Source organism: Chiloscyllium punctatum, chromosome 16 (genome assembly GCF_047496795.1).
Source record: "Chiloscyllium punctatum isolate Juve2018m chromosome 16, sChiPun1.3, whole genome shotgun sequence".
NCBI lineage: Eukaryota > Metazoa > Chordata > Chondrichthyes > Orectolobiformes > Hemiscylliidae > Chiloscyllium > Chiloscyllium punctatum.
The window spans coordinates 69535794-69679383 of record NC_092754.1 but is presented as its reverse complement, the minus strand read 5'-3'; the positions used below and the strand labels follow the sequence as shown (position 1 = coordinate 69679383).

Genomic DNA, 143590 nt, shown 5'->3' with positions numbered 1-143590 from the left:
AGCCTATGATGTTCTTGTCAGAAAGGGAGTGGGAAGGGGAATTAAAATCGATGGTGACTGGGAGGTCTGGTCAGCCTCTATGGACCCGGCTGTGATGCTCACCAATCCGTTCCCCAAGTTTCGGTCTCCCCGAAGTAGAGAAGACCACAATTTACAAACACGTGGCAAATGCAGTATCTCAATGTGAACTTATAGCCTTTGCTATGGAAAAAAAAAGCAGAAAGACGGTTTATTATTTAAATGGTGATACTTTGGGATGTGGAGAAAGTGAGAACTGCAGATGCTGGAGATTAGAGTCAAAGTGTGGTGCTAGAAAAAGGCAGTAGGTCAGGCAACATCTGAGGACCTTGAGAGTTGACATTTCGATCCCGAGCACTTCATCAGGAATGATGTGTGGATGGACAAAGGGTCTGATTCTGTGCTGCATGACTCTAATCATCTTCGGGGAGAGCAGAAGGGTGATTGTGAAGGTTGGAGTTTAAGAGGAGCTTTCAAAGATGTTTGCCCTTAATGGGAGCAGATGAAGTTACAATGAAATCTTGCATTTGTGAGACAGCAACTGAGTGAGTGAGTAAATCCGAGGTTTTGGTGCAAAGTGGGAATTCATTGCACTGTGAGGATGAAGCCCTACCTATTGAGTCATTTCTGCTGGTGAATGAAACCAGGCTCAAGATTAGGAGGAGTAAATTTAGGACAGGGATGAGGAGGAACTGCTTTTCCTGGAGTCTAGTGAATCTATGGAATTCTCTGCCCCAGGAAGCAGTGGAGGCAGCTTCATTAAGTATATTCAAGACACAGTTGGATGAGTTTTTGCATGGTACGGGAATTAAAGGTAGTTGGGACAATGCAAGGAGAAGGATCTCAGATGATGAATAGATCAGCCATGATCTTAATGAATGGCAGAACAGATTGGATGGGCCAAATGGCCTTCTCCTGCTTCTATTACAATGTAACTGTAACCCTGCATTTCCCACGGCTAACCCACCTAACCTGCACATCCGTCATCATTATAGGCAATTTAGCATGGCCAATCCAAATCAAGGCCGGTGAGCAGTGAGGTGATGTGGGAAATGAACATCAGAGAAAGGGACAAGGAGAGTAAATGTACCAGCAATCAAAACTGGATTCTAAAGATCACAAAAACTGAAACGGTGAGTCTGAATGTGTGCTGCATTGTAACAAAAGTGAATGAATTAACTGCACACATTGAAGTGAATAATTATGGTCTGAGACTCCTTACAGAGACATGGCTTTAGGATGGCAAGGATTAGATTCTGTATATTGAGGGTGTTGTCTAATGGGAAGCTTGGTAAAGGTAGAGGGTTGGCACTGCTCATCAAAGTTCTGATCACATGGTAGTCTGATGTCAGCTCGGGTTTTAGGGCCTGGTTTCTCTGTCCTCTGTTGATCTCCCTGTCCCCAAGGAGTATGATGTCGGTCTGTGCTCAGCTCTGCTGGATTTCTGCTGAAGCTTTGTCCCCTTTCTCACCTTCTGGAACAATAAAGCATTCAGTCAATCAAGCCCCAACCCACCATCTCCCAGTCTGTCAGCCACCCAGGCACAGTGTAATCACAGCAGGGGATCTCACAAGAAAAAGGAAACCAAATTCGAAATGACGAGGTGCTCGTGTTTAATGTTTGTTCATGAGAAAGTAAACCACAAATGGGGCTCTCCCAGGATTCTTATACTATCCTACTTGAGGAATTCTCTCTCCCTTACATCTAACTCTGAGAACCCAGCTATGATTTACAATAATATTTACACCAGCAGAAGTAAGGCATCTGTTCTCAAATAGACAGAGAGATATACAAGATGTGCACATACAAGATCTCTCATACACACACACACACACACACACACACACACACACACGTTCACGGGAGTGAATGCACATTTTCAGAGCTGAGCTCAAGTGTCACTTTTTGTCATAAAACTTTAAGTTCGCTTGATAAGGTGCTTTCCAGGGATTTCTGGGATTTGCATATTAATGAAACCTACAACCCATTTGTAAAGATGAAAGACTTAACAATCCAGGTTTGTTCAATGGATCATTTCAGTGGCAGGACACTGTCATGTTTTTCCATAAATTCTGTGTCTTATTATTTTATTCTCCACAACCACTTGATGAAGGAACAGTGCTCCAAAAGCTAGTGCTTCTAAATAAACCTGTTGGACTATAACGTGGTGTTGCGATTTTTACCTTTGTCCAGGTTAGGGGGGGAGTTGCTATGCTAAATTACCCATAGTGCCCAGGGATGTGCAGGTTAGGTGTGATAGTCAGGGAGTAGAGCAACAGGTGAAGAGGAATAGATGTGGGTGGGTTACCCTTCGGAGGGTCAGTGTGGACTCGTCGGGCCGAGTGGCGTGCTTCCACACTGTGGGGATTCTGTGAAGGGAAGGAATTCCTGCAAACTGTGCAGGGCGGTGCAGGCTAGCCAGCCGGCCGGCCACGCCCCACCCCTTCCTCGCCCCTTTTCCCATTCCCTACCCCACCCCTGACCCATTGAAGGCGTCACAACGCGGAAGTGGCCCTGTCAGTTTGCATGAGACTCCCTCCCTCAGCAATTCTTCATCCTGGGAGTGTGTGGGGGGAATCTGTTCACTTGTGCCAACTGGAGTGAATCCAAGGAGGCAGCAGACTCTGCAAACACAGGTATGTGTCTTAATTACCCGGGTGAGGAGGGACAGAAGGATGGGGTGGAGCTGTTTTCCCCATCGCGCCAGAGTCTGAGACTTTTATAAAATCATGAGGGGTATGGATAGGGAAAATAGACAAGGTCTTTCCATTGGGATGGGAGAGTCCCAAACTGGAGGGTCATAGGTTCAGTGTGAGGGCAGTGGGGAAATGTAAAAGAGACCTCGGGGGCAACTTTATCATGAAGAGGGTGATGCGTATATGGAATGAGCTGCCAGAGGAAGTGGTGGGGGCTGGTAGAATTCCAACAGTTAAAAGGCATCTGGATGGGCGGATGAATACAAAGGGTTCAGATATAGAGGGGCCAAGTGATGGTAAATGCGACTGGAGTCATAGAGATGTACAGCACAGAAACAGACCCTTTGGTCCAACTCGTCCTTGCTGACAAGAGATCCAACCCAATTTAGTCCCAGCTGTCAGCTCCCGGCCCATATAGGGGCCAAGTGATGGCAAATCTGACTAGATTAATTTAGGATATCTGGGCAGGTTGGACCAAAGGGTCTGTTTCCGTGCTGTGTGACTCAAATTGTCTTCAGTGAAAGCAGAAGTGTGGTTGTGAAGGCTGGACTTTCAGAGCATGTTTTGCCTTGACTGGGAGCAGAAGAGTTTGACTGAAGTGTGTCGGTGTTAATGCCTTGATGTCTCATTTTGCTCCCACTTTCCCGGGGTCATTAACCATTTTGTGTCTGGTTGTTCTTCAAGAAGCTGCATTGCAGGTTCACCCTGAATTGACACTTTTTTTTTGCTTCCCAAAATCAGACCTGCTCACTCTCAGCAGTATCCCAGTGTTGTGAAAGATATTAACTTTCAGGTGGAGGTATCCAAAATTCAGAGAGATGTCAGTCTTGATGTTTTTGCTTTTTCTGCCCCTGTAAGATCCTGAATCAGCACCTTCAGGGGAATTAGTTTGAGCGGAGTGAGAACAGAGGGGAAGGGAGAGTGGGATTGTGCTTTCAATTTTGTGGAACAACAAAAGAATATTCCACAGAAAGTAGAATTGCTTGTTCTGAATTTCTACCCTGCACTGATAGTGATGACTTTTGTAATCTCTTTTTGCAGAGTATATGAAAATCTGGAGACTGAAGTTTCAAAATCAACGGATGAAGGGCTTATTCCTGAACCATTGACTCTCCTGCTCCTCGGATGCTGCCTGACTCCCCTGTGTTATTCCAGCGCCACGTTTTTCGACTGACTCTCCTTTGTTCCGAAGGGGCGGGGTTTACGAGTCAATCCTGGAAGGGGCGGGGTTTACGAGCTGCGTTCGGAAGGGGCGGGGTCGACGTGTCCCCTGGGCGGAGAAGGGGGCGGGACTAGAACTTGGACCAGTGGGCGTGGCCATCCGGAAGCCGGAAGTGTGCCCGCGGCCTGTTTCCTCCGCTGGAGCCTCGCCTGCAGCAAGTAAGGTAAAGCTTTATCAATATTTCCTTTTACAGAGTTTGTATTTAATAACCAGTAATGGATACTCAATATCATCATAAAGCCCCAAAATGCAATTCATTTCAATCCATTGCAGATAAGCACTAAGAGTTAATTTTCTACAGGATTCAACAGTCTCAGCACTAAAATGGTCTCACAAGGGAACGGCTGTGAATGTTATCACTTGGTGTCCTGTTCACACAGATTCACCGATGCTGAGGCAAACGTTCTTCATTGCCTTACAGCATCCTGTTATCACTTGGTGAGCCCAGGTGTCCCTATCTTTAAGTTCTCTCCTCATTCTGAGCCTTCCTGCCTGTTTATTTTCTAGTGCAGTAAATGTATGCAATAATTCAGCATTACATTTTAGTCTGAATGTTTAAAGACAAGTTTTAAGGCTCTTGACTTTATCACCCAGATGCCCACACCCTCATTCCTCCCTTTGATTGCACCGCGATCACTGAAAGAGAAGGCTAGTCCAAACGAATGCCCTTCAAGGTGGTCCAGCCGTCAACATCCTGTAGAGAGGCACCACCATCTTCACAGCTCATCTGGTCATATTTATCATCGCCATCGACACATGTGGGTGAGCCATCAGATCGCGAAAGGAACATCTTCTGGGGCAAATCTATATCACTAAGGGACCTCATAAGCCTAGCAATTAAATAGCTAACAATACCAATACCGACAAACAGACATAGCTAAACCGATGAGCCAATTGTACCATCGGCCCGATCTGCAGTTTCCCCAACTGGTCCCTTCAGTCATTCTGTCACGGAATACCTGGATCTCTTCTTGAATCTTAGTAATATTGCCAGTGAGATCGGGAATGCCCATAGTGCATTTATCTTGGACAATGGTGCAGACCTCACCCTCCCGGGCGAGTATATAGTCTAAGGCATACCGATTCTGCATAGAGTAAAGACACAGGTCTGATAATCCCAGTTTACTCTGTTCCAGAGCCTCTTTACTCTTATTTCCTCAAATGGTCAGGCCACAAAAGAGGGAATTGCAGTTCTGTTGACTTGTCAACCCTGCCGATCCTTCCAACCTCAGGGTACTCTGGATTCCCCAGCCTGTCGCGTGTCCTCTATTGTCACCCAGTCCCTTGGGATCCTTCCAGTTGGAGCAAGGTTGGCTGAGACCGATCGCTGCATCCTCCTCAGATGGAGGTTCCATCGACTTGTCCACTGGCCAGGACAAGGTACTGTTGTGGGAACAAGGGCTCCGATGGTGACCTTATGAGAGACATCTTTGCCATCCAGGACAAGGAAATTGGTAGCTTTACCTTAGCTGAAGAAATAATAGTCTGGTTTGGTGTATATTAGGGAGAGTTTGTCAAAATAGGTTACTGAAATGTTACAGCAGGGGGTCTGGTCAGATCTACAGGAGTAGAGGGTCAACGTTTTGCAAGAGGAGTCGCTTTAGCACTGTACAAAATGGGTCAAGTGACTTGAGCACTCGCAGTGTATGGGAGACAATGGTCCTCAGAATGCTGTTCCCATTGGGCTCTCCCTTAGCTCTATTGTACATGGTCTTGGTGACAGTATCAGGTTCTGAAAAGAGAAAAGGCCTATAAATGCACAAGGGAAGGGTTCCGTTCCAGGTCCATGTGCCACATAAGGCCTGCTGTACCTCAGGCAATGTTACACCAGCTGTTTGTATACACAGACCGGAGGTATTGGAAAGTGATATTCCTCTTCGCAGGGTCGGCAGTAGGAAATCTGACAAATAGAATGGAATCGGGGACTGGGGACGGGGCAAGTAAGTCATCTCCCGATAGAGAGGAGTAACATACTACTGCCTCTGGGGTGTAGAGCGTTCTGTGGGCCTGTATAAATAAGTTCCTTGTGGATTGAGGAGTTTCCCCTATCAGGCTTCCCTTTTCTCGAGTCGGCCCGTCCTACAAAAAGGGATGGTGTTCCTGGGCGTCCTTAAAATATTTACCATAATGATGGGGTTGATCATTTTTATCCTCACTAGGCTTGCGTCTGCAGATAAAATCAAAAAGACAGGTTCGGTAACGCCATGGTAACTCCCCCTGATTTCTACTGTCCAGATGGACCATCTGGTCTTTCTGATGGAAGAGTCCATTACAATAATCAATCTTCATCACGTTCCACACGTCAAAGGGGTCTGGTCCGGTGCACTGGACGACATCTCCTCAGTATGGGTGGTGATAACCTCTGATCATTCCCGGTCCCATCCATACTTAGAGCCTTTCCCCATCAGGATGTTGTACGTAATCAGAAAGGGAGGAGATAAGCGATCCCCCACATGTCCCTTCTCTTAGTTCAAGTATCTGTAATAAGATTAACATTAGAACAACAGCAGGATTCAAAAACCCAACTGGACAGGGTCCACTCCTTTTGTTCAGATTTCAGGATTCTCTCCTCCTCTTCTACACCTTTTGATTGGTGCGGTCAATCAATTTACAATGGTGCAGTTGGACCCAAGCTGAGCGCCCAGCGACTGTGACCGTTGTAGGGGTGGGAAGTAAAACCTGCAAGGGGCCATTTCAACGAGGTTGAAGACCTTTGCCAGTCCAGTTCTCAACGAGCACCAACAAACCAAGGTCTACCTGTGACGAGGCTGAAAGGGAGGGAACATCGCTGTAGGTCACACGCTCCTGGGAGTGAACGGCACACATAACATTAGATAGAGCAAGAACATAACCAATCATTGCTTCGGTCATGTGGTGGACGTGGACTGAGAAGGGAGCCAAATCGTTCCAAGGGGTACGGAGGGGGTGACCAGAGAGACTCTCAGCTGGAGACAGTCGTGTCTTGCCCGCAGACATGGATCACATCTGGAATAAGGCCACAGGGATTAGCATAACCAGGAGGGGCCAGACTCTGCCATTAATTTGGCAAGTTTAGTCTTATGTCTGGTTAAAACATTCAACAAGGCCGGTCACCTGAGGATGATAAATACCATGCAGTTGCCGACAAATACAAAGCTGGGAACAGAGTTCTCCGTTAATATTACCCACAAAGTGTGGTCCATTGTCTGAGCTAATGCACGCAGGTATACTGAAGCGGGGAATTATTTCCTTAAACAAACTCTTCACCACACTCTCAGCAGTAGCGTTAGGAGGAGGGTAGGCTTCAATCCACTTCGAAAAGACATCAACAATAAGCAAAACATATTTATAGCAACTCAACTCATTTCTCCAACTCAATGAAGTCCAGTTGAAGTGTCTCCAAGGGACCCTCCAGCAAGGGAGTTCTCGTAGAGATACTTGAACTAAGAGGTGGGGGATCGCCTACCCACTGACCTGTTTGATCACGTACAACATCCTGATCGGGAAAGTCACTGACTGAGTATCGATGCGATCTGAAAATGATCTGAGATTATCCTGGTGTCATCTGGTGCACCAGACCAGACGCTTTCAACATGGAGTCACTTGAGCGATGGAGTGAGCTGCCAGAGGAAGTGGTGGGTGCTGGTACGATGACAAGTTAAAAGGCTCTTGGATGGGCATATGAATATGATGGGTCAGGGCCAAGTGATGGCAAATGTGACTGGAGTCATAGAGATGTACAGCACAGAAACAGACCCTTCGGTCCAACTCCGTCCTTGCTGACAAAAGAGCCAACCCAATTTAGTCCCAGCTGTCAGCACCCAGCCCATATAGGGGCCAAGTGATGGCAAACATGACTAGATTAATTTAGGATATCTGGGCAGGTTGGACCAAAGGGTCTGTTTTCGTGCTGTGTGACTCTAATTGTCTTCAGTGAAAGCAGAAGTATGGTTGTGAAGGCTGGACTTTCAGAGCATGTTTTGCCCTGACTGGGAGCAGAAGGGTTTGACTGAAGTGTGTCGGTGTTAATGGCTTGATGTCTCATTTTGCTCCCACCTTCCCGGGGTCATTAACCATTTTGTCTCTGGTCCTTCCTCAAGAAGCTGCATTGCAGGTTCACCCTGAATTGACACTTTTTTTATGCTTCCCAAAATCAGACCTGCTCACTCTCAGCAGGATCCCAGTGTTGTGAAAGATATTAACTTTCAGGTGGAGGTATCCAAAATTCAGAGAGATGTCAGTCTTGATGTTTTTGCTTTTTCTGCCCCTGTAAGATCCTGAATCAGCACCTTCAGGAGAATTAGTTAGAGTGGAGTGAGAACAGAGGGGAAGGGAGAGTGGGATGGTGCTTTCAATTTTGTGGAACAACAAAAGAATATTCCACAGAAAGTAGAATTGCTTGTTCTGAATTTCTACCCTGTACTGATAGTGATGACTTTTGTAATCTCTTTTTGCAGAGTATATGAAAATCTGACGACTTGAAGTTTCAAAATCAACGGATGAAGGGCTTATTCCCGAAACATTGACTCTCCTGTTCCTCGGATGCTGCCTGACCTGCTGTGCTTTTCCAGCGCCACATTTTTTGTCTGACTCTCCAGTGTCTGCAGTCCTCACTTTGATGTCATTGTCTGACAGTCTCTGAATCCATCGGGACCGCAACGATTTTTGACTGTGATTTCTGTGAGAGGGATCTACACTTTTTGGTTCCTGTTTGAGGACGTTTTCAGCATCAGTGGGACTGGACGAGAGACCCCACTGTTGCAGCGAACTGTGTGTGGAGTCCGAAACAGTTATACGGCCTGAGAAGGGGACTTCACGGCAGGGAGGGGCTCTACACGTGTTTGTGTGCAGCTGAAGCTGTGGCCATGGAGAAAGCAGAGGAATCCCGCCCTGTGGAGGAACCGTGGAAGTGTGGTGACTGTGGGAAAGGCTTCCGTTTCCCGTCTGCCCTGGAGACTCATCGGCGCAGTTACACCGGGGAGAGGCCATTCCCCTGCACCGACTGCGGAAAGGCCTTCAGACATTCCTCTAACCTGCAGGCCCACCAGCGGATCCACACGGGAGAGAGGCCATTCACCTGCTCTCAGTGCGGGAAGGGCTTCAGGTATACCTCCCACCTGCTGATCCACTAGCGAGTCCACACGGGGGAGAGACCCTTCAGCTGCCCCGAGTGCGGGAAGGCCTTCAGCAGTTCCTCCACCCTGCTGACCCACCAGCGTATCCACACGGGGGAGAGACCCTTCAGCTGCCCCAAGTGCGGGAAGGCCTTCAGCAGTTCCTCCCACATGCTGACCCACCAGCGTATCCACACGGGGGAGAGACCCTTCAGCTGCCCCGAGTGTGGGAAGGCCTTTACCCAGGTCTCCTCCCTGCTGACCCACCAGTGGGTCCACACCGGGGAGAGGCCGTTCACCTGCTCTCAGTGCGGGAAGGGCTTCATCAGTTCCTCCAACCTGCTGATCCACCGACGCGTCCACACGGGGGAGAGACCCTTCAGCTGCCCCGAGTGTGGGAAGGCCTTCAGCAGTTCCTCCCACCTGCTGACCCACCAGCGTATCCACACGGGGGAGAGGCCGTTCAGCTGCCCCAAGTGCGGGAAGGCCTTCAGCAGTTCCTCCAACCTGCTGACCCACCAGCGTATCCACACGGGGGAGAGACCCTTCAGCTGCCCCGAGTGTGGGAAGGCCTTTACCCAGGTCTCCTCCCTGCTGAGACACCAGCGGATCCACACGGGGGAGAGACCATTCACCTGCTCTCAGTGCGGGAAGGGCTTCACCTACTCCTCCCACCTGTGGAAGCACCAGCGAGTTCAGTGCCATCGCAGGGGCATTGAAGGAGTGACGGCCGAGTGACCATATCAGTTGGACTGTCGACCTGTTTCCGGGGACTCCCGGGTTCAAATCCCGCCCCGACAGATGTCAGAATTGGTATTCGGTCAGAAATGTGGAGTTCGGAATCTAACGGTGAGACCGTTTCAGGGAGGGGGAGGTCGGTGGGGGGAGAAAGCCCCCATCTGATTTCCCACTGTCCCTTGTTAGGGAAGGGAACCGCCATTGTGGGAAAGGATTCACTCAGCCGTTCCAGCTGCATCCTTTACCCGGTCTGGCTTACACCTGACTCCAGACCCACAGCAGTCTGGTTGACTCTACATTGCCCCTTCCTGACAAATGAGCAGGGAGACACTTACTTGGAGACGGGGTACGGGTTAAAATTGCTGAGTGAGGCAATACTTCCTCCGGGTTACGGATGTACCAAGGATCCAATTACAAAGGGACAACTTGGTGCTGGCTAATAGTGAAGACAGTGAGGGGGGGGCGGTGGGACAGGGGAGGTGTGGTGTGTGCAGGCAGTCAATACATGTAATAGCTTGTAACTTTGACTTTGGAAACAGAACCAGTCTGACTCAAGATTGGGATGCAGGCAGACTCTGACCTCACACCTTTAATGCATTGTCTGAGCTGAGATGTGAGCTTTTGCTATCAAACCTTATTATCTCGAGAAGGTGACAACAAGAAGTTCTGGGATTCACATTGTAATGAGACCTGCAACCTATTTGAAAAGGTGGAAGACTTAACAATCCAGGTTTGTTGAATATACCATTTCAGTGGCAGGACGCTGGAATGTTTTGCTCTAAATTGTGTCTCAGGATCTTATCCTCCACAACCACCTGATGATGAGGCAGCACTCCAAAAGTTACTGCTTCCAAAGAAGCCTGTTGGACTCCAACCTGGAGTTGTGTGATTCTAGAATCTGGTCTCCAGCATCTGCAGTCCTTGTTTTTACCTTGTTGATTTTAACCCTACTGCGAATCCTCTTGCAAGGATGCCTGCCTTGAAGAAGTTTTCCTCCTCTGTCTACAAGAATCTCAGGGAGTCCCTCTCCGACTGCAACTCCCAGGTTTTTTAGATAACTTTACAGTGTGGAAACAGGCCCTTCGGCCCAACGAGTCCACACCGCCCCGCCGCAGCGTAACCCACCCATACCCCTACATTTACCCCTTACCTAACACTACAGGCAATTTAGCATGGCCAATTCACCTGACCTGCACATCTTTTGGACTGTGGGAGGAAACCGGAGCACCCGGAGGAAACCCACGCAGACACGGGGAGAACGTGCAAACTCCACACAGTCAGTCGCCTGAGGCGGGAATTGAACCCGGGTCTCTGGCGCTGTGAGGCAGCAGTGCTAACCACTGTGCCACCGTGCCGCCCACTGCCACGGTGCCGCCCACGGTGCCGCCCAGGTCATTTCCTCTGCCCTGATGCTCTTCAACCATGTCCTGAAACAGACTCGCTACCACAGCCCCATTCGCTTCCTCAGTGCCTGCCTCCGTAACCAACTCATCCTACACAGACTCCGGACCACTTTTAAACCAGCACAGTTCGGATCCGAACAGGACAAACAGTACAGACTACAGATTCAAAAAACACCAGGAACGGTTCTCCTTCAAGATCCTCCGCTCCACGCTTGCAGCAATGCGCCGTCACCTAACCTCTCTCCAGTCAGCCCTGCCTCAGCTGAGGGCCACACTCTCTCAGAATTACAAAGGACCCCCTCTGTACTACATCCTCAGGAGAATTCATACTCTCAACAAACAGTATTTCAACTCCATCTTAAACATCAAAAACTGTAAGTACAACAAACTTTTATCCACCCACCTCCATAACCAGCGCTCCTCAAACATTCCAGAAGATTCTCCCGGCCTCTGAAATTGCTCGGACGCCATTAGCCATGCGGCTGGTGCAGCTGCCGCCCCCATGCTGATTGATGTCACTTCCGCCCCCATCATGTCTACTCCCACAGCCACTTCCGCCCCTCACAATTCCTCGTGCATCACATGTGACATCATTTCTGCCCCTCACATCATCGCTGATGTCACACGCTCAGTGACTTCCGCCACCTCTCCTGCTGTGGTCACCCCCACTTCCGCCCCCACCAACGCCACTCACCTGCATTCTGCTGACATGCCCCCCACAGATGCCACTGTCCCCATTCCTGGCCTACAGAACCCTGAGGGGAACACCACCCCAGCTCATGACTCCACCCCCCATTCCCCCCCACCATCACACCCACTCCAGTTAGCGGCTCCGCCCCCACTCCCAGCTCCACACCCACACCAGATCCCAGCTCCCAGCCATGCTGCGTTTTCACCATCCCCCCAGACCTGCCCCTCACCTGAGGACGAACGATTAGTCCTCAGCAAAGGACTCATCTTCATCCCCCTCCGTCCACGCATCAATGAATTTAATACACGCCGTGATGTCGAACACTTCCTCCGCCTCCGAGCTTACTTTCACAATCTGGACTCCCGCCCACCTTCCGAGGACCCCTTCGCCCACCTCCAACACACTGCATCCACCTGGACACCCCGCGCTGGCCTATTACCTGCCCTCGACCTCTTCATTTCCAACTGCCGCCGGGACATTAACTGCCTCAACCTGTCTACCCCCCCCCCCCTCCCCCACTCCAACCTCTCACCCTCACAACGCGCAGCCCTCCAATCCCTCTGCTCCAATCCCGACCTCACCATCAAGCCAGCGGATAAAGGGGGCGCAGTGGGAGTCTGGCGCACTGACCTCTACACCGCTGAAGCCAAACGCCAACTCGAAGACACCTTTTCCTACTGCCCCCTCGACCATGACCCAACCACCCATCACCAACCCATCATCTCCCAGACCATACAGAACCCCATCACCTCAGGAGATCTCCCAACCACAGCTTCCAACCTCATAGTCCGGGAACCCCGCACTGCCTGGTTCAACCTCCTTCCCAAGATCCACAAGCCTGGCCACCCTGGCTGACCCATTGTCTCAGCATGCTCCTGCCCCACTGAACTCATCTCTACCTACCTCAACACTGTCCTATCCCCCGAGTCCAGGAACTCCCCACATCTGTTCGAGACACCACCACGCCCTCCACCTCCTCCAAGACTTCCGATTCCCCGGCCCCCAACGCCTTATCTTCACCATGGATATCCAATCCCTCTACACCTCCATCCGCCATGTCCAGGGCCTCCAAGCCCTCTGTTTTTTCCTCTCCAGACGTCCCCAACAGTACCCTTCCACCGACACTCTCATTCGTTTGGCCGAACTGGTCCTCACCCTTAACAATTTCTCCTTCGAATCCTCCCACTTCCTCCAGACCAAAGGGGTAGCCCATGGGCACACGTATGGGCCCCAGCTATGCCTGTCTCTTTGTTAGCTATGTAGAACAGTTGATCTTCTGTAATTACACCGGCACCACTCCCCACCTCTTCTTCCGCTACATTGATGACTGCATTGGCGCCACCTCGTGCTCCCGCGAGGAGGTTGAGCAATTCAGCAACTTCACCAACACATTCCACCCTGACCTTAAAGTTAACTGGACCATCTCTGACACCTCCCTCCCCTTCCTCGACCTCTCCATCTCCATTAATGATGACCGACTTGACACCGACATTTTCTACAAACCCACCGACTCCCACAGCTACCTGGATTACACCTCTTCCCACCCTACCTCTTGCAAAAATGTCATCCCGTATTCCCAATTCCTCTGCCTCCGCCAGATCTGCTCCCAGGAGGACCAGTTCCACCACAGAACACACCAGATGCCCCCCTTCTTTAGAGACTGCAATTTCCCTTCCCACGTGGTTAAAGGTGCCCTCCAACGCATCTCGTCCAGATCCCGCACTCCTGCCCTCAGACCCCACCCCTCCAACCGTAACAAGGACAGAACGCCCCTGGTGCTCGCCTTCCACCCTACCAACCTTTGCATAAACCAAATCGTCTGCTGACATTTCCGCCACCTCCAAGAAGACCCCACCACCAGGGATATATTTCCCTCCCCACCCCTTTTCCGCCTTCCGTATCTACTTGGTTAGGTCCACGCCCCCCCACAACCCACCCTCCCATCCTGGCACCTTCCCCTGCCACCGTAGGAATTGCAAAACGTGTGCCCGCACCTCCTCCCTCACCTCCATCCAAGGCCCGAAAGGAGCCCTCCACATCCATCAAAGTTTCACCTGCACATCCACCAATATCATTTTATTGTATCCGTTGCTCCCGATGCGGTCTCCTCTACATTGGGGAGACTGGATGCCTCCTACCAGAGCACTTTAGGGAACATCTCCGGGACACCCGCACCAATCAACCACACCGTCCTATGGCCCAACATTTCAACCGCCGCTCCCTCACCACCAGACGCCTGGAGGAAGAACGCCTCATCTTCTGCCTCGGAACACTTCAACCCCAAGGCATCGATGTGGACTTCAACAGTTTCTTCATTTTCCTCTTCCCCCACCTCACCCTAGTTCCAAACTTCCAGCTCAGCACTGTCCCCCTGACTTGTCCTAACTTTCTATTTTCTTTTCCACCTATCCACTCCACCCTCCACCTTGACCTATCACCTTCATCCCCTCCCCCACTCGCCTATTGTACTCTCTGCTACTTTCTCCACTCCCCCACCCTCCTCTCACTAGTCTCTCCACGCTTCAGGCTCTCTCCCTTTATTCCTGATGAAGGGCTTTTGCCCGAAACGTTGATTTCGAAGCTACTTGGATGCTGCCTGAACTGCTGTGCTCTTCCAGCACCACTAATCCCGAATCTGGTTTCCAGCATCTGCAGTCATTGTTTTTACCCAATAGTAAAGACAGGGTGGGGGTGGTGAGGGGGAGGGGAGGTGTGGTGGGGGGGGGGGGGGGGTGAGGAGGTGGGGAGTTGTGGTGTGTGGGGGGAGCGGGTGAGGAGGAGGGGAGGTGTGTGTGGGGGGGGGGGGGGTGAGGAGGAGGGGAGGTGTGGTGTGTGCAACCTTCGTTTTGACCTTGAGCTGTTCAAAAAGCAACTGCTGTTTCTCTGCCTTTTTGCTGGGGGGATCTGAAGCTGTAACAAAGTTGGGTTGCAATAAAGGTTACCTGAACTTACTGCCGGGCTCAGACTCTCATTGAAAGCTTTCAGCTCCAAGAGGTTTTTGTTTTAAAGCTGCTCATTTCTTTCAGCCTCCTGCACTAAGTTTAGAACAGAGAACAATCCAGCGCTGGGGAACTCAAAACTAGGGGGGGGCATTTTTATTTAAATATAAGGAGAGAGATTTAAAAGGAACCGGAGGGGCAACATTTTGAAAGAGGGTGATTTGCATGTGGAATGAACTTGCTGAGGATGTGGTAGATGCAGGTACAGTGACAACATTGAAACAGCATTCAGATGGATACATGAGTAGAAAGGTTTAGAGGGATATGGGCCAAATGCAGGCAAGTGGGACTGGTTTAGATTGGGAATCCTGGTCAACATGGACAAATTGGACCGAAGTGTCTGTTTCTGTGCTGTATACCTTTATTGAAACCAGTAGATTTCTGAAAGGGGCTTGACAGGATAGATGCAGATAAAATGCTCCTTTGTGGGGAGGGTCATCGAATTCCGACAAGGTGGAAGCGGGCCATTCAGCCCATCTATTTCACTCTGGCCCTCTGAACAGTATCCCACCCATAACCCAACCCCTGACTCCGTATTTCCCATGGCCAAGCCACCCTAACCTGTACATCCCTGGTCACTAGGGGTAACTTAGCACGGCCAATTCTCCCTAACCTCTACACCCTAATCTATAAATTACCTTCTCAAGAATGTAATTTAAATGCAGAGCTTTTCTAAGACTCAACATTGGGACACAGACAGAATTCACACCTATTGTCTCTACTTATAAATAGGGCAATGTCTCTTTGAAATGTAGATTCATTTAGATATAACTGCGTCACTTTACATATGAAGATATCCCTTTGAATGTGCTCACATCCCCTTGAAATATAATCTTGTCCATTTAAACCTCTTTATTTGCAGAAATACCCGTTAAAATGTCCACGTCCCTTTAAAATGCAGATTTCCCCCTTTAGATATGACGCCGTTCCGTTAGATGTCGGAATATCTGTTTAAATTGAGCCGTGAGCTTTCCCAATGTAGACAGGGCTCCTCGAAACGTGGCAGTGTCCCCGCCCCCCGCAGCTGCAGAGTGAGACAGGAGAGTTTGTTTTTGTGAATGAACAGTTGTAGCGCGAGGTGGCTGTGACTTGGTGACGGTGAGGCTCCCCGGCCCCGCCCATCCCCTCCTCCGGCCCCGCCCATCCCCTCCTCCGGCCCCGCCCATCCCCGCCCCCGGCCCCGCCCATCCCCGCCCCCGGCCCCGCCCATCTCCTCCCCGGCCCCGCCCATCTCCCACGTGCAGACGTCACGCGGGGGTGAAGGCGGTTGGGAGGAGAAGTCGCTCGAGCGAGGAAGCGGCGGGAGGGCGGCCGTTAGGAAAATCCAGATATCCTGAATTAATCTAGTCCCCTTTGCCAGCGCTATATCCCTCTAAACCCTTCCTATTCATATACCCATCCAGATACCTTTTAAAGGCTGTAATTATACCAGCCTCCTCCACTTCCTCTGGCAGCTCATTCCATACCTGCACCACCCTCCACATGGAAACGTTGCCCCTTCAGGAACCTTTTATATCTTTGTGGCCTCACCCTAAACCTATTCCCTCTAGTTGTGAGTCTCACCCCAACATTAAGGAAAAGGCTTAAAAACATTGCCAAATATCGAGCCACATTGGGGGGGAATTATGGCTCTGCCCTTTTTATTCTCCGATAGGTATTTGGAAACTTAAAATCTGTCAATACCATCAGCATTGCTACACAGCACGTTGTGTACACTCCTCAGTGTCAACAAGCAGGGCACGTGTTTGCCAATGTCACCAAAACATTGGGCATGTTCCTCGCTGTCGGCAGAAAAGTTGCGAAACCTACTTTTGATGGACGAATAAGGAGCACTGGAGGACCAGGGGGAGACTTGTCCTTCTGCCATTCGGAGCTCCCCTATTGGTGAATGTGGAAGTTGGACCATGAGCTTCTTAAGGTCCTGCTCCTCCTCTCTCTGAATGAAGATTGAGCTTCACCTCAGACTGCAACTTCTTTCCTCCGTCCAACATGTGAGTACAGCACTCTCTTTTCTCACCCCCTTTTCCATTTACGTTTCATTCTGGGGTTCAAGTGTTGACTTGGAGCAACTGAAAGGAATGGGAGTGAATCCAGCGAGGGGACAGACTCTGGAAAAGTTAGTCCAGGCCTGTGTCTCAATTGGCAAAATAGACAGACAGGAGACTGGAAGAGCAAGCCAGGCAGTATCAGGAGGTGGAGAAGTCGAGGTATCTGGTGTAACCCTTGTTCAGGACTGGGGGTTGGTATAGGGAGAGCTATGGAACAAGGGTGTGCTGGGGGCAGGGTATTGAAGTGGGGGGATAGGTGGAGACAGGTAGAGGGTACAATAGACATTAGGTGCATGAGTAGGCTGTTCTGCCCTTCGAGCCAGCACCACCATTCATTGTGATAATGGCTGATCATCCTCAATCAGTATCCTGTTCCTGCCTTATCGTCATAACCTGGTACGACCTAGTTGGTGAATGGGAGGAAGGAATCGAGTTGGCAGGGAAGAGTGGAAGGGGCAGGGAAGTGAGTTGGGGGATGGGATGGGAGATTATTTGAAATTGGAGAACTGTGTTGAGTCCTCCGGGCTGTTGACTGCTCAGACAAGATGAGGTTTTGTTCCTCCAATTTGTGGTTTGGTTTGTTGTGGTAATGGAGGAAGCCAAAGATAGTCATGTCAGAAGGGGAGTGGGAAGAGGCATTAAAATGGGTGGAGACTGGGAAGTCCGCTCAGCTTCTGCAGACCCGGCTGTGATGCTCAGCAAACCGTTCCCCAAGTTTACGCTCGGTTTCCCCGATGTAGAGAAGACCACAATTGACAAAGCACAGTAGGTCAAGCGGCATCTGAGCAGTAGGACAGTCGAAGTTTGGGGCACGAGCCCTTCATCAGGAATGATGCGTGGATGTTCAGAGGGGCATCAGTGTCCTTCTGTGCCAGGTGCAGCAGGCAATGAGCAAGGCAAGTGATGTATTCGCAAGAGGAATTGAGTTCAGAAGTAGGGATGTCTTCTTGCAGTTAGGGGGTCATTGAATATATTCAAGGCTGAGTTCATCTGATTTTTACGTGAATGTTTATGGGGAAGGCAAGAAAATGGTTTAAAGACTAGTATAGAACCAAGTTACAGAAACAGACCCTTCAGTCCAACTAGTCCATGCTGACTATGTTCTCAAACTAAACCAGTCCCACCTGCCAGTGTTTTGGCTCATATCCCTCCAAACCTTTCCTATTCATGAACTTATCCAAATGTCTTTTAAACATCGTTACTGTATCTGCATCCACCACTTCCTCTAGACATTTAGTCCACACGTGAACCACTCTATAAAAAAAATTGTGCCCTTCAAGTCTTTTTAAAATTTCTTTCTCCTGTCACCATCAAAATTTGCTCCCTAGTCTTGAAGCCCCAACCCAAGGGGAAGGACACCCGTCGTTCACCTCATCTCTCTCCTCATGATTTTATAAACCTTGATAAGGTCACATCTCCTCCTCCTCTGCTCCAGTGAAAGTCCCAGCCCATCCACCGAGATGCAGGTAGATCCATATCCAGTCATGATCGGTTCAATGCTGGTCCCAATTCTCTCTCTCGGTGTCCAGGACAGCAAGAGACCACAAGACAGAGGAGCAGAAATTAGACCAGCAGGTCTGCTCATTCCATTCAATCATGGCTGATATGTTTCTCAGTTACATTCTTCCGCTATAAGCAAAGTGAAAATGGAGGGAGTTAGTGTGGGATGGAGATTTTCGGTTTCCAGGGAATAAGAGAGGAAAGAGTTCACTCTAAATTAGAATTTATGGGATCGGCTGATGAGCCGAGGAGTGTCAGTTGGAGTTTAATTTAGAGAAATCAGAGGTTTGTATTTTGGTCAAACAATCCAGGCACGACTGACACAGTTAAGGGGAGTGTTGCAGAATAAAGAGACCTTGGAGTGCTAGAGTCTCAGGTGGATAGAGTAGTGAAGGCGGCGTTTGGTTTGCTTTCCTTCATTGGTCATAGCATTGAGGATAGGAGTTGTGAGATTATGTTATACACACTTTCCACTCGAACGTGTTATCTAACTGCTTAGCTGTTTTAGTGAATATAATCCACACCTCCCGCTGCTGCCATAACGTGGTTTGTTTGGAAGCCCTAGCTTTCGGAGTGATTAGATTTATTTTAGATTTTATTACTTACAGTGTGGAAACAGGCCCTTCAGTCCAAACTGACCCTTCGAAGAGCTACCCACCCAGACCCATTCCCCAACATTTACCCCTTCACCTAACACGACAGGCAAATTAGCGTGGCCACTTCACCTAACCTGCACATCTTTGGACTGTGGGAGGAAACCCACGCAGACACGGGGAGAATGTGCAAACTCCACACTGACAGTTGCCTGAGGTGGGAATTGAACCCGGATCTCTGGCGCTCTGAAGTGCTGCTGCTGCTTCAGGTGGTTGTGGAGAATAAGGTCATGATTAGACTATTTATAGCCAACGGAGTCCAGTTCATGGAGATGTGATACATTAAACAATTTAGATTAAATCTTCCATCTTTTAGAATGGAGTTCTGTTCTTTGGTATGTTAATTCCAGAACCTGTTTTCAGTAACTTTCTCAAGAACGTAATTTAAATGCATAGCTTTTCTATCAAAAATGTCAGGCTGACTCGACAGAATTCGCACCTATTGGTGGGTAGGCTGGGACTTTTTTCACTGGAGCACAGGAGGTTGAAAGGTGAAGGTATCGAGTGCCTCATTAGCAAGTTTGCAGATGACATTCAGATTGATGGAAAATCAGATAGTGAAGGGGACTGTCAGACGCTTCAGCAGAATATAGACCGGAGAGTTGGGAAGAGAAATGACAGATGGAGTTCAACCCAGACAAATGTGAGGTGATGCAATTCAAGAGCGAGCTATACAGTAAATGGAAAGGTCCTGGGGGAAATTGATGTACAGAGAGAGCTGGGTGTTAAGGTCTATTGTTCTCTGAAGGTGGCAAATGCATGTCAGTAGAGTGGTCAAGGCAGCATACAACACACGTTCCATCATCGGACCCATTGAGGAAAAGATTTTGGTTTGGCGCATTTGGAATACTGCGTACAATTCCGGTCGCCAGATTTCCAAAAGGATGTGGATACGTTTGGAGAGAGTGCAGAGGGGGTTCACCAGGATGTTGCCTGTTATGGAGAGCGCTAGCTATGAGGAGAGGTTGAGTAAATTAGGATTATTTTCACTGGAAATAAGGAGGTCGAGGCGGGGTGGGGGGTTCCTGATTGAGGCCGAAAAACCATGAGGGGTGTAAACGGGGTGGATAGGGAGAATTATTTTCCCTGAGGAGAAGACTTAATTACTCAGGGTTACGAGTTCAAAGTGAGAGGGGAAAGGTTTGAGGGAGATATACATGGAAAGTTCTTTACACAGAGGGTGGTGGGCACCTCGAATGCATCACCAGGGGAGGCAGTAGGGTGGGATCGATAGTGTCATTTAAGATGTATGTAGACAGATACATGAATGGGCAAGGAGCAGAGGGATACAGATCCTTAGAAAATAGGTGGCAGGTTTAGATAGAGTATCTCGATCAGCATTGCCTTGGAGGGCTGAAGGGCCTGTTCCTGTGCTGTAGGGTTCTTTGTTCTCTTTATAGAGGTTTCCAAAATCAGGCTCACTGCCTTTATTCCTGATGAAGGGCTTTTGCCCGAAACGTTGATTTCGCTGCTCGTTGGATGCTGCCTGAACTGCTGTGCTCTGCCAGTGCCTGCAGATTGTGCAGTCTTTCAGCAAAGTAGAATGTTTAGGGTGCAGGTTTGCTCGCTGAGCTGTAGGTTTGATATCCAGACGTTTCATTACCTGGCCAGGTAACATCATCAGTGGTGACCTCCAAGTGAAGCGAAGCTGTTGTCTCCTACTTTCTATTTATATGTTTGTCCTGGATGGGGTTCCTAGGATTTGTGGTGATATCAAAGTTATGAAGAGAGATACATATTTTGTTTTACCAACTACAATGGCAGTGCAGAGAATTTCAGAAAAGTGCAATAAATATTTACTTTTTACCCCTTATTCAACTCATTCAAGAATTTCAAATTGAATCTGAGCTAACTTGAGAGCAAATGGCAACATTCGTTTGTTAATAGACTCACCATATATTATGAAAGATCACTTTTTAGCTAAGTCACAATGTTTAATCCCAAACAGAGCAATTAAGTGCAAAGTTACGTTCAACCATTTAATAAAACACTGCAAATTTTATTTTGTATGAAAATACAATCATTTTATAATTTGGATAAGATCTTTACAAAGGAAATATATTAAACAAAATAGCTTTCCTGGGTATCAATATTGACAACAGTTATGCAGCTATTATTTGGCAATTGACCAACTAATTGAAATAGTTTCAGAATAAATGAGCTGCTTCATTATTATACATTGAGGTATTGCATATCTTGGCTCTCACCCAAGTATTCTCCGAAGAAAAAAATGTATCTGGATGGGGACATGAACAGGAAGCATTCAGAGGGATATGGGCCAAATGCTGGCAAATGGCTCACTTGATTAATTTAGGATATCTGGTTGGCCTGGACTGAAGGGTTTGTTTCTGTGTGTCATTACAGACGCCCCTCTTCTGGGATCCCCATACCAGCTGTTATTTTCATGAAATAATCTGACAATTGTTGACTTCCATCAACCTATTCCATCCGGAGAAATTTCCTCTCTCTGCAAAGTGTGGTTCACGTTGGCAAGTTCAATCCTCCTCAGCAAAAAGACAGAGAGAAAGTAGCTGCTTTTTAAACAGCTCAAGATCAAAGCGCACCCCCCCCCCCACCCCAACCCACCTCACTTCTATACTATTGGTCACCACCAAGTTGTCCCTTTGTAATTGGATCCTTGGTACAGCCTTAACCTGGAGGAAGTATTGCCTCACTCGGCAATTTCAACCCATACCCTGTATCGCACCATCTGCTGCAGTGGGATTCAAACCCGGGAGCCCCTGGAACTGGGTTGATAGTCCAGTCGATAATGGCACTCAGCCATCGCGCCTTCAATCCACCTGCGATGGTACATGAACTCCCTGGTGCCTCCGGAGGTTGGTAGAGCTGGTGAAAGCCTTTCCGCGCTCTGGGCAGCTGAAGGGCCTCTCTCCTGTGTGGATCTGCTGGTGAGTCAGCAGGTTGGAGGCCTGGGTAAATCTCTACCTGCACTTGGGGCAGCTGAAGGGCCTCTTCCCCCGTGTGGACCCACTGGTGCCTCAGCAGGATGGAGGAATCACTGAAGGCCTTCCTGCACACTGGCCAACTGAAGGGTGTCTCCCCAGTGTGGATCCGCTGGTGGGTTCGCAGGGTGGAGGAAGTGCTGAAGCCCTTCCTGCAGACGGGACAGGGGAACGGGCGCTCCCTGGTGTGGCTGCGCCGATGAGTCTCCAGGACAGAGGGGACACGGAAGCTTTTCCTCCAGTCGCCACACTTCCACCATTTCTCCATGGGGTGGGATTCCTCGGGTTACTCCATGGCCGAACCTTCAGTTACACACAAACGTGTGCAGAGCCCCTCCCCACCCTGAATTCCCCTTCCCAGGCTGTAGAACTGTTTCAGGCTCCACACTCAGTGCGCTGCAACAGTGGGGTCTCTCATCCAGTCCCACTGATGCTGAAAACATCCTCAAACAGGAACCAAAACACTTTGCTCCTTCTCTCAGACACAGTTGAAAATTGTTTCCGGTCCCAATGGATTGAGCGACTGTCAGACATTGACGTCTGAGGTCTGCAGACGCTGGAGAGTCAGTGTCAAAATGTGTGGTATTGGAAATGGCCAACAGGTCAGGCAGCATCCGAGGAACAGGAGAGTCAATGTTTCGGGCGTAAGGCCTTCATCTGTTGATTTTGAAGCTTCCGTCTTCAGATCTTCAAATACACTGATAAAAACAGATTACAAAAGTCATCACTATCAGTGCAGGGTAGAAATTCAGAACAAGCAATTCTACTTTCTGTGGAATATTCTTTTCTTTTGCTGTTCTACAAAATTAAAAGCACCATCCCACTGTCCCTTCCCCTCTGTTCTCACTCCACTCTAACTAACTCTCCTGAAGATGCTGAAAAGCAAAAACATCAAGACTGACATCTCTCTGAATTTTGGATACCTCCACCTGAAAGTTAATATCTTTCACAACACTGGGATCCTGCTGAGTGTGAGCAGGTCTGATTTTGGGAAGCAAAAAAAAAGTGTCAATTCAGGGCGAACTTGCAATGCAGCTTCTTGAGGAAGGACCAGACACAAAATGGTTAATGACCCCGGGAAGGTGGGAGCAAAATGAGACATCAAGGCATTAACACCAGCACACTTCAGTCAAACTCTTCTGCTCCCAGTCAGGGCAAAACATGCTCTGAAAGTCCAGCCTTCACAACAACACTTCTGCTTTCACTGAAGACAATTAGAGTCACACAGCGCAGAAACATAACATTTGGCCCAATCTGCCCAGATATCCTAAATTAATCTAGTCACGTTTGCCATCACTTGGCCCCTATATGGGCCGGTTACTGGCAGCTGGGACTAAATTGGGTTGGCTCTCTTGTCAGCAAGGACGAGTTGGACCGAAGGGTCTGTTCCTGTGCTGTACATCTCTATGACTCCAGTCACATTTGCCATCACTTGGCCCTGACCCATCTAAACCCTTTATATTCAGATGCCCATCCAGAAGCCTTTTAACTTGTCATCGTACCAGCACCCACCACTTCCTCTGGCAGCTCACTCCATTGCTCAAGCGACTCCACGTTGAAAGCGTCTGGTCTGGTGCACCAGATGACATCAGGATAATCTCAGATCATTCCAGATCGCATCGATACTCAGTCAGTGACTTTCCCGATCAGGATGTTGTACGTGATCAAACAGGTCAGTGGGTAGGCGATCCCCCACCTCTTAGTTCAAGTATCTCTACGAGAACTCCCTTGCTGGAGCGTCCCTTGAAGACACTTCAACTGGACTTCATTGAGTTGGAGAAATGAGTTGAGTTGCTATAAATATGTTTTGCTTATTGTTGATGTCTTTTCGAAGTGGATTGAAGTCTACCCTCCTCCTAACACTACTGCTGAGACTGTGGTGAAGATTTTGTTTAAGGAAATAATTTCCCCCTTCAGTATACCTGTGTGCATTAGCTCGGACAATGGACCACACTTTGCTTGTAATATTAACGGAGCACTCTGTTCCCAGCTTTGTATTTGTCGGCAACTGCACGGTGCTTATCATCCTCAGGCAGCCGGCCTTGTTGAATGTTTTAACCAGACTCAAGACTAAACTTGCCAAATTAATGGCCGAGTCTGGCCCCTCCTGGTTATGTTAATCCCTGTGGCCTTATTCCAGATGCGATCCATGTCTGCGGGCAAGACACGACTGTCTCCAGCTGAGAGTCTCTCTGGTCACCCCCTCCGTCCCCCTTGGAACGATTCGGCTCCCTTCTCAGTCCATGTCCACCACATGACCGAAGCAATGATTGGTTATGTTCTTGCTCTAACCAATGTTATGCGTGCCGTTCATTCCCAGGAGCGTGCGGCCTACGGCGATGTTCCCTCCCTTTCAGCCTCGTCACGGGTAGAGCCTGGTTTGTTGGTGCTCGTCAAGAACTGGACTGGCAAAGGTCTCCAACCTCGTTGGGATGGCCCCTTCCAGGTTTTACTTCCCACCCCTATGGCCGTCACAGTCGCTGGGCGCTCAGCTTGGGTCCAACTGCACCATTGTAAATTAATTGACCGCACCAATCAAAAGTGGGGAAAGAGGAGGAGAGAATCCTGGAATCTCATGAAAAGGAGTGGACCCTGTCCAGTTGGGTTTTTGAATCCTGCTGTTGTTCTAATGTTAATCTTATTACAGATACTTGAACTAGGAGGAGCGAGTGGTGGCTTATGGAAAATATTCAGCCTGGTGTCTGGTTACTAGTGGTGTGCCACAAGGATCTGTTTTGGGACTACTGCAGTTTGTCATTTTTATAAATGACTTAGATACAGGCATAGGTGGATGGATTAGCAGAATTGGACAGAGAGGTGGCAAATGGAGTTCAATGCAGCTAAATGTGAGGTGATTCACTTTGGGAAGAAAAACAGGAAGGCAGTGATCTTGGAGTCCATGAAAGTTGCCACTCAGGTAGATAGTGATGTGAAGAAGGCATACGGTATGTTAGGTTTCATTTGTAGAGGGATTGAGTTCCGGAACCGAAATATCACACTGCAACAAAACAAAACACGGGTGCGGCCACATTTGGAATATCGTGTATAGTTCTGGCCCCCATATTTCAGGAAGGATGTGGGAAGCATTGGAAATGGTGCAGAGGAGATTTACCAGGTTGTTGCCTGGTCTGGAGGGAGGGTCTTATGAGGAAAGGCTGAGAGACTTGGGTCTGTTCTCATTGGAAAGAAGGCGGCTAAGAGGGGATTTGATAGAGACATATAAGATGATCAGAGGATTAGATAGGGTAGACAATGAAAGACTCTTTCCTAGGATGGTGACGTCAGCTTGTACGAGGGGGCAGAACGACAAATTGAGGGGTGATAGATTTAAGACAGATGTCAGAGGCAAGTTCTTTATGCAGAGAGTGGTAAGGGCATGGAATGCCCTACCTGCTAAGGTTGTCAACTCAGCCACATTAGGGAGATGTAAACAATCCTTAGATAAGCACATGGTTGATTTTGGGATAGTGTAGGGGGACAAGCTGAGAATAGTTCACAGGTCAGTGCAACATCGAGGGCTGAAAGGCCTGTTCTGCACTGTACTGTTCTATGTTCCATGTTATAAACTTAGTGCAGGAGGCTGAAAGAAATGAGCAGCTTTAAAACAAAAACCTCTTGGAGCTGAAAGCGTTCAATGAGAGTCTGAGCCCGGTGGTAAGTTCAGGTAACCTTTATTGTGACCCAACTTTGTTACAGCATCAGATCCCCCCAGCAAAAAGGCAGAGAAAAAGCTGTTGCTTTTTGAACAGCTCAAGGTCAAAGTGCACACACCACACCTCCCCTGTCCCACCCCCCCCCCCCACTGTCTTTACTATTGGTCAGCACCAAGTTGTCCCTTTGTAATTGGATCCTTGGTACAGCCGTAACCCGGAGGAAGTATTGCCTCACTCAGCAATTTTAACCCATACCCTGTCTCCAAGTAAGTGTCTCCCCGCTCATTTGCCAGGAAGGGGCAGTGTAGAGTCAACCAGACTGTTGTGGGTCTGGAGTCAGGTGTAGACCAGACCGGGTAAAGGATGCAGCTGGAACGATTGAGTGAATCCTTTCCCCCAATGGTGGTTCCCTTCCCTAACAAGGGAGAGAGGGAAATCAGATGGGGGCTTTCTCCCCTGCACCACCCCCTCCCTGAAACGGTCTCATCGTTAGATTCCGAACTGCACATTTCTGACCGAGTACCGATCCTACCATCTGTCTTGGCAGGATTTGAACCCGGGAGTCCCCGGAACCTGGTTGATAGTCCAATCGATAATGGCACTCGGCCGTCACTCCTTCAATCTCCCTGCGATGGCACGTGAATTCGCTGGTGCTTCCACAGGTTGCAGGAGTAGGTGAAGCCCTTCCCGCACTTAGAGCAGGTGAACGGTCTCTCCCCGGTGTGGATCCGCTGGTGTCTCAGCAGAGTGGAGGATGTGCTGAAAGCCTTCCCACACTCGGGGCAGCTGAAGGGTCTCTCTCCCGTGTGGACCCGCCAGTGGGTCAGCAGGTGGGAGGAATACCTGAAGCCCTTCCTGCACTGAGAGCAGGTGAATGGCCTCTCCCCCGTGTGGACCCGCTGGTGGGTCAGCAGGGTGGAGGAATTACTGAAGCCCTTCCCGCACTCGGGGCAGCTGAAGGGCCTCTCCCCCGTGTGGACACGTTGGTGCCTCAGCAGGGTGGAGACCTGGGTAAAGGAATTCCCGCACTCTGGGCAGCTAAAGGGCCTCTCCCCCGTGTGGACCCGCTGGTGGGTCTGCAGGTTGAAGGAGCAGGTGAAGGCCTTCCCACACTGAGAGCAGGTGAACGGCCTCTCCCCCGTGTGGATACGCTGGTGGGTCATCAGGGAGGAGACGTGGGTAAAGGCCTTCCCGCACTGAGAGCAGCTGAAGGGCCTCTCCCCCGTGTGGATACGCTGGTGACTCTGCAGGGTGGAGGAGCAGGTGAAGCCCTTCCCACACTGAGAGCAGGTGAATGGCCTCTCCTTCGTGTGGACATGTTGGTGCCTCAACAGGGCGGAGGAATTACTGAAGGCCTTCCTGCATTCAGGGCAGCTGAAGGGTCTCTCCCCCGTGTGGATACGCTGGTGGCTCCGCAGGTTGGAGGAACAGGTGAAGCCCTTCCCACACTGAGAGCAGGTGAACGGCCTCTCCCCATTGTGGACACGCTGGTGACTCCGCAGGGTGGAGGAATCGCTGAAGGCCTTCCCGCACTCAGGACAGCTGAAGGGCCTCTCCCCCGTGTGGACACGCTGGTGCCTCAGTAGGGTGGTGACCTGGGTAAAGGCCTTCCCGCATTCTGGGCAGCTGAATGGCCTCTCCCCCGTGTGGACCCGCTGGTGGGTCAGCAGGGTGGAGGAATTACTGAAGGCCTTCCCACACTCGGGGCAGCTGAAGGGCCTCTCCCCTGTGTGGACCCGCTGGTGCCTCAGCAGGGTGGAGACCTGGGTAAAGGCCTTCCCACACTCTGGGCATCTGAACGGCCTCTCCCCCGTGTGGATACGCCGGTGACTCTGCAGTGTGGTGGCCTGGGTAAAGGCCTTCCCGCACTCTGGGCAGCTGAAGGGCCTTTCCCCCGTTTGGTCCTGCTGGTGGGTCAACAGGTGAGAGGAATGTCTGAAGGTCTTCCCGCAGTCAGTGCAGAGGAATGGCCTCTCCCCGGTGTAACTGCGTCGATGAGTCTCCAGGGTAGGCGGGACAAGGAAGCCTTTCCCACAGTCACCACACTTCCACGGTTCCTCCACAGGGCGGGATTCCTCAGGTTTCTCCATGGCCACAGCTTCAGCTGCACACAAACACGTGTAGAGCCCCTCCCTGCCGTGAAGTCCCCTTCCCAGGCCGTATAACTGTTTCAGGCTCCACACACAGTGCGCTGTAACAGTGGGATCTCTCGTCCAGTCCCACTGATGCTGAAAACGTCCTCAAACAGGAACCAAAAAGTGTAGATCCCTCTCACAGAAATCACAGTCAAAAATCGTTGTGGTCCCGATGGATTCAGAGACTGTCAGACATTGACATCAAAGTGAGGACTGCAGACACTGGAGAGTCAGTCAAAAAATGTGGCGCTGGAAAAGCACAGCAGGTCAGGCAGCATCCGAGGAATAGGAGAGTCAATGTTTCGGGAATAAGCTCTTCATCCGTTGATTTTGAAACTCCAGTCTTCAGATTTTCATATACTCTGCAAAAACAGATTACAAAAGTCATCACTATCAATGCAGGGTAGAAATTCAGAACAAGCAATTCTCCTTTCTGTGGAATATTCTTTTCCTGTTCCACAATGTTGAAAGCACCATCCCACTCTCCCTTCCCCTCTGTTCTCAGCCCGCTGTAACTAATTCCCCTGAAGGTGCTGATTCAGGATCTTACAGGGGCAGAAAAAGCAAAAACATCAAGACTGACATCTCTCTGAATTCTGTTCTCAGCCCGCTGTAACTAATTCCCCTGAAGGTGCTGATTCAGGATCTTACAGGGGCAGAAAAAGCAAAAACATCAAGACTGACATCTCTCTGAATTTTGGATACCTCCACCTGAAAGTTAATATCTTTCACAACACTGGGATCCTGCTGAGAGTGAGCAGGTCTGATTTTGGGAAGCAATAAAAAAGTGTCAATTCAGCTACAATGCAGCTTCTTGAGGAAGGACCAGACACAAAATGGTTAATGACCCCGGGAAGGTGGGAGCAAAATGAGACATCAAGGCATTAACACCAACACACTTCAGTCAAACTCTTCTGCTCCCAGTCAGGGCAGAACATGCTCTCTGCGAGAACTCCCTTGCTGGAGGGTCCCTTGGAGACACTTCAACTGGACTTCATTGAGTTGGAGAAATGAGTTGAGTTGCTATAAATATGTTTTGCTTATTGTTGATGTCTTTTTGAAGTGGATTGAAGCCTACCCTCCTCCTAACGGTACTGCTGAGACTGTGATGAAGATTTTGTTTAAGGAAATAATTCCCCGCTTCAGTATACCTGCGTGCATTCGCTCAGACAATGGACCACACTTTGCATGTAATATTAACGGAGAACAGAAAAACCTTCCAGGTTTTACTTCCCACCCCTACGACGGTCACAGTCGCTGGGCGCTCAGCTTGCGTCTAACTGCACCATTGTCAATTGAATGGCCGCACCAACCAATCAGTCCCCGATTCCATTCTATTTGTCAGACTTCCTACTGCCGATCCTGTGAAGAGAAATATCACTTTCCAATACCTCCGGTCTGTGTATACAAACAGCTGGTGTAACACTGCCTGGGGTACAGCAGGCCTTATGTGGCACATGGACCTGGAACGGAACCCTTCTCTTGTGCATTTATAGGCCTTTTCTCTTTTCAGAACCTGATACTGTCACCAAGACCATGTACAATAGAGCTAAGGGAGAGCCCAATGGGAACAGCATTCTGAGGATCATTGTCTCCCATACACTGCGAGTGCTCGAGTCACTTGGCCCATTTTGTACAGTGCTAAAGCAACTCCTCTTGCAAAGCGTTGACCCTATACTCCTGTAGACCTGACCAGACCCCCTGGTGTAACATTTCAGTAACCTATTTTGACAAACTCTCCCTAATATACACCAAACCAGACTATTATTTCTTCAGCTAAGGTAAAGCTACCAATTTCCTTGTCCTGGATGGCAAAGATGTCCCTCATAAGGTCAGTATCGGAGCCCTTGTTCCCACAACAGTACCTTGTCCAGGCCAGTGGACAAGTCGATGGAACCTCAGCCAACCTTGCTCCAACTGAAAGGATCCCAAGGGACTGGGTGACAATACAGGACACCCGATAGGCTGGGGAATCCAGAGTACCCTGAGGTTGGAAGGATCGGCAGGGGTGACAAGTCAACAGAACCACAATTCCCTCTTTTGTGGCCTGACCATTTGAGGAAATAAGAGTAAAGAGGCTCTGAATCAGAGTAGACTGGGATTAATGGACCTGTGTCTTTACTCTGTGCAGAATCGGTATGCCTTAGACTATATACTTGCCTAGGAGGGTGAGGTCTGCACCATTGTCCAAGATAAACGCACTATGGGCATTCCCAATCTCACTGGCAATATTACTAAGATAGAAGAAGAGATCCAGGTATTCCGTGACAGAATGACTGAAGGGACCAGTTGGGGAAACTGCAGATTGGGCCGATGGTACAATTGGCTTATCGGTTTAGCTATGTCTGTTTGTCGGTATTGGTATTGTTAGCTATTTAATTGCTAGGCTTATGAGTGATATAGATTTGCCCCAGAAGATGTTCCTTTCGCGATCTGATGGCTCACCCACATGTGTCGATGGTGATGATAAATATGACCAGATGAGCTGTGAAGATGGTGGTGCCTCTCTACAGGATGTTGATGGCTGGACCACCTTGAAGGGCATTCGTTTGGACTAGCCTTCTCTTTCAGTGATCGCGGTGCAATCAAAGGGAGGAATGAGGGTGTGGGCATCTGGATGATAAAGTCTATAGCCTTAAAACTTGTCTTTAAACATTCAGACTAAAATGTAATGCTGAATTATTGAATACATTTACTGCACTAGAAAATAAACAGGCAGGAAGGCTCAGAATGAGGAGAGAACTTAAAGATAGGGATACCTGGGCTCACCAAGTGAGAACAGGATGCTGTAAGGCAATGAAGAACGTTTGCCTCAGCATCGGTGAATCTGTGTGAACAGGACACCAAGTGATAACATTCACAGCCGTTCCCTTGTGAGACCATTTTAGTGCTGAGACTGTTGAATCCTGTAGAAAATTAACTCTTAGTGCTTATCTGCAATGGATTGAAATGAATTGCATTTTGGGACTTTATGATGATATTGAGTATCCATTACTGGTTATTAAATACAAACTCTGTAAAAGGAAATATTGATAAAGCTTTACCTTACTTGCTGCAGGCGAGGCTCCAGCGGAGGAAACAGGCCGCGGGCACACTTCCGGCTTCGGGATGGCCACGCCCACTGATCCAGGTCCAGGTCCTGGTCCCGCCCCCTCCTCCGCCAACATCACACGTCAACACCGCCCCTTTCGAACGCAGCTCGTAGACCCCGCCCCTTCCTGAAGCAGGTCATAAGCCCCGCCGCTTCGGGACAAAGCCCCGCCTCTGGGAACCAAACCTCTTTCCCCCTCCTGCACTAAACCCCACCCCTTCGCCGCGAACCCCGCGCGAGTCAAAACCACGCCCCCCTCCCTCACACGCAACCGCCCACAAGGCCGCGTGCGTCCAGGTTGGACGCGCTTCATGTCCGCTGAGCCTCGCCCCGCCTACCAGCGCGCGAACCTCACGAGACACGCCCCGCCCATGAGCAGCGCCCTTCCGCTAAAACCCGCCCCCCAGGCTAAACCCCGCCCACCCAGGAGTATTTGGAAGCACTAGCTTCTGCAGCGCTGCTCCTTCTGCGGGTGGCTGTGCTGCAGGATCATAAGACACAGAATTAATAGCAAAACATCACAGTGTCTTGCAACCGATGCAATGTTTGGCACAAACCTGGACCGCTGCTGAATCCTTCATCTTTTAGAAGGGGTTGCAGGTTTCAGTTCATCAATATATAAATTCCAGGACTTTAGATCAGATTCCCTACAGTGTGGAAACAGGCCCTTCGGCCCAACAAGTCCACACCGACCCGTCGAAGAGCAATACACCCAGCCCCATTCCCCGTCACCTAATACAATGGTGCAATTTAGCGTGGCCAATTCACCCTAACCCACACATCTTGGGACTGTGGGAGGATATCCGCGCAGACGTGGGAGGGGAATTGAACCCGGGGCTCTGGTGCTGTGAGGAAGCAGTGCTAACCACAAAAAAAACAGGTGACATTTTCTATTTTTCAGCGGCAGCAGCAACCCAGGAGTGGGGAGTCACTGAGTTGAGGTTTTACATTTGAAGTTGGAGAGCAGAGGTTCCTGGGAGAGGAGGGACGACTTATTTTTATTTTCTTCCTGCTGTATAAGTCAGAGGGTACTGTTGAGGGGGGAAAACGTCCTACTAGGGGTATGCACTGGAGCCCAGGTCTCTTGCACCAGAAGGAAAGGAGGGAAAGCTGGAGAGTATTAATCATTGGGGAGTCGATACTTAGAGGGTCAGATAGAAGGTTTGTTGGGAACGAACAAGACTCGCGGTTGGTGTGTTGCCTCTCAGGTGCCAGGGTGCGTGATGTCTTGGATCGTGTCTTTGGGGTCCTGAAGGGAGAGGGTGTCCTGCCCCAAACCATGGTCCACGTAGGTACCAACGACATAGGTAGAAAGAGGGATAGGGATGTAAGGCAGGATTTCAGGGAGCTCGGGTGGAAGCTGAGGGCTAGAACAAACAGAGTGGTTATCTCTGGTTTGTTACCCATGCCACGTGATAGCAGAGCAAGGAATAGGGAGAGATATTATCTGAACACGTGGCTGTAAGGATGGTGCAGGAGGGAGGGTTTCAGGTTTTTGGATAATTGGGGAAAGTGGGACTTGTACAAACAGGACAGTCTTCACTTGAACCAGGGTGGGAAATTTACTGGTGCTATTCGGGTGGGTTTAAACTAACTCAGCAGGGGGATGGGAACCAGGGGTGTAGCTGCAATGCACAGGAGGATGAGAGCAGGAAGGACAGGGACAGGATTTCAGGGTCACAGGAATGTGCTGGCAGACAGCGAAGTGGTTTGAAGTGTGTCTACATCAATGCCAGAGTATCCACAATAAGGTAGGTGAGCTTGCAGCACGGATTGGTACCTGGGACTTGGATGTTGTGGCCATTTTGGAGACATGGATAGAGCAGGGTGAGGAATGGATGTTGCAGGTTCCAGGGTTTTGATCTTTCATTAAGAACAGCCAAGACGGTAAAAGAGGGAGAGGTGTGGCCTTGTTAGTCAAGGATAGTATAACGGTGGCTGACAGAACTTTTGATGAGGACTCGTCTACTGAGGTAATGTGGGCTGAGGTTAGAAACAGGAGAGGAGACGTTACACTGCTTGGAGTTTTTGTATAGGCCTCCGCAGAGTTCCAGGGAGGTGGAAGAGAGGATTAGCAAAAATTATTCTGGGTAGGAGTGAAAGGAACAGGATGGTCATTAGGGGGGACTTTACCTTCCCCAACATTGACAGGAAATGCTTTCACTCTCGTACATCGTATGGATCAGTTTTTGTCCAGTGTGTGCAGGAGGGTTTTCTGACACAGTATGTCGAAAGGCCAACAAGAGGGGAGGTCACACTGGATCTGGTGCTTGGTAATGAACCAGGCCAGATGTTTGATTTAGTGGAAGGTGAACACTTTGGAGAGAGTGACCATAATTCAATTAGGTTTCATTTAGCGATGGAAAGGGATAGGAATATGCCACAGGTCAAGAGTTATCGATGGGGCAAGGGCAATTATAATGCAATTAGGCAAGAGTTAGGATGCATAGAATAGGGTAGCAAAATGCAGGGGATGGGGACAATTGAAATGTGGAGCTGGTTTAAGGAACAGATATTGTGTGTCCTTGATAGGTATGTCCCTGTCAGGGAGCGAGGAAGTTATAGGGTAAGGGAAGCGTGGTTTACAATAGAAATTGCGTCTCTTGTTACAAAGAAGGAGACGGCTTATGTGTTGATGAGCCAAGATGGTTCAGATGAGGCGATGGAGAATTATAGATCAGCGAGGAAGGATCTAAAGAGAGAGTTAAGAGCAAAGAGAGGACATGAGCAGTCTTTAACAAATAGAATACAGGAGAACCCTAAAGCTTTCTATAGGTATGTGAGGAATAAGAGGATGATTAGGGTAGGAATAGGGCCAGTCAAAGACAGAAGTGGGAAGTTGAGTGTGGGCCCTGTGGAGATTGGAGAGGTGTTAATGAATATCTCTCATCGGTCTTCACTCAGGAAAAAGAGAATATTGTAGAGGAGAAGAATGAGGTACGAGATATTAGACTCGAAAGGATCGAGGTTAGTTGCACACAGGTGTTATCAATTCTAGAAGAGGTGAAAGTAGACAAATGCCCTGGGCCGGATGGGATTTATCCGAGGATTCTTTGGGAAGCGTGTGAGGAGATAGAAGAGCCTTTGGCTGTGATATTTGAGTCGTTATTGTCTACAGGTTTAGTACCAGAGTGGAGGATTGCAAATGTGCCCGTGTTCAAGAAGGGCAGCAGAGATGACCCAGGTAATTATAGACCAGTGAGCCTTACTTGTGTTGAGGGAAAGCTTTTGGAAAGGAATGTTAGAGATAGGATTTATAATCATCGAGCAAGCAACAATTTGATTTCAGAGAGTCAACATGGTTTCATCAAGGGCAGATCGTGTCTCACAAACCTCATTGGGATTATTGAGAAGGTGACCAAGCATGGAGATGAGGGTAGGGCAGTTGACGTGGTGTACATTGACCTCAGTAAAGCCTTTGATAAGGTTCTATATGGAGGCTGTTGGAGACATTGTAGAGGCATGGGTTGTTGTGGGCTCACCCAGTGATAACAGGATGCTGTAAGGCAATTAAGAATGTTTACCTTAGCATTGGTGAATCTGTGTGAACAGGACACCAAGTGATAACATTCACAGCCGTTCCCTTGTGAAATTAATGATAGTCTTTGAATCTGACCCTGAAACAAGACTCGGTACTATCCATAGCTTTGTAATTAATGGTTGGATCTTATCCATTATAATGGATTCTTACTTCCCCTTGCAAGCGGGGCATTCACAAAATAAATCTTTGCTGTCTTCAGCATTCAAAAGGACGAGAGAGAGAGAGACAGAGAGAGAGAGAGAGAGACAGAGACAGAGACAGAGAGAGAGAGAGACAGAGAGAAAGAGACAGAGAGAGAGAGACAGAGAGAGAGAGACAGAGACAGAGACAGAGAGAGAGAGAGACAGAGAGAGAGAGAGACAGAGAGAGAGAGAGAGAGAGAGACAGATCGAGATCTGCTATGGATTGAATTGAATTGCATTTTGGGGCTTTATGATGAGAGATTTTTATTCCACGCTTCCAAAGAGTATGATTTCCAGGACAAACCAAGAGTGAGGCTTTACAGGTCTGAGTTCTCAAAGGATTCCCTGGGCCACCTCAAATCTCCACTTTAACATGGGAGGTAGGACAAAATGGCTTCTGCTTGGCTTACTCGGTGGGACTGAGTCAGGCAGATACGACTCAGAACAAACAAGAAACCTCAGACAGATGTAAGTCTAGTGAAAAAAATTGCAAATGCAGAAGTAACAAATCTGAACCTAACCATCAATCGCACAAGTAACGTTTAATCCTAACCACCAGACAGGACAAATACGATCCCAAGAACAGGTTGTTTACAAGAGATTATGCTAGATTAGATTAGATTCCCTACAGTTTGAAACAGGCCCTTCGGCCCAACCAGTCCACACTGACCCTCTGAAGAGTAACCCACCCAGCTCATAGTTTGTAGGTCTGGTTTTTCCACTATCAAGATAGTAAAGGATAATCTCAGAAGTCAGACGGTTAGATAAGATAAGAGGAACTGGATAAAATAACAGGAAGGCTGTAACGAACAAGGACAGCCAAATAAGGCAGATTTAAAGAAAAACAAGCCAGATCATTAATAAGTATGATAGGCTTAGGCTTGGGTGCAGGGAATTACCAAATGAAGGAATAACGGGCACAAGTAATAACTAAATAAAGGGATAGAATGAAATAGACACTTATGATAGGTTTATTGCTCAGTGTAGGGGTGCCGAGAGAGCCCTCCGAAAAGTATAAAAAGCTCTGTATTTTACTGTCGGATATGTTTCTCTTTATACAGACACCCATCTTGCAAGATGTTCGAATAAATGTGCTGCTTCAGAACTCTTTGACTCAGACTGAAAATTATTGATTAAGTGGGGTTCGTTTCTCAGTGCACTATGGATAATCCAGCATGGCCAATCCACCACAACCTGGCACATCCCTGGGCACTACGGGTAATTTAGCATGGCCAAACCACCCTAACATGCACATCCCTGGGCACTATGGGTAATTTAGCATGGCCAATCCACCACAACCTGCACATCCCTGGGCACTATGGGTAATTTAGCATGGCCAATCCACCCTAACATGCACATCCCTGGGCACTATGGGTAATTCAACATGGCCACTCCACTTTTGATTAGAGTGGTGCTGGAAAAGCACAGCAGTTCAGGCAGCATCCGAGGATCAGGAAAATGGACGTTTCGGGCAAAAGCCCTTCATCAGGAATAGAGCCTGCAGGGTGGTGAGATAAATGAGAGGAGGGTGGGGGTGGGGAGAAAGTAGCATAGAGTACAATAGGTGAATGGGGGTAGGGATGCAGGGGATAGGTCAGGGAGGAGGGTGGGGAAGGTAGCAAAGAGTATTAAAGAGTAAGGAATTCTGTTTTGAAAGCTTGACCTTGCAGCTGCAGGCTGTCTCCACTCCTCAGGCCATCATACTGTGCTGCTTCATAGAATGACAGATTTGTTCTCTCTGTCCCTTATCAGTGATTAGAGCCTAGCTGAACCTGCAGTATAAGATAACATTCAGTTTTGTAGACATTAAGAAATGTAGGTCTGGACAATGTATGTGAACCTTACGACTGCCCCTCAGTTGCATAATTAATGGAGAGTGGGGCTTGTGTTTTACATAAAACATGTAACATTCTGTATTTTATTGGATTACATCAGACTTTATTTTGAACTAACGTATTCCCCAATGGCAACGAATAAAGCTAGTTAATTGCTCAAGGTCTCCTCTCCTGACTACTTTACTTCAAACGATTTGACACACGAGTTACTTTGCTCCAACAGTACGAATAGAAGGGAGAGAGAATTCCTCAAGTAGGGCACTATCAGAATCCTGGGACAGCCCTATTTCTGGTTTACTTCCTAATGAACAAACATTAAGCATTTATTTATTTCTGATTTTGTTTCATTTTTCTTGTTTGATTCCCTGCTGTGACTACACTCTGTATCTGGAATGGTGACAGGCTGAGATTGTGGGTTGGCTTTCGATTGACTGAATGTTTTCTTGTTCTGGAAGCTGTAAAAGAGGCGTGAAAGCTTCAGCAGAAGTCCAGCAAAGGTGAGGACAGACCGACATCTTACTCTGTGGGAATAGGGAGATCAGAGGACAGAGAAATCAGGCCCTGAAACCCGAGCTGACACCAGACAACCCTGTGATCAGTGCTTTGATTCGCAGTGCCAACCCTCTGCCTTTACCTCGCTTCCCATCTGACTACACCTCAATATTCAGGATCCAATCCTTGCCATCCTGAAGCCATGTCTCTGTAAGGAGTCTCAGACCATAATTATTCAGTGTGTGCAGTTAATTCATTCACTTTTGTTACAATGTGGCACACATTCAGATTCACCATGTATCGTTTCAATTTTTGTGATCTTTAGTATCCAGTTTTGGTTGCTGGTATAGTTACTCTCCTTGTCCCTTTCTATTGTTCTCTGATGTTCATTTTCCACATCACTACACTGCTCACCGGCCTTGATTTGGATTGGCCATGCTAAATTGGCAACAGTGCCCAGGGATGTGCAGGTTAGGTGGGTTAGCCATGGGAAATGCAGGGTTATAGTTTCATAGTAATAGTAGGAGTAGGCCATTTGACCCATCCAGCCTGCTCCACCATTCATTACGATCAGGGCTGATCTATCCATTGTCTGAGCTCCTCCTCCCTGCATTGTCCCAACTACCCTTAATTCCCAGACTCAACAGAGACACTCGGCCTTGCAGCTGTACTGTTACCTGATAAACAAATTCTTTCCTTGCATGGGATTATCTTTCTCTTTGCAAGGACCTATTGCACACATCAGCTACTAACCAACACGGTCCAGACACTACGTGACTGGGCAAAGTGCCTCAGTTTGCTCAATTTCCTGCAATTAACAGTTTGCTAATTGTTAAATGATTGTAACTTATAGAATCACACAACTCTGTTTCTTGTCGGAGTGACTTGTGACCATGAGGTCGACTTGGCTCTCCCCGTGAGCTCCGAATAAACAGTCAATAACCCAAGGTTTGTGTGTCATGATTACTTATCTAATACTTATTGGACTACTACGAGCAAGTCACCCACAGCATAATCCACTTCCATCCCCAACATGGATCAAGACACCATCCCTTTTTGCCAGACAAGTAAATGTCTCAAGCTCAGGAAACAAAGCCTGTCAAACATTAACAGGCGCAGATCTAGACCAACCTTTTCCAGAGTCTGTCCCTTCACCTCGATTGACTTTCTTTTTCCCCTCAGCTCCTACAAACCAACAGCTGAACCCAAGGATGAGAAAAGAAATGGGAAAGAGGGCGAGAAAAGAGAGTGCGGTCCTCCCAGATGTTAAACAGAGGAAGGAAGTTACAGTCTGGACTGAAGCTCAATCTTCATTCAGAGAGAGAGGAGCAACAGCAACTTCAGAAGCTCATGGTCAACCTTCCGCATTCAGACAGTGGCGGAGGTTCTGATTGGCAGGAGGACCAGGCCCCTTCCGGTCCTAGAGGGTTTCCCAAAGATTGGTCTCCCCGTCCATCAGAACGATGAGGGGAGGGACCCTATGACGATTTCACACATGCGCACCATGAACACTGCTCACGGTCAATAGAGCGGAGTCTGGATCGCATGGGACTGTGGGTATTACATTAGCCATTAACGAGATGAAATCAAGAGTCCCATATGCCATCTTAACCGTCCTTTTTTATGTGTTAATGACGAACACGTCAAGAGCTAATCTTTAATCGATTTTCAATTGATAGACTGAGTGAATCACTACAGGGGTTTAACTCTCTATTTCCAGTTCAGTGTCAGTATATCGCTCTTTATCTGCCCTCAAATAAGGACCGAATCAAAGCCCGACGTCTGTTCCACCTGAACGTTGATTTTTTTTTAGTTTGCAGGTTCCAACCCTCCGTTTCAATCATTTATTAAAAGTTACTCGTGTTACATGTGCATCGCTGGCTGGCCAGCATTTAGTTCCCCTTGAGAAGGTGGTGGTGACCTGCCTTCTTCAACTGCTGTAGTCCACACGCTGTACGGTGACCCACAATGTCCTGAGGGAGAGAATTCCAGGATTTAGACCCAGCAACACTGAAGGAACAGCAATGTGTTTCCAAGTCAAGATGGTGAGTGGATTGGAGGGGTACTTGCAAGAGGTTGTGTTCCCAAGTATCTGTTGCCCTGGTCGTTCTAGAGGAAGTGGTTGTTGGTTTGGAAGGTATTTTCTAAGTATCTTTGGTGAATTTCTGTGTTGCATCTTGTAGATCGTCCACATTCCTGCTTCTGAACAGTGGGGTAAGGGGAGTGGATGTATGTGGAGATGGTGCCAATCAAGCAGGCGACTTTGTCCTGGATGGTATCAAGCTTTTTGGATGCTGTTGAAGCTGCACCCATCCAAGCTGGTGGGAGAGTATTCCATTACACTGCTGACTTGTGATTTGTAGAAGATGGACAGAGTTTGGGGAGTCACAGTATGCCTGACCTGTTGCCTGCTCTTGTAGCCATTGTGTCTGTGATTAGTCAAGTTGAGTTTCTGGTCAATTGTAAACCCCAAGAATGTTGATATTGGGGTGTTTAGTGACAGTAACACTGTTGAATATCACGGGGCAGTGGTCAGATTATCTCTTTTGGGGATGAGTCATTGTTTGGCAGGCATGGCATATATGTCACTTGCCACTCCTGAGCCCATTGGATATTGTTAAGATCTTGTTGCATTTCAAACTGAACTGCTTCAGTTTGTGAGGAGTTGTGAATCGTGCCAAACATTGTGCAATTATTGGTGAATATCTCCACCTCTGACCTTATGATGGAGGAAGGTCACTGATGAAGATGGTTGAGCCTAAGAAGACACGACCCTATGAATTCCTGCAGAGACGTCCTGGAACTGAGATGACTGACCTCCAACAACCAAAGCCATCTCTCTCTGTCCCAGGTATCCCTGAACAATTCAGATACACAACAATATTTCAAAACTAATTGAAGGAATACAGATGAAACACCCCTCTTCTGGGAGTCTCCAGTGCAAGGTTTTCTGTTCGGGGAACCATCTGATCAGTGTCGACTGTCATCAACCTTTTTGATCTTGGCCACACACAGCGCCCCCTGTCCATTAGCCCCCGCCACTCCAGCGCTCCCTGTCCATTTCTACGCCGGCACTCCAGCGCCCCCTATCCATTCTCCCTCACCACTCACAGCACCCCCGTTCTTTCCTCCCACCACCCACAGCTCCCACTGTCCATTCCACCGCCAACCACAGCGCCCCTTGTCCATTCTCTCTCCATCCCCAGGTTCTTGCCCGTTCTCCCTCTATACTCCAAACACCCTGTCCATTCTCTCTCACGCCACCCTCTGTAACCCTGTCGTTTCATTCCTCAGGCCCTGTCCAGTCCGTCTCCCCACCTTCTACACCCATCTATTCTCTCTCACCCCACACTCTGTCCCATGTCCATTCTTCCAGCCCCCACCATCCATTTTCTCTCTCTCCCCTCCCCCCACCATCTGCCACCCGCCCCATTCTCTCTCCCCTGAAATACACCAGGCTCGGAGTCAGAATTGGGGTTCAATGACAGAGTTTATTGCACAAGGAAATACCGGGGCTCCAGGGAGAGAAAGACACCAACAGCACAGTGTCAGCTGCGAGACTTCTCTCGACCCGGAGCACACGTCAAGAAGCTTTTATACATTTTTGATACAATCGGTCAGGGATGAGATTATTGTCTTTGTAACATGATTTGTTTATGGTAATCCTTGCAGAATCGTTGATAGTTGATACAATCATTGTCAGTTCCAGCACAACCTTTGTTAATTTCCACACAGTCGTTGTCAGTTTCAGTGCAGACGTTGTCCATTTCAATGTCTGCATGGAAATCCATTGTTGTTGTAATGGGCGCTAATTGCTCTCCTTGAGAAGGAGGATTCCTGCAGCCCTGGCTGTTAGCATTTGGTATTGAGTCTGTATCATGCTGTTGGCACTTCTATAAGAGGTGTTGGCTGGACCCAGACACTTCAGTGGGCAGTATTCATTACTCATGAATATTCTCTCCCCCACCCGCCTTAAACTAATCACCTGGGTTGTGAGTCCATTGTGCTAACATTCTGGTGGCCCCAGGCAGTGTCTGTATCTGCTCTGCTGTTTCTCTCCATATTGTGATCCAGTGACCATCTCGTGTGTCAAGTTGGCCAACTGATGGCTCAGTGACCATCTTGTGTGTCTGTGTGCCTAGTGTCACCCTGCCCTGTGCCATCTCCCACTTCTCCGCCACGCCCACTCTCTCTCCCCCGCCCAATTTCTCTATCAACCCCACTCATTCTCTCTCTCTCTGTACCCCCTAGTCTCTCTCTACCCACACCCTCTGCTCCCTCGTCCATTTTCTCTCTCTCTGTCCCCCATCCAGTCTGTCTCTTTTCTCCCCAGCCCCCACCACACCGTCCTTTCTCGAGCCTCGAACCATCTTTGACCTCTGTATCAAACCCTTCAAAGGACAGAGAGAGAGAGAGAGAGAGATAATGGATGGTGATGACTCTACCTGGGAGTCGGGAGGGGTGAGAAATGGCTGATCTTCAAAATTGAGAATACCTAAAACAATATCTTCAGAAACATCGTTAAAGCCAGAAAGCGCGTTCAAGTTTTTCAAAAGAGCTGCTGAAATCTATCTGATTCTTTCACTGAAATAAACGCAGTCAGGCCACCGCTCAGGACAGGCTGGAAGGGGTGAATGGGTGAAAGTGAGCACTGCAGATGCAGGAGATTAGAGTCAAGATTAGAGTGGTGCTGGAAAAGCACAGTCGGTCAGGCAGCATTCGAGACTTTTGTATGAAACGTCAATGTTCCTGCTCCTTGGATGCTGCCTGACCTGCTGTCATTTCCAACACCACTCTGATCTTGAATGTAAGGGGTGAATGGCCTAGTCCTAGTCCTGTGAAGTTGGTTCCAACTATCTAGAAATAGCATCACAGAGCACAGAAACATACCCTTTGGTCTATGCCGACCAGATATCCTAAATTAATCTAGTGACCCATTTGCCAGTATTTGGCTCCTTATCCCTCTGAATCTGTCCTATTTATATCCCCATCCAGATGCATTTTAAATATTATCATTGTACTAGCCTCCACCACTCCCTCTGGCTGACACGCACCAGCGTCTGTGCAAAAAGGTTGCCCCTCAGAAACCTTTCCCCCCTCACCCTAAACCCATGCCCTCCAGTTCTGGACTCGGGGAAAGGCCAGACAGAATGCAAAAGTAATACAATGTCGAATCACAGGGAAAAACAAATTGTGGCTCTACCCCTTTTTTCCTATTGGCATTTGGACTCTTAACATCTGACAGAAACACCAGCATTGAAAAGTGTGGTGCTGGAAAAACACAGCAGGCCAGGCAGCATCCGAGGAGCAGGAGAATCGACGTTTCGGGCATAAGCCCTTCTTCAGGAATTTTATGCCAGAATTTTCAACTCTGGTCTCCAGCATCTGAAGTCCTAACTTTCTCCAAGAAACACCACCATCCCCAATGAGCATACTGCGCATGTTTTCCGGTGTCATCAACGCAGTGCACATGCCCACCGGTGTCAGCAAAACTCTGGGCATGCTCATTGCTTTCCGCAAAAAAAAGTCGCGCGATCTTGCTTTGATGGCCCAATAGGGAACCGTGGAGGACCAGAACAAAACTGGTCCTCCTGCCAATCAGAGCCACCCCATTGTCTGAATGCGGAAGTTGGACCTTGAGTTTCTGAAGCTGCTCCTCCTGCTCCTCTCTTTCTGAATCAACATTGAGCTTCACTCAGACCGCAAATCCCTTCCTCTGTCTCAGATCTGTGAGTACGGCACTCTCTCATCTCGCCCCCTTTGCCATTTCTACTTCTTTCCGGAGTTCAATTGTTGACTTACACCAACTGAAAGGAAAGGGATTGAACCCAGGGAGGGGACGGACTATGGAAAAGTGATCGAGGTCTGTGTTTCAATTGGCAAAATAGACAGGCAGGAGGCTGGAAGGACACAGCAAATCAGGCAGCATCACGAGGTGTAGAAGTCGGTATTTCTGGTGTAACCCTTCTTCAGGACTGGGGCTGGGGCTAAAGTGGGGATAGGTGAAGATAGGGATAGGGAGAGGGTCCGGCCTGATTAATCATTGGGTGGAAGAAATCAGGTTGGTGGCAGGAAGGAGTGGGAGTGAGGGGCACGGGGCTGAGAAGGGAGTCGGGGGATGGAAAGGGAGGTTATTTGAAATTGGAGAACTCGATGTTGGGTCCTGCAGGCTGTAGGCTGCCCGGGCGGAAGATGTGGTTTGTTCCCTAATTTGCAGTTTGGTTCGTTGTGGCAATAGAGGAAGCCTATGATGTTCTTGTCAGAAAGGGAGTGGGAAGGGGAATTAAAATCGATGGTGACTGGGAGGTCTGGTCAGCCTCTATGGACCCGGCTGTGATGCTCACCAATCCGTTCCCCAAGTTTCGGTCTCCCCGAAGTAGAGAAGACCACAATTTACAAACACGTGGCAAATGCAGTATCTCAATGTGAACTCATAGTCTTTGCTATGGAAAAAAAAAGCAGAAAGACGGTTTATTATTTAAATGGTGATACTTTGGGATGTGGAGAAAGTGAGAACTGCAGATGCTGGAGATTAGAGTCAAAGTGTGGTGCTAGAAAAAGGCAGTAGGTCAGGCAACATCTGAGGACCTTGAGAGTTGACATTTCGATCCCGAGCACTTCATCAGGAATGATGTGTGGATGGACAAAGGGTCTGATTCTGTGCTGCATGACTCTAATCATCTTCGGGGAGAGCAGAAGGGTGATTGTGAAGGTTGGAGTTTAAGAGGAGCTTTCAAAGATGTTTGCCCTTAATGGGAGCAGATGAAGTTACAATGAAATCTTGCATTTGTGAGACAGCAACTGAGTGAGTGAGTAAATCCGAGGTTTTGGTGCAAAGTGGGAATTCATTGCACTGTGAGGATGAAGCCCTACCTATTGAGTCATTTCTGCTGGTGAATGAAACCAGGCTCAAGATTAGGAGGAGTAAATTTAGGACAGGGATGAGGAGGAACTGCTTTTCCTGGAGTCTAGTGAATCTATGGAATTCTCTGCCCCAGGAAGCAGTGGAGGCAGCTTCATTAAGTATATTCAAGACACAGTTGGATGAGTTTTTGCATGGTACGGGAATTAAAGGTAGTTGGGACAATGCAAGGAGAAGGATCTCAGATGATGAATAGATCAGCCATGATCTTAATGAATGGCAGAACAGATTGGATGGGCCAAATGGCCTTCTCCTGCTTCTATTACAATGTAACTGTAACCCTGCATTTCCCACGGCTAACCCACCTAACCTGCACATCCGTCATCATTATAGGCAATTTAGCATGGCCAATCCAAATCAAGGCCGGTGAGCAGTGAGGTGATGTGGGAAATGAACATCAGAGAAAGGGACAAGGAGAGTAAATGTACCAGCAATCAAAACTGGATTCTAAAGATCACAAAAACTGAAACGGTGAGTCTGAATGTGTGCTGCATTGTAACAAAAGTGAATGAATTAACTGCACACATTGAAGTGAATAATTATGGTCTGAGACTCCTTACAGAGACATGGCTTTAGGATGGCAAGGATTAGATTCTGTATATTGAGGGTGTTGTCTAATGGGAAGCTTGGTAAAGGTAGAGGGTTGGCACTGCTCATCAAAGCTCTGATCACATGGTAGTCTGATGTCAGCTCGGGTTTTAGGGCCTGGTTTCTCTGTCCTCTGTTGATCTCCCTGTCCCCAAGGAGTATGATGTCGGTCTGTGCTCAGCTCTGCTGGATTTCTGCTGAAGCTTTGTCCCCTTTCTCACATTCTGGAACAATAAAGCATTCAGTCAATCAAGCCCCAACCCACCATCTCCCAGTCTGTCAGCCACCCAGGCACAGTGTAATCACAGCAGGGGATCTCACAAGAAAAAGGAAACCAAATTCGAAATGACGAGGTGCTCGTGTTTAATGTTTGTTCATGAGAAAGTAAACCACAAATGGGGCTCTCCCAGGATTCTTATACTATCCTACTTGAGGAATTCTCTCTCCCTTACATCTAACTCTGAGAACCCAGCTATGATTTACAATAATATTTACACCAGCAGAAGTAAGGCACCTGTTCTCAAATAGACAGAGAGATATACAAGATGTGCACATACAAGATCTCTCATACACACACACACACACACACACACACACACACACACACACACACACACACGTTCACGGGAGTGAATGCACATTTTCAGAGCTGAGCTCAAGTGTCACTTTTTGTCATAAAACTTTAAGTTCGCTTGATAAGGTGCTTTCCAGGGATTTCTGGGATTTGCATATTAATGAAACCTACAACCCATTTGTAAAGATGAAAGACTTAACAATCCAGGTTTGTTCAATGGATCATTTCAGTGGCAGGACACTGTCATGTTTTTCCATAAATTCTGTGTCTTATTATTTTATTCTCCACAACCACTTGATGAAGGAACAGTGCTCCAAAAGCTAGTGCTTCTAAATAAACCTGTTGGACTATAACGTGGTGTTGCGATTTTTACCTTTGTCCAGGTTAGGGGGGGAGTTGCTATGCTAAATTACCCATAGTGCCCAGGGATGTGCAGGTTAGGTGTGATAGTCAGGGAGTAGAGCAACAGGTGAAGAGGAATAGATGTGGGTGGGTTACCCTTCGGAGGGTCAGTGTGGACTCGTCGGGCCGAGTGGCGTGCTTCCACACTGTGGGGATTCTGTGAAGGGAAGGTATTCCTGCAAACTGTGCAGGGCGGTGCAGGCTAGCTAGCCGGCCGGCCGCGCCCCACCCCTTCCTCGCCCCTTTTCCCATTCCCTACCCCACCCCTGACCCATTGAAGGCGTCACAACGCGGAAGTGGCCCTGTCAGTTTGCATGAGACTCCCTCCCTCAGCAATTCTTCATCCTGGGAGTGTGTGGGGGGAATCTGTTCACTTGTGCCAACTGGAGTGAATCCAAGGAGGCAGCAGACTCTGCAAACACAGGTATGTGTCTTAATTACCCGGGTGAGGAGGGACAGAAGGATGGGGTGGAGCTGTTTTCCCCATCGCGCCAGAGTCTGAGACTTTTATAAAATCATGAGGGGTATGGATAGGGAAAATAGACAAGGTCTTTCCATTGGGATGGGAGAGTCCCAAACTGGAGGGTCATAGGTTCAGTGTGAGGGCAGTGGGGAAATGTAAAAGAGACCTCGGGGGCAACTTTATCATGAAGAGGGTGATGCGTATATGGAATGAGCTGCCAGAGGAAGTGGTGGGGGCTGGTAGAATTCCAACAGTTAAAAGGCATCTGGATGGGCGGATGAATACAAAGGGTTCAGATATAGAGGGGCCAAGTGATGGTAAATGCGACTGGAGTCATAGAGATGTACAGCACAGAAACAGACCCTTTGGTCCAACTCGTCCTTGCTGACAAGAGATCCAACCCAATTTAGTCCCAGCTGTCAGCTCCCGGCCCATATAGGGGCCAAGTGATGGCAAATCTGACTAGATTAATTTAGGATATCTGGGCAGGTTGGACCAAAGGGTCTGTTTCCGTGCTGTGTGACTCAAATTGTCTTCAGTGAAAGCAGAAGTGTGGTTGTGAAGGCTGGACTTTCAGAGCATGTTTTGCCTTGACTGGGAGCAGAAGAGTTTGACTGAAGTGTGTCGGTGTTAATGCCTTGATGTCTCATTTTGCTCCCACTTTCCCGGGGTCATTAACCATTTTGTGTCTGGTTGTTCTTCAAGAAGCTGCATTGCAGGTTCACCCTGAATTGACACTTTTTTTTTTGCTTCCCAAAATCAGACCTGCTCACTCTCAGCAGTATCCCAGTGTTGTGAAAGATATTAACTTTCAGGTGGAGGTATCCAAAATTCAGAGAGATGTCAGTCTTGATGTTTTTGCTTTTTCTGCCCCTGTAAGATCCTGAATCAGCACCTTCAGGGGAATTAGTTTGAGCGGAGTGAGAACAGAGGGGAAGGGAGAGTGGGATGGTGCTTTCAATTTTGTGGAACAACAAAAGAAAAGAATATTCCACAGAAAGTAGAATTGCTTGTTCTGAATTTCTACCCTGTACTGATAGTGATGACTTTTGTAATCTCTTTTTGCAGAGTATATGAAAATCTGAAGACTGAAGTTTCAAAATCAACGGATGAAGGGCTTATTCCCGAAACATTGACCCTCCTGTTCCTCGGATGCTCCCTGACTCCCCTGTGCTTTTCCAGCGCCACATTTTTCGACTGACTCTCCTTTGTTCCGAAGGGGCGGGGTTTACGAGTCAGTCCTGGAAGGGGCGGGGTTTACGAGCTGCGTTCGGAAGGGGCGGGGTCGACGTGTCCCCTGTGCGGAGGAGGGGGCGGGACTAGTACCTGGACCAGTGGGCGTGGCCATCCCGAAGCCGGAAGTGTGCCCGCGGTCTGTTTCCTCCGCTGGAGCCTCGCCTGCAGCAAGTAAGGTAAAGCTTTATCAATATTTCCTTTTACAGAGTTTGTATTTAATAACCAGTAATGGATACTCAATATCATCATAAAGTCCCAAAATGCAATTCATTTCAATCCATTGCAGATAAGCACTAAGAGTTAATTTTCTACAGGATTCAACAGTCTCAGCACTAAAATGGTCTCACAAGGGAACGGCTGTGAATGTTATCACTTGGTGTCCTGTTCACACAGATTCACCGATGCTGAGGCAAACGTTCTTCATTGCCTTACAGCATCCTGTTATCACTTGGTGAGCCCAGGTGTCCCTATCTTTAAGTTCTCTCCTCATTCTGAGCCTTCCTGCCTGTTTATTTTCTAGTGCAGTAAATGTATGCAATAATTCAGCATTACATTTTAGTCTGAATGTTTAAAGACAAGTTTTAAGGCTCTTGACTTTATCACCCAGATGCCCACACCCTCATTCCTCCCTTTGATTGCACCGCGATCACTGAAAGAGAAGGCGAGTCCAAACGAATGCCCTTCAAGGTGGTCCAGCCATCAACATCCTGTAGAGCAGCACCACCATCTTCGCAGCTCATCTGGTCATATTTATCATCACCATCGACACGTGTGGGTGAGCCATCAGATCGCGAAAGGAACATCTTCTGGGGCAAATCTATATCACTCATAAGCCTAGCAATTAAATAGCTAACAATACCAATACCGACAAACAGACATAGCTAAACCGATGAGCCAATTGTACCATCGGCCCGATCTGCAGTTTCCCCAACTGGTCCCTTCAGTCATTCTGTCACGGAATACCTGGATCTCTTCTTGAATCTTAGTAATATTGCCAGTGAGATCGGGAATGCCCATAGTGCATTTATCTTGGACAATGGTGCAGACCTCACCCTCCCGGGCGAGTATATAGTCTAAGGCATACCGATTCTGCACAGAGTAAAGACACAGGTCTGATAATCCCAGTTTACTCTGTTCCAGAGCCTCTTTACTCTTATTTCCTCAAATGGTCAGGCCACAAAAGAGAGAATTGCAGTTCTGTTGACTTGTCAACCCTGCCGATCCTTCCAACCTCAGGGTACTCTGGATTCCCCAGCCTGTCGGGTGTCCTCTATTGTCACCCAGTCCCTTGGGATCCTTCCAGTTGGAGCAAGGTTGGCTGAGACCGATCGCTGCATCCTCCTCAGATGGAGGTTCCATCGACTTGTCCACTGGCCAGGACAAGGTACTGTTGTGGGAACAAGGGCTCCGATGGTGACCTTATGAGAGACATCTTTGCCATCCAGGACAAGGAAATTGGTAGCTTTACCTTAGCTGAAGAAATAATAGTCTGGTTTGGTGTATATTAGGGAGAGTTTGTCAAAATAGGTTACTGAAATGTTACAGCAGGGGGTCTGGTCAGATCTACAGGAGTAGAGGGTCAACGTTTTGCAAGAGGAGTTGCTTTAGCACTGTACAAAATGGGCCAAGTGACTTGAGCACTCGCAGTGTATGGGAGACAATGGTCCTCAGAATGCTGTTCCCATTGGGCTCTCCCTCAGCTCTATTGTACATGGTATTGGTGACAGTATCAGGTTCTGAAAAGAGAAAAGGCCTATAAATGCACAAGGGAAGGGTTCCGTTCCAGGTCCATGTGCCACATAAGGCCTGCTGTACCTCAGGCAGTGTTACACCAGCTGTTTGTATACACAGACCGGAGGTATTGGAAAGTGATATTCCTCTTCGCAGGGTCGGCAGTAGGAAATCTGACAAATAGAATGGAATCGGGGACTGGGGACGGGGCAAGTAAGTCATCTCCCGATAGAGAGGAGTAACATACTACTGCCTCTGGGGTGTAGAGCGTTCTGTGGGCCTGTATAAATAAGTTCCTTGTGGATTGAGGAGTTTCCCCTATCAGGCTTCCCTTTTCTCGAGTCGGCCCGTCCTACAAAAAGGGATGGTGTTCCTGGGCGTCCTTAAAATATTTACCATAATGACGGGGTTGATCATTTTTATCCTCACTAGGCTTGCGTCTGCAGATAAAATCAAAAAGACAGGTTCGGTAACGCCATGGTAACTCCCCCTGATTTCTACTGTCCAGATGGACCATCTGGTCTTTCTGATGGAAGAGTCCATTACAATAATCAATCTTCATCACGTTCCACACGTCAAAGGGGTCTGGTCCGGTGCACTGGACGACATCTCTTCAGTATGGGTGGTGATAACCTCTGATCATTCCCGGTCCCATCCATACTTAGAGCCTTTCCCCATCAGGATGTTGTACGTAATCAGAAAGGGAGGAGATAAGCGATCCCCCACATGTCCCTCCTCTTAGTTCAAGTATCTGTAATAAGATTAACATTAGAACAACAGCAGGATTCAAAAACCCAACTGGACAGGGTCCACTCCTTTTGTTCAGATTCCAGGATTCTCTCCTCCTCTTCTACACCTTTTGATTGGTGCGGTCAATCAATTTACAACGGTGCCGTTGGACCCAAGCTGAGCGCCCAGCGACTGTGACCGTTGTAGGGGTGGGAAGTAAAACCTGCAAGGGGCCATTTCAACGAGGTTGAAGACCTTTGCCAGTCCAGTTCTCAACGAGCACCAACAAACCAAGGTCTACCTGTGACGAGGCTGAAAGGGAGGGAACATCGCCGTAGGTCACACGCTCCTGGGAGTGAACGGCACACATAACATTTGATAGAGCAAGAACATAACCAATCATTGCTTCGGTCATGTGGTGGACGTGGACTGAGAAGGGAGCCGAATCGTTCCAAGGGGTACGGAGGGGGTGACCAGAGAGACTCTCAGCTGGAGACAGTCGTGTCTTGCCCGCAGACATGGATCACATCTGGAATAAGGCCACAGGGATTAGCATAACCAGGAGGGGCCAGACTCTGCCATTAATTTGGCAAGTTTAGTCTTATGTCTGGTTAAAACATTCAACAAGGCCGGTCACCTGAGGATGATAAATACCATGCAGTTGCCGACAAATACAAAGCTGGGAACAGAGTTCTCCGTTAATATTACCCACAAAGTGTGGTCCATTGTCTGAGCTAATGCACGCAGGTATACTGAAGCGGGGCATTATTTCCTTAAACAAACTCTTCACCACACTCTCAGCAGTAGCGTTAGGAGGAGGGTAGGCTTCAATCCACTTCGAAAAGACATCAACAATAAGCAAAACATATTTATAGCAACTCAACTCATTTCTCCAACTCAATGAAGTCCACTTGAAGTGTCTTCAAGGGACCCTCCAGCAAGGGAGTTCTCGTAGAGATACTTGAACTAAGAGGTGGGGGATCGCCTACCCACTGACCTGTTTGATCACGTACAACATCCTGATCGGGAAAGTCACTGACTGAGTATCGATGCGATCTGAAAATGATCTGAGATTATCCTGGTGTCATCTGGTGCACCAGACCAGACGCTTTCAACATGGAGTCACTTGAGCGATGGAGTGAGCTGCCAGAGGAAGTGGTGGGGGTGCTGGTATGATGACAAGTTAAAAGGCTCCTGGATGGACATATGAATATGATGGGTCAGGGCCAAGTGATGGCAAATGTGACTGGAGTCATAGAGATGTACAGCACAGAAACAGACCCTTCGGTCCAACTCCGTCCTTGCTGACAAGAGAGCCAACCCAATTTAGTCCCAGCTGTCAGCACCCAGCCCATATAGGGGCCAAGTGATGGCAAACATGACTAGATTAATTTAGGATATCTGGGCAGGTTGGACCAAAGGGTCTGTTTTCGTGCTGTGTGACTCTAATTGTCTTCAGTGAAAGCAGAAGTATGGTTGTGAAGGCTGGACTTTCAGAGCATGTTTTGCCCTGACTGGGAGCAGAAGGGTTTGACTGAAGTGTGTCGGTGTTAATGGCTTGATGTCTCATTTTGCTCCCACCTTCCCGGGGTCATTAACCATTTTGTGTCTGGTCCTTCCTCAAGAAGCTGCATTGCAGGTTCACCCTGAATTGACACACTTTTTTATTGCTTCCCAAACTCAGACCTGCTCACTCTCAGCAGGATCCCAGTGTTGTGAAAGATATTAACTTTCAGGTGGAGGTATCCAAAATTTAGAGAGATGTCAGTCTTGATGTTTTTGCTTTTTCTGCCCCTGTAAGATCCTGAATCAGCACCTTCAGGAGAATTAGTTAGAGTGGAGTGAGAACAGAGGGGAAGGGAGAGTGGGATGGTGCTTTCAATTTTGTGGAATAACAAAAGAATATTCCACAGAAAGTAGAATTGCTTGTTCTGAATTTCTACCCTGTACTGATAGTGATGACTTTTGTAATCTCTTTTTGCAGAGTATATGAAAATCTGACGACTTGAAGTTTCAAAATCAACGGATGAAGGGCTTATTCCCGAAACATTGACTCTCCTGTTCCTCGGATGCTGCCTGACCTGCTGTGCTTTTCCAGCGCTACATTTTTTGACTGACTCTCCAGTGTCTGCAGTCCTCACTTTGATGTCAATGTCTGACAGTCTCTGAATACATCGGGACCGCAACGATTTTTGACTGTGATTTCTGTGAGAGGGATCTACACTTTTTGGTTCCTGTTTGAGGACGTTTTCAGCATCAGTGGGACTGGACGAGAGACCCCACTGTTACAGCGCACTGTGTGTGGAGTCTGAAACAGTTATACAGCCTGGGAAGGGGACTTCACGGCAGGGAGGGGCTCTACACGTGTTTGTGTGCAGCTGAAGCTGTGGCCATGCAGAAACCTGAGGAATCCCGCCCTGTGGAGGAACCGTGGAAGTGTGGTGACTGTGGGAAAGGCTTCCGTTTCCCGTCTGCCCTGGAGACTCATCGGCGCAGTCACACCAGGGAGAGGCCATTCCTCTGCACCGACTGCGGAAAGGCCTTCAGACATTCCTCCCACCTGTTGGTCCACCAGCAGGACCACACGGGGGAGAGGCCCTTCCGCTGCCCAGAGTGCGGGAAGGCCTTTACCCAGGTCTCCACCCTGCTGAGGCACCAGCGTGTCCACACAGGGGAGAGGCCCTTCCGCTGCCCAGAGTGCGGGAAGGCCTTCAACGAATCCTCCGCCCTGTTGAGGCACCAGCGTGTCCACACAGGGGAGAGACCCTTCAGCTGCCCCGAGTGTGGGAAGGCCTTCAGCGATTCCTCCTCCCTGCTGACCCACCAGCGGGTCCACACGGGGGAGAGGCCATTCACCTGCTCTCAGTGCGGAAAGGGCTTCACCTGCTCCTCCAACCTGCTGACCCACCAGCGGGTCCACACGGGGGAGAGGCCATTCAGCTGCTTTCAGTGCGGAAAGGGCTTCACCTGCTCCTCCACCCTGCGGAACCACCAGCGTATCCACACGGGGGAGAGACCCTTCAGCTGCCCCGAGTGTGGGAAGGCCTTCAGCACATCCTCCTCCCTGCTGACCCACCAGCGGATCCACACCGGGGAGAGACCATTCACCTGCTCTCAGTGTGGGAAGGGCTTCACCCGCTCCTCCCACCTGCGGAAGCACCAGCGAGTTCACGTGCCATCGCAGGGGGATTGAAGGAGTGACGGCCGAGTGCCAATATCAGTTGGACTGTCGACCTGTTTCCGGGGACTCCCGGGTTCAAATCCCGCCACGACAGATGGCAGAATTGGTATTCGGTCAGAAATGTGGAGTTCGGAATCTAACGGTGAGACCGTTTCAGGGAGGGGGAGTTCGGGGGGGGGGGAGAAAGCCCCCATCTGATTTCCCCCTCTCCCTTGTTAGGGAAGGGAACCGCCATTGTGGGAAAGGATTCACTCATTCGTTCCAGCTGCATCCTTTACCCGGTCGGGCCTACACGTGACTCCAGACCCACAACAGTCTGGTGGACTCTACGCTGCTCATCCAACTTTCTTGGATACAGGTTGAAATTGCTGAGTGAGGCAATACTTCCTCCAGGTTAAGGCTGTACCAAGGATGCAGCTACTCAGTGGTTACCAATAATGAAGAAAGTGAGGGGTTGCACTTTGACCTTGAGCTGGATTTTAAAAATTGCTACTTTTTCTACACCTTTCTGCTGGGAAATTCTGAAGCTGTAACAAAGTTGGGTCACAATAAAGATTACCTGAACTTCACGCTGATCTCAGACTCTCAATGAGAGCTTTAAACTGCAACAGGTTTTTGTTTTAAAACTGCTCATTTCTTACAGGCGAAAGTGAACTGCTGATACTGGAGATCAGAGTCAAGATTAGAGTGGTGCTGGCAAAGCACAGAAGGTCAGGCAGCGGCCGAGGAGCAGGAAAATCGACATTTCGGGTAAACGCTCTTCCTCAGATGCTGCCTGACCTGCTGTGCTCATTTCTGACAGTCTCCTGTACTATGTTTCCAATGTTGTGTATCGGTTGCAGCAGTGAATGAGTAGCCAGTATTGTTTAGAAATTGTAAAGTTTTCAGGAGTGCAATGTCATCAGCATTGTCGTTTCCTGGCAGCACTGAGAAGGGTGGGCTTGGTTCACTGGAAATGATGTGGAGGTGCCCGTGTTGGACTGGGGTGGATAAAGTTCAAACTCAACACCAGGTTATCGTCCAACTGGCTTATTTGGAAGCACGAGCTTCTTCATGGGGTGTTTGTGGTACAGGATCATAAGACACAGCCACCTGATGAAGGAGCAGTACTCCAAAAGCTAGTGCTTACAAATGAGCCTGTTGGAGTATCAGCTGGTGTTGTGTGAAATTTAACTTCATACACCACAGTCCAACACCAGCATCTCCAAATCAGGTACATCGTTCTTTGAAAGTTGCATCATTGGGAGACAGGGTGGTGAAAGAGGCCAGTCAGGAGCCCCGGAGGACTGGAAGGTGACTGGTCCTCCTGCCAATCAGAGCCTTCCTATTGTCTGAATGCAGACGTTGGAACATGAGCTTCGGAAGCTGCTGCTGCTCTCTCTGAATGAAGATTGAGTTTGCTCCAGACTGCAACCTCCTTACTCTGTCAACCATCTGTGAGTAGGGTACCCTCTTCCCAACTCCTTTTCCACTTTTTTCATTCTGGGCTTCAATTTGCGACTAGCAGCAACCGAAAGGAAAGGGAATGAATTCAAGGAGTGGACAGAATCAGGAAAAGTTTGTTTATAAACAGAGCGGTTCATGTGTGGAGTGAATGTAAAGAGGAAGTGGTGGATGCACATTCAGATGCAACGTTTAAAAGACATTTGGATAAGTATATGAAGAGGCACGGTGCACAGGGATATGGGTCAAGCACTGGCACGTGGCCCTAGTTTAGTTTGAGAACATAGTCAGCATGGACTAGTTGGACTGAAGGGTCCGTTTCTGTGTTGTCTAACAGTAACTGTTCTGTTGTGGTTTTAAAACCATTTTCTTGCCTTCCACTTTCAACGTGGATACTGGACCTGCATCCAACACATAAACCATTTTTAAAAAACCCACCTCCTGCGCACAAAAAAATCCACACTTGATTGTTCTAAAATCAGATGAACTCAGCCTTAAATATATTCAATAACCCCCTAACTGCAGGAAGACATCCCCACTTCTAATCGCAGTTCAACCTGCTAATATACCACTTACCTTCCTGAACCTGTCTGACAACTGGCATTGACTGATGTAAAAGGATGCTGCTAATCAAAGCACTGATCACAAGGTGGACTGGTGTCAGCTCGGGTTTCAGGCCCTGATTTCTCTGTCCTCTGTTGATCCTCCTATTCCCACAGACTAAGATGTCGGTCTGTTATCAGCTCTGCTGGATTTCTGCTAAAGCTTTGACCCCCACCGCCCACCCCCCACCTTTTATAACTTCCGGAACGATAAAGCATTCAATCAAGACCCAACCCACAATCTCCCAGCCTGTCAACCATCCTGATAAAAGGTGCAGTCATAGCAGGGAATCAAATAAGAAAAATGAAACAAATCATAAATAGGCGCACGTGCTTAATGTTTGTTCATGAGGAAGTAAACCAGGAATCTCTTAGGAATCTTACAGTGCCCTACTTGAGGAATTCTGTCACCCTTGCATCTATTAGTACCCCACTATGAATTACAACATTTACACCAACAGAAATAAAGCATCAGTTATCAAATAGACATAGAGATATACAGCACGGACGTAGACTTTTTCTCTGTCTCATACACACACAAGATAGATCATCCATGGGGGTGAGTTTGTATTTGCAGCATGATGTTTAGGGTGTAGGTTTGCTCACTGAGCTGTAGGTTTGATATCCAGACGTTTCATTACCTGACTAGGTAACGTCATCAGTGGTGACCCCCAAGTGAAGTGAAGCTGTTGTCTCCTGCTTTCTATTTATCTGTTTGTCCTGGATAGGGTTCCTGGGGTTTGTGGTGATGTCATTTCCTGTTCACTTTCTGAGGGGTTGATAGATGGCATCTAGATCTGTGTGTTTGTTTCTGGCGTTGTGGTTGGAGTGCCAGGCCTCGAGGAATTCTCTGGCATGTCTTTGCTTAGCTTGCCCCAGTCGAAATTGTGGGGTTTTTTTCATCCGTACGTGGGGCTACAAGGGATAGAGGGTCGGGTCTTTTTGTGGCTAGCTGGTGTTAGTGTATCCTGGTGACTAACTTTCTTCCTGTTTGTCTGACGTAGTGTTTGTGGCAGTCCTTGCAAACCCCCCCCGGAACCCCACCCAGGAGAAAGATATAAATAGAAGTCATGAGTCAACAGCTTCGCTTCACTTGGAAGTCGCCACTGATGATGTTACCTAGCCAGGTAATGAAACGTCTGGATATCAAACCTACACCCTAAACATTCTACTTTGCTGAAAGACTGCACAATCTGCAGGCAGTCAATACATGTAATATATTGTAAATTCCACTTTGAAAATAGATAATGGGCCCACTACTTTTTGGATGTGAGCATAAGTGGTACAGTAAGTAAGTTTGCAGATGACACCAAAATCGGAGGTGTAGTGGACAGCGAAGGAGGTTACCTCAGATTACAATGGGACCTTGATCAGATGGGCCAATGGGCTGAGAAGTGGGAAATGGAGTTTAATTTAGGTAAATGAGAGGTGCTGCATTTTGGGAAAGCAAATCTTAGCAGGACTTATACATTTAATGGTAAAGTCTTAGGGAGTGTTGCTGAACAAAGGGACCTTGGAGTGCAAGTTCATAGCTCCTTGAAAGTGGAATTGCAGGTTGACAGGATAGTGAAGATGGTGTTTTGTATGCTTTCCTTTATTAGTCAGAATATTGAGTACAGGAGTTGGGAGGTCATGTTACTGCTGTACAGTTGGAATATTGCATGCAATTCTGGTTCCCTTCCAATCAGAAAGATGTTGTGAAACTTAAGGGTTCAGAAAAGATTTACAAGGATGTTACCAAGACTGGAGGATTTGAGCTATAGGGAGAGACAACAGGCTGGGGCTGTTTTCCCTGGAGCGTCAGAGGTTGGGGGGTGACCTTCTATAGGTTTATAAAATCATGAGGGGCATATATAGGATAGATAGACAAAGTCTTTTCCCTGGGGTGGGAGAGTCTAGAACTAGAGGGCATAGGTTTACACCGAGAGGGGAAAGATATGAAAGAGACCCAAGAGGCAACCTTTTCATTTAGAGGGTGGTACGTGTATGGAATGAGCTGCCAGAGGAAGTGGTGGAGGCTGGTACAATTACAACATTTAAAAGGCAACTGGGGGGATATGGGCCCCCTGCTGGCAGGTGGGACAAGATTGGGTTGGGATATTGTGCACAGGGATGTGCAGGTTCGGTGCATTAGTCAGGGGTAAATGTTGAGCAATAGGGGTAGGGGAATTGTGTGGGCGGGTTACCCTTCGGAGGATCAGTGTGTAGTCTTTGGGCCGAGTGGTCTGCTCCCACACTGTGGGGAGTCTCTGAAGGGGAAGGGATTTTTGTAAACCGTGCAAGGTAACGCAGGCGTAGTGCGGGGACCTGCTGTTGGCCTTGCCCCACCCCTTGCTCCTCCCCCTGTTGTTGAGCTGTCTAAAAAACAGCTACTCTTTCTCTGCCTTTTTGCTGGGGGCATCTGAAGCTGTAACAATGTTGGGATGCAATAAAGGTTACCTGAACGTTCTGCCGGGCTCAGGCTCTCATTGAAAGCTCCAAGTTGTTGTTTTAAAGCTGCTCATTTCTTGCAGCCTCCTGCACTAAGTTTCCAATGTCCTGTATCAGATAGAGCAGTGAATGAGTAGCTGGTTTCGTTAATGTGTACATCCCAGAACTATTATTAAGTCATATTCTCGAGATCATTTAAGGTTTTTTTTTGAAACTGGTGACAGCTCAGCCCAGACAATGCAGGAAAGGTGTGTCAGTATCCCAATCTTAAATCGGACTGGTTCTATTTCCAAACTAGGAATTTATAAGATATTACATGGATTGACTACCTGTGTGTTGTGCTTTTTGTGCAAAATTGAATATATCTGCAAATATAATTCTGCAAATGCACCCCATTGTTGTGTGTGTGTGTGTGCGTGCGTGCGTGCGTGCTTTGTAAAGGGAGTGTGATGGAGGAGAAGCCTGCGAGAGGGTGTGTGTACGTCTGAGAAAGAACGTGTGTATGAGAGAGGTATAGATAAGTGAGGGGTTGCATTTTCCTAAAATAAGGAAGGGCAGGGCTTGTACAGAGGGATATGGTGGGGGGTGGGGTTCAGATACATACTTCATTGAAAGTTGCATCACTGGTTGGAAGGGTGCTTCAGAAGGCATTCAGCACACTTACCTTATTTGTTCACACCATTGAATAAAGGAGTTGGGACATCATTTAGAAGTTGTACAGGATGTTGGTGAAGCCACTTGTAGAGTACTGAGAACGCTTCTGGTGGCCCTGCAATAGGAAGAATACTATTATAGAGGGTTCAGTAAAGACTTACCAGGATGTTGCCAGGACTGGAGGGTTTGAGTTATAAGGAGAGGCTGAGATTCTCTTCACTGGAGCACAGGAGGTTGAGGGGTGACCTCATTGAGATTAATATAATCATGAGGGTTCGAGGTAACATGAACATCAAAAATAGCGAGGAGCCTGCACGGTTATGTCAAGTGTGCCTTACTGAAGTCCATATAGATCACATTACTGCTCTACCTTCCTCAAAAAACTCAATCAAGTTTGTGAGACATGATTTCCCACACACAAAACCATGTTGACTATCCCTAATTAGTCCTTGCCTTTTCAAATACTGTCCCTCAGGATTCCCTCCAACAATGTGCCCACCACTGACGTCAGGCTCACTGGTCTGTAGTTCCCTGGCTTGTCCTTACCACCCTTCTTAAACAGTGGCACCACGTTAGCCAACCTCCAATCTTCCGGCACATCACCTGACATGCGCAGGTGATGGGGGGGGGGGGGGGGGGTGAAATTATGGCATTTGGATACTTTAAATCCGCCAGGAACAGCATTTCCATAGAGCATACTGCGCATGTCAAGTGGAGGAGGAGATGTGACCTTATCAAGGTTTATGAAATCGTGAGGAGAGAGATGAGGTGAATGACGGGTGTCCTTCCCCTAGGGTTGGGGTTTCAAGATTAGGGAGCAAATTTTGACGGTGACAGGAGAAAGAGATTTTAAAAAGACTTGAAGGGCACAATTTTTTTTATAGAGTGGTTCACATGTGGACTAAATGTCGAGAGGAAGTGGTGGATGCAGATACACTAACGACGTTTAAAAGACATTTGGATAAGTTCATGAATAGGAAAGGTTTGGAGAGATATGGGCCAAAACACTGGCAGGTGGGACTGGTTTAGTTTGAGAACATAGTCAGCATGGACTAGTTGGACTGAAGGGTCTGTTTCTGTGCTGACTGACTCTGGAACTGTTCTATACTGGTCTTAAAACCATTTTCTTGCCTTCCCCATAAACATTCACATTAGAATCAGATGAACTCAGCCTTGAATATATTCAATGACCCCCTAACTGCAGGAAGACATCCCTACTTCTGAACTCAATTCCTCTTGTTAATACACCACTTGCCTTGCTCATTGCCTGCTGCACCTGTCTGACAACTGGCACAGAAGGACACTGATGCCCCTCTGAACACTCACGCATCATTCCTGATGAAGAGCTCGTGCCCCACACTACGACTGTCCTACTGCTCAGATGCAGCTTGACCTTCTATGCTTTGTCAATTGTGGTCTTCTCTACATCGGGGAAACCGAGCGTAAACTTGGGGAACGGTCTGCGGAGCATCACAGCCGGGTCCGCAGAGGCTGAGCGGACTTCCCAGTCTCCACTCATTTTAATGCCCCTTCCCACTCCCCTTCTGACATGATCATCTTTGGCTTCCTCCATTACCACAACGAACCAAACCACAAATTGGAGGAATAAAACCTCATCTTCTGCCTGAGCAGTCCACAGCCCGGAGGACTCAACACAGAGTTCTCCAATTTCAAATAATCTCCCATCCCATCCCCCAACTCACTTCCCAGCCCCTTCCACTCTTCCCTGCCAACTAGATTCCTTCCTCCCATTCACCAACCAGGTCGTACCAGGTTATGGCGATAAGGCAGGAACAGGATACAGATTGAGGATGATCAGCCATTATCACAATGAATGGTGGTGCTGACTCGAAGGGCAGAACAGCCTACTCCTGCACCTATTGTCTATTGTACCCTCTACCTGTCTCCACCTATCCCCACTTCAATACCCTGCCCCCAGCACACCCTTGTTCCACAGCTCTCCCTATACCCACCCCCAGTCCTGAACAAGGGTTACACCAGATACCTCGACTTCTCCACCTCCTGATACTGCCTGGCTTGCTCTTCCAGTCTCCTGTCTATTTTGCCAATTGAGACACAGGCCTGGACTAACTTTTCCAGAGTCTGTCCCCTCGCTGGATTCACTCCTATTCCTTTCAGTTGCTCCAAGTCAACACTTGAACCCCAGAATGAAACGTAAATGGAAAAGGGGGTGAGAAAAGAGAGTGCTGTACTCACATGTTGGACGGAGGAAAGAAGTTGCAGTCTGAGGTGAAGCTCAATCTTCCTTCAGAGAGAGGAGGAGCAGGACCTTAAGAAGCTCATGGTCCAACTTCCACATTCACCAAGAGGGGAGCTCCGAATGGCAGAAGGACAAGTCTCCCCCTGGTCCTCCAGTGCTCCTTATTCGTCCATCAAAAGTAGGTTTCGCAACTTTTCTGCCGACAGCGAGGAACATGCCCAATGTTTTGGTGACATTGGCAAACACGTGCCCTGCTTGTTCACACTGAGGAGTGTACACAACGTGCTCTGTAGCAATGCTGATGGTATTGACAGATTTTAAGTTTCCAAATACCTATCGGAGAATAAAAAGGGCAGAGCCATAATTCCCCCCAATGTGGCTCGATATTTGATTGAGCAGCCAGAAAAATACAAAAGCAATGTTTTTAAGCCTTTTCCTCAGTGTTGGGGTGAGACTCACAACTAGAGGGAATAGGTTTAGGGTGAGGCCACAAAGATATAAAAGGTTCCTGAAGGGGCAACGTTTCCATGTGGAGGGTGGTGCAGGTATGGAATGAGCTGCCAGAGGAAGTGGAGGAGGCTGGTATAATTACAGCCTTTAAAAGGTATCTGGATGGGTATATGAATAGGAAGGGTTTAGAGGGATATAGCGCTGGCAAAGGGGACTAGATTAATTCAGGATATCTGGATTTTCCTAACGGCCGCCCTCCCGCCGCTTCCTCGCTCGAGCGACTTCTCCTCCCAACCGCCTTCACCCCCGCGTGACGTCTGCACGGGGTGATGGGCGGGGCCGGGGGAGGGATGGGCGGGGCCGGGGGAGGGATGGGCGGGGGGCGGGGGCCGGGGGAGGGATGGGCGGGGCCGGGGGTGGGATGGGCGGGGGCCGGGGGAGGGATGGGCGGGGGCCGGGGGAGGGATGGGCGGGGGCCGGGGGAGGGATGGGCGGGGGCCGGGGGAGGGATGGGCGGGGGCCGGGGGAGGGATGGGCGGGGCCCGGGGAGCCTCACCGTCACCAAGTCACAGCCACCTCGCGCTCCAACTGTTCATTCACAAAAACAAACTCTCCTGTCTCACTCTGCAGCTGCGGGGGGCGGGGACACTGCCACGTTTCGAGGAGCCCTGTCTACATTGGGAAAGCTCACGGCTCAATTTAAACAGATATTCCGACATCGAACGGAACGGCGTCATATCTGCATTTTTTTATGCTGGAATCCATTGCTTATTATTTTTTTTCTTAACCCCCCCCCTCACTACGGTAGTGCTTATTTTTCCCCCAGCACCCATGGTGTGTGTGTGTGCAAATGTAAGACACAGTGAAAGACACAAAGTGCACGAATCTGCAAATAAAGAGGTTTAAATGGACAAGGTTATATTTCAAAGGGATGTGAGCACATTCAAAGGGATATCTTCATATGTAAAGTCACACAGTTATATCTAAATGAATCTACATTTCAAAGAGACGTTGCTCTATTTATAAGTAGAGACAATCGGTGTGAATTCTGTCTGTGTCCCAATGTTGAGTCAGACTGACATTTTTCTTAGAAAAGCTCTGCATTTAAACTACATTCTTGTGCTCCAGTGAATAAAGTCCCAGCCTCTCTCCTTATAACTCAAACCCTCCAGTCCTTACAACATCCTGGTATATCTTTATTAAACCCTCTCTGATAGTATTCTTCCTATTACAGGGCCACCAGAACTGTACTCAGTCCTCTGCAAGTGGCCTCACCAACATCCTGTACAACCTCAACATGATGTCCCATCCCCGATACTCAATGGGGTGAACAATGAATGCTATGCTGCTAAATGCCTTCTTAACTGCCCTGGCTACCTGTGATGCAACTTCCAAAGAACCATGTACCTGAACACCAGCCCACCCCCATGTCTGTCTGTTCTATAACATGACCCAGGGCCCTATCATTATCTGGACAAGTGCTGCCCTTCCTTGTTTTAGCAAAATGCAACCCCTTGCTTGTATTAATACCTCTCACACATATGCTCCGACACACACACACACACACACACACACACACACACACACACACACACGTTCCTCCTCCCCTCAATACTCTCACAGGCTTATACACCATCACACTCACACTTTACCAAGCACGTACATACTCTCACGCACAAACTCACGTGCACGCACACACAATTCTTTGGGGTGAATTTGTATTGGCAGAATTATATTTGCAGATACATTCAATTTTGGTAAAAAAGCACACAATGTCCAGGCAGTCAATCCATGTAATATTTTATGAATTCCTCCTTTGGAAATAGAACCAGTCTGATTCAAGATTGGGGTACAGACAGACTCTGACCTCACACCTTTAATGCATGGTCTGAGCTGAGATGTTATCTTTTTCATAAAACCTTAAGTCATCTCAAGAATGTGACTTAAAAGATGTTCTGGCAGTGACACATTAATGAACCAAAACCTGCACCCATTCTAAGAGATGAAAGGCTTAACAGCAATCTAGGCTTGTTCAATATATTCTATCAGTTGCATGATCTTTTGATATACGTTCTGTGTCTGCTCCACAGCTACCCGATAAAGGAGCAGCACTCAGAAAGCTAGTGCTTCCAAATAAACCTGTTGAACAATAACCTGGTGTTGTGATTTTTTTTTTAAACTTTATCACCCCAGTCTAATACCAACCCCTCCATATCATTTCGACTGAACACAGCCCCCACCTCCTGGTGCTGCCAGGAAACTTGACAATGCTGATGAAACAACGCAGTACCTGAAAGATGTACAATTTCTAATGATACAAGCTACTCATTCACTGCTCCATCTGATACACGACATTGGAAACTCTGCAGAGGCTGAAAGACAGGAGCAGCTTTAAAACAAAAACCTCTCGGAGCTCAAAGCTTTCAATGAGAGTCTGAGCCCGGCGGTAAGTTCAGGTAACCTTGATTGTGACCCGACTTTGTCTATGCCTTTTTGCTGGGGGAATCTGAAGCTGTAACAAAGTAGCAGCTTTTTAAACAGTTCAAGATCAAACCCCACACACACCCCACTGTCTTTACTATTGGTCAGCACCAAGTTGTCCCTTTGTAATTGGATCCTTGGTACAGCCGTAACCCGGAGGAAGTATTGCATCACTCAGCAATTTTAACCCATACCCTGTCTCCAAGTAAGTTTCTCCCCGCTCATTTGCCAGGAAGGGGCAGTGTAGAGTCAACCAGACTGCTGTGGGTCTGGAGTCAGGTGTAGGCCAGACCGGGTAAAGGATGCAGCTGGAACGACTGAGTGAATCCTTTCCCCCAATGGTGGTTCCCTTCCCTAACAAGGGAGAGAGGGAATCAGATGGGGGCTTTCTCCCCTGCACCACCTCCCTCCCTGAAACGGTCTCATTGTTCGATTCCAAACTCCACATTTCTGACCGAATACCAATTCTGCCGTCTGTCTTGGCGGGATTCAAACCCGGGAGTCCCCGGAACCGGGCTGATAGTCCAATCAATAATGGCACTCGGCCGTCACTCCTTCAATCCCCCTGCGATGGCACGTGAACCCGCTGGTGCTTCTGCAGATGGAAGGAGCGGGTGAAGCCCTTCCCGCACTGAGAGCAGGTGAACGGTCTCTCCCCCGTGTGGACCCGCTGGTGGGCCAACAGGGCAGAGAAAAACATGAAGGCCTTCCCACAATCGGGACAGCGGAAGGGCCTCTCCCCCGTGTGGTCCCGCTGGTGGGCCAACAGGTGGGAGGAATGTCTGAAGGCCTTCCCGCAGTCGGTGCAGGGGAATGGCCTCTCCCCGGTGTGACTGCGCCGATGTGTCTCCAGGGCAGAAGGGAAATGAAAGCCTTTCCCACAGTCGCCACACTTCCACCGTTTCTCCACGGGGTGGGATTCCTCGGGTTTCTCCATGGCCAAAGCTTCAGCTGCACATAAACGCTTTTCCAGCCCCTCCCTGCCGTGAATTCCTCTTCCTAGGCCGTCCAACTGTTTCAGGCTCCACACGCAGTGGGTCAGACTGACGGTGAAAACATACTCAGTTAGGAACCAAAAAGCTTTGATCCCTCTCACACAAATCACAGTCGAAAATCGTTGCGGTCCTGGTGGACTGAGTGACTGTCAGACGTTGATGTTGAAGTGAGGACCGCAAATGCTGGAGAGTCAGTCGAAAAATGTGGCACTGGAAAAGCATGGGGATGTCAGACAGCATCTGAGGAGCAGGAGGGTCAATGTTTCTCATCTGTTGATTGAGAAACTTCCGCCATCAGATCTTCAAATACGCTGTAAAAATAGATTACAAAAGTCACCACTGTCAGCCCCAGGGTAGAAACTCTAAACAAGCAATTCTACTTTGTAGAATTTTCTTTTCTTTTGTTATTCTACAAAATTGAAAGCACCATCCCACTCTGTTCTCACTCTGCTCTAACTAATTCTCCTGGAAGTGCTGATTCAGGATCTTACAAGGGCAGAAAAAGCAAAAACGTCAAGACTGACATCTCAGAACAAGAGGGCATAGGTTTAGGGTGAGAAAGAAACAAAAGAGATCTGAGGGGCAGCCTTTTCACACAGAGGGTAGGACATGTATGGAATGAGCTGCAGGAGGAAGTGGTGGAGGCTGACACAAATACAACTTTTAAAGAGCAGCTGGATGGGTACGTGAATGGGTAGGGTTTAGAGGGATATGGGCTGCTCGTATCATACATTTGTAAATCCCAGAATTTCCTGAAAGACATCTTCTTGAGATAACTCAAGGTTTTATAACAAAATGTGACAGCTCAGCTCTGACAATGCATTAAAGGTGTGAGGTCAGAGTCTGTCTGTAACACAATCTTGAGTCAGACTGGTTCTATTTCCAAAGGGGAATTTACAAAATATTACATGGATCAGCCTGCAGATTGTGCATTTTTGAGAAAAATAGAATGTCTCTGCAAATATAATTCTGCAAATACAAATTCACCTCCATGGATGTATATGTGTGAATGAGACAGAGAAAAGTCTATTTTGTGCTGTATATCCCGATGTCTACTTGATAACAGATGCTTTAATTCTGCTGGTGTAAATATTGTTGTAAATCATAGCTGGGTATGAATAGTTAGATGTTAGGGTGAGAGAGTGCCTCAAGAGGGGCACTATAAGAATCGTGGGAGAGCCCTATTTCTGGTTTACTTCCTCATGAACAAACATTAAGCACGAGCATTTATTTATTTCTAATTTTGTTCTGTTTTTCTTGTTTGATTCCCAGCTAGGACTACACTCTGTGTCTGGATGGTTGACAGGCTGGGAGACTGTGGCTTGAGTCTTGAATAACTGAATGTTTTAGTGTTCCAGAAGGTGTGGGGGGTGGGGAGGTCAAGGCTTCAGCAGAAATCCAGCAGAGCAGAGAACAGACCAATATCTTATTCTGTGGGAAACTGAAATCCGAGCTGATTGTGGCTGATATATCCATTGGCTCAGCTCTTTCTCCCTGCATTATCCCAACTACCCTTAACTCCCTGACCATGAAAACCCATCCAATTGTGTCTTGAATATACTTAATGAAGATGCCTCTACTGCTTCCTTGGGCAGAGAATTCCATAGATTGACTGTTCTCTAGGAAAAGCAGTTCGTCCTCATCTGTCCTAGGTGGCACAGTGAGTAGCACTGCTGCGTCACAGCGCCAGAGACCCAAATTCAATTCCTGCCTCGGGCAACTGTCTGTGTGGGTTTCCTCCGTGTGCTCTGGTTTTCTCCCACAGTCCAAAGATGTGCAGGTTAGGTGAATTGGCCATGCTAAATTGCCTGTAGGGTCAGGTGAAGGGGTAAATGTTGGGGAGTGGGTCTGGGGAGGGTTGCTCTTCAGAGGAGAGGGGGTAGTTGGGGGTAGTGCATCCACCACGACCTCTGGACATTCATCCCATACATGAACCACTCTCTGTTTATGAAAACCTTTTCCCGAATCGGTCCACGCCGTGCATTCACTTGCAGCAACCGAAAGGAAATGGAAGTCAAAGATTGAATCCAAGAATGGGGGGGGAAAAAAAGGAAAAGGAGTTGGGAAGAGAGTGCCCTACTCACAGATGGTTGACAGAGTAAGGAGGTTGCAGTCTGGAGCAAACTCAATCTTTATTCAGAGACAGAGCAGCAGCAACTCCCGAAGCTCGTGTTCCAACTTCCGCATTCAGACAATAGGAAGGCTCTGATTGGCAGGAGGACCAGTCACCTTCCGGTCCTCCAAGGCTTCCGATTGGTCCACCAAAAGAAAGTCGCGAGGCGTGTGCCTTGCGTGCAGTGAGGAGCATGCGCAGTCTGCTCTCTGGCGATGAGGCTGTTACTGACAGGATTGAAGTGTCTGAATGTCAAGAGAAGTTAAAAAGGGGAGATGCATCATTTTTTTCCCTCTGTTATATTTACCTTTCCTCCACGCCCCATGACTTTATAAATCGAAATAAGGTCACCCGACAACTTGTGGTTGTCGATAGGGCGACCAGAAGTGTACTCAGTACTCTACACATGGTCTCACCAATATCCTGTCCAACCTCAACGTGATGTCCCAACTCCTGCACTGAAAGGTGTGAACAATGAAGGAGAGTGTGCTAAACGCCTCTTTCACCACCCTGTCTCCCAATGATGCAACTTCCAAAGAACTATGTCCCCGACTTGGAGATGTCGGTGTTGGACTGGGGTGGATGAAGTTAAAATTCACACCACACCAGCTGATACTCCAACAGGCTCATTTGCAAGCACTAGCTTTAAGAGTACTGCTCCTTCATCAGGTGGTTGTGTCTTATGATCCTGCTCCACAAACACCCCATGAAGAAGCAGCGCTCCAAAAGCTTGTGTTTCCAAATAAACCAGTTGGACAATAACCTGGTGTTGAGAGATTTTTAACTTTATGTACCTGAACCCCTCCACATTCCCCCCCCCCCCCCCATGAATCTGTTCTAGAACACATTGCAGGGCCCTACTATTAACTGTACAAGTCCTGCCCTTCCTCTTTTTAGCAAAGTGCAACCCCTTGCCTTTATCTCTCGCTCTCTCAGACACACACACACCCTAACACTCACCCCATCTCACAGGCTGATACTCCATCTCACACACACTTCATTTGCATATATGCACACACTCTCATGCACACACAGTCACACAAGTCTATGGGGTGAATTTGCAATTGCAGAATTATATTTGCAGATATATTCAATTTTGCTCAAAAAGCAGACAAACTGCATGTAATATTTTATAAATTCCTACTTTGGTTAATAGAACCAATCTGATTCAAGATTGGGATACAGTCTCGAACCTCACAACTTTATGCAGTATCGGAGCTGAGATGCCACCTATTTTTATAAAACCTTAAACCATCTCAAGAAGGTGAATTAAAAGTAGTTCTGGGGTTTACTGAACTGAAACCTGCAACCCATGGTAAAAGATGAAAGACTAATCCGCAATCTAGATTTGTTCAATATCTTATCAGTTGCATGACGCCGTCAGCTTTTGCTATAAATTCTGTGTCTTATGATTCTGCTCCACAGCTACCTGATGAAGGAGCAGCACTCCAAAAGCCAGTGCTTCCAAATAAACCAGAAGGAAGATAACCTGGTGTTGTGTGATTTGTAACTTTCTCCACCCCAGTCCAACACCAGCACCTCCACATCGTTTCCAATGGACACAGCCCACACCTCCCAGTGCTGCCAGGAAACTGTACAATGACAATGGGATGATGTAGTACCTGCACTCCTGAAAAATTCACAATTTCTTACAATACTGGCCACTCATTCACTGCTGCAACCGATACACAACATTGGAAACATAGTACAGGAGGCTGTCAGAAATCAGCACAGGAGGTCAGGCAGCATCTGAGGAGCAGGAAAATCAATATTGCCCAAAAAATGTCGATTTTCCTGCTCCTTGGATGCTGCTTGACCTGCTGTGCGTTGCCAGCACTACTTTAATCTTGACTCTGATCTCCAGCATCAGCAGTTCTCACTTTCACCTGTAAGAAATGAGCAGTTTTAGAACAAAATGCAATTCAAAGCTCTCAATGAGAGTCGGAGCTCGGCGTGAAGTACAGGTAATCTTTATTGCGACCCAACTTTGTTACAGCTTCAGAATCTCCCAGCAGAAAGGTGTAGAAAAAGTCGCAATGTTTTAAAAACAGCTCACAGTCAAAGTGCACACACCCCCTCCAACCCCTCACTTTCTTCATTATCGGTCACTACCCAGTTGACCCTTTGTAATTGGATCCTTGGTACAGCCTTAACCCGGAGAAAGTACTGCCTCACTCAGCATTTTCAACTCGTATCCTGTTTCCAAGTCAGTTGGATGGGCAGTGTAGAGTCAATCATAAAGCTTTGGGCCTGGAGTCACGTGTAGGCCAGACCGGGTAAAGGATGCAGCTGGGACGATTGAGTGAATCCTCTCCCACAACGACAGTTTCTTTCCCTAAAAAAGAACGGAGTGAATCAGGGTGGGGGTTTTCTTCCATCCCCACTGCACCGACAATGGTTTCACCGTTAGATTCTGAACTCCAGATTTCTGACTAAATTCCAATTCCCCCATCTGCTGCAGTGGGAATCGAACCCTGGAGTCCCCGGAACCGGGTTGATAGTCCAGTCAATAAATGGTACTCGGCTGTCATTCCTTCAATCCCCCTGCGATGGTACATGAACTCGCTGGTGGCTCCGCAGGTAGGAGGAGCGGGTGAAGGCCTTCCCACACTCGGGGCAGCTGAAGGGCCTCTCCCCCGTGTGGACCCGCTGGTGCCTCAGCAGGTTAGAGGAATTGCTGAAGGCCTTCCCGCACTCGTTGCACGGGAACGGCCTCTCCCCCGTGTGGACCCGCCGGTGGGTCAGCAGGTTAGTGGAATGCCTGAAGGCCTTCCCACACTCGGGGCAGCTGAAGGGCCTCTCCCCGGTGTGGACCCGCCAGTGGGTCAGCAAGTGAGAAGAATACCTGAAGGCCTTCCCACACTCTGTGCAAGGGAACAGCCTCTCCCCAGTGTGGACCTGCTGGTGGCTTAGCACGTTAGAAGAATTGGTGAAGGCCTTCCCACACTCGGGGCAGCTGAAGGGCCTCTCCCCCGTGTGGACCCGCTGGTGGGTCAGCAGGGTGGAGGAATTACTGAAGGCCTTCCCACACTCGGGGCAGCTGAAGGGCCTCTCCCCCGTGTGGACCCGCTGGTGCCTCAGTAGGTGGGAGGAATTGCTGAAGGCCTTCCCGCACTCGGGGCAGCTGAAGGGCCTGTCCCCCGTGTGGACCCACTGGTGGCTCCGCAGGTGGGAGGAATTGCTGAAGGCCTTCCCACATTCAGGGCAGCCGAAGGGCCTCTCCCCCGTGTGGACCCGCTGGTGGGTAAGCAAGTGGGAGGAATTCCTGAAGTCCTTCCCGCACTCGAGGCAGCTGAAGGGCCTCTCCCCGGTGTGGACCCGCTGGTGGGTCAGCAGGTGGGAGGAATTGCTGAAGGCCTGCCCGCACTCGGGGCAGCTGTAGGGCCTCTCCCCTGTGTGGACTCGCCGGTGGGTCTGGAGGTTGGAGGCCTGGGAAAAGGCCTTCCCACACTCATGGCAGCTGAAGGGCCTCTCCCCTGTGTGGACTCGCTGGTGGGTCTGGAGGTTGGAGGCCTGGGAAAAGGCCTTCCCACACTCGTGGCAGCTGTAGGGCCTTTCCCCCATGTGGACCCGCTGGTGGGTGTGGAGGTTGGTGGAATCGCTGAAGCCCTTCCCACAGACAGGGCAGGGGAATCGCCTCTCCCCAGTGTGGCTGTGCCGATGAGTATCCAGGGCAGACGGGAAACGGAAGCCTCTTTTGCAGTTGCCACACTTCCACGGTTTCTCCACGGAGCGGGATTCTTCTGGTTTCTCCATGGCCGGAGCTTCAGCCACACACAAACGTGTGCAGAGCCTATCCCCAACGTGAATTCCCCTTCCCAGGCCGTATAACTGTTTCAGGCTCCACACTCAGTGCGCTGCAACAGTGGGGTCTCTCATCCAGTCCCACTGATGCTGAAAACGTACTCAAACAGGAACCAAAAAGCTTTGCTCCTTCTCACAGAAATCACAGTCAAAAACCGTTGCGGTCCCAATGGATTGAGTGACTGTCAGACATTGACGTCAAAGTGAGGACTGCAGACACTGGAGAGTCAGAGTCAGAAAGTGTGGCGCTGGAAAAGCACAGCAGGTCAGGCAGCATCTGAGGAGCAGGAGAGTCAACGTTTCGGGCATAAGCCCTTCATCCGTTGATTTTGAAACTTCTGTCTTCAGATCTTCAAATACTCTGTAAAAAGAGATTACAAAAGGCATCATTGTAGGCAGGGTAGAAATTCTTAACAAGGAATTCTACTTTCTGCGAAATATTCTTTTCTTTTGTTATTCCACAAAATTGAAAGCACCTTCCCACTTTCTCTCCCCCTCTGTTCTCACTCCACTCTAATTCCCTGAAGGTGCTGATTCAGGATCTTAAAGGGGCAGAAAAGCAGAAACGTCAAGACTGACACCTCTCTGCATTTTGGATAACCCCACAACCCTGGGACACAGTTGACAGTGAGCAGGTCTGTTTCTGAGAAGCAAACATAAGTGTGCCAATTCATGGGGTAACCTGCAATGCAGCTATTTGTGGGACAAAATGGTTAAGGTCCCCAGGAAGGTGGAAGCAAATTGAGACATCAAGGCATTAACACCGACACACTTCAGTCAAACTCTTCTGCTCCCAGTCAGGGCAAAACATCTTTGAAAGCTGCTCTGAAAGTCCAGTCTTCACAACCACACTTCTGCTTTCACCAAAGACAATTAGACTCATACAGCACGGAAGAAGACCCTTGTCTGAGCTGACCAGATATCCTAAATTAATCTAGCCACATTTGCCATCACTTGGCAATAGATCCACACACATCATCTATTGCATCCGCTGCACCCGATGTGGCCTCCTCTATATTGGGGAGACAGGCCGCCTACTTGTGGAACGTTTCAGAGAACACCTCTGGGACACCCGCACCAACCAAACCAACCATCCCGTAGCCCAACACTTCACCTCCCCCTCCCACTCCACCAAGGACATGCAGATCCTTGGACTCCTCCATCGCCAGACCATGGCAACACAACGGTTGGAGGAAGAGCGCCTCATCTTCCGCCTGGGAACCCTCCAACCACAAGGGATGAACTCAGATTTCTCCAGTTTCCTCATTTCCCCTCCCCCCCACCTTGCCTCGGTCAAATCCCTCGAACTCAGCACCGCCTTCCTAACCTGCAATCTTCTTCCTGACCTCTCTGCCCCCACCCCACTCCGTCCTATCACCCTCACCTTGACCTCCCTCCACCTATCGCATTCCCAACGCCCCTCCCCCAAGTCCCTCCTCCCTACCTTTTATCTTAGCCTGCTGGACACACTTTCCTCATTCCTGAAGAAGGGCTGATGCCCGAAACGTCGATTCTCCTGCTCCTTGGATGCTGCCTGACCTGCTGCGCTTTTCCAGCAACACATTTTCAGCTCTGATCTCCAGCATCTGCAGTCCTCACTTTCTCCACCAATTCAGACACATACCTGAGTTTGCAGAATCTGCTCCCTCCCTGGATTCACTCCGGCTGCTACAAGTGAACAGATTTCCACCCCTCCCCTCTCTCGCCTCCCCAGGATGAACAGTTGTCCAGAGGGAGGGAGTTTCACTCTGAACCTGACAGGGCCACTTCCGCACTTTGTGACGCCATCGATGGGTCGGGGGTGGGGGAGGGTATGGGAGACTGGGTGAGAGAAAGGGGCGGGGCGGGACGCGGGGGCTCGGCCGGCAGCGGGACCCCGCAGTGCGCCTGCGCTGCCCTGCACAGTTTGCAGAAATTCCTTCCCTTCAGAGAATCCCCAGTGTAGAAGCAGGCCACTCGGCCCAACGAGTCCACACCGACCCTCCAAAGGGTAACTCACCCTCAACCATTCCCCTAGCCATATTGTTCAATACTGTTAGAAATGGGGTAAAGTGTTGTTTTTGCAGATATAGAAAAAGCATAAAGAAAAGGGGTACAGCAAGAGAACTATTCACCCTGCAGGTATTTAGGGACTTTTCAGTGTTTAATTGTGGTTAATTAAATACTAACTTTGGTGTGTAATTACTATAACAAAAAATTCTTTTTGTAAAATTATGCTTTCAGCAAAAAGCTGAGATAACTGAGATACTTGAGCGATACAAAACGATACAAGTTAATGAAATATCTGAGGATGGAACGTACCAGCAGAACTGATACAAAATGTTAAACTAGATCTTGACAAAATAAATGTATGTGTCAGCATTTACAGAGAGGAAGGTTGCCAACCTGGGGAAGGGGGAAGTAATAAGGGTGGAGCGCAGCTGGGCAGTGGTCTGGTACAGTGAGAGAGATTGGGTCATTAGGAGTCTAGAGAGATGACCTCACTCAGCTCAAAGGGTATAACTGTACACTAACCCGAGTTCTAATTTGCTCATTTGCTTCTGCATTTGAAGCCCTTACTTGCAAGATCGTAGAATAAATTGCCTTGTTTCCAGTTTCGGTGGTCTCCTCTAAATTTTATTAAACTTGTTTCTAAAAGATTTGGGGGCTCGTTCCTGGATCCCAAGCTCCGGTCGCTCGGCGTTCTTGGAGAAACGGAGAAGGTGCACCTCGCTGATTTCGGCGATCTCTAGTTTCCCCTTGTTGCCGAGGCGGCTCTGGGCGAGGGTGATCCGGACTGGGAGACCCTGGAGACAGGACGGGCAGAGGCGACGCAGCGGGTCTGGTCGGGTAACTCTTGTGCACAAGACCCGGGTAAGAAAAAGGTCTTAAATAAGTATTGTCCAGGCGACCGGGGTAGGCAGCGGGTTTTGTTTTGTTGTCAGTCTTTGCCACGAGCGAGGTGCACTAAGACATGGCGGGTTGGTCAGGTAACACTTATGGACTTAAGACCCGCATTCGCGGGCGGCCGGGATTTGCAGCAGTACTTGCTGTTTTGCCGCGGTGCGAAGGGCACTAAGATGTGGTGGTTCGGTCGGGTTACTCTTGTGTACATAAGACCCAGGTAAAGCTAAATTTCAGGCGACCTAGATGGACAACGTATTTTGCTGTCTGGTATTGCCGCGGGAAGGGGCGCGCATTCGACCAGGTAACTTTTGTGCACAGACCAAGGTATGAAAATTGACCTTTAGGTATTACCTTGGTGGTCGGTTCCGTACGAGAAGTACGGGGGAATTGGCAACTTAAAAAATATTTAATTGGCTAGATTAATCTAACAAGTAAGGTGTCTAACTGATTCGATCACCCAGCCTTAGACCGGTTATTAAGAAGGGGAACCCCCCACGCGGAGATTAGGACCCTGAAGTGGGTGTGGAAGAAGGTAACACTGAACTTCAGAGAGGTTAATTGAAATTACATAAAGAAAACGGCCGAGTATTAAAATGGGAAATAAGAATAGCAATTTAGATGTAGAAGGGGACATGAGAGGGACGTCCGAGGACCACATCCCAACGGACAGTCCTTTAGGAAAAATGTTAAGAGATTGGAAGGACAATCCTCGGACACGAGGAAAGGATAAAAAACAAATGATAAAATGTCAAAGAAAAACAGCCTTATAGTCAGGAGGAATCAGATTATGCTTCGTGTCAGAAGGGGTAGTAGCTGAAGGGCTACTGGGGGTGCACTTCGGAACTAACTTATGGCCAGACGCCCAGAAAAATATTCAAAAGCTAGAGGAGTCATTGCGGGAAACTCAAAGTGTCTGTGAGAGATGGTGTCTTTGTGTGTGTGAGAGAGAGAGAGTGAGAGAGAAAGAGAGAGAGAAAAGAGCCGTACAGTTAGTAGAAAGTTTATCCCTGTATGATTCAGACTGAATGCACATTTGTTTGTTAGTGATTGAATGTTCCCTGGAGCTTGAGATCCAGGACTGTTTTGAATCTGATTTCTACTATGGAAATTTTAACATGATTTCTTTTAAGGTTAAGGATTTTGCAAGACTATGAAATAAAATGTTCTTTTTACAGGTCATGGCTGCCTTACTATCAGTTACTAATTAATCTCTTTTATCCTTACATAAAAGTGATTTATGGAGGACAGTTGAAGTTTTAACTTGAATAGACAAATCCTTTTAAGGCAGCTCTGGTTATTTCACGACCTATAGCATTGTAATTGAGCAATGACTGGTCAGGACTACTTGGGAGGACTAGTTTTGGATTTGAATTAGGGGACTGGAACCAGGTGATTGTGGTGGATTTCAGAGTTGGGAACTGTGTGCATTGTGCATTTTGAATATTAAACACTGAATAAATGAATTTATAATAGATAAATATATATTTACAAATAAGATTCCAAAATGTATAGTTAGGAACAGGCTTTCAAGAAAAGCAAGCATCAATTGATGAATTGTATTTGAGATTACAGGGAGCAAGAAAAATTGCAATATTTCTTGAAAAGAATCAAGGTCTAAACAAAACATTGGGTGATGAGGAATGGCCATGAGGTGTCCCTAAAGCTGTTCAGTTGGTTCAATCGGCTCAGCCATTGATCTGGCAACGTAACATGAGGAGCAGAAACAGAAAGCAAAAATAATGATAAGCCACGGTGAATGAGGTAATAAAGAAAAGGACAAAACTAAAAGGAGAAGGAAACCGGAATGGTGGCAGGCAGCATGTTGAAAATAAAGGGAGGAGAAAGGATCGGGGAGGAGATGTGAAGGGGTCTGGGAGACAGGAACAAGGATCAAAGTGGAAATCCCCACAGGCGGGATGTTATTACTGTGGAAAGACAGGTCACTTTAAGAGAGAGTGTCCTGACCTGACAAAGGAAGTAAAGGCAGTGCCATTTATGAGCCTTGATGAAAACTAGGGGTGTCAGGAGTTCCTGCCCCCGGGGACCCACCAGGAACCCTCGATAAATTTAAAGGTGGGACCTTACAAAGAGGACGTAGTTTTCCGAGACGATACGGGGGCAGCAAGGTCACCCTTCAATTTTCAGCCCAAGGGAGTGGGAACCAAAACAAAAGTTAATTGGATTATGGCAACAGTTTTGTGATGAGAGGCAGGAAGAATCAGTTTTGCGTTCATGACGAGATATTGCCATCAAATTGGGGATTTAATTAACTGCAAAAGGTGCTATGGAATCTGTCGAGGTTCTCAAAAATGAATGTGCTTGAGCAAAAATATATAATTAATAATTAATATTTATAATAATTCAAATGCGTTAGCCTGAATCAATATTAATTGGCAGGATTCCTTCATACATTCTCAGTGACCTGTCATTATTGATTCATGGTTAATTCAAAACATGACTGCATGAATTAATTGTTAATTAAAGAATGGAAAGCTACATTACTGACTTTTAAAGATCCAATTTGTGGCTAAATCATGGCAGGACGTACAAAAGAAGTGACAGAAGTTAGAAGGCTGGAGTGAAAAACAGATAGAAGATCTGTTATATGAGGCACAGAAAGTGTGTGTGAGAAGGGAAGAGGAGAAACAAAAACAAAAAGCTAAAATAATGGTTGCAGCAGTTGAAGAAATTACGATAGACAATGTCCAAGGTTAGGACAACAAAGAGAAGCGGTATCATTGATGATTTTTGATGAAGATTAGGGGAGTCAGGGGTTCCCTCCTCCTGAGACCCACCAGGAACCCTTGATAAAGTTAAAGGTGGCACCTGAAGGAGAGGAAACAGTATTTTTAGTGGATACGGGAGCAGCACGATCATCCCTAAGCTTTAGACCTAGCGGTGTTAAATTAACTAACAAAGATCTCAAGGCTTCTGGAGTAAAAGGCAAAGAATTCTTAAATCAGAATGCAGGACAATGGCTCACAGACTCTAGGATCTTGAAATATGAGACAATCTTAATAGAACAGGATGACCTTGTGTTAGTCACAGACAGTTGCTTGAATCCAGCTGCATTTCTGTGGCGGAGAGAGGGGGGTGACCCCGGTCAATCCAGAACATGACTGCCTTGATATTACCGAATATCAGACTAAAGTGCGAATGAACTTAAGAGACGTACCGTTGCATGTGAGAGCTCAGTTGTTTATCGACGGGTCCTCCCGGATGATTGAGGGTAAAAAGCACAATGAATATACTGTAGTAGACAGGATAGAGGGAAGCATTATCGAGGCTGAAAAACTGCCTAACGGCTGGTCAGAGTTCAATGATAAGTTTTTAACGAACTATATAGTGGCACTCAGCTCTTCTTTGTCTATTCTTAGGAATAAAGGCCTGTTGGTACAGACACTGCCACTCGAGTTTACAGTCCATCGAATACAACCGGGTGATTGGGTCCTGATCAAGACCTGGAAAGAGACCAAACTGTACCCGAGCTGGGAGGGACCATTCCTAACCCTCCTAACTAGTGAAACAGCTATTCGGACTGCTGAGGAAGGGTGGAGTCATCACACTCCCGCTAAAGGTCCTGTGAACGCCCCAAAGGCGGAGTGGCACGCTCATCCTACAGACAACCCTCTGAAAGTTAAGAAAGAAAGAATGAACTGAGACAAAAGACTCTTTTAACGTTTGCTGATATATATATATATTGTTATTGATTGTAAGGGCTGTGTGACATCTAAAATGTTAAGACAGGATGGTGGGCAGAGTTGAGAGATGGGTAGATACGTATAGTATTGTAATGTTAGTAGTACTAACTATTCAAGGAAGTGGGAAAAATCACTTCACTACGCTGTGCCAGAATTATACTAAACAAGACGGACTTACCGACTGTTGGGTCTGTGCAGAGGTCCCACACCATAGCGAATCTTGGAATCCCCACCTCAATAATACCGCTCACTAAAAAAAAATATGATGTACAATAATTTGATGTGGGTTCAAATAATACAAAGTGGAGATCTGAAAGGAGCAAATATAACTTTGCGGGATGGTTCCCAAGGCCAGCCCCAAAAAATCAGGGCGCTATTGACAGTCTTAGAATTTCCCCACCGAAAGGAGCAGTGAATACCACCTGTTTCTGTCATCAGAATGATGCTGCACCTTTCCAACTCGGAAAATCATCTTGTGTCCACACCAGTCAGGCCACTGCCACGACCACTCCCCGAATATTAAACGGAACGTGTTGGGGATGCGGTCTGAAGGCCTATCCATTTATTCCCGGGGAAAAATATGTTCGGGTGATCGAATGTGTCACGTTATGAAGTTGACGAATCACTTCCTCAAAACCAGAAAGGTTGGAGTGGCTGCTGTTCCCTTGCTTATATAGTCCCTCACCTCCAAATAGAAAAGCATGAGCCCAACCTGAGAAAGGAGGGAGGGGGGGGATAAGACGTAAGACCCGAGAGGTCTCTGAAGGAGACCGTCTACTGTGGACACTGCTCCCAAACTACGGCACTACAAGGGCAGGGGTGGAAATACAGAAATGGCGGCCGCCCTTGAAAATTTAATTAATGATAACACCGGCACGATGGGGAATCTCAATCCCAAATATCGGCCATAACCACTGAAATGATTGCCACGAGACCGACAGCTTTACAGAATCGAATGGCTTTAGACTATCTTTTGGCCGAAAAAGGGGGAACTTGTGCTCTGATTGGTAAAGAATGCTGCACCTTCATCCCAGACGCCTCTTCCATAGTGGAAGATAACGTGGAAATAGTAAAGAAAAAGATAAACGATATAAGACAAATTGGAGATGAACTCCGAAAAGATGAAGGATGGGGTAACTGGAGATTGACCGAGTGGGGAAAATGGTTCGTGAATTTAGGCATTTATGTGCTACTAATAATTGTAGGTTTACTGATAGGGTTTAATGTGTTAAAGTGGATAATAACTAAGCTGGTAATGTCTTTGGGAGGACAACAACCAATAATGGTCATGACAATAGCACAAGCGCAAGAAAGAGAGAGTAACAGATTACTCCTAGAGTTTAAAAAAAGACTAACTTAGAAGGACAGAAATGACTAGATTGGGAATCTCGACATCACAGGGTGAAAAGAGGGCAGAAAGTAAGATTGCAGAAACAACAAATGGTTAAAGAAAAGAAATGGGGGAATCGTGAGAAATGGGGTAAAGTGTTGTTTTTGCAGATATAGAAAAAGCATACAGAAAAGGGGTACAGCAAGAGAACTATTCACCCTGCTGGTTAAAGAAGAGTATCTTTACTTTTCAGTGTATAATTGTGGTTAAGTAAACACCAACTTTGGTGTGTAATTACTATAGCAAAAAGTCCTTCTTAAAAAATTGTGCTTTTAGCAAAAAAGCTGAGATAACCAAAATGATTGAGCGATACAAAACAATACAAGTTAATGAAATGTCCGAGGGATAGAATGTACCAGCAGAATTGATACAAAATGTTAAACCAGATCTTGACAAAATAGTGTTGAGTTCAGCACTTACAGAGAGGAAGGTTGCCAACTTGGGGAAGGGGGAAGTAATAAGGGTGGAGCGCAGCTGGGCAGTGGTCTGGTACAGTGAGAGAGATTGGGTCATTAGGAGTCTAGAGAGATCAGCTCACTCAGCTCAAAGGGTATAACTGTACACTAACCTGATTCTAATTTGCTCATTTGCTTCTGCATTTGAAGCCCTTACTTGCAAGTTCGTAATAAATTGTCTTGTTTCCAGTTGTGGTGGTCTCCTCTAAATTTTATTAAGTTTGTTTCTAACAATTGGGACGCAGACAGAATTCACACCTATTGTCTCTACTTATAAATAGGGCAATGTCTCTTTGAAATGTAGATTCATTTAGATATAACTGCGCCACTTTACATATGAAGATATCCCTTTGAATGTGCTCACATCCCTTTGAAATTTAATCTTGTCCATTTAAACCTCTTTATTTGCAGAAATACCCGTTAAAATGTCCACGTCCCTTTAAAATGCAGATTTCCCCCTTTAGATATGACGCCGTTCCGTTCGATGTCGGAATATCTGTTTAAATTGAGCCGTGAGCTTTCCCAATGTAGACAGGGCTCCTCGAAACGTGGCAGTGTCCCCGCCCCCCGCAGCTGCAGAGTGAGACAGGAGAGTTTGTTTTTGTGAATGAACAGTTGTAGCGCGAGGTGGCTGTGACTTGGTGACGGTGAGGCTCCCCCGGCCCCGCCCATCCCCCCCCCGGCCCCGCCCATCCCTCCCCGGCCCCGCCCATCACCACGTGCAGACGTCACGCGGGGGTGAAGGCGGTTGGGAGGAGAAGTCGCTCGAGCGAGGAAGCGGCGGGAGGGCGGCCGTTAGGAAAATCCCTGTTTAATCCTCGGGCTGTTTACCCCCCTCACTGTCTGTTTAATCCTCGGGCTGTTTACCCCCCTCACTGTCTGTTTAATCCTCGGGCTGTTTACCCCCCTCACTGTCTGTTTAATCCTCGGGCTGTTTACCCCCCTCACTGTCTGTTTACCCCCCTCACTGTCTGTTTAATCCTCGGGCTGTTTACCCCCCTCACTGTCTGTTTAATCCTTGGGCTGTTTACCCCCCTCACTGTCTGTTTAATCCTCGGGCTGTTTACCCCCCTCACTGTCTGTTTACCCCCCTCACTGTCTGTTTAATCCTCGGGCTGTTTTCCCCCCTCACTGTCTGTTTAATCCTCGGGCTGTTTACCCCCCTCACTGTCTGTTTAATCCTCGGGCTGTTTACCCCCCTCACTGTCTGTTTAATCCTCGGGCTGTTTACCCCCCTCACTGTCTGTTTAATCCTTGGGCTGTTTACCCCCCTCACTGTCTGTTTAATCCTCGGGCTGTTTACCCCCCTCACTGTCTGTTTAATCCTCGGGCTGTTTACCCCCCTCACTGTCTGTTTAATCCTCGGGCTGTTTACCCCCCTCACTGTCTGTTTACCCCCCTCACTGTCTGTTTAATCCTCGGGCTGTTTTCCCCCCTCACTGTCTGTTTAATCCTCGGGCTGTTTACCCCCCTCACTGTCTGTTTAATCCTCGGGCTGTTTACCCCCCTCACTGTCTGTTTAATCCTCGGGCTGTTTACCCCCCTCACTGTCTGTTTAATCCTTGGGCTGTTTACCCCCCTCACTGTCTGTTTAATCCTCGGGCTGTTTACCCCCCTCACTGTCTGTTTAATCCTTGGGCTGTTTACCCCCCTCACTGTTACTTGTGTAATTGCTGAGGGTAGTGTGTAAATCCTAGTGAAGGAGATTATACACTAGCATGTATATGTTCCTCAGTCATTGAAGGGGCAGGACCTGTTGAGAATGGTTAGTAAATGTGGTGCACTAAGCCTTGTTAATATGGATATAGTTTATTATTTGGAAAAGTAGACTTTATTATTTAGAGTCACCGATGTACAGCACGGAGCCAGACCCATTCGGTCCAACCTGTCCATGCCAACCAGATATCCTAAATTAATCTAGTCCCATTTGCCAGCACTTGGCTCCTATCCCTCTAATCCCTTCCTGTTCATATATCCATTCAGATGTGTTTTAAATGCTGTAATTATACCGGCCTCCACTACTTCCTCTGGCAGTTCATTCCATACATGCACCACCCTCTGTATGGAAAAGTTGCCCCTTCGGTACCTTTTCAATATCTTTCTGCTCTCACCCTAAACCTGTGCTCTCTAGTTGTGAACCTCACCCCTACACTGACAAAAAGACATTTTAAAAAAGAGTGAGCAGCCAGACAAAATGCAAAAGCTATAAAACGTTGAGCCACTTGGGGAAAAAAGAACTGTGGCTCTACCCTTTGTTTCTCCCATTGGCATTTGAACACTTAATATGTCAATAACACCAGCATCGCCACAGAGCATATTGTGTCTGCTCCTCGGTGTGAACAACAGCGCACCTGCTCGCTGGTGTCACCAACACATTGTCCATGCTCCTCGCTGTCGGCAGAAAAGGCGACATCGCTTATCTCTGTTCCTAAAGTTCTTCCCTTTATTCTTAAAGCTGTGTCCTCTGGTCCTAGTCTCTCCTACCAATGGAAACATCTTCCCAATGTCATTGCACTGTGGGGATGAAGCCCTACCCTGTCCGGTAATTTCTGCTGGTGGGTGAGACTAGGCCTCAAGGTTAGAGGGAGTAGCTTTCAGACAGAGATGAGGAACTGCTTTTCCCAGAGGGTCGTGAATCTTTGGAATAGTCTAGATTAGAGTGGTGCTGGAAAAGCACAGCAGGTCAGGCAGCATCCGGAGAGCAGGAAGATCGATGTTTCAGGCAATAGCCCTTCATCAAGATCTATGGAATACTCTGGCCAAGGAAGCAATAGAGGCAGCTTCATTAAGTATATTCAAGACACAGTTGGGTGGGTTTTTGCCTGGTAGTGGAATTAAGGGGTTCCTTGTGACAGTGCAGGGAGGAGGAGATGAGTCTATGGATAGATGAGCCATGATCTTAATGATTGCGGAGCAGGCTCACTTGTAGCAACCGGAGTGAATCCAGGGAGGGAGCAGACTTTGCGACCTCAGGTATGTGCCTTGGTGCCCTGGGTGAGGTTAGACAGAAGGACAGGTGGTTGGTACTGTTTTCCGTAGCTTGCCAGAGTCTGAGGAGTGACCTTATATGCTTTTATATCATCATAAGGGACATGGATAGGGTAAATAGACAAGGTATTTTTGTTTGGATGGGGCAGTCAGAACTAGAGGATAATAGGTTTAGGATCGAGAGTTTGGTGCTGCAGCAAATCAGGCAGTATCCAAGGAGCAGGGAAGTTGACGTTTCGGGGAAACTCCCTTCATCAGGGAAGTGTGTGTATGTGAGTTAGTGTATAAGACTGCGCGTGGGAGTGTGTGTATTTGCACATGTGCCTGCTTGATAAAGTGAGATTGTGATGTCTGACAACTGGCACAGAAGGATGCTGATGCCCCTCTGAACATCCACGCATCATTCCTGATGAAACTTCGACTGTCCTACTGCTCGGATGCTGCTTGACCTACTGTGCTTTTCATTGCCAGACTTTCCGACTCTGATCTCCAGTTCTCACTTTCTCCACATCCCAATACATCACCATTTAAACAATATACCTTTCTGCTTTTTTTCCACAGTAAAGGGTATAACTTCATATTATGGTACTGCACTTGCCACGTGTTTGCCAATTGTGGTCTTCTCTACATCGGGGAGACAGAGTGTAAACTTGGGAAATGGTTTGTTGAGCATTACGGCCGGGTCTGCAGCAACCGACCGGACCTCCCAGTCACCATCCATTTTAATTTCCCTTCCCACGCCCTTTCTGACATGACCATCTTAGGTCTTCTCCATTACCACAATGAAGCAAACCGTAAATTGGAGGAACACCACCTCATCTTCCACCTGGGCAGCCTACAGCTCAGAGGACTCGACATTGAGTTCTCCAATTTAAAATAACCTCCCTTCCCATCCCCCAACTCCTCCCCATCCCTTCCACTCCTCCCTGCCAACTTGATTCCTTCCTCCCATTGATCAACTAGGTCCTACCCTCTACCTGTCTTCACCTATCCCCACTTCACTATCCTCCCGCCCCCCCCAAGCACCCCCTTGTTCTGCAGCTCCCCCTACACCCACGCCCCATCCTGAAGGGGTACACCAGAAACGTCAACTTCTCCACCTCCTAATGCTGCCTGGCTTGCTGTAATCTCCCAGCCTCCTGCCTGTTTATTTTGCCAATTGAAACACAGACCTGGACCAATTTTTCCAGAGCCTGACACCTGCCTGGATTCACTCCCTATCCTTTCAGTTGCTACAAGTCAATAATTTCGAATTCCTGCAGTGTGGAAAGCCGCCTTTCGGCCTAACTAGTCCACACCAACTCTCTAAAGAGTAAACCATTCAGACCCATTCCCCTATCCTATTACTCTACATTTACCCCGGAGTAATGCACCTAACATACGCATCCCTGATTGCAATGGACAATTCACCTAACCTGGATTAGTGGTGCTGGAAGAGCACAGCAGTTCAGGCAGCATCCAACGAGCAGTGAAATCGACGTTTCGGGCAAAAGCCCTTCATCAGGAATAAAGGCAGTGAGCCTGAAGTGTGGAGAGATAAGCTAGAGGAGGGTGGGGGTGGGGAGAGAGTAGCACAGATTACAATGGGTGAGTGGGGGAGGAGATGAAGGTGATAGGTCAAGGAGGAGAGGGTGGAGTGGAGAGGTGGAAAAGGAGATAGGCAGGTCGGACAAGTCCGGACAAGTCAAGGAGACAGTTACTGAGCTGGAAGTTTGAAACTAGGATGAGGTGGGGGAAGGGGAAATGAGGAAGCTGTTGAAGTCCACATTGATGCCCTGGGGTTGAAGTGTTCCGAAGCGGAAGATGAGACGTTCTTCCTCCAGGCGTCTGGTGGTGAGGGAGCGGCGGTGAAGGAGGCCCAGGACCTCCATGTCCTCGGCAGAGTGGGAGGGGGAGTTGAAATGTTGGGCCACGGGGTGGTTTGGTTGATTGGTGCGTGTGTCTCGGAGATGTTCCCTAAAGCGCTCTGCTAGGAGGCGCCCAGTCTCCCCAATGTAGCACAACATGGTTGAAGAGCTTCAGAGCAGAGGAAATGTCCTGGGAGCCTGTCAGAATTGGGAACAGGAGTCGGCCATTTGGTCTTTTAAGCCTGCACCAGCAGTGCTTGGGAGCCTCCTGTGAAGCGCTTCTGTGATGTTTCCTCCGGCATTTATAGTGGCCTGTCTCTGCCGCTTCCGGTTGTCAGTTCCAGCTGTCCACTGTAGTGGCCGGTATATTGGGTCCAGGTCGATGTGGCCACACACGCAGAAGACAAGCAACATGAATTCGACTGGGACAACAGTACCATTATAGGGCAAGCCAAACAGAGAACAGCCAGGGAATTCCTAGAGGCATGGCACTCATCCACAGACTCTATCAACAAACACATCGACCTGGACCCAATATACCAGCTGCTACAGCGGACAGCTCGAACTGACAACCGGAAGCGGCAGAGACTGGCCACTATAAATGCCGGAGGAAACAGCACAGAAGCGCTTCACAGGAGGCTCCCGAGCACTGAGGATGTCACCTAGACAGGGGACGAAACGTTTGCGAGACAAATTCCCAGCTCGGCGAACAGAACCACAACAATGAGCACCCGAGCTACAAATCTTCTCCCAAACTTTGAACACCTGCACCAGCATTGAACAGATCACAAATGGATATGGATCTCCCTACATCAAGCAGAGGCTGGGACTTTATTCACTGGAGCATTGGACGTTAGAAGGTGACCTTAGACAGGTTTAAAAGATCATGAGGTGAATGGAAGGTGTCATTTCAAGATTAGGCAGCAAACGTTTAAGGTGAGAGTAGAACGATTTTAAAGACTTGAGGAGCTCCTTTCTTTTAAAAAAAAGGAGTGGTTTGTGTGTGGAATGAAGTCTAGAGGAAGTGGTAGGTGCAGGTACATTAATGTTTAAAAGATGTTTGGATAAGTACATGAAAAGGAAAGGTTCGGAGGGATAGGACCAAACACAGGCAGATGGGATTAGTTTAATTTGTGAATATAGTCAGCATGGACTAGTTGGACTGAAGGGTCTGTTTCTATGCTGTATGACTGTCACTGTTCTGTACTGGTCTTAAAACAACTTTCTGGGATTTCCATGTTAATGATAGCTGCAACCCAGTCTAAAAGCTGAAAGACTTGACAATCCAGGTTTGTTCAATATATCATTTCAAGGGCAGGACACTATAATGTTTTTCTATAAATTGTGTCTATGGTCTTATTCTCCATAACCACCTGATGAAGGATCAGCGCTCTGAAAGCAAGTGCTTCCAAATAAACCTGTTGAACACTCACCCGGTGTTGTGATTTTTAACTTTGTCCAGGTTAGGATGGATTGACCGTGCCCAGGGATGTGCAGGTTAGGTGCAATAATCAGGGGGTAAATGATGAGCAATTGGGGTAGGTCTGTTACCCTTCAGAGGGTCGGTGTGGATTTGTGGGGCCGGGTGGCCTGCTTCCACACTCTGAAGGGAAGAGATTGGCACAAACTCTTTTTTTTTGCTTCCCAAAATCAGACCTGCTCACCTCTCAGCAGTATCCCAATGTTGTGGAAGATATTAACTTTCAGGTGGAATTATCCAAAGTTCAGAGAGATGTCAGTCTTGATGTTTTTGCTTTTCAGCCCCTGTAAGATCCTGAATCAGCACCTTCAGGGGAATTAGTTAGAGCGGAGTGAGAACAGAGGGGAAGGGAGAGTGGGATGGTGCTTTCAATTTTGTGGAATAACAAAAGGAAAGGATATTCCACAGACAGTAGAATTCCTTGTTCAGAATTTCTACCCTGCACTGACAGTGATGACATTTTGTAATCTCTTTTTACATTTGAGGATCTGAAGACGGAAGTTTCAAAATCAACAGATGAAGGGCTTATGCCTGAAACGTTGACTCTCCTGCTCCTCGGATGCTGCCTGACCTGCTGTGCTTTTCCAGTGCCACACTTTTCGACTCTGACTTTCCAGTGTCTGCAGTCCTCACTTTGACGTCAATGTCTGACAGTCACTCAATCCATCGGGACCACAAAGATTTTCAACTATGATTCTGTGAGAAGGAGCAAAGCTTTTTGATTCCTGTTTGAGTACATTTTCAGCATCAGTGGGACTGGATGAGAGACCCTATCATTGCAGTGCACTGAGTGAGGAGCATGTAACAGCTATACGGTCTGGAAAGGGGAATTCACGGTGGAGAGAGGCTCCACATGCATTTGTGTGGGCTGAAGCTTCAGCCATGGAGAAACCATGAAAGTGTGGTGACTGCGGGAAAGGCTTCCGTTTCCCATCTGCCCTGGAGACTCATTGGTGCAGTCACACTGGGGAGAGTCCGTTCCCCTGCCCTGACTGCGGGAAGAGCTTCAGCGATTCCTCCAACCTCCAGACCCACCAGCGGATCCACACCGGGGAGAGGCCTTTTCAACTGCCCCAAGTGCAGGAAGGCCTTTACCCAGGCCGCCTCCTTGCTGACCCACCAGCGGGATCACGTGGTATTGCAGGGGGATTGAAAGAACGACGGCCGAGTGCCTTTATTAACTGGACTATCAACCCAGTTCCAGTGGCTCCCAAGTTCGATTCCCACTGTGACAGATGATGGAATTGGAATTTGGTCAAAAATCTGGAGTTCAGAATCTGACGTGAAACCATTGTTGGTGGGGTGGGGGTGGAAGAAAACCCCCATCTGATTCACTCAGTTCTTTTTTTTTTAGGGAAGACTTGAGCGGTTATTAGAGCAAGTCGTCCCAGCTGCATCCTTTACCCGGTCTGGCCGACACGTGACTCCAGCCCCACAGCAGTCAGGTTGACTCTATGCTGCTCATCCAACTTTCTTATATACAGGTTGAAATTGCTGAGTGAGGCAATACTTCCTCCAGGTTAAGGCTGTACCAAGGATGCAATTACTCAGTGGTGACCAATAATGAAGAAAGTGAGGGGTTGCACTTTGACCTTGAGCTGTTTTTAAAAAATTGCTACTTTTTCTACACCTTTCTGCTGGGAGATTCTGAAGCTGTAACAAAGTTGGGTCACAATAAAGATTACCTGAACTTCACGCTGAGCTCAGACTCTCAATGAGAGCTTTAAACTGCAACAGGTTTTTGTTTTAAGACTGCTCATTTCTTACAGGCGAAAGTGAGAACTGCTGATACTGGAGATCAGAGTCAAGATTAGAGTGGTGCTGGCAACGCACAGAAGGTCAGGCAGCGGCCGAGGAGCAGGAAAATCGACATTTCGGGTAAACGCTCTTCCTCAGATGCTGCCTGACCTGCTGTGCTCATTTCTGACAGTCTCCTGTACTATGTTTCCAATGTTGTGTATCGATTGCAGCAGTGAATGAGTAGCCAGTAGTGTTAGAAATTGTAAAGTTTTCAGGAGTGCAATGTCATCAGCATTGTCGTTTCCTGGCAGCACTGAGAAGGGTGGGCTTGGTTCATTGGAAATGATGTGGAGGTGCCCGTGTTGGACTGGGGTGGATAAAGTTCAAACTCAACACCAGGTTATCGTCCAACTGGCTTATTTGGAAGCACGAGCTTCTTCATGGGGTGTTTGTGGTACAGGATCATAAGACACAGCCACCTGATGAAGGAGCAGTACTCCAAAAGCTAGTGCTTACAAATGAGCCTGTTGGAGTATCAGCTGGTGTGGTGTGAATTTTAACTTCATACACCACAGTCCAACACCGGCATCTCCAAATCAGGTACATAGTTCTTTGAAAGTTGCATCATTGGGAGATAGGGTGGTGAAAGAGGCCAGTCAGGAGCCCTGGAGGACTGGAAGGTGACTGGTCCTCCTGCCAATCAGAGCCTTCCTATTGTCTGAATGCAGACGTTGGAACATGAGCTTCGGAAGCTGCTGCTGCTCTGTCTCTGAATGAAGATTGAGTTTGCTCCAGACTGCAACCTCTTTACTCTGTCAACCATCTGTGAGTAGGGTACCCTCTTCCCAACTCCTTTTCCATGTTTTTCATTCTGGCCTTCAATTTACGACTTGCAGCAACCGAAAGGAAAGGGAATGAATTCAAGGAGTGGACAGAATCAGGAAAAGTTTGTTTATAAACAGAGCGGTTCATGTGTGGAGTGAATGTAAAGAGGAAGTGGTGGATGCACATTCAGATGCAACGTTTAAAAGACATTTGGATAAGTATATGAAGAGGCACGGTGCACAGGGATATGGGCCAAGCACTGGCACGTGGCCCTAGTTTAGTTTGAGAACATAGTCAGCATGGACTAGTTGGACTGAAGGGTCCGTTTCTGTGCTGTCTAACAGTAACTGTTCTGTTGTGGTCTTAAAACCATTTTCTTGCCTTCCACTTTCAACGTGGATACTGTACCTGCATCCAACACATAAACCATTCAAAAGAAAAACCCACCTCCCGCGCACAAAAAAATCCACACTTTATTGTTCAAAAATCCGAGGAACTCAGCCTTAAATATATTCAATGACCCCCCTAACTGCAGGAAGACATCCCCACTTCTAATCTCAGTTCAACCTGCTAATATACCACTTACCTTGCTGAACCTGTCTGACAACTGGCATTGACTGATGTAAAAGGATGCTGCTAATCAAAGCACTGATCACAGGGTGGACTGGTGTCAGCTCGGGTTTCAGGCCCTGATTTCTCTGTCCTCTGTTGATCCTCCTATTCCCACAGACTAAGATGTCGGTCTGTTCTCAGCACGGCTGGATTTCTGCTAAAGCGTTGACCTCCCTCCCCCTCCCCCCTCTCCTTTATAACTTCGGGAACAATAAAATATTCAATCCAGACCCAACCCACAATCTCCCAGCCTGTCAACCATCCTGATAAAAGGTGCAGTCACAGCAGGGAATCAAATAAGAAAAATGAAACAATCATAAATAGGCGCACGTGCTTAATGTTTGTTCATGAGGAAGTAAACCAGGAATCTCTTAGGAATCTTACAGTGCCCTACTTGAGGAATTCTGTCACCCTTGCATCTATTAGTACCCAGCTATGAATTACAACAACATTTACACCATCAGAAATAAAGCATCTGTTATCAAATAGACATAGAGATATACAGCACGGGCATAGACTTTTTTCTGTCTCATACACACACAAGATAAATCATCCATGGGGGTGAGTTTGTATTTGCAGCATGATGTTTAGGGTGTAGGTTTGCTCGCTGAGCTGTAGGTTTGATATCCAGACGTTTTGTTACCTGGCTAGGTAACATCATCAGTGGCAACCTCCAAGTGAAGCAAAGCTGTTGTCTCCTGCTTTCTATTTATATGTTTGTCCTGGATAGGGTTCCTGGGGTTTGTGGTGATGTCATTTCCTGTTCATTTTCTGAGGGGTTGATAGATGGCATCTAGATCTATGTGTTTGTTTCTGGCGTTGTGGTTGGAGTGCCAGGCCTCTAGGAATTCTCTGGCATGTCTTTGCTTAGCTTGCCCCAGTCGAAATTGTGGGGTTATTTTCATCCGTACGTAGGGCTACGAGGGATAGAGGGTCGGGTCTTTTTGTGGCTAGCTGGTGTTAGTGTATCCTGGTGGCTAACTTTCTTCCTGTTTGTCTGACGTAGTGTTTGTGGCAGTCCTTGCAAACCCCCCCCGGAACCCCACCCAGGAGAAAGATATAAATAGAAAGTAGGAGACAACAGCTTCACTTCACTTGGAGGTCACCACTGATGATGTTACCTTGCCAGGTAATGAAATGTCTGGATATCAAACCTACAGCTCAGCGAGCAAACCTGCACCCTAAACATTCTACTTTGCTGAAAGACTGCACAATCTGCAGGCAGTCAATACATGTAATATATTGTAAATTCCACTTTGAAAATAGATAATGGGCCCACTACGTTTTGGATGTGAGCATAAGTGGTATAGTAAGTAAGTTTGCAGATGACACCAAAATCGGAGGTGTAGTGGACAGCGAAGGAGGTTACCTCAGATTACAATGGGATCTTGATCAGATGGGCCAATGGGCTGAGAAGTGGGAAATGGAGTTTAATTTAGGTAAATGAGAGGTGCTGCACTTTGGGAAAGCAAATCCTAGCAGGACTTATACATTTAATGGTAAAGTCTTAGGGAGTGTTGCTGAACAAAGGGACCTTGGAGTGCAAGTTCATAGCTCCTTGAAAGTGGAATTGCAGGTTGACAGGATAGTGAAGATGGTGTTTTGTATGCTTTCCTTTATTGGTCAGAATATTGAGTACAGGAGTTGGGAGGTCATGTTACTCCTGTACAGTTGGAATATTGTGTGCAATTCTGGTTCCCTTCCTATCAGAAAGATGTTGTGAAACTTAAGGGTTCAGAAAAGATTTACAAGGATGTTGCCAAGGCTGGAGGATTTGAGCTATAGGGAGAGACAGAACAGGCTGGGGCTGTTTTCCCTGGAGCGTCAGAGGCTGGGGGGGTGACCTTCTATAGGATTATAAAATCATGAGGGGCATATATAGGATAGAGAGACAAAGTCTTTTCCCTGGGATGGGGGAGTCCAGAACTAGAGGGCATAGGTTTACGGTGAGAGGGGAAAGATACGAAAGAGACCTAAGAGGCAACCTTTTCATTTAGAAGGTGGTACGTGTATGGAATGAGCTGCCAGAGGAAGTGGTGGAGGCTGGTACAATTACAACATTTAAAAGGCAACTGGAGGGATATGGGCCCCCTGCTGGAAGGTGGGACAAGATTGGGTTGGGATATCGTGCACAGGGATGTGCAGGTTAGGTGCATTAGTCAGGGGTAAATGTTGAGCAATAGGGGTAGGGGAATTGTGTGGGTGGGTTACCCTTCGGAGGATCAGTGTGTAGTCTTTGGGCCGAGTGGCCTGCTCCCACACTGTGGGGAGTATCTGAAGGGGAAGGGATTTTTGTAAACTGTGCAAGGTAACGCAGGCGTAGTGCGGGGACCTGCTGTTGGCCTTGCCCCGCCCCTTGCTCCTCCCCCTGTTGTTGAGCTGTCTAAAAAACAACTACTCTTTCTCTGCCTTTTTGCTGGGGGGATCTGAAGCTGTAACAATGTTGGGATGCAATAAAGGTTACCTGAACATTCTGCCAGACTCAGGCTCTCATTAAAGCTCCAAGTTTTTGTTTTAAAGCTGCTCATTTCTTGCAGCCTCCTGCACTAAGTTTCCAATGTCCTGTATCAGAGCAGTGAATAAGTAGCTGGTTTCGTTAATGTGTCCATCCCAGAACTATTATTAAGTCATATTCTCGAGATCATTTAAGGTTTTTTTTTTGAAACTGGTGACAGCTCAGCCCAGACAATGCAGGAAAGGTGTGTCAGTTTCCCAATCTTAAATCGGACTGGTTCTATTTCCAAACTAGGAATTTATAAGATATTACATGGATTGACTACCTGTGTGTTGTGTGCTTTTTGTGCAAAATTGAATATATCTGCAAATATAATTCTGCAAATGCACCCCATCGTTATGTGTGTGTGTGTGAGAGAGAGAATGTGTGCACATGCTTTGTAAAGGGAGTGTGATGGAGGAGAAGCCTGTGAGAGGGTGTTGGGGGTGTGTGTGTACATCTGAGAAAGAACGTGTGTATGAGAGAGGTATAGATAAGTGAGGGGTTGCATTTTCCTAAAATAAGGAAGGGCAGGGCTTGTACAGAGGGATATGGTGGGGGTGGGGGTGGGTTCAGGTACATACTTCATTGAAAGTTGCATCACTGGTTGGAAGGGTGGTTCAGAAGGCATTCAGCACACTTACCTTATTTGTTCACACCATTGAATAAAGGAGTTGGGACATCATTTAGAAGTTGTCCAGGATGTTGGTGAAGCCACTTGTAGAGTACTGAGAACGCTTCTGGTGGCCCTGTAACAGGAAGAATACTATTATAGAGGGTTCAGTAAAGACTTACCAGGATGTTGCCAGGACTGGAGGGTTTAAGTTATAAGGAGAGGCTGAGACTCTCTTCACTGGAGCACAGGAGGTTGAGGGGTGACCTCATTGAGATTAATATAATCATGAGGGTTCGAGGTAACATGAACATCAAAAATAGCGAGGAGCCTGCACGGTTATGTCAAGTGTGCCTTACTGAAGTCCATATAGATCACATTACTGCTCTACCTTCCTCAAAAAACTCAATCAAGTTTGTGAGACATGATTTCCCACACACACAACCATGTTGACTATCCCTAATTAGTCTTTGCCTTTTCAAATACATGTACGTCCTCTCCCTCAGGATTCCCTCCAACAATGTGCCCACCACTGATGTCAGGCTCATTGGTCTATAGTTCCCTGGCTTGTCCTTACCACCCTTCTTAAACAGTGGCACCACGTTCGCCACCTCCTGATACTGCCTGGCTTGCTCTTCCATCTCCTGTCTGTCTATTTTGCCAATTGAGACACAGGCCTGGTTGGCATGGACAGGTTGGACCGAATGGGTCTGTTTCCATCTCTATGACTCTAAATAATAAAGTCTACTTTTCCAAATAATAAACTCTATCCATGTTAACAAGGCTTAGTGCACCACATTTACTAACCATTCTCAACAGGTCCTGCCCCTTCAATAACTGAGGAACATATACATGCTGGTGTATAATCTCCTTCACTAGGATTTACACACTACCCTCAGCAATTACACAAGTAACAGTGAGGGGGGTAAACAGCCCGAGGATTAAACAGACAGTGAGGGGGGTAAACAGCCCAAGGATTAAACAGACAGTGAGGGGGGTAAACAGCCCGAGGATTAAACAGACAGTGAGGGGGGTAAACAGCCCGAGGATTAAACAGACAGTGAGGGGGGTAAACAGCCCGAGGATTAAACAGACAGTGAGGGGGGTAAACAGCCCGAGGATTAAACAGACAGTGAGGGGGGTAAACAGCCCGAGGATTAAACAGACAGTGAGGGGGGTAAACAGCCCAAGGATTAAACAGACAGTGAGGGGGGTAAACAGCCCGAGGATTAAACAGGGATTTTCCTAACGGCCGCCCTCCCGCCGCTTCCTCGCTCGAGCGACTTCTCCTCCCAACCGCCTTCACCCCCGCGTGACGTCTGCACGTGGGGGGATGGGCGGGGCCGGGGGAGGGATGGGCGGGGCCGGGGAGGGATGGGCGGGGCCGGGGGAGGGGTTGGGTATGGGTGGGATACTGTTCAGAGGGCCAGAGTGAAATAGATGGGCTGAATGGCCTGCTTCCACCTTGTCGGAATTCGATGACCCTCCCCACAAAGGAGCATTTTATCTGCATCTATCCTGTCAAGCCCCTTTCAGAAATCTACTGGTTTCGATAAAGATATACAGCACAGAAACAGACACTTCGGTCCAATTTGTCCATGTTGACCAGGATTCCCAAACTAAACCAGTCCCACTTGCCTGCATTTGGCCCATATCCCTCTAAACCTTTCTACTCATGTATCCATCTGAATGCTGTTTCAATGTTGTCACTGTACCTGCATCTACCACATCCTCAGCAAGTTCATTCCACATGCAAATCACCCTCTTTCAAAATATTGCCCCTCCGGTTTCTTTTAAATCTCTCTCCTTTTATTTAAATAAAAATGCCCCCCCTAGTTTTGAGTTCCCCAGCGCTGGATTGTTCCATGTTCTAAACTTAGTGCAGGAGGCTGAAAGAAATGAGCAGCTTTAAAACAAAAACCTCTCGGAGCTGAAAGCTTTCAATGAGAGTCTGAGCCCGGTGTTAAGTTCAGGTAACCTTTATTGCAAACCAACTTTGTTACAGCTTCAGATCCCCCCAGCAAAAAGGCAGAGAAAAAGCAGTTGCTTTTTGAACCCCACACCTCCCCTCCTCCTCACCCCCCCCACCCTGTCTTTACTATTGGGTAAAAACAATGACTGCAGATGCTGGAAACCAGATTCGGGATTAGTGGTGCTGGAAGAGCACAGCAGTTCAGGCAGCATCCAAGTAGCTTCGAAATCGACGTTTCGGGCAAAAGCCCTTCATCAGGAATAAAGGCAGAGAGCCTGAAGCGTGGAGAGACCAGTGAGAGGAGGGTGGGGGAGTGGAGAAAGTAGCATAGAGTACAATATGCGAGTGGGGGAGGGGATGAAGGTGATAGGTCAAGGCGGAGGGTGGAGTGGATAGGTGGAAAAGAAAATAGAAAGTTAGGACAAGTCAGGGGGACAGTGCTGAGCTGGAAGTTTGGAACTAGGGTGAGGTGGGGGAAGAGAAAATGAGGAAACTGTTGAAGTCCACATTGATGTCCTGGGGTTGAAGTGTTCCGAAGCGGAAGATGAGGCGTTCTTCCTCCAGGCGTCTGGTGGTGAGGGAGCGGCGGTTGAAATGTTGGGCCATAGGGCGGTGTGGTTGATTGGTGCGGGTGTCCCGGAGATGTTCCCTAAAGCGCTCTGGTAGGAGGCACCCAGTCTTCCTAATGGGTTTTGGGGGGGTGGACCTAACCAAGTAGATACGGAAGGCGGAAAAGGGGTGGGGAGGGAAATATATCCATGCTGGTGTGGTCTTTTTGGAGGTGGCGGAAATGTCGGCAGACGATTTGGTTTATGCGAAGGTTGGTAGGGTGGAAGGTGAGCACCAGGGGCGTTCTGTCCTTGTTACGGTTGGAGGGGTGGGGTCTGAGGGCAGGAGTGCGGGATGTGGACGAGATGCCTTGGAGGGCACCTTTAACCACGTGGGAAGGGAAATTGCAGTCTCTACAGAAGGGGGGCATCTGGTGTGTTCTGTGGTGGATCTGGTCCTCCTGGGAGCAGATCCGGCGGGAGCGGAGGAATTGGGAATACGGGATGGCATTTTTGCAAGAGGTAGTGTGGGAAGAGGTGTAATCCAGGTAGCTGTGGGAGTCGGTGGGTTTGTAGAAAATGTCGGTGTCAAGTCGGTCATCATTAATGGAGATGGAGAGGTCGAGGAAGGGGAGGGAGGTGTCAGAGATGGTCCAGTTAACTTTAAGGTCATGGTGGAATGTGTTGGTGAAGTTGCTGAATTGCTCAACCTCCTCGTGGGAGCACGAGGTGGCGCCAATGCAGTCATCAATGTAGCGGAAGAGGAGGTGGGGAGTGGTGCCGGTGTAATTACAGAAGATCAACTGTTCTACGGAGCCAACAAAGACACAAACATAGCTGGGGCCCATACGTGTGCCCATGGGCTACCCCTTTGGTCTGGAGGAAGTGGGAGGATTCGAAGGAGAAATTGTTAAGGGTGAGGACCAGTTCAGCCAAATGAATGAGAGTGTCGGTGGAAGGGTACTGTTGGGGACGTCTGGAGAGGAAAAAACGGAGGGCTTGGAGGCCCTGGACATTGCGGATGGAGGTGTAGAGGGATTGGATATCCATGGTGAAGATAAGGCGTTGGGGGCCGGGGAAACGGAAGTCTTGGAGGAGGTGGAGGGCGTGGGTGGTGTCTCGAACAGATGTGGGGAGTTCCTGGACTCGGGGGATAGGACAGTGTATAGGTAGGTAGAGATGAGTTCAGTGGGGCAGGAGCATGCTGAGACAATGGGTCAGCCAGGGTGGCCAGGCTTGTGGATCTTGGGAAGGAGGTAGAACCGGGCAGTGCGGGGTTCCCGGACTATGAGGTTGGAAGCTGTGGGTGGGAGATCTCCTGAGGTGATGAGGTTCTGTATGGTCTGGGAGATGATGGGTTGGTGATGGGGGTTGGGTCATGGTCGAGGGGGCAGTAGGAAGAGGTGTCTTCGAGTTGGCGTTTGGCTTCAGCGGCGTAGAGGTCAGTGCGCCAGACTCCCACTGCGCCCCCTTTATCCGCTGGCTTGATGGTGAGGTTGGGATTGGAGCAGAGGGATTGGAGGGCTGCGCGTTGTGAGGGTGAGAGGTTGGAGTGGGGGAGGGGGGGTAGACAGGTTGAGGCGGTTAATGTCCCGGCGGCAGTTGGAAGTGAAGAGGTCGAGGGCAGGTAATACGCCAGCGCGGGGTGTCCAGGTGGATGCAGTGTATTGGAGGTGGGCGGGAGTCCAGATTGTGAAAGTAAGCTCGGAGGCGGAGGAAGTGTTCGACATCACGGCGTGTATTAAATTCATTGATGTGTGGACGGAGGGGGATGAAGATGAGTCCTTTGCTGAGGACTAATCGTTCGTCCTCAGTGAGGGGGAGGTCTGGGGGGATGGTGAAAACGCGGCAGGGCTGGGATCTGGTGTGGGTGTGGAGCTGGGAGTGGGGGCGGAGCCGGTAACTGGAGTGGGTGTGATGGGGGGAGGGGGAATGGGGGGTGGAGTCATGAGCAGGGGTGGTGTTCCCCTCAGGGTTCTGTAGGCCAGGAATGGTGACGGTGGGATCTGTGGGGGGCATGTCAGCAGAATGCAGGTGAGTGGCGTTGGTGGGGGCGGAAGTGGGGGTGACCACAGCAGTAGAGGTGGCGGAAGTCACTGAGCGTGTGACATCAGCGATGATGTGAGGGGCAGAAATGACGTCACATGTGACGCACAAGGAATTGTGAGGGGCGGAAGTGGCTGTGGGAGTAGCCATGATGGGGGCGGAAGTGACATCAATCAGCGTGGGGGCGGCAGCTGCACCAGCCGCATGGCTAATGGCGTCCGAGCAATTTCAGAGGCCGGGGGAATCTTCTGGAATGTTTGAGGAGCGCTGGTTATGGAGGTGGGTGGATAAAAGTTTGTTATACTTACAGTTTTTGATGTTTAAGATGGAGTTGAAATACTGTTTGTTGAGAGTATGAATTCTCCTGAGGATGTAGTACAGAGTGGGTCCTTTGCAATTCTGAGAGAGTGTGGCCCTCAGCTGAGGCAGGGCTGACTGGAGAGAGGTTAGGTGACGGCGCATTGCTGCAAGCGTGGAGCGGAAGATCCTGAAGGAGAACCGTTGCTGGTGTTTTTGAATCTGTAGTCTGTACTGTTTGTCCTGTTCGGATCCGAACTCTGCTGGTTTAAAGGTGGTCCAGAGTCTGTGTAGGATGAGTTGGTTACGGAGGCAGGCACTGAGGAAGCGAATGGGGCTGTGGTAGCGAGTCTGTTTCAGGATATGGTTGAAGAGCCTCAGGGCAGAGGAAATGACCTGGGAGTTGCAGTGGGAGAGGGACTCCCTGAGATTCTTGTAGACAGAGGAGGAAAACTTCTTCAAGGCAGGCATCCTTGCAAGAGGATTCACAGTAGGGTTAAAATCAACAAGGTAAAAACAAGGACTGCAGATGCTGGAGACCAGATTCTAGAATCATACAACTCCACGTTGTAGTCCAACAGGCTTCTTTGGAAGCAGTAACTTTTGGAGTGCTGCCTCATCATCAGGTGGTTGTGGAGGATAAGATCCTGAGACACAATTTAGAGCAAAACATTCCAGCGTCCTGCCACTGAAATGGTATATTCAACAAACCTGGATTGTTAAGTCTTCCACCTTTTCAAATAGGTTGCAGGTCTCATTACAATGTGAATCCCAGAATCGAGATAACAAGGTTTGATAGCAAAAGCTCACATCTCAGCTCAGACAATGCATTAAAGGTGTGAGGTCAGAGTCTGCCTGCATCCCAATCTTGAGTCAGACTGGTTCTGTTTCCAAAGTCAAAGTTACAAGCTGTTACATGTATTGACTGCCTGCACACACCACACCTCCCCTGTCCCACACCCCCCCTCACTGTCTTCACTATTGGCCAGCACCAAGTTGTCCCTTTGTAATTGGATCCTTGGTACATCCGTAACCCGGAGGAAGTATTGCATCACTCAGCAATTTTAACCTGTACCCCGTCTCCAAGTAAGTGGCTCCCTGCTCATTTGCCAGGAAGGGGCAGTGTAGAGTCAACCAGACTGCTGTGGGTCTGGAGTCAGGTGAAGACCAGACCGGGTAAAGGATGCAGCTGGAACGACTGAGTGAATCCTTTCCCACAATGGCGGTTCCCTTCCCTAACAAGGGAGAGGGGGAAATCAGATGGGGGCTTTCTCCCCCACCAGAGTCCCCCTCCCTGAAACGGTCTCATCGTTAGATTCCGAACTCCACATTTCTGACCGAATACCGATTCTGACATCTGTCGTGGTGGGATTTGAACCCAGGAGTCCCCGGAAACAGGTCGACAGTCCAACTGATATTGGCACTCGGCCGTCACTCCTTCAATTCCCCTGTGATGGCACGTGAACTCGCTGGTGCTTCTGCAGGTGGGAGGAGTATGTGAAGGCCTTCCCGCACTGAGAGCAGGTGAAGGGCCTCTCCCCCGTGTGGATCCGTTGGTGGACCAGCAGGGAGGAATAGCTGGTGAACCCCTTCCCGCACTGAGAGCAGGTAACTGGCTTCTCCCCGGTGTGGACCCACTGGTGGGTCAGCAGGGAGGAGACCTGGGTAAAGCCCTTCCCACACTCGGGGCAGCTGAAGGGTCTCTCCCCCGTGTGGATACGCTGGTGGTTCCGCAGGTTGGAGGAGCAGGTGAAGCCCTTCCCGCACAGAGAGCAGGTGAACGGCCTTTCCCCCGTGTGGACCCGCTGGTGGGTCAGCAGGTTGGAGGAAGTGCTGAAGGCCTTCCCGCACTTGGGGCAGCTGAAGGGTCTCTCTCCCGTGTGGACACGCTGGTGGGTCAGCAGGTGGGAGGTATACCTGAAGCCGTTCCCGCACTGAGAGCAGGTGAATGGCCTCTCTCCCGTGTGGATCCGCTGGTGAGTCAGCAGGTGGGAGGATGTGCCAAAGCCCTTCCCGCACTCGGGACAGCGGAAGGGCTTCTCCCCCGTGTGGATCCGCTGGTGGGCCTGCAGGTTAGAGGAATGTCTGAAGGCCTTTCTGCAGACAGGGCAGAGGAATGGCTTCTCCCCGGTGTGACTGCGCCGATGAGTCTCCAAGGCAGACGGGAAACGGAAGCCTTTCCCACAGTCACCACACTTCCACGGTTTCTCCACAGGGCCTGATTCCTCAGGTTTCTCCATGGCCACAGCTTCAGCTGCACACAAACACGTGTAGAGCCCCTCCCTGCCGTGAAGTCCCCTTCCCAGGCCGTATAACTGTTTCAGGCTCCACACACAGTGCGCTGTAACAGTGGGGTCTCTCGTCCAGTCCCACTGATGCTGAAAACGTCCTCAAAGAGGAACCAAAAAGCGTTGATCCCTCTCACAGAAATCACAGTCAAAAACCGTTGTGGTCCCGATGGATTCAGAGACTGTCAGACATTGACATCAAAGTGAGGACTGCAGACACTGGAGAGTCAGTCAAAAAATGTGGCGCTGGAAAAGCACAGCAGGTCAGGCAGCATCCGAGGAACAGGAGAGTCAATGTTTCGGGAATAAGCCCTTCATCTGTTGATTTTGAAACTTCAAGTCGTCAGATTTTCATATACTCTGCAAAAAGAGATTACAAACGTCATCACTATCAGTGCAGGGTAGAAATTCAGAACAAGCAATTCTACTTTCTGTGGAATATTCTTTTGTTGTTCCACAATATTGAAAGTACCATCCCACTCTCCCTTCCCCTCTGTTCTCACTCCACTCTAACTAATTCCCCTGAAGGTGCTGATTCAGGATCTTACAGGGGCAGAAAAAGCAAAAACATCAAGACTGACATCTCTCTGAATTTTGGATACCTCCACCTGAAAGTTAATATCTTTCACAACACTGGGATACTGCTGAGTGTGAGCAGGTCTGATTTTGGGAAGCAATAAAAAAGTGTCAATTCAGGGTGAACCTGCAATGCAGCTTCTTGAGGAAGGACCAGACACAAAATGGTTAATGACCCCGGGAAGGTGGGAGCAAAATGAGACATCAAGCCATTAACACCGACACACTTCAGTCAAACCCTTCTGCTCCCAGTCAGGGCAAAACATGCTCTGAAAATCCAGCCTTCACAACCACACTTCTGCTTTCACTGAAGACAATTAGAGTCACACAGCACGGAAACAGACCCTTTGGTCCAACCTGCCCAGATATCCTAAATTAATCTAGTCACGTTTGCCATCACTTGGCCCCTATATGAGCCGGGAGCTGACAGCTGGGACTAAATTGGGTTGGCTCTCTTGTCAGCAAGGACGGAGTTGGACCGAAGGGTCTGTTTCTGTGCTGTACATCTCTATGACTCCAGTCACATTTGCCATCACTTGGCCCTGACCCATCATATTCATATGTCCATCCAGGACATGTCATCGTACCAGCACCCCCACCACTTCCTCTGGCAGCTCACTCCATCGCTCAAGCGACTCCATGTTGAAAGCGTCTGGTCTGGTGCACCAGATGACACCAGGATAATCTCAGATCATTTTCAGATCGCATTGATATTCAGTCAGTGACTTTCCCGATCAGGATGTTGTACGTGATCAAACAGGTCAGTGGGTAGGCGATCCCCCACCTCTTAGTTCAAGTATCTCTACGAGAACTCCCTTGCTGGAGGGTCCCTTGGAGACACTTCACCTGGACTTCATTGAGTTGGAGAAATGAGTTGAGTTGCTATAAATATGTTTTGCTTATTGTTGATGTCTTTTCAAAGTGGATTGAAGTCTCCCCTCCTCCTAACACTACTGCTGAGAGTGCGGTGAAGGTTTTGTTTAAGGAAATAATTCCCCCCTTCAGTATACCTGCGTGCATTAGCTCAGACAATGGACCACACTTTGCATGTAATATTAACGGAGAACTCTGTTCCCAGCTTTGTATTTGTTGGCAACTGCACGGTGCTTATCATCCTCAGGCAGCCGGCCTTGTTGAATTTTTTAACCAGACGCAAGACTAAACTTGCCAAATTAATGGCCGAGTCTGGCCTCTCCTGGTTATGCTAATCCCTGTGGCCTTATTCCAGATGTGATCCATGTCTGCGGGCAAGACACGACTGTCTCCAGCTGAGAGTCTCTCTGGTCACCCCCTCCGTACCCCTTGGAACGATTCGGCTCCCTTCTCAGTCCACGTCCACCACATGACCGAAGCAATGATTGGTTATGTTCTTGCTCTAACTAGTGTTATGCGTGTCTTTCACTCCCAGGAGCGTACGACCTACAGCGATGTTCCCTCCCTTTCAGCCTCGTTACGGGGAGAGCCCGGTTCGTTGGTGCTCGTCAAGAACTGGACTGGCAAAGGTCTCCACCCTCGTTGGGATGGCCCCTTCCAGGTTTTACTTCCCACCCCTACGGCGGTCACAGTCGCTGGGCGCTCAGCTTGGGTCCAACTGCACCATTGTAAATTGATTGACTGCACCAATCAAAAGGGGGAAAGATGAGGAGAGAATTCTGGAATCCCAACAAAAGGAGTGGACCCTGTCCAGTTGGGTTTTTGAATCCTGCTGTTGTTCTAATGTTAATCTTATTACAGATACTTGAACTAAGAGGAGGGACATGTGGGGGATCACTTATCTCCTCACCTTTCTGATCACGTACAACATCCTAATGGGGAAAGCCACTAAGTATGGATGGGACCGGGAATGATCAGAGGTTATCACCACCCATACTGAGGAGATGTCGTCCAGTGCACCGGACCAGACCCCTTTGACGTGTGGAACGTGATGAAGATTGATTGTTGTAATGGACTCTTCCATCAGAAAGACCAGATGGTCCATCTGGACAGTAGAAATCAGGGGGAGTTACCATGTCTTTACCGAACCTGTCTTTTTGATTTTATCTGCAGACGCAAGCCGAGTGAGGATAAAAATGATCAACCCCGTCACTATGGTAAATATTTTAAGTACGCCCAGGAACACCATCCCTTTTTGTAGGACGGGCCGACTCGAGAAAAGGGAAGCCTGATAGGGGAAACTCCTCAATCCACAAGGAACTTATTTATACAGGCCCACAGAATGCTCTTCACCCCAGAGGCAGTAGTATGTTACTCCTCTCTAGCGGGAGATGACTTACTTGCCCCGTCCCCAGTCCCTAATTCCAGACTTCCTACTGCCGATCCTGTGAAGAGAAATATCACTTTCCAATACCTCCGGTCTGTGTATACAAACAGCTGGTGTAACACTGCCTGGGGTACAGCAGGCCTGATGTGGCACATGGACCTGGAACGGAACCCTTCCCTTGTGCATTTATAGGCCTTTTCTCTTTTCAGAACCTGATACTGTCACCAAGACCATGTACAATAGAGCTAAGGGAGAGCCCAACGGGAACAGCATTCTGAGGACCATTGTCTCCCATACAGTGCGAGTGCTCGAGTCACTTGGCCCATTTCTTACAGCGCTCAAGCGACTCCTCTTGCAAAACGTTGACCCTATACTCCTGTAGACCTGACCAGACCCCCTGCTGTAACATTTCAGTAACCTCTTTTGACAAACTCTCCCTAATATACACCAAACCAGACTATTATTTCTTCAGCTAAGGTAAAGCTACCAATTTCCTTGTCCTGGATGGCAAAGATGTCCCTCATAAGGTCACTATCGGAGCCCTTGTTCCCACAACAGTACCTTGTCCAGGCCAGTGGACAAGTCGATGGAACCTCCCTCTGAGGAGGATGCAGCGGTCGGTCTCAGCCAACCTTGCTCCAACTGGAAGGATCCCAATGGACTGGGTGACAATAGAGGACACCCGATAGGCTGGGGAATCCAGAGTACCCTGAGGTTGGAAGGATCGGCAGGGATGACAAGTCAACAGAAACGCAATTCCCTCTTTTGTGGCCTGACCATTTGAGGAAATAAGAGTAAAGAGGCTCTGGAACAGAGTAAACTGGGATTATCAGACCTGTGTCTTTACTCTGTGCAGAATCGATATGCCTTAGACTATATACTCGCCCGGGAGGGTGAGGTCTGCACCATTGTCCAAGATAAACGCACTATGGGCATTCCCAATCTCACTAGCAATATTACTAAGATACAAGAAGAGATTCAGGTATTCCGTGACAGAATGACTGAAGGGACCAGTTGGGGAAACTGCAGATCGGGCTGATGATACAATTGGCTTATCAATGTAGCGATGTCTGTTTGTCAGTATTGGTATTGTTAGGTATTTAATTGCTAGGCTTATGAGGGCCCTTAGTGATATAGATTTGCCCCAGATGTTCCTTTCGCGATCTGATGGCTCACCCACACGTGTCGATGGTGATGATAAATATGACCAGATGAGCTGTGAAGATGGTGGTGCCTCTCTACAGGATGTTGACGGCTGGACCACCTTGAAGGGCATTCGTTTGGACTAGCCTTCTCTTTCTGTGATCGCGGTGCAATCAAAGGGAGGAATGAGAGTGTGGGCATCTGGGTGATAAAGTCTATAGCCTTAAAACTTGTCTTTAAACATTCAGACTAAAATGTAATGCTGAATCATTGAATACATTTACTGCACTAGAAAATAAACAGGCAGGAAGGCTCAGAATGAGGAGAGAACTTAAAGATAGGGACACCTGGGCTCACCAAGTGAGAACAGGATGCTGTAAGGCAATGAAGAACGTTTGCCTCAGCATCGGTGAATCTGTGTGAACAGGACACCAAGTGATAACATTCACAGCCGTTCCCTTGTGAGACCATTTTAGTGCTGAGACTGTTGAATCCTGTAGAAAATTAACTCTTAGTGCTTATCTGCAATGGATTGAAATGAATTGCATTTTGGGACTTTATGATGATATTGAGTATCCATTACTGGTTATTAAATACAAACTCTGTAAAAGGAAATATTGATAAAGCTTTACCTTACTTGCTGCAGGCGAGGCTCCAGCGGAGGAAACAGGCCGCGGGCACACTTCCGGCTTCGGGATGGCCACGCCCACTGGTCCAGGTCCTGGTCCCGCCCCCTCCTCCGCCAACGTCACACGTCAACGCCGCCCCTTCCGAACGCAGCTCGTAGACCCCGCCCCTTCCTGAAGCAGGTCATAAGCCCCGCCGCTTCGGGACAAAGCCCCGCCTCTGGGAACCAAACCTCTTTCCCCCTCCTGCACTAAACCCCACCCCTTCGCCGCGAACACCGCGCGAGGCAAAACCACGCCCCCATCCCTCACGCGCAACCGCCCACAAAGCCGCGTGCGTCCAGGCTGGACGCGCCGTATCGTCCGCTGAGCCCCGCCCCGCCTACCAGCGCGCGAACCTCACGCGACACGCCCCGCCCATGAGCACCGCCCACCCGCTAAAACCCGTCCCCCATCTAAACCCCGCCCCTCCTGGTAAACCCCGCCCACCCAGGTGTATTTGGAAGCACTAGCTTCTGCAGCGCTGCTCCTTCTGCGGGTGGCTGTGCTGCAGGATCATAAGACACAGAATTAATAGCAAAATATCACAGTGTTTTGCAACCGATGCAATGTTTGGCACAAACCTGGACCGCTGCTGATTCCTTCATCTTTTAGAAGGGGTTGCAGGTTTCAGTTCATCAATATATAAATTCCAGAACTTTCGGTCAGATTCCCTTCAGTGTGGAAACAGGCTCTTCGGCCCAACAAGTCCACACCGACCCGCCGAAGAGCAAAACACCCAGCCCCATTCCCCATCACCTAATACAATGGTGCAATTTAGCGTGGCCAATTCACCCTAACCCACACATCTTGGGACTGTGGGAGGATATCCGCGCAGACGTGGGAGGGGAATTGAACCCGGGGCTCTGGTGCTGTGAGGCAGCAGTGCTAACCACAAAAAAAAACAGGTGACATTTTCTATTTTTCAGCGGCAGCAGCAACCCAGGAGTGGGGAGTCACTGAGTTGAGGTTTTACATTTGAAGTTGGAGAGCAGAGGTTCCTGGGTGAGGAGGGACGACTTATTTTTATTTTCTTCCTGCTGTATACGTCAGAGGGTACTGTTGAGGGGGGAAAACGTCCTACTAGGGGTATGCACTGGGGCCCAGGTCTCTTGCACCAGAAGGAAAGGAGGGAAAGCAGGAGAGTATTAGTCATTGGGGAGTCGATACTTAGAGGGTCAGATAGAAGGTTTGTTGGGAACGAACAAGACTCGCGGTTGGTGTGTTGCCTCTCAGGTGCTAGGGTGCGTGATGTCTTGGATCATGTCTTTGGGGTCCTGAAGGGAGAGGGTGTCCTGCCCCAAACCATGGTCCACGTAGGTACCAACGACATAGGTAGAAAGAGGGATAGGGATGTAAGGCAGGATTTCAGGGAGCTAGGGTGGAAGCTGAGGGCTAGAACAAACAGAGTGGTTATCTCTGGTTTGTTACCCATGCCACGTGATAGCAGAGCAAGGAATAGGGAGAGATATTATCTGAACACGTGGCTGTAAGGATGGTGCAGGAGGGAGGGTTTCAGGTTTTTGGATAATTGGGGAAAGTGGGACTTGTACAAACAGGACAGTCTTCACTTGAACCAGGGTGGGAAATTTGCTGGTGCTATTCGGGTGGGTTTAAACTAACTCAGCAGGGGGTTGGGAACCAGGGGTGTAGCTGCAATGCACAGGAGGATGAGAGCAGGAAGGACAGGGACAGGATTTCAGGGTCACAGGAATGTGCTGGCAGACAGCGAAGTGGTTTGAAGTGTGTCTACATCAAGGCCAGAGTATCCACAATAAGGTAGGTGAGCTTGCAGCACGGATAGGTACCTGGGACTTGGATGTTGTGGCCATTTTGGAGACATGGATAGAGCAGGGTGAGGAATGGATGTTGCAGGTTCCAGGGTTTTGATCTTTCATTAAGAACAGCCAAGACGGTAAAAGAGGGAGAGGTGTGGCCTTGTTAGTCAACGATAGTATAACGGTGGCTGACAGAACTTTTGATGAGGACTCGTCTACTGAGGTAATGTGGGCTGAGGTTAGAAACAGGAGAGGAGACGTTACACTGCTTGGAGTTTTTGTATAGGCCTCCGCAGAGTTGCAGGGAGGTGGAAGAGAGGATTAGCAAAAATTATTCTGGGTAGGAGTGAAAGGAACAGGATGGTCATTAGGGGGGACTTTACCTTCCCCAACATTGACAGGAAATGCTTTCACTCTAGTACATCGTATGGATCAGTTTTTGTCCAGTGTGTGCAGGAGGGTTTTCTGACACAGTATGTCGAAGGGTCGACAAGAGGGGAGGTCACACTGGATCTGGTGCTTGGTAATGAACCAGGCCAGATGTTTGATTTAGTGGAAGGTGAACACTTTGGAGAGAGTGACCATAATTCAATTAGGTTTCATTTAGCGATGTAAAGGGATAGGAACATGCCACAGGTCAAGAGTTATCGATGGGGCAAGGGCAATTATAATGCAATTAGGCAAGAGTTAGGATGCATAGAATAGGGTAGCAAAATGCAGGGGATGGGGACAATTGAAATGTGGAGCTGGTTTAAGGAACAGATATTGTGTGTCCTTGATAGGTATGTCCCTGTCAGGCAGGGAGGAAGTTATAGGGTAAGGGAAGCGTGGTTTACAATAGAAATTGCGTCTCTTGTTACAAAGAAGGAGACGGCTTATGTGTTGATGAGCCAAGATGGTTCAGAAGAGGCGATGGAGAATTATAGATCAGCGAGGAAGGATCTAAAGAGAGAGTTAAGAGCAAAGAGAGGACATGAGCAGTCTTTAACAAATAGAATACAGGAGAACCCTAAAGCTTTCTATAGGTATGTGAGGAATAAGAGGATGATTAGGGTAGGAATAGGGCCAGTCAAAGACAGAAGTGGGAAGTTGAGTGTGGGCCCTGTGGAGATTGGAGAGGTGTTAATGAATATCTCTCATCGGTCTTCACTCAGGAAAAAGAGAATATTGTAGAGGAGAAGAATGAGGTACGAGATATTAGACTCGAAAGGATCGAGGTTAGTTGCACACAGGTGTTATCAATTCTAGAAGAGGTGAAAGTAGACAAATGCCCTGGGCCGGATAGGATTTATCAGAGGATTCTTTGGGAAGCGAGTGAGGAGATAGAAGAGCCTTTGGCTGTGATATTTGAGTTGTCATTGTCTACAGGTTTAGTACCAGAGTGGAGGATTGCAAATGTTGTGCCCTTGTTCAAGAAGGGCAGCAGAGATGACCCAGGTAATTATAGACCAGTGAGCCTTACTTCTGTTGTAGGAAAGCTTTTGAAAAGGAATGTTAGAGATAGGATCTATAATCATCTAGCAAGCAACAATTTGATTTCAGATAGTCAACATGGTTTCATCAAGGGCAGATCGTGTCTCACAAGCCTCATTGGGTTTATTGAGAAGGTGACCAAGCATGGAGATGAGGGTAGGACAGTTGACGTGGTGTACATGGACCTCAGTAAAGGTTCCACATGGCAGGCTGTTGGAGAAAATGCAGAGGCTTGGAATTGAGGGTGATTTAGCAGTTTGGATTAGAAACTGGCTTTCTGAAAGAAGGCAGCATGTGGTGGTTTATGGAAAATATTCAGCCTGGAATCCAGTTACTAGTGGTGTGCCACAAGGATCTGTTTTGGAACCACTGCGGTTTGTCATTTTTATAGATGACTTAGACGCAGGCATAGGTGGATGGATTAGTAAATTTGCAGAAAACACTAAAGTGGGGGGAGTACTGGACAGTTTGGAAGAATGTTATAGGTTGCAGGGGGAACTTGGATAAACTGCAGAATTGGGCTGAGAGGTGGCAAATGAAGTTCAATGCAGCTAAATGTGAGGTGATTCGCTTTGGGGAGAATAACAGGAAGGCAGTGATCTTGGAGTCCATGTACATAGATCCCTGAAAGTTGCCACCCAGGTGGATAGTGCTATGAAGAAGGCATACGGTGTGTTAGGTTTCATTCGTCGAGGGATTGAGTTCCGGAACCGCAATATCATGCTGCAACTATACAAAACGCTGGTGCGGCCACACTTGGAATATTGTGTATAGTTCTGGCCCCCATATTTCAGGAAGGATGTGGGAAGCATTGGAAAAGGAGCAGAGGAGATTTACCAGGTTGTTGCCTGGTCTGGAGGGAGGGTCTTATGAGGAAAGGCTGAGAGACTTAGGTCTGTTCTCATTGGAAAGAAGGCGGCTAAGAGGGGATTTGATAGAGACATATAAGATGATCAGAGGATTAGATAGGGTAGACAGTGAAAGACTCTTTCCTAGGATGGTGACGTCAGCTTGTACGAGGGGACATAACTACAAATTGAGGGGTGATAGATTTAAGACGGATGTCAGAGGCAGGTTCTTTATGCAGAGAGTGGTAAGGGTATGGAATGCCCTACCTGCTAAGGTAGTCAACTCAGCCACATTAGGGAGATGTAAACAATCCTTAGATAAGCGCATGGATGATTTTGGGATAGTGTAGGGGGACAAGCTGAGAAAGGTTCAACAGTCGGCGCAACATCGAGGGCCGAAGGGCCTGTACTGCACTGTACTGTTCTATGTTCCATGTTCTAAACTTAGTGCAGGAGGCTGAAAGAAATGAGCAGCTTTAAAACAAAAACCTCTTGGAGCTCAAAGCTTTCAATGAGAGTCTGAGCCCGGCAGTAAGTTCAGGTAACCTTTATTGCAACTCAACTTTGTTACAGCTTCAGATCCCCCCAGCAAAAAGGCAGAGAAAAAGCAGTTGCTGTTTGAACAGCTCAACGTGAAAGTGCACACACCACACCTCCCCTGTCCCACCCCCCTCACTGTCTTTACTATTGGCCAGCACCAAGTTGTCCCTTTGTAATTGGATCCTTGGTACATCCGTAACCCGGAGGAAGTATTGCCTCACTCAGCAACTTTAACCCATACCCTGTCTCCAAGTAAGTTTCTCCCCGCTCATTTGCCAGGAAGGGGCAGTGTAGAGTCAACCAGACTGCTGTGGGTCTGGAGTCAGGTGTAGGCCAGACCGGGTAAAGGATGCAGCTGGAATCCTTTCCCCCAATGGTGGTTCCCTTCCCTAATAAGGGAGAGAGGGAATCAGATGGGGGCTTTCTCCCCCGCACCACCCCCCTCCTTGAAACGATCTCATCGTTAGATTCCGAACTCCACATTTCTGACCGAATACCGATTCTGCCATCTGTCGTGGCGGGATTCAAACCCGGGACTCCCCGGAACCGGGTTGATAGTCCAATCGATAATGGCACTCGGCCGTCACTCCTTCAATCCCCCTGCGATGGCACATGAACTCGCTGGTGCTTCCGCAGGTGGGAGGAGTAGGTGAAGGCCTTCCCACACTGAGAGCAGGTGAAGGGCCTCTCCCTGGTGTGGACCCGCCGGTGCCTCAGGAGGGAGGAAGATGTGCTGAAGCCCTTTCCGCATTTGGGGCAGCTGAAGGGCCTCTCTCCCGTGTGGATCCGCCAGTGGGTCAGCAGGTGGGAGGTATACCTGAAGCCCTTCCCACACTCGGGGCAGCTGAAGGGCCTCTCTCCCGTGTGGACCCGCCAGTGGGTCAGCAGGTGGGAGGTATACCTGAAGCCCTTCCTGCACTGAGAGCAGGTAAATGGCCTCTCCCCCTTGTGGACCTGCTGGTGGGTCAGCAGGTGGGAGGAGCAGGTGAAGCCCTTCCTGCACTGAGAGTAACTGAACTGCCTCTCCCCCGTGTGGACACGCTGGTGGGTCAGCAGGGTGGAGGCCTGGGTAAAGGCCTTCCCACACACGGGGCAGCTGAAGGGCCTCTCCCCCGTGTGGACACGCTGGTGGGTCAGCAGGGTGGAGGCCTGGGTAAAGGCCTTCCCACACACGGGGCAGCTGAAGGGCCTCTCCCCCGTGTGGACACGCTGGTGCCTCAGCAGGGTGGAGGAGCAGGTGAAGCCCTTTCCGCACTGAGAGCAGCTGAAGGGCCTCTCCCCCGTGTGGACCCGCTGGTGGGTCAGCAGGGTGGAGGAATTGCTGAAGGCCTTCCCACAATCGGGGCAGCTGAAGGGCCTCTCCCCCGTGTGGACACGCTGGTGGGTCAGCAGGTGGGAGGAATCGCTGAAGGCCTTCCCGCACTGAGAGCAGGTGAACGGCCTCTCCCCCGTGTGGACCCGCTGGTGCCTCCGCAGGGAGGAGGAATCGCTGAAGGCCTTCCCACACTCGGGGCAGCTGAAGGGCCTTTCCCCCGTGTGGACCCGCTGGTGGCTCCGCAGGTGGGACGAATTGCTGAAGGCCTTCCCACACTCGGGGCAGCTGAAGGGCCTCTCCCCCGTGTGGACCCGCTGGTGGGTCAGCAGGGAGGAGGGGCAGGTGAAGCCCTTCCCGCACTGAGAGCAGGTGAACGGCCTATCCCCGGTGTGGACATGCTCGTGGGCCAACAGGGTAGAGGAATTGCTGAAGGCCTTTCCGCACTCGGGGCAGCTGAAGGGCCTCTCCCCGGTGTGGACCCGCTGGTGCCTCAACAGGTGGGAGGGATACCTGAAGCCCTTCCCGCACTGAGAGCAAGTGAAGGGCCTCTCTCCCGTGTGGACCCGCTGGTGGGTCAGCAGGTGGGAGGAGCAGGTGAAGCCCTTCCCGCACTGAGAGCAGGTGAATGGCCTCTCCCCGGTGTGGACACGCCCGTGCCTCAGCAGGGTGGAGGAGTCGCTGAAGGCCTTCCCACACTTGGGGCAGCTGAAGGGCCTTTCCCCCGTGTGGACACGCTGGTGCATCAGGAGGGTGGAGGCCTGGGTAAAGGCCTTCCCGCACTCTGGGCAGCTGAAGGGCCTCTCCCCCGTGTGGACACGCTGGTGGGTCAGCAGGTGGGAGGATGTGCTGAAGGCCTTCCCACACTCTGGGCAGCTAAAGGGCTTCTCCCCCGTGTGGTCCCGCTGGTGGGCCAACAGGTGGGAGGAATGTCTGAAGGCCTTCCCGCAGTCGGTGCAGGGGAATGGCCTCTCCCCGGTGTGACTGCGCCGATGTGTCTCCAGGGCAGATGGGACACGGAAGCCTTTCCCACAGTCGCCACACTTCCACGGTTCCTCCACAGGGCGGGATTCCTCAGGTTTCTCCATAGCCACAGCTTCAGCTGCACACAAACACGTGGAGAGCCCCTCCCTGCCGTGAAGTCCCCTTCCCAGGCCGTATAACTGTTCCAGGCTCCACGCACAGTGCGCTGAAACAGTGGGATCTCTCGTCCAGTCCCACTGATGCTGAAAACGTCCTCAAACAGGAACCAAAAAGTGTGGATCCCTCTCACAGAAATCACAGTCAAAAATAGTTGCGGTCCCGATGGATTCAGAGACTGTCAGACATTGACATCAAAGTGAGGACTGCAGACACTGGAGAGTCAGTCAAAAAATGTGGCGCTGGCAAAGCACAGCAGGTCAGGCAGCATCCGAGGAACAGGAGAGTCAATGTTTCGGGAATAAGCCCTTCATCCGTTGATTTTGAAACTTCAGTCTTCAGATTTTCATATACTCTGCAAAAACAGATTACAAAAGTCATCACTATCAGTGCAGGATAGAAATTCAGAACAAGCAATTCTACTTTCTGTGGAATAATCTTTTGTTGTTCCACAAAACTGAAAGTACCATCCCACTCTCCCTTCACCTCTGTTCTCACTCCGCTCTAACTAATTCCCCTGAAGGTGCTGATTCAGGATCTTACAGGGGCAGAAAAAGCAAAAACATCAAGACTGACTTCTCTCTGAATTTTGGATACCTCCACCTGAAAGTTAATATCTTTCGCAACACTGGGATCCTGCTGAGAGTGAGCAGGTCTGATTTTGGGAAGCAAAAATAAAGTGTCAATTCAGAGTGAACCTGCAATGCAGCTTCTTGAGGAATGACCAGACACAAAATGGTTAATAACCCCGAGAAGGTGGAGCAAAATGAGACATCAAGGCATTAACACCGACACACTTCAGTCAAACTCTTCTGCTTCCAGTCAGGGCAGAACATGCTCTGAAAGTCCAGCCTTCACAACCACACTTCTGCTTTCACTGAAGACAATTAGAATCACACAGCGCAGAAACAGACTCTTTGGCCCAACCTGCCCAGATATCCTAAATTAATCTAGTCACGTTTGCCATCACTTGGCCCCTATATGGGCCGGGTGCTGGCAGCTGGGACTAAATTGGGTTGGCTCTCTTGTCAGCAAGGACGAGTTGCACCGAAGGGTCTGTTTCTGTGCTGTACATCTCTATGAGTGCAGTCGCATGTGCCATCACTTGGCCCTGACCCATCTGAACACTTCATATTCAGATGCCCATCCAGGAGCCTTTTAACTTGTCATCGGACCAGCACCCACCACTTCCTCTGGCAGCTCACTCCATCGCTCAAGCGACTCCACGTTGAAAGCGTCAGGTCTGCTGCAGAACTCCCTTGCTGGAGGGTCCCTTGGAGACACTTCAACTGGACTTCATTGAGTTGGAGAAATGAGTTGAGTTGCTATAAATATGTTTTGCTTATACTTGATGTCTTTTTGAAGTGGATTGAAGCCTACCCTCCTCCTAACGCTACTGCTGAGACTGTGGTGAAGATTTTGTTTAAGGAAATAATTCCCCCCTTCAGTATACCTGCGTGCATTAGCTCAGACAATGGACCACACTTTGCATGTAATATTAACGGAGAACTCTGTTCCCAGCTTTGTATTTGTCGGCAACTGCACGGTGCTTATCATCCGCAGGCGGCCGGCCTTGTTGAATGTTTTAACCAGAGTCAAGACTAAACTTGCCAAATTAATGGCCGAGTCTGGCCCCTCCTGGTTATGTTAATCCCTGTGGCCTTATTCCAGATGTGATCCATGTCTGCGGGCAAGACACGACTGTCTCCAGCTGAGAGTCTCTCTGGTCACCCCCTCCGTACCCCTTGGAACGATTCGGCTCCCTTCTCAGTCCACGTCCACCACATGACCGAAGCAATGTTTGGTTATCTTCTTGCTCTAACTAGTGTTATGTGTGTCTTTCACTCCCAGGAGTGTGTGACCTACAGCGATGTTCCCTCCCTTTCAGCCTCGTCACGGGTAGACCCTGGTTCATTGGTGCTCGTCAAGAACTGGACTGGCAAAGGTCTCCACCCTCTTTGGGATGGCCCCTTCCAGGTTTTACTTCCCACCTGTTGAATCCTGTAGAAAATTAACTCTTAGTGCTTATCTGCAATGGATTGAAATGAATTGCATTTTGGGACTTTATGATGATATTGAGTATCCATTACTGGTTATTAAATACAAACTCTGTAAAAGGAAATATTGATAAAGCTTTACCTTACTTACTGCAGGCGAAGCTCCAGCGGAAGAAACAGGCCGCGGGCACACTTCCGGCTTCGGGATGGCCACGCCCATTGGACCAGGTCCTGGTCCCGCCCCCTCCTCCGCCAACTTCACACGTCAACCCCGCCCCTTCCGAACGCAGCTCGTAAACCCCGCCCCTTCCGAACGCAGCTCGTAAGCCCCGCCGCTTCGGGACAAAGCCCCGCCTCTGGGAACCAAACCTCTTTCCCCCTCCTGCACCAAACCCCACCCCTTCGCCGCGATCCCCGCGCGAGTCAAAACCACGCCCCCCTCCCTCACGCGCAACCGCCCACAAAGCCGCGCGCCTCCAGCCTCGCCCCGCCTACCAGCGCGCGGACCTCACGATACACGTCCATGAGCACCGCTCACCCGCTAAACCCCGCCCCTCCTGGTAAACCCCGCCCACCCAGGTGTATTTGGAAGCACTCGCTTCTGCAGCGCTGCTCCTTCTGCGGGTGGCTGTGCTGCAGGATCATAAGACACAGAATTAATAGCAAAACATCACAGTGTCATGCAACCGATGCAATATTTGGAACAAACCTGGACCGCTGCTGATTCCTTCATCTTTTAGAAGGGGTTTGCAGGTTTCAGTTCATCAATATATAAATTCCAGAACTTTAGATCAGATTCCCTACAGTGTGGAAACAGGCCCTTCGGCCCAACAAGTCCACACCGACCCGCCGAAGAGCAAAACACCCAGCCCCATTCCCCGTCACCTAACAATACAGGGCAATTTAGCGTGGCCAATTCACCCTAACCCACACGTCTTTGGACTGTGGGAGGATATCCGCGCAGATGTGGTGGGGGGGGGGGGGGGGGGGGGGAGGGTGGAATTGAACCCGGGGCTCTGGCGCTGTGAGGCAGCAGCGCTAACCGCAAAAAAGCAGGTGACATTTTCTGTTTTTCAGCGGCAGCAGCAATCCAGGAGTGGGGAGTCACTGATTTGAGGTTTTAAATTTGAAGTTGGAGAGCAGAGGTTAATGGGAGAGGAGGGACGACTTATTTGTGTTTCCTTCTGTATAAGTCAGGGGTATGCACTGGGGCACTGCATAACTCAGGGGTATGCACTGGGGCCCAAGTCTCTGGCACAGAGCCTGTCCCTGTTGCACCAGAAGGGAAGGAGGGAAAGGAGGAGAGTGTTAGACATTGGGGACTCGATAGTTAGAGGGTCAGATAGAAGTTTTGTTGGGAATTAACAAGACTCGCGGTTGCCTCCCAGGTGCCAGGGTGCGTGATGTCTCGGATCGTATCTTTGGAGTCCTGAAGGGAGAGGGTTTCCAACCCCAAGTCATGGTCCATGTAGGTACCAATGACATAGGTAGAAATGTGAGAAACAGAACTCAATCACAAATCAATCAGCCTGAGACAAAGCCTTGGAAACAAGAACAATTTATTACAGTCTTACATGTACCGGACGCTTCTGCAATGGAGCAGAAATGTGTGCCAAAACAGAGCAGGTTCGCTTTCTTATTCAGTTTACAAGTTGCTGAATCGCACCTCCCTTTTTCCATTCTATCATAAGCCGATTACCTCACTTGTTAGTAATTTTCTTATCTGGCCATCCTGCTGTCCTTGTCTGCATTCTTTGTTCCTTGTTTGTTACAGCTTGTTCTTTTATCCAGTTTCTCTTATCATACTAAAAGCTTTATTGTGAAATGTCCCTGCTGCTTCTTTTTGTGGTCAACTACAACACTTTAAAGTTATTTCCTAGCTTAAAACTATTTTCTTTAAAAGACCCTCTATATTCATTACGTACGCTACATGCTACAAGAATTCCGCTTCCCTTCCCCCCACTTCGCCTCCTCTGCAAAAAACAACATTTCTAATCTCCCACAGCAAGAGGGATAGGGATGTAAGGCAGGATTTCAGGGAGCTCGGGTGGAAGCTGAGGGCTAGAACAAACAGAATGGTTATCTCTGCTTTGTTACCCGTGCCACATGATAGCAAGGCAAGGAATAGGGAGAGATATCAGCTGAACATGCGGCAGCAAGGATAGTGCAGGAGGAAGGGTTTCAGGTTTTTGGATAATTGGGGCTCATTCTGGGGAAGGTGGGACTTGTACAAACTGGACAGTCTTCACTTGAACCAGAGGGGTACTAATATCCTGGGTGGGAAATTTGCTGGTGCTATTTGGGTGGGTTTAAACTACCTCAGCAGGGGGATGGGAACCGGGGGTGTAGCTGCAATGCACAGGAGGATGAGAATAGGGAAGACAGGGACAGGATTTCAGGGTCACAGGAATGTGCTGGCAGACAGCGAAGTGGTTTGAAGTGTGTCTACATCAATGCCAGAGTATCCACAATAAGGTAGGTGAGCTTGCAGCACAGATAGGTATTTGGGACTTGGATGTTGTGGCCATTTCGGAGACATGGATAGAGCAGGGTGAGGAATGGATGTTGCAGGTTCCAAGGTTTTGATCTTTCATTGAGAACAGCCAAGGCTGTAAAAGAGGGAGAGGCGTGGCCTTGTTAGTCAAGGATAGTATAACGGTGGCTGACAGAACTTTTGATGAGGATTCGTCTACTGAGGTAATGTGGGCTGAGGTTAGAAACAGGTGAGAAGAGGTCACACTGCTTGGAGTTTTTTTATAGACCTCTGCAGAATTCCAGGGAGGTGGAAGAGAAGATTAGCAAAATTATTCTGGGTAGGAGTGAAAGGAACAGGGTGGTCATTATGGGGGACTTTAACTTCCCCAACATTGACTGTAAATGCTTTCATTCTAGTACATTGTATGGATCAGTTTTTGTCCAGTGTGGGCAAGTGGGTTTTCTGACACAGTATGTTGAAGGGCCAACAAGAGGGGAGGTCACACTGGAGCTTGGTGCTTGGTAATGAACCAGGCCAGATGTTTGATTTAGTGGAAGGTGAACACTTTGGAGAGTGACCATAATTCAGTTAGGTTTCATTTAGCGATGTAAAGGGATAGGAACATGCCACAGGTCAAGAGTTATCGATGGGGCAAGGGCAATTATAATGCAATTAGGCAAGAGTTAGGATGCATAGAATAGGGTAGCAAAATGCAGGGGATGGGGACAATTGAAATGTGGAGCTGGTTTAAGGAACAGATATTGTGTATCCTTGATAGGTATGTCCCTGTCAGGCAGGGAGGAAGTGATAAGGTCAGGGAACCATGGTCTACAATAGAAATTGCGTCTCTTGTTACAAAGAAGGAGGAGGCTTATGTGTTGATGAGGCAAGATGGTTCAGATGAGGCGATGGAGAGTTACAGATCAGCTTGGAAGGATTTAAAGAGAGTTAAGAGCAAAGAGAGGACATGAGCAGTCTTTAACACATAAAGGAGAAGCCTAAAGCTTTCTACAGGTATGTGAGGAATAAAAGGATGATTAGGGTAGGAATAGGGCCAGTCAAAGACAGAAGTGGGAAGTTGAGTGTGGGCCCTGTGGAGATTGGAGAGGTGTTAATGAATATCTCTCATCGGTCTTCACTCAGGAAAAAGAGAATATTGTAGAGGAGAAGAATGAGGTACGAGATATTAGACTCGAAAGGATCGAGGTTAGTTGCACACAGGTGGTATCAATTCTAGAAGGAGTGAAAGTAGACAAATTTGCAGACGACACTAAAGTTGGTGCAGTACTGGACAGTTTGGAAGAATGTTACAGGTTGCAGGGGGACTTGGATAAACTGCAGAATTGGGCTGAGAGGTGGCAAATGAAGTTCAATGCAGCTAAATGTGAGGTGATTCACTTTGGGAAGAATAACAGGAAGGCAGTGATCTTGGAGTCCATGTACATAGATCCCTGAAATTTGCCACGCTGGTGGATAGTGCTGTGAAGAGGCACACGGTGTGTTAGGTTTCATTGGTAGGGGGATCGAGTTCCGGAACCGCAATATCATGCTGCAACTATACAAACGCTGGTGCGGCCACACTTGGAATATTGTGTATAGTTCTGGTCCCCATATTTCAGGAAGGATGTGGGAAGTATTGGAAACGGTGCAGAAGAGATTTACCAGGTTGTTGCCTGGTCTGGAGGGAGGGTCTTATGAGGAAAGGCTGAGAGACTTGGGTCTGTTCTCATTGGAAAGAAGAAGGCTAAGAGGGGATTTGATAGAGACATACAAGGTAATCAGAGGATTAGATAGGGTAGACAGTGAAAGACTCTTTCCTAGCATGGTGACGTCAGCTTGTACGAGCGGACATAACTACAAATTGAGGGATGATAGATCTAAGACAGATGTCAGAGGCAAGTTCTTTATGCAGAGAGTGGTAAGGGGGTGGAATGCCCTACCTGCTAAGGTAGTCAACTCAGCCACATTAGGGAGATTTAAACAATCCTTAGATAAGCACATGGTTGATTTTGGGATAGTGTAGGGGGACAAGCTGAGAATAGTTCACAGGTCGGCGCAAAATCGAGGGCAGAAGGGCCTGTTCTGCACTGTACTGTTCTATGTTCCATGTTCTAAACTTAGTGCAGGAGGCTGAAAGAAATGAGCAGCTTTAAAACAAAAACCTCTTGGAGCTCAAAGCTTTCAATGAGAGTCTGAGGCCGGTGTTAAGTTCAGGTAACCTTTATTGCAACCCAACTTTGTTACAGCTTCAGATCCCACCAGCAAAAAGGCAGAGAAACAGCAGGTGCTTTTTGAACAGCTCAAGGTCAAAGTGCACACACCACACCTCCCCTGTCCCACCCCCCTCACTGTTTTTACTATTGGCCAGCACCAAGTTGTCCCTTTGTAATTGGATCCTTGGTACAGCTGTAACCCGGAGGAAGTATTGCCTCACTCAGCAATTTTAACCCATACCCTGTCTCCAAGTAAGTGTCTCCCTGCTCATTTGCCAGGAAGGGGCAGTGTAGAGTCAACCAGACTGCTGTGGGTCTGGAGTCACGTGTAGACCAGACCGGGTAAAGGATGCAGCTGGAACGACTGAGTGAATCCTTTCCCCCAATGGTGGTTCCCTTCCCTAACAAGGGAGAGAGGGAATCAGATGGGGGCTTTCTCCCCTGCACCACCCCCTCCCTGAAACGGTCTCATTGTTAGATTCCGAACTCCACATTTCTGACCGAATACCGATTCTGCCATCTGTCGCGGCAGGATTTGAATCCGGCAGACCTCGGAACCGGGTTGATAGTCCAATCGATAATGGCACTCGGCCGTCATTCCTTCAATCCCCCTGCGATGGCACGTGAACTCGCTGGTGCTTCCACAGGTTGCAGGAGTAGGTGAAGCCCTTCCCGCACTGAGAGCAGGTGAACGGTCTCTCCCCGGTGTGGATCCGCTGGTGTCTCAGCAGGGTGGAAGATGTGCTGAAGGCCTTCCCACACTCGGGGCAGCTGAAGGGCCTCTCCCCCGTGTGGACCCGCCGGTGGGTCAGCAGGTGGGAGGTATACCTGAAGCCCTTCCTGCACTGAGAGCAGGTGAATGGCCTCTCCCCCGTGTGGACCCGCTGGTGAGTCAGCAGGGTGGAGGAATTGCTGAAGGCCTTCCCGCACTCGGGGCAGCTGAAGGGCCTCTCCCCGGTGTGGACACGTTGGTGCCTCAGCAGGGTGGAAACCTGGGTAAAGGCCTTCCCACACTCTGGGCAGCTAAAGGGTCTCTCCCCCGTGTGGACCCGCTGGTGGGTCTGGAGGTTGAAGGAGCAGGTGAAGGCCTTCCCACACTGAGAGCAGGTGAACGGCCTCTCCCCCGTGTGGATACGCTGGTGGGTCATCAGGGAGGAGACGTGGGTAAAGGCCTTCCCGCACAGAGAGCAGCTGAAGGGCCTCTCCCCCGTGTGGATACGCTGGTGACTCTGCAGGGTGGAGGAGCAGGTGAAGCCCTTCCCGCACAGAGAGCAGGTGAATGGCCTCTCCCCCGTGTGGACATGTTGGTGCCTCAACAGGGCGGAGGAATTACTGAAGGCCTTCCTGCATTCAGGACAGCTGAAGGGCCTCTCCCCCGTGTGGATACGCTGGTGGCTCCGCAGGTTGGAGGAGCAGGTGAAGCCCTTTCCGCACTGAGAGCAGGTGAACGGCCTCTCCCCATTGTGGACACGCTGGTGACTCCGCAGGGTGGAGGAATCGCTGAAGGCCTTCCCGCACTCAGGACAGCTGAAGGGCCTCTCCCCCGTGTGGACACGCTGGTGCCTCAGTAGGGTGGAGACCTGGGTAAAGGCCTTCCCACACTCTGGGCAGCTGAATGGCCTCTCCCCCGTGTGGACCCGCTGGTGGGTCACAAGGGTGGAGGAATTACTGAAGGCCTTCCCACACTCGGGGCAGCTGAAGGGCCTCTCCCCTGTGTGGACCCGCTGGTGCCTCAGCAGGGTGGAGACTTGGGTAAAGGCCTTCCCACACTCTGGGCATCTGAAGGGCCTCTCCCCCGTGTGGATACGCCGGTGACTCTGCAGTGTGGAGGCCTGGGTAAAGGCCTTCCCACACTCTGGGCAGCTGAAGGGCCTTTCCCCCGTTTGGTCCTGCTGGTGGGCCAACAGGTGAGAGGAATATCTGAAGGCCTTCCCGCAGTCGGTGCAGAGGAATGGCCTCTCCCCCGTGTAACTGCGTCGATGAGTCTCCAGGGTAGGTGGGACAAGGAAGCCTTTCCCACAGTCACCACACTTCCACAGTTCCTCCACAGGGCGGGATTCCTCAGGTTCCTCCATGGCCACAGCTTCAGCTGCACACAAACACGTGTAGAGCCCCTCCCTGCCGTGAAGTCCCCTTCCCAGGCCGTATCACTGTTTCAGGCTCCACACACAGTGCGCTGCAACAGTGGGATCTCTCGTCCAGTCCCACTGATGCTGAAAACGTCCTCAAACAGGAACCAAAAAGTGTAGATCCCTCTCACAGAAATCACAGTCAAAAATCGTTGTGGTCCCGATGGATTCAGAGACTGTCAGACATTGACATCAAAGTGAGGACTGCAGACACTAGAGAGTCAGTCAAAAAATGTGGCGCTGGAAAAGCACAGCAGGTCAGGCAGCATCCGAGGAACAGGAGAGTCAATGTTTCGGGAATAAGCCCTTCATCCGTTGATTTTGAAACTTCAGTCTTCAGATTTTCATATACTCTGCAAAAAGAGATTACAAAAGTCATCACTATCAGTACAGGGTAGAAATTCAGAACAAGCAATTCTACTTTCTGTGGAATAATCTTTTGTTGTTCCACAAAACTGAAAGTACCATCCCACTCTCCCATCCCCTCTGTTCTCACTGCGCTCTAACTAATTCCCCTGAAGGTGCTGATTCAGGATCTTACAGGGGCAGAAAAAGCAAAAACATCAAGACTGACATCTCTCTGAATTTTGGATACCTCCACCTGAAAGTTAATATCTTTCACAACATTGGGATCCTGCTGAGAGTGAGCAGGTCTGATTTTGGGAAGCAATAAAAAAGTGTCAATTCAGCTACAATGCAGCTTCTTGAGGAAGGACCAGACACAAAATGGTTAATGACACCGGGAAGGTGGGAGCAAAATGAGACATCAAGGCATTAACACAGACACACTTCAGTCAAACTCTTCTGCTCCCAGTCAGGGCAGAACATGCTCTCTACGAGAACTCCCTTGCTGGAGGGTCCCTTGGAGACACTTCAACTGGACTTCATTGAGTTGGAGAAATGAGTTGAGTTGCTATAAATATGTTTTGCTTATTGTTGATGTCTTTTTGAAGTGGATTGAAGCCTACCCTCCTCCTAACACTACTGCTGAGACTGTGATGAAGATTTTGTTTAAGGAAATAATTCCCCGCTTCAGTATACCTGCGTGCATTCGCTCAGACAATGGACGACACTTTGTATGTAATATTAACGGAGAACGGAGAAACCTTCCAGGTTTTACTTCCCACCCCTATGACGGTCACAGTCGCTGGGCGCTCAGCTTGCGTCCAACTGCACCGTTGTCAATTGAATGGCCGCACCAATCAGTCCCCGATTCCATTCTATTTGTCAGACTTCCTACTGCCGATCCTGTGAAGAGAAATATCACTTTCCAATACCTCCGGTCTGTGTATACAAACAGCTGGTGTAACACTGCCTGGGGTACAGCAGGCCTTATGTGGCACATGGACCTGGAATGGAACCCTTCCCTTGTGCATTTATAGGCCTTTTCTCTTTTCAGAACCTGATACTGTCACCAAGACCATGAACAATAGAGCTAAGGGAGAGCCCAATGGGAACAGCATTCTGAGGACCATTGTCTCCCATACACTGCGAGTGCTCAAGTCACTTGGCCCATTTTGTACAGTGCTAAAGCGACTCCTCTTGCAAAACGTTGACCCTATACTCCTGTAGACCTGACCAGACCCCCTGCTGTAACATTTCAGTAACCTATTTTGACAAACTCTCCCTAATATACACCAAACCAGACTATTATTTCTTCAGCTAAGGTAAAGCTACCAATTTCCTTGTCCTGGATGGCAAAGATGTCCCTCATAAGGTCACTATCGGAGCCCTTGTTCCCACAACAGTACCTTGTCCAGGCCAGTGGACAAGTCGATGGAACCTCAGCCAACCTTGCTCCAACTGAAAGGATCCCAAGGGACTGGGTGACAATACAGGACACCCGATAGGCTGGGGAATCCAGAGTACCCTGAGGTTGGAAGGATCGGCAGGGGTGACAAGTCAACAGAACCTCAATTCCCTCTTTTGTGGCCTGACCATTTAAGGAAATAAGAGTAAAGAGGCTCTGGAACAGAGTAAACTGGGATTATCAGACCTGTGTCTTTACTCTATGCAGAATCGGTGTGCCTTAGGCTATATACTCGCCCGGGAGGGTGAGGTCTGCACCATTGTCCAAGATAAACGCACTATGGGCATTCCCAATCTCACTGGCAATATTAACTAAGATACAAGAAGTGATCCAGGTATTCCGTGACAGAATGACTGAAGGGACCAGTTGGGGAAACTGCAGATTGGGCCGATGGTACAATTGGCTTATCAGTTTAGCTATGTCTGTTTGTCGGTATTGGTATTGTTAGCTATTTAATTGCTAGGCTTATGAGGTCCCTTAGTGATATAGATTTGCCCCAGAAGATGTTCCTTTCGCGATCTGATGGCTCACCCACACGTGTCGATGGTGATGATAAATATGACCAGATGAGCTGTGAAGATGGTGGTGCTGCTCTACAGGATGTTGATGGCTGGACCACCTTGAAGGGCATTCGTTTGGACTAGCCTTCTCTTTCAGTGATCGCGGTGCAATCAAAGGGAGGAATGAGAGTGTGGGCATCTGGGTGATAAAGTCTATAGCCTTAAAACTTGTCTTTAAACATTCAGACTAAAATGTAATGCTGAATTATTGAATACATTTACTGCACTAGAAAATAAACAGGTAGGAAGGCTCAGAAAGAGGAGAGAACTTAAAGATAGGGACACCTGGGCTCACCAAGTGATAACAGGATGCTGTAAGGCAATGAAGAACGTTTGCCTCAGCATCGGTGAATCTGTGTGAACAGGACACCAAGTGATAACATTCACAGCCGTTCCCTTGTGAGACCATTTTAGTGCTGAGACTGTTGAATCCTGTAGAAAATTAACTCTTAGTGCTTATCTGCAATGGATTGAAATGAATTGCATTTTGGGACTTTATGATGATATTGAGTATCCATTACTGGTTATTAAATACAAACTCTGTAAAAGGAAATATTGATAAAGCTTTACCTTACTTGCTGCAGGCGAGGCTCCAGCAGAGGAAACAGGCCGCGGGCACACTTCCGGCTTCGGGATGGCCACGCCCACTGATCCAGGTCCTGTCCCGCCCCCTCCTCCGCGAACGTCACACGTCAACCCCGCCCCTTCCGAACGCAACTCGTAGACCCCGCCCCTTCCTGAAGCAGGTCATAAGCCCCGCCGCTTCGGGACAAAGCCCCGCCTCTGGGAACCAAACCTCTTTCCCCTCCTGCACTAAACCCCACCCCTTCGCCGCTAACCCCGCGCGAGTCAAAACCACGCCCCCCTCCCTCACGCGCAACCGCCCACAAAGCCGCGTGCGTCCACGCTGGACGCGCCGCATCGTCCGCTGAGCCTCGCCCCGCCTACCAGCGCGCGATCCTCACGAGATGAGCACCGCCCTTCCGCTAAAACCCGTCCCCCAGGATAAACCCCGCCCCTCCTGGTAAACCCCGCCCACCCAGGTGTATTTGGAAGCACTAGCTTCTGCAGCGCTGTTCCTTCTGCGGGTAGCTGTGCTGCAGGATCATAAGACACAGAATTAATAGCAAAACATCACAGTGTCTTGCAACCGATGCAATGTTTGGCAGAAACCTGGACCGCTGCTGAATCCTTCATTTTTTAGAAGGGGTTGCAGGTTTCAGTTCATCAATATATAAATTCCAGAACTTTAGATCAGATTCCCTACAGTGTGGAAACAGGCCCTTCGGCCCAACAAGTCCACACCGATCCGTCGAAGAGCAAAACACCCAGCCCCATTCCCCGTCACCTAATACAATGGTGCAATTTAGCGTGGCCAATTCACCCTAACCCACACATCTTGGGACTGTGGGAGGATATCCGCGCAGACGTGGGAGGGGAATTGAACCCGGGGCTCTGGTGCTGTGAGGCAGCAGTGCTAACCACAAAAAAAACAGGTGACATTTTCTATTCTTCAGCGGTAGCAGCAACCCAGGAGTGGGGAGTCACTGAGTTGAGGTTTTACATTTGAAGTTGGAGAGCAGAGGTTCCTGGGAGAGGAGGGACGACTTATTTTTATTTTCTTCCTGCTGTATAAGTCAGAGGGTACTGTTGAGGGGGGAAAACGTCCTACTAGGGTTATGCACTGGGGCCCAGGTCTCTTGCACCAGAAGGAAAGGAGGGAAAGCAGGAGAGTATTAGTCATTGGGGAGTCGATACTTAGAGGGTCAGATAGAAGGTTTGTTGGGAACGAACAAGACTCGCGGTTGGTGTGTTGCCTCTCAGGTACCAGGGTGCGTGATGTCTTGGATCGTGTCTTTGGGGTCCTGAAGGGAGAGGGTGTCCTGCCCCAAACCATGGTCCACGTAGGTACCAACGACATAGGTAGAAAGAGGGATAGGGATGTAAGGCAGGATTTCAGGGAGCTAGGGTGGAAGCTGAGGGCTAGAACAAACAGAGTGGTTATCTCTGGTTTGTTACCCATGCCACGTGATAGCAAAGCAAGGAATAGGGAGAGATATTATCTGAACACGTGGCTGTAAGGATGGTGCAGGAGGGAGGGTTTCAGGTTTTTGGATAATTGGGGAAAGTGGGACTTGTACAAACAGGACAGTCTTCACTTGAACCAGGGTGGGAAATTTGCTGGTGCTATTCGGGTGGGTTTAAACTAGCTCAGCAGGGGGATGGGAACCAGGGGTGTAGCTGCAATGCACAGGAGGATGAGAGCAGGAAGGACAGGGACAGGATTTCAGGGTCACAGGAATGTGCTGGCAGACAGCGAAGTGGTTTGAAGTGTGTCTACATCAATGCCAGAGTATCCACAATAAGGTAGGTGAGCTTGCAGCACGGATAGGTACCTGGGACTTGGATGTTGTGGCCATTTTGGAGACATGGATGGAGCAGGGTGAGGAATGGATGTTGCAGGTTCCAGGGTTTTGATCTTTAATGAAGAACAGCCAAGACGGTAAAAGAGGGAGAGGCGTGGCCTTGTTAGTCAAGGATAGTATAACGGTGGCTGACAGAACTTTTGATGAGGACTCGTCTACTGAGGTAATGTGGGCTGAGGTTAGAAACAGGAGAGGAGACGTTACACTGCTTGGAGTTTTTGTATAGGCCTCCGCAGAGTTCCAGGGAGGTGGAAGAGAGGATTAGCAAAAATTATTCTGGGTAGGAGTGAAAGGAACAGGATGGTCATTAGGGGGGACTTTACCTTCCCCAACATTGACAGGAAATGCTTTCACTCTAGTACATCGTATGGATCAGTTTTTGTCCAGTGTGTGCAGGAGGGTTTTCTGACACAGTATGTCGAAGGGCCGACAAGAGGGGAGGTCACACTGGATCTGGTGCTTGGTAATGAACCAGGCCAGATGTTTGATTTAGTGGAAGGTGAACACTTTGGAGAGAGTGACCATAATTCAATTAGGTTTCATTTAGCGATGTAAAGGGATAGGAACATGCCACAGGTCAAGAGTTATCGATGGGGCAAGGGCAATTATAATGCAATTAGGCAAGAGTTAGGATGCATAGAATAGGGTAGCAAAATGCAGGGGATAACGACAATTGAAATGTGGAGCTGGCTTAAGGAACAGATATTGTGTGTCCTTGATAGGTATGTCCCTGTCAGGCAGGGAGGAAGTGATAGGGTAAGGGAAGCGTGGTTTACAATAGAAATTGCGTCTCTTGTTACAAAGAAGGAGACGGCTTATGTGTTGATGAGCCAAGATGGTTCAGATGAGGCGATGGAGAATTATAGATCAGCGAGGAAGGATCTAAAGAGAGAGTTAAGAGCAAAGAGAGGACATGAGCAGTCTTTAACAAATAGAATACAGGAGAACCCTAAAGCTTTCTCTAGGTATGTGAGGAATAAGAGGATGATTAGGGTAGGAATAGGGCCAGTCAAAGACAGAAGTGGGAAGTTGAGTGTGGGCCCTGTGGAGATTGGAGAGGTGTTAATGAATATCTCTCATCGGTCTTCACTCAGGAAAAAGAGAATATTGTAGAGGAGAAGAATGGGGTACGAGATATTAGACTCGAAAGGATCGAGGTTAGTTGCACACAGGTGTTATCAATTCTAGAAGGAGTGAAAGTAGACAAATGCCCTGAGCCGGATGGGATTTATCAGAGGATTCTTTGGGAAGTGAGTGAGGAGATAGAAGAGCCTTTGGCTTTGATATTTGAGTTGTTACTGTCTACAGGTTTAGTACCAGAGTGGAGGATTGCAAATGTTGTGCCCTTGTTCAAGAAGGGCAGCAGAGATGACCCAGGTAATTATAGACCAGTGAGCCTTACTTCTGTTGAAGAAAAGCTTTTGGAAAGGAATATTAGAGATAGGATTTATAATCATCTAGCAAGCAACAATTTGATTTCAGATAGTCAACATGGTTTCATCAAGGGCAGATCGTGTCTCACAAGCCTCATTGGGTTTATTGAGAAGGTGACCAAGCATGGAGATGAAGGTAGGGCAGTTGACATGGTGTACATGGACCTCAGTAAAGCCTTTGATAAGGTTCTATATGGAGGCTGTTGGAGACATTGCAGAGGCATGGGTTGTTGTGGGCTCACCCAGTGATAACAGAATGCTGTAATGCAATTAAGAATGTTTACCTTAGCGTCGGTGAATCTGTGTGAACAGGACACCAAGTGATAACATTCACAGCCGTTCCCTTGTGAAATTAATGATAGTCTTTGAATCTGACCCTGAAACAAGACTCGGTACTATCCATAGCTTTGTAATTAATGGTTGGATCTTATCCATTATAATGGATTCTTACTACCCCTTGCAAGCGGGGCATTCACAAAATAAATCTTTGCTGTCTTCAGCATTCAAAAGGACGAGAGAGAGAGAGACAGAGAGAGAGAGAGAGACAGAGTCAGAGACAGAGAGAGAGAGAGAGACAGAGAGAGAGAGACAGAGAGAGAGAGACAGGGAGAGAGAGAGAGAGAGAGACAGAGACAGAGAGAGAGACAGAGACACAGAGAGAGACAGAGACAGAGACAGAGAGAGAGAGAGACAGAGAGAGAGAGACAGAGACAGAGACAGATCGAGATCTGCTATGGATTGAATTGAATTGCATTTTGGGGCTTTATGATGAGAGATTTTTATTCCACACTTCCAAAGAGTATGATTTCCAGGACAAACCAAGAGTGAGGCTTTACAGGTCTGAGTTCTCAAAGGATTCCCTGGGCCACCTCAAATCTCCACTTTAACATGGGAGGTAGGACAAAATGGCTTCTGCTTGGCTAACTCGGTGGGACTGAGTCAGGCAGATACGACTCAGAACAAACAAGAAACCTCAGACAGATGTAAGTCCAGTGAAAAAAATTGCAAATGCAGAAGTAACAAATCTGAACCTAACCATCAATCGCAGAAGTAATGTTTAATCCTAACCACCAGACAGAACAAATACGATCCCGAGAACAGGTTGTCAACAAGAGATTATGCTAGATTAGATTAGATTCCCTACAGTTTGAAACAGGCCCTTCGGCCCAACCAGTCCACACTGACCCTCTGAAGAGTAACCCACCCAGAACCATTTTCCCTCTGACTAATGCACCTAACACTATGGGCAATTTAGCATGGCCAATCCACCTGACCTGCACATCTTTGGACTCTGGGAGAAAACCGAAGCACCCGGAGGAAACCCACGCAGACACAGGGAGAATGTGCAAACTCCACACAGACGGTCACCCAAGGCTGGAATCGAACCTGGGACCCTGGTGCTGTGAGGCAGCAGTAGCTAACCACTGAGCCACCATGCCACCCTAGGCTAAGTCAAAAATGCACGAGGACCTTGCAGGATCTGATTGGTTGTTACTATGTGATCATGCTCAATGTCTGAGTCTGAACAATGTACATAAGTTCGATCCAAACTCTGTAAAAGTTGGCGGATTCTTTTGGCACTCTATGAGTGCTCATCAGTGGCTCAGTGGTTAGCACTGCTGCCTCACAACACCAGGGTCCCAGGTTCGATTCCAGCCTCGGGGGACTAGCTGTGTGGAGTTTGCACAATCTCCCCGTGTCTGCGTGGGTTTCCTCCCACAATCCAAAGATGTGCAGGTTTGGTGAATTGGCCATGATAAACTGCCCGTAATGTTAGGTGAATTAGTTAGAGTGAGATGGGTCTGGGTGGGATACTCTTCAGAGGGTCGGTGTGGACTGGTTGGGCCGAAGGGCCTGTTTCCACACTGTTGGGAATCTAATCTAATCCTTCTGGGCTGATCAGAGTCTACCGACCCGGTCGTATCAAAGAATAAACTATTGCTTGGATGATTGACAAAGAGTCATTTCCAGGTGTGTTTATTGACCAATCCCAGAAATCCGAAGATCCGGACAGCAGTCCAGATCAGAACAACCAGACAGGAAATGGTTAATGTCCCCAGGATGTGGGGAGCAAAATAAGACACCAAGGCGTTAACACCAACACCAGGGAGAACCTGAACATACAGACGTGACAAACATTAGTGGCAAGCCAGAATCACAGATGTACAGCACAGAAACAGTCCCTTCAGTCCATGCTGACCAGATATCCTAAATCAATCTAGTCCCACTTGCCAGCACTTGGCCCATGTCCCTCTAAATGTTTCCCAACATATAACCATCCAGATACCTTTTAAAGGTTATAATTGTAGCCACCACTTCCTCTGGCAGCTCATTCTTTACACACACCACCCTCTGTACATAGGAGTTTCTCCTTAGGTTTCTTTTAAATCTCACCATAAACCTATGAGCAACCCCAGATCAAAGATCCAAAAATGTGCAGGTTAGGTGAATTGGCCATGCTAAATTGCCCGTAGTGTTAGGTGAAGGGGTAAATGTAGGAGTATGGGTTTGGGTGGTATACGCTTCGGCGGGTCGGTATGGACTTGTTGGGCCGAAGGGCCTGTTTCCACACTGTAAGTAATCTAATCTAATCTAATCTAAAAAAGATCTTGTCTGTTTACCCTCGCCATGCCCCACATTATTTATACAAGGTTGTAGGGTCACCCCTGTGGGATATTGGTAAAGCGGTGTTACTTCTGCAACCATAATTGCTTCTGCAAAGTAAATGAACTAACACCAGGGTATAATTGTTTCAGCCAACAGTGGAGTTAACAAGAACGAAAGCTATGTGAAGGAAATATATAATTGCTTTTGTATGAGCTAAAATGTGCATACATGAAATGTGCCTGCAAACAATGTTACAGACAAACAGATAAAGGTGCTGTGAGGGGAGGGGGTGTAGATGAAACTAGATGTGCTCGTACAAACAGTTATAACCATCTGTTTCCTGCTTCTGCAAAAACAAAAAACCCACACAATCAAGGAGGTCAGAAGGCTCAGTGTCGCCCCAGGGGCGGGGGAGAGGGGTGGGGGAGAGGGGGCGGGGGAGAGGGGGCGGGGCACGGGGGGGCGGGGCACGGGGGGCGGGGCGGGGCGAGGGGCACGGGGGACGGGGCGGGGAGGGGGGGGGGGCGGGGCGGGGCGCGGGGCAGGGGGGGCGGGGCGAGGGATTGAGAGATAAATTTCAGGTTATCCGGTATATGGTGATTTTAAAGAATATCAAGGGTCTTTTAAGAAATTACTTGTAGCTGACCACAAAAAAAGGGCAGCGGGGCATTTCGTAATAAGCTCATAGTTTGTAGGTCTGGTTTTTCCACTATCAAGATAGTAAAGGATAATCTCAGAAGTCAGACGGTTAGATAAGATAAGAGGAACTGGATAAAATAACAGGAAGGCTGTAACGAACAAGGACAGCCAAATAAGGCAGATTTAAAGAAAAACAAGCCAGATCATTAATAAGTATGATAGGCTTAGGCTTGGGTGCAGGGAATTACCAAATGAAGGAATAACGGGCACAAGTAATAACTAAATAAAGGGATAGAATGAAATAGACACTTATGATAGGTTTATTGCTCAGTGTAGGGGTGCCGAGAGAGCCCTCAGAAAAGTATAAAAAGCTCTGTATTTTACTGTCGGATATGTTTCTCTTCATACAGACACCCATCTTTCAAGATGTTCGAATAAATGTGCTGCTTCAGAACTCTTTGACTCAGACTGAAAATTATTGATTAAGTGGGGTTCGTTTCTCAGTGCACTATGGGTAATCTAGCACGGCCAATCCACCACAACCTGCACATCCCTGGGCACTATGGGTAATTTAGCATGGCCAATCCACCCTAACATGCACATCCCTGGGCACTATGGGTAATCTAGCATGGCCAATCCACCACAACCTGCACATCCCTGGGCACTATGGGTAATTTAGCATGGCTAAACCACCCTAACATGCACATCCCTGGGCACTATGGGTAATCTAGCATGGCCAATCCACCACAACCTGCACATCCCTGGGCACTATGGGTAATTTAGCATAGCCAATCCACTCTAACATGCACATCCCTGGGCACTATGGGTAATTTAGCATAGCCAATCCACCCTAACCTGCACATCCCTGGGCACTATGGGTAATTTAGCATGGCCAATCCACCCTAACCTGCACATCCCTGGGCACTATGGGTAATTTAGCATGGCCAATCCACTCTAACATGCACATCCCTGGGCACTATGGGTAATTTAGCATGGCCAAACCACCCTAACATGCACATCCCTGGGCACTATGGGTAATCTAGCATGGCCAATCCACCACAACCTGCGCATCCCTGGGCACTATGGGTAATTTAGCATGGCCAATCCACCCTAACCTACACATCCCTGGGCACTATGAGTAATTTAGCATGGCCAATCCACTCTAACATGCACATCCCTGGGCACTATGGGTAATCTAGCATGGCCAATCCACCACAACCTGCACATCCCTGGGCACTATGGGTAATTTAGCATGGCCAATCCACCCTAACCTACACATCCCTGGGCACTACGGGTAATTTAGCATGGCCAATCCACCCTATCATGCACATCCCTGGGCACTATGGGTAATCTAGCATGGCCAATCCACCACAACCTGCACATCCCTGGGCACTATGGGTAATTTAGCATGGCCAATCCACTCTAACCTGCACATCCCTGGGCACTATGGGTAATCTAGCATGGCCAATCCACCACAACCTGCGCATCCCTGGGCACTATGGGTAATTTAGCATGGCCAATCCACCCTAACCTACACATCCCTGGGCACTATGGGTAATCTAGCATGGCCAATCCTTCACAACCTGCACATCCCTGGGCACTATGGGTAATTCAACATGGCCACTCCACTTTTGATTAGAGTGGTGCTGGAAAAGCACAGCAGTTCAGGCAGCATCCGAGGAGCAGGAAAATGGACGTTTCAGGCAAAAACCCTTCGTCAGGAATAGAGCCTGCAGGGTGGTGAGATAAATGAGAGGAGGGTGGGGGTGGGGAGAAAGTAGCATAGAGTACAATAGGTGAATGGGGGTAGGGATGCAGGGGATAGGTCAGGGAGGAGGGTGGGGAAGGTAGCAAAGAGTACAATGGGTGAATGGGGGAGGGGATAGGTCAGGGAGGAGGGTGGGGAAGGTAGCAAAGAGTATTGAAGATGAAGGAATTCTGTTTTGAAAGCCTGACCTTGCAGCTGCAGGCTGTCTCTGCTCCTCAGGCCATTAGACTGTGCTGCTTCATAGAATGATGGATTGGTTCTCTCTGTCCCTTATCAGTAATTAGAGCCGAGCTGAACCTGCAGTATAAGATAACATTCAGTTTTGTAGACATGAAGAAATGGACAATGTATGTGAACCTTACGACTGCCCCTCAGTTGCATAATTAATGGAGAGTGGGGCTTGTGTTTTACATAAAACATGTAACATTCTGTATTTTATTGGATTACGTCAGACTTTATTTTGAACTAACGTATTCCCCATAGCAACGAATAAAGCTAGTTAATTGCTCAAGGTCTCCTCTCCTGACTACTTTCCTTTAAACGATTTGACACACGAGTTACTTTGCTCCAACAGTACTAATAGAAGGGAGAGAGAATTCCTCAAGTACGGCACTATCAGAATCCTGGGACAGCCCTATTTCTGGTTTACTTCCTAATGAACAAACATTAAGCATTTATTTATTTCTGATTTTGTTTCATTTTTCTTGTTTGATTCCCTGCTGTGACTACACTCTGTATCTGGAATGGTGACAGGCTGAGATTGTGGGTTGGCTTTCGATTGACTGAATGTTTTCTTGTTCTGGAAGCTGTCAAAGAGGCGTGAAAGCTTCAGCAGAAGTCCAGCAAAGGTGAGGACAGACCGACATCTTACTCTGTGGGAACAGGGAGATCAGAGGACAGAGAAATCAGGCCATAAATCCGAGCTTACACCAGACTACCCTGTGATCAGTGCTTTGATTAGCAGTGCCAACCCTCTGCCTTTACCTCGCTTCCTATCTGACTACACCTCAATATTCAGGATCCAATCCTTGCCATCCTGAAGCCATGTCTCTGTAAGGAGTCTCAGACCATAATTATTCACTTCAGTGTGTGCAGTTAATTCATTCACTTTTGTTACAATGCGGCACACATTCAGACACACCATGTATCGTTTCAATTTTTGTGATCTTTAGTATCCAGTTTCGATTGCTGGTACATTTACTCTCCTTGTCCCTTTCTATTGTTCTCTGATGTTCATTTTCCACATCACTACACTGCTCACCGGCCTTGATTTGGATTGGCCATGCTAAATTGGCCACAGTGCCCAGGGATGTGCAGGTTAGGTGGGTTAGCCATGGGAAATGCAGGGTTATAGTTTCATAGTAATAGAAGCAGGAGTAGGCCATTTGACCCATCCAGCCTGCTCCACCATTCATTACGATCAGGGCTGATCTATCCATTGTCTGAGCTCCTCCTCCCTGCATTGTCCCAACTACCCTTAATTCCCAGACTCAACAGAGACACTCGGTCTTGCAGCTGTACTGTTACCTGATAAACAAATTCTTTCCTTGCATGGGATTATCTTTCTCTTTGCAAGGACCTATTGCACACATCAGCTACTAACCAACACGGTCCAGACACTACGTGACTGGGCAAAGTGCCTCAGTTTGCTCAATTTCCTGCAATTAACAGTTTGCTAATTGTTAAATGATTGTAACTTATAGAATCACACAACTCTGTTTCTTGTCGGAGTGACTTGTGACCATGAGGTCGACTTGGCTCTCCCCGTGAGCTCCGAATAAACAGTCAATAACCCAAGGTTTGTGTGTCATGATTACTTATCTAATACTTATTGGACTACTACGAGCAAGTCACCCACAGCATAATCCACTTCCATCCCCAACATGGATCAAGACACCATCCCTTTTTGCCAGACAAGTAAATGTCTCAAGCTCAGGAAACAAAGCCTGTCAAACATTAACAGGCGCAGATCTAGACCAACCTTTTCCAGAGTCTGTCCCTTCACCTCGATTGACTTTCTTTTTCCCCTCAGCTCCTACAAACCAACAGCTGAACCCAAGGATGAGAAAAGAAATGGGAAAGAGGGTGAGAAAAGAGAGTGCGGTCCTCCCAGATGTTAAACAGAGGAAGGAAGTTACAGTCTGGACTGAAGCTCAATCTTCATTCAGAGAGAGAGGAGCAACAGCAACTTCAGAAGCTCATGGTCGACCTTCCGCATTCAGACAGTGGCGGAGGTTCTGATTGGCAGGAGGACCAGGCCCCTTCCGGTCCTAGAGGGTTTCCCAAACATTGGTCTCCCCGTCCATCAGAACGACGAGGGGAGGGGCCCTATGACGATTTCACACATGCGCACCATGAACACTGCTCACGGTCAATAGAACAGTATGTCGATCGCATGGGATTGTGGGTACGACATCAGCCATTAAAGAGATGAAAGCAAGAGTCCCATATGCCTTCTTTTTTTTATTATTTCTTATTTTAACCCCCACACTACCGCCTAACTGCGGTAGTGCTTATTTTTTCCCCAGCACCCATGGTGTGTGTGTGCAGGTGTGAGACACAGTGAAAGACACAATGTGCACGAATCTTTATTCAATTTCCACCACCAGGAAGATATAAAAACACCCGAGTGGCCAGTGACAAGCACTGCCCTTCACATCAAAGGGCAATGCTGTGTGATCAAAACAGTGAAGGGGAGAGTAAGGACTAAATAAAAATAGAGTTGGATGGGGAAATAATACACTCCACTCCCTGCGGCGCCCACCTCTCCCTGAACAACTCCAGGGTGTTGGTGGACACCGCGTGCTCCTTCTCCAAGGACACCCGGGCTCTAACGTAACCCCGGAAGAGGGGCAGGCAGTCGGCCCTAACGACCCCCTCCACGGCCCGCTGCCTGGACCTGTTGACGGCCAGTTTGGCCAGGCCCAGGAGCAGACCCACGAGGAGGACTTCGGACCTGCCCTCCCTCCTCCGTACCGGGTGCCCAAAGGTCAGGAGCGTGGGACTGAAGTGCAACCAGAAACAGAGGAGAAGGTTTTTGAGAAAACCAAAAAGGGAGTGCAAACGCCCACACCCAATATATACATGGTCCACGGACTCCACAGCACCACAGAACAAGCAGTTGGGCTGGGAGTCCGTGAACCACCGCAATCTGCAGTTACAGGGGACTGCTGCGTGCAGCACCCTCCACCCCAGATCCCCGAGAGAAAGGGGGAGGACTCCCGCGTAGAGAGCCCTCCACTGGGGATCTCCACTGCCCGGTGGCAAATGGGCACGCCAAGGCGTGTCCGGACGGTGGATTAGGGAGAAGAGGTGGACGGTGTGCAGCAGCAGTCGATACAGGGCCTTCCTTTTTATGTCCCTGAGAGCAACAAAATTAAAATACCGGAGGCGGCTCAGGTTGTGGGGCACAGGCTCCCGCGGGAAGTATGGGACCTTGGGGCCAATGTGAAATTCCGTCCGGGCCGGGGTGAGCGCGGATGGGATCCCACCGCACACCTGAGCGTCCTCCAACTGGTGCACTACGTTGGGTCCAAGCACCGCCGTTTTATATCCCTTCTTAACCGTCCTTTTTTATGTGTAAATGACGAACACGTCAAGAGCTAATCTTTAATCGATTTTCAATTGATAGACTGAGTGAATCACTACAGGGGTTTAACTCTCTATTTCCAGTTCAGTGTCAGTATATCGCTCTTTATCTGCCCTCAAATAAGGACCGAATCAAAGCCCGACGTCTGTTCCACCTGAACCTCGATTTTTGTTTAGTTTGCAGGTTCCAACCCTCCGTTTCAATCATTTATTAAAAGTTACTCGTGGTACATGGGCTTCGCTGGCTGGCCAGCATTTAGTTCCCCTTGAGAAGGTGGTGGTGACCCGCCTTCTTCAACTGCTGTAGTCCACACGCTGTACGGTGACCCACAATGTCCTGAGGGAGAGAATTCCAGGATTTAGACCCAGCAACACTGAAGGAACAGCAAAGTGTTTCCAAGTCAAGATGGTGAGTGGATTGGAGGGGTACTTGCAAGAGGTTGTGTTCCCAAGTATCTGTTGCCCTGGTCGTTCTAGAGGAAGTGGTTGTTGGTTTGGAAGATATTTTCTAAGGATCTTTGGTGAATTTCTGTGTTGCATCTTGTACACCGTACACATTCCTGCTTCTGAACAGTGGGACAGAGGGAATGGATGTATGTGGAGATGGTGCCAATCAAGCAGGTGACTTTGTCCTGGATGGTATCAAGCTTTTTGGATGGTGTTGAAGCTGCACCCATCCAAGCTGGTGCGAGAGTATTCCATTACACTGCTGACTTGTGCCTTGAAGAAGATGGACAGAGTTTGGGGAGTCAGGAGGCGAGTTACTCGCCATAGTATTCCTGACCTGTTGCCTGCTCTTGTTGCCATTGTGTCTGTGATTAGTCTAGTTGAGTTTCTGGTCAATGGTAAACCCCAAGGATGTTGATAGTGGGGTGTTTAGTGACAGTAACACTGTTGAATATCACAGGGGCAGTGGTCAGATTATCTCTTTTGGGGATGAGTCATTGTTTGGCAGGCATGGCATATATGTTACTTGCCACTCCTGAGCCCATTGGATATTGTTAAGATCTTGTTGCATTTCAAACTGAACTGCTTCAGTTTGTGAGGAGTTGTGAATCATGCCGAACATTGTGTAATTATTGGTGAATATCTCCACCTCTGACGTTATGATGGAGGAAGGTCACTGATGAAGATGGTTGAGCCTAAGAAGACACGACCCTATGATTTCCTGCAGAGACGTCCTGGAACTGAGATGACTGACCTCCAACAACCAAAGCCATCTCTCTCTGTCCCAGGTGTCCCTGAACAATTCAGATACACAACAATATTTCAAAACTAATTGAAGGAATACAGATGAAAAACCCCTCTTCTGGGAGTCTCCAATGCAAGGTTTTCTGTTCGGGAAACCATCTGATAAGTGTTGACTGTCATCAACCTTTTTGATCTTGGCCACACACAGCGCCCCCTGTCCATTAGCCCCCGCCACTCCAGCGCTCCCTGTCCATTTCTACCCCGGCACTCCAGCGCCCCCTATCCATTCTCCCTCACCACTCACAGCACCCCCGTTCTTTCCTCCCACCACCCACAGCTCCCACTGTCCATTCCACCGCCAACCACAGCGCCCCTTGTCCATTCTCTCTCCATCCCCAGGTTCTTGCCCATTCTCCCTCTATACTCCAAACACCCTGTCCATTCTCTCTCACGCCACCCTCTGTAACCCTGTCGTTTCATTCCTCAGGCCCTGTCCAGTCCGTCTCCCCACCTTCTACACCCATCTATTCTCTCTCACCCCACCCTCTGTCCCATGTCCATTCTTCCAGCCCCCACCATCCATTCTCTCTCTCTCTCCCCTCCCCCCACCATCTGCCACCCGCCCCATTCTCTCTCCCCTGAAATACACCAGGCTCGGAGTCAGAATTGGGGTTCAATGACAGAGTTTATTGCACAAGGAAATACCGGGGCTCCAGGGAGAGAAAGACACCAACAGCACAGTGTCAGCTGCGAGACTTCTCTCGACCTGGAGCACACGTCAAGAAACTTTTATACATTTTGTGATACAATCGGTCAAGGATGAGATTATTGTCTTTGTAACATGATTTGTTTATGGTAATCCTTGTAGAATCGTTGATAGTTGATACAATCATTGTCAGTTCCAGCACAACCTTTGTTAATTTCCACACAGTGTTGTCAGTTTCAGTGCAGACATTGTCCATTTCAATGTCTGCATGGAAATCCATTGTTGTTGTAATGGGCGCTAATTGCTCTCCCTGAGAAGGAGGATTCCTGCAGCCCTGGCTATTAGCATTTGGTATTGAGTCTGTATCATGCTGTTGGCACTTCTATAAGAGGTGTTGGCTGGACCCAGACACTTCGGCGGGCAGTGTTCATTACTCATGAATATTCTCTCCCCCACCCGCCTTAAACTAATCACTGGGTTGTGAGTCCATTGTGCTAACATTCTGGTGGCCCCAGGCAGTGTCTGTATCTGCTCTGCTGTTTCTCTCCATATTGTGATCCAGTGGCCATCTTGTGTGTCAAGTTGGCCAACTGATGGCTCAGTGACCATCTTGTGTGTCTGTGTGCCTAGTATCACCCTGCCCTGTGCCATCTCCCACTTCTCCGCCACGCCCACTCTCTCTCCCCCGCTCAATCTCTCCATCAACCCCACTCATTCTCTCTCTCTCTGTACCCCCTAGTCTCTCTCTACCCCCACCCCCTGCCCCCCGTCCATTTTCTCTCTCTGTCCCCCATCCAGTCTGTCTCTTTTCTCCCCAGCCCCCACCACACCGTCCTTTCTCGAGCCTTGAACCATCTTTGACCTCTGTATCAAACCCTTCAAAGGACAGAGAGAGAAAGAGAGAGAGAGAGATAACGGATAGTAATGACTCTACCTGGGAGTCGGGAGGGGTGAGAAATGGCTGATCTTCAAAATTGAGAATACCTAAAATAATATCTTCAGAAACATCATTAAAGCCAGAAAGCGCTTTCAAGTTTTTTAAAAGAGCTGCTGAAATCTATCTGATTCTTTCTCTGAAATAAACGCAGTCAGGCCACCGCTCAGGACAGGCTGGAAGGGGTGAATGGGCGAAAGTGAGCACTGCAGATGCAGGAGATTAGAGTCAAGATTAGAGTGGTGCTGGAAAAGCACAGCCGGTCAGGCAGCATTCGAGACTTTTGCCTGAAACGTCGATGTTCCTGCTCCTGGGATGCTGCCTGACCTGCTGTCATTTCCAACACCACTCTGATCTTGAATGTAAGGGGTGAATGGCCTAGTCCTAGTCTTGTGAAGTTGGTTCCAACTATCTAGAAATAGCATCACAGAGCACAGAAACATACCCTTCGGTCTATGCCGACCAGATATCCTAAATTAATCTAGTGACCCATTTGCCAGTATTTGGCTCCTTATCCCTCTGAATCTGTCCTATTTACATCCCCATCCAGATGCATTTTAAATATTATCATTGTTCTAGCCTCCACCACTTCCTATGGCTGACACGCACCAGCGTCTGTGCAAAAAGGTTGCCCCTCAGAAACCTCTCCCCCCTCACCCTAAACCCATGCCCTCCAGTTCTGGACTCGGGGAAAAGCTGGGGAAAAGACATACAAAAGTTGAGCAGCCAGACAGAATGCAAAAGTAATACAATGTCGAATCACAGGGAAAAACAAATTGTGGTTCTACCCTTTTTTTCCTGTTGGCATTTGGACTCTTAACATATGACAGAAACACCAGCATTGAAAAGTGTGGTGCTGGAAAAACACAGCAGGCCAGGCAGCATCCGAGGAGCAGGAGAATCGACGTTTCGGGCATAAGCCCTTCTTCAGGAATTTTATGCCAGAATTTTCAACTCTGGTCTCCAGCATCTGCAGTCCTCACTTTCTCCAAGAAACACCAGCATCCCCCAATGAGCATACTGCGCATGTTTTCCGGTGTCATCAACGCAGTGCACATGCCCACCGGTGTCAGCAAAACACTGGGCATGCTCATTGCTTTCCGCAAAAAAAAGGCGCGCGACCTTCCTTTGATGGCCCAATAGGGAACCGTGGAGGACCAGAACACAACTGGTCCTCCTGCCAATCAGAGCCACCCCATTGTCTGAATGCGGAAGTTGGACTATGAGTTTCTGAAGCTGCTCCTCCTGCTCCTCTCTTTCTGAATCAACATTGAGCTTCACTCAGACCGCAAATTCCTTCCTCTGTCTCAGATCTGTGAGTACGGCACTCTCTTTTCTCGCCCCCTTTGCCATTTCTATTTCTTTCCGGAGTTCAATTGTTGACTGAAAGGAAAGGGATTGAACCCAGGGAGGGGACGGACTATGGAAAAGTGATCGAGGTCTGTGTCTCAATTGGCAAAATAGACAGACAGGAGGCTGGAAGGACACAGCAAATCAGGCAGCATCAAGAGGTGTAGAAGTCGATAATTCGGGTGTAACCCTTCTTCAGGACTGGGGCTAAAGTGGGGATAGGTGAAGATAGGGAGAGGGTCCGGCCTGATTAATCATTGGGTGGAAGAAATCAGGTTGGTGGCAGGAAGGAGTGGTAGTGAGGGGCACGGGGCTGAGAAGGGAGTCGGGGGATGGAAAGGGAGGTTATTTGAAATTGGAGAACTCGATGTTGGGTCCTGCAGGCTGTAGGCTGCCAGGGTGGAAGATGGGGTTTGTTCCCTAATTTGCAGTTTTGTTCGTTGTGGCAATAGAGGAAGGCTAAGATGTTCTTGTCAGAAAGGGAGTGGGAAGGGGAATTAAAATCGATGGTGACTGGGAGGTCTGGTCAGCCTCTATGGACCCGGCTGTGATGCTCACCAATCCGTTCCCCAAGTTTACGCTCAGTCTCCCCGAAGTCGAGAAGACCACAATTTGCAAACACGTGGCAAATGCAGTATCTCAATGTGAAGTTATAGTCTTTGCTATGGGAAAAAAAAGCAGAAAGACAGTGTATTATTTAAATGGTGATACTTTGGGATGTGGAGAAAGTGAGAACTGCAGATGCTGCAGATCAGAGGCAAAGTGTGGTGCTAGAAAAAGGCAGTAGGTCAGGCAACATCTGAGGACCTTGAGAGTCGACATTTCGGTCCCGAGCACTTCATCAGGAATGATGTGTGGATGGACAAAGGGTCTGATTCTGTGCTGTATGACTCTAATCATCTTCGGGGGGAGAGCAGAAGGGTGATTGTGAAGGTTGGAGTTTAAGAGGAGCTTTCAAAGATGTTTGCCCTTAATGGGAGCAGAAGAAGTTACAATGAAATCTTGCATTTGTGAGACAGCAACTGAGTGAGTGAGTAAATCCAAGGTTTTGGTGCAAAGTGGGAATTCATTGCACTGTGAGGATGAAGCCCTACCTATTGAGTCATTTCTGCTGCTGAATGAAACCAGGCTGAAGATTAGGAAGAGTAAATTTAGGACAGGGATGAGGGGGAACTGCTTTTCCTGGAGTGTAGTGAATCTATGGAATTCTCTGCCCCAGGAAGCAGTGGAGGCAGCTTCATTATGTATATTCAAGACACATTTGGATGAGTTTTTGCATGGTAGGGGAATTAAAGGTAGTTGGGACAATGCAGGGAGGAGGATCTCAGATGATGAATAGATCAGCCATGATCTTAATGAATGGCGGAGCAGGATGGATGGGCCAAATGGCCTTCTCCTGCTTCTATCACTGTGTAACTGTAACCCTGCATTTCCCACGGCTAACCCACCTAACCTGCACATCCGTCATCGTTATAGGCAATTTAGCATGGCCAATCCAAATCAAGGCCGGTGAGCAGTGAGGTGATGTGGGAAATGAATATTAGAGAAAGGGACAAGGAGAGTAAATGTACCAGCAATCAAAACTGGATTCTAAAGATCACAAAAACTGAAACGGTGAGTCTGAATGTGTGCTGCATTGTAACAAAATTGAATGAATTAACTGCACACATTGAAGTGAATAATTATGGTCTGAGACTCCTTACAGAGACATGGCTTTAGGATGGCAAGGATTAGATTCTGTATATTGAGGGTGTTGTCTAATGGGAAGCTTGGTAAAGGTAGAGGGTTGGCACTGCTCATCAAAGCTCTGATCACATGGTAGTCTGATGTCAGCTCGGGTTTTAGGGCCTGGTTTCTCTGTCCTCTGTTGATCTCCCTGTCCCCAAGGAGTATGATGTCGGTCTGTGCTCAGCTCTGCTGGATGTCTGTTGAAGCTTTGTCCCCTTTTTCACCTTCTGGAACAATAAAGCATTCAGTCAATCAAGCCCCAACCCACCATCTCCCAGTCTGTCAGCCACCCAGGCACAGTGTAATCACAGCAGGGGATCTCACAAGAAAAAGGAAACCAAATTCGAAATGACGAGGTGCTCATGTTTAATGTTTGTTCATGAGAAAGTAAACCACAAATAGGGCTCCCCCAGAATTCTCATGGGGAATTTTGTCTCCCTTAAATCTTAGCAGGGAATCAAACAAGAAAAATGAAACCAAATTTGGAAGAAATATGTGCTGTTGTTTAATGTTTATGCATTAGGAAGTAAACCATAAATGGGGGTCTCCCAGGATTCTTATACTATCCTACTTGAGGAATTCTCTCTCCCTTACATCTAACTCTGAGAACCCAGCTATGATTTACAACAATATTTACACCAACAGAAGTAAGGCACCTGTTCTCAAATAGACAGAGAGATCGACAAGATCTCTCATGCACACGCGCGCGCGCACACACACACACAGGAGTGAATGCGCATTTGCAGAGCTGAGCTCAAGTGTCACTTTTTGTTATAAAACTTTAAGTTCGCTTGATAAGGTGCTTTCCAGGGATTTCTGGGATTTGCATATTAATGAAACCTGCAACCCATTTGTAAAAATGAAAGCCTTAACAATCCAGGTTTGTTCAATGGATCATTTCAGTGACAGGACACTGTCATGTTTTTCTATAAATTCTGTGTCTTATTATCTTATTCTCCATAACCACCTAATGAAGGAACAGTGCTCCAAAAGCTAGTGGTTCTAAATAAATCTCTTGGACTATAACGTGGTGTTGTGATTTTTAACTTTGTCCCGGTTAGGGGGGAAATTGCTATGCTAAATTACCCATAGTGCCCAGGGACGTGCAGGTTAGGTGTGATAGTCAGGGAGTAGAGCAACAGGTGTAGGGGAATGGATGTGGGTGGGTTACCCTTCGGAGGGTCAGTGTGGACTTGTCGGGCCGAGTGGCCTGCTTCCACACTGTGGGGATTCTGTGAAGGGAAGGAATTCCTGCAAACTGTGCAGGGCAGTGCAGGCTAGCCAGCCGGCCGGCCGCGCCCCACCCCTTCCTCTCGCCCCTTTTCCCATTCCCTACCCCACCCCTGACCCATTGAAGGTGTCACAACGTGGTAGTGGCCCTGTCAGTTTGCATGAGACTCCCTCCCTCTGGGCAATTCTTCATCCTGGGAGTGTGTGGGGGGAATCTGTTCATTTGTGGCAACTGGAGTGAATCCAAGGAGGCAGCAGACTCTGCAAACTCAGGTATGTGTCTTAATTACCCGGGTGAGGAGGGACAGAAGGATGGGGTGGAGCTGTTTTCCCCATCGCGCCAGAGTCTGAGACTTTTATAAAATCATGAGGGGTATGGATAGGGTAAATGGACAAGGTCTTTCCCTTGGGATGGGAGAGTCCCAAACTGGAGGGTCATAGGTTCAGGGTGAGGGCAGTGGGGAAATGTAAAAGAGACCTCAGGGGCAACTTTATCATGAAGAGGGTGGTACGTTTATGGAATGAGCTGCCAGAGGACGTGGTGGGGGCTGGTAGAATTCCAACAGTTAAAAGGCATCTGGATAGGTGTATGAATACAAAGGGTTCAGTGGATCGGGGCCAAGTGATGGTAAATGCGACTGGAGTCATAGAGATGTACAGCACAGAAACAGACCCTTCGGTCCAACTCGTCCTTGCTGACAAGAGAGCCAACCCAATTTAATCCCAGCTGTCAGCACCCGGCCCATATAGGGGACAAGTGATGGCAAAAGTGACTAGATTAATTTAGGATATCTGGGCAGGTTGGACCAAAGGGTCTGTTTCTGCGCTGTGTGACCCTAATTGTCTTCAGTGAAAGCAGAAGTATGGTTGTGAAGGCTGGACTTTCAGAGCATGTTTTGCCCTGACTGGAAGCAGAAGAGTTTGACTGAAGTGTGTCGGTGTTAATGACTTGATGTCTCATTTTGCTCCCACCTTCTCGGGGTCATTAACCATTTTGTGTCTGGTCCTTCCTCAAGAAGCTGCATTGCAGGTTCACCCTGAATTGACACTTTTTTATTGCTTCCCAAAATCAGACCTGCTCACTCTCAGCAGGATCCCAGTGTTGTGAAAGATATTAACTTTCAGGTGGAGGTATCCAAAATTCAGAGAGATGTCAGTCTTGATGTTTTTGCTTTTCTGCCCCTGTAAGATCCTGAATCAGCACATTCAGGGGAATTAGTTAGAGCGGAGTGAGAACAGAGGTGAAGGGAGAGTGGGATGGTACTTTCAATTTTGTGGAACAAAAAAAGAATATTCTGCAGAAAGTAGAATTGCCTGTATTGAATTTCTACCCTGCACTGATAGTGATGACTTTTGTAATCTCTTTTTGCAGAGTATTTGAAAATCTGAAGTCAGAAGATTCAAAATCAACAAATGAAGGGCTTATGCCCGAAACATTGACTCTCCTGTTCCTCGGATGCTGCCTGACCTGCTGTGATTTTTCCAATGCCACACATTTCGACACTGACTCTCCAGCGTCTGCAGTCCTCACTTTGAGTCAATGTCTGACAGTCACTCAGTGCATTCGGACCGCAACAATTTTCAACTATGAGCCTGTGAGAAGGAGCAAAGCTTTTTGGTTCCTGTTTAGGTACGTTTTCAGCGTCAGTGGGACTGGATGAGAGACCCTACTGTTGCAGCGCACTGAGTGTGGAGCATGTAACCGCTATACAGCCTGGAAAGAGGAATTGACGGCAGGGTGGGGCTGTATGCGTGTTTGTGTGTAACTGAAGCGTTGGCCATGGAGAAACCCGAGGAATCCCACCTTTTGGAGAAACGATGGAAGTGTGATGACTGCGGGAAAAACTTCTGTTTCCCATCTACCCTGGAGACTCATCGGCGCAGCCACACCGGGGAGAGGCCCTTCAGCTGCCCTGAGTGCGGGAAGTGCTTTACCCAGGTCTCCACCCTGCTGACCCACCGGCGGGTCCACACAGGGGAGAGGCCGTTCACCTGCTGTCAGTGCAAGAAGGCTTCCACCTGCTCCTCCGGCCTGCGGAGGCACCAGCGAGTTCACCTGGAGGGGAATTGAAACTGTGATGGCCAAGTTGCATCCTTTACCCGGTCTGGCCTACACATGACTCCAGGTCTACAGCAGTGTGGTTGAATCTACACTGCCCCACCCCTCCTCGCTCGGCAAATGAGAGGGGAGAAACTTACTTGGAGACAGAGTATGGATTGAAATTGCTGAGTGAGGAGGCAACACATCCTCCTGGTTACAGCTGTACCAAGGATCCAATTACAAAGGGACGACTGGGTGCTAACCAATAGTAAAGAACGTGGGGGGGGTGTTGGAGTGTATGTACTTTGACCTTGAGCTGTTTAAAAAGCAGCTCCTTTTTCTCTGCCTTTTTGCAGGAGGGGGTCTGAAGATGTAACAAAGTTGGGTCGCAATAAAGGTTACCTGAATTTACCCCCTGGCTCAGACTCTCATTGAAAGCTTTGAGCTCCAAGAGGTTTTTGTTTTAAAGCTGATCAGTTCTTTCAGCCTCCTGCACTAAGCTTCCAATGTTGTCTGTCAGATGGAGCAGTGAATGAGGAGCCTGTATCATTAGAAATTGTAAGTTTTTCAGGATTGTAGAGTGCATCATTTCATCGTCATTGTAAAGTTTCCTGGCAGCATCGGGAGGTGTGGGCTGTGTTCAATGGAAACGAGGTGGAGGAGCCGGTGGGGGACTGGCCTGGATGAAGTTAAAAATCCCACAACACCAGGTTATAGTCCAACAGGTTTATTTGGAAGCACTAGCTTTTGGAGCGCTGCTCCTTCACCGCGTAGCTGTGGAGCCGGATCAAAAGACACAGAATTGATAGCAAAAGCTCACAGTGTCATGCAACTGAAAGGATATATTGAACAAACCTAGATTGCTGTTAAGTCTT

At 48.5% G+C, this 143590-nt stretch overlaps 3 protein-coding genes and 2 pseudogenes across 8 annotated transcripts in view; 3 read left to right on the top strand and 2 right to left on the bottom strand.

Annotated features, from left to right (window-relative positions):
• Nucleotides 1-4035: 4035 nt before the first annotated feature.
• Nucleotides 4036-14557, top strand: LOC140487200 (uncharacterized; annotated as a pseudogene).
• Nucleotides 14558-25827: 11270 nt separating this feature from the next.
• Nucleotides 25828-97307, bottom strand: LOC140487199 (uncharacterized). Of its 3 annotated transcripts, XM_072586848.1 has the most exons (6): nucleotides 95878-97307; nucleotides 91035-91139; nucleotides 76738-76809; nucleotides 68725-70333; nucleotides 63638-63982; nucleotides 25828-27752 (listed from the first exon to the last, which is right to left on the bottom strand). In XM_072586848.1, the coding sequence occupies exons 4-6, from the start codon at nucleotides 69922-69924 to the stop codon at nucleotides 26295-26297; spliced, it is 3003 nt and encodes a 1000-aa protein (XP_072442949.1). In that variant the 5' UTR covers nucleotides 69925-70333; nucleotides 76738-76809; nucleotides 91035-91139; nucleotides 95878-97307; the 3' UTR covers nucleotides 25828-26294. The 3 variants fall into 3 exon arrangements, with proteins under 3 accessions (XP_072442949.1, XP_072442947.1, XP_072442948.1); XM_072586846.1 differs by lacking the exons at nucleotides 63638-63982; nucleotides 68725-70333; nucleotides 76738-76809; nucleotides 91035-91139; nucleotides 95878-97307 and adding an exon at nucleotides 30857-30924 and having other exon boundaries at nucleotides 25828-28174; XM_072586847.1 differs by lacking the exons at nucleotides 25828-27752; nucleotides 63638-63982; nucleotides 76738-76809; nucleotides 91035-91139; nucleotides 95878-97307 and adding an exon at nucleotides 76034-76246 and having other exon boundaries at nucleotides 68123-70333.
• On the top strand, nucleotides 47241-55873 carry LOC140487201 (uncharacterized). 3 transcript variants are annotated; one of them, XM_072586849.1, is made up of 3 exons: nucleotides 47241-47314; nucleotides 51583-53529; nucleotides 55829-55873. In XM_072586849.1, exon 2 carries the CDS (start codon nucleotides 51991-51993, stop codon nucleotides 52789-52791), a length of 801 nt encoding a protein of 266 aa, XP_072442950.1. In that variant the 5' UTR covers nucleotides 47241-47314; nucleotides 51583-51990; the 3' UTR covers nucleotides 52792-53529; nucleotides 55829-55873. The 3 variants fall into 3 exon arrangements, with proteins under 3 accessions (XP_072442950.1, XP_072442953.1, XP_072442951.1); XM_072586852.1 differs by having other exon boundaries at nucleotides 47242-47309; XM_072586850.1 differs by lacking the exon at nucleotides 47241-47314 and adding an exon at nucleotides 47809-47913.
• A 19259-nt stretch (nucleotides 97308-116566) lies between the features above and the next one.
• Nucleotides 116567-143590, bottom strand: part of LOC140487204 (uncharacterized) — a 62333-nt pseudogene continuing 35309 nt past the window's right edge.
• LOC140487198 (uncharacterized) overlaps nucleotides 137597-143590 on the top strand; it is a 59696-nt gene continuing 53702 nt past the window's right edge. Inside the window, exons 1-3 of one of the 2 annotated variants that reach the window (XR_011962746.1) lie at nucleotides 137597-137681; nucleotides 139193-139330; nucleotides 142047-143152. The gene's annotated coding sequence lies outside the window, so the exon portion shown is untranslated. Of the gene's footprint in view, nucleotides 137682-139192; nucleotides 139331-142046 lie in introns of those variants that run through there. The other variant, XR_011962747.1, reaches the window with a different exon arrangement.

Coding starts and splice junctions, on each gene's coding strand:
- LOC140487199 (XM_072586848.1), bottom strand. CDS start 69,924: ATGGAGAAACCAGAAGAATCCCGCTCCGTGGAGAAACCGTGGAAGTGT. Junction 63,983..68,724: donor GGAGCCACCAGCGAGTTCAT/GTACCATCGCAG, acceptor GAGAAACCCGAG/GAATCCCACCCCGTGGAGAA. Junction 27,753..63,637: donor AGAAGCACCAGCGGGTTCAC/GTGCCATCGCAG, acceptor GAGAAACCTGAG/GAATCCCGCCCTGTGGAGGA.
- LOC140487201 (XM_072586849.1), top strand. CDS start 51,991: ATGCAGAAACCTGAGGAATCCCGCCCTGTGGAGGAACCGTGGAAGTGT.